Below are 144,179 nucleotides of genomic sequence, written 5' to 3'. Positions count from 1 at the left end.
GGTATGCAACCCTAAATGGCTCCCTATCATGCTTCCTTTTATTTATAGGCTATGAAAATACCCCCTTATTTGTTTGAATAACCATGGTCTCTTCTCAACACAGTTATGTGGATTGGGACGTGTTTTGGATCTCAGAAAGAAGCTCATATGACTTTCATTGCCCTCTGGGCTCATTCACCAACAACTGCTTCTTTATCCAAACTGTCTCCAAGAAACTCAAAAAAGGCACGCTCGTAAATTGAGGGGATTGCATGCCTCACCATAAAAACACTCAGTTTAGAGCCTCATCTCAGCTTGGTGTAACATCAGAAGGAGAATCATATAGCGTGACTTTTTCACACATGCTCCAGCTCCCAAGCAAATTTGCCTTTAAGCAATGCAGTTTAGTCAGATATGAACAATGACTAAAAGGTGAGTGATACCCTCCAGGGAAAAGTTAGAGTTATAAATGAATCTCAAAGTCTACGGAGATTCTCAATCATCCAGGTCATGGTTTGTCCCAAATATACTTTTTCCAAAAGGCAGCTTTGCCTTTAAGCAATGTAGTTTAGTCAGATATGAACAATGACTAAAAGGTGAGTGATACCCTCCAGGGAAAAGTTAGAGTTATAAATGAATCTCAAAGTCTACGGAGATTCTCAATCATCCAGGTCATGGTTTGTCCCAAATATACTTTTTCCAAAAGGCAGCTGGACTTTCTTGGGTTTTTTTCCCCTTTGAAAATGTTTATTTTATTTTATTTTATTTTATTTTATTTTATTTTATTTTATTTTATTTTATTTTATTTTATTTTATTTTATTTTATTTTATTTTATTTTATTTTATTTTATTTTATTTTATTTTATTTTATTTTATTTTATTTTATTTTATTTTATTTTATTTTATTTTATTTTATTTTATTTTATTTTATTTTATTTTATTTTATTTTATTTTATTTTATTTTATTTTATTTTATTTTATTTTATTTTATTTTATTTTATTTTATTTTATTTTATTTTATTTTATTTTATTTTATTTTATTTTATTTTATTTTATTTTATTTTATTTTATTTTATTTTATTTTATTTTATTTTATTTTATTTTATTTTATTTTATTTTATTTTATTTTATTTTATTTTATTTTATTTTATTTTATTTTATTTTATTTATTTTATTTTATTTTATTTTATTTTATTTTATTTTATTTTATTTTATTTCATTTCATTTCATTTCATTTCATTTCATTTTATTTTATTTTATTTTATTTTTTTATGTATGTATTTATTTATTTATTTATTTAGTTAGTTAGTTAGTCCAATACACAATGAGGGTTTTAGTGGGTATATATCTATATACACATAGTAACATACCTGATGAAGGTTATAGAGGAGATACTCATAGTAAAATATATCTAAGAAAGAATAGAAAAGAAGATATAGTAATAGGACATATCAATGAAAGAATAGAAGAAGAGATATAGGAATAGAAGAAAGGTATAGGAGATATAGGAGAGCAATAGGACAGGGGACGGAAGGCACTCTAGTGCACTTTTACTCGCCCCTTACTGACCTCTTAGGAATCTGGATAGGTCAACCGTAGATAATCTAAGGGTAAAGTGTTGGGGGTTTGGGGATGACACTATGGAGTCTGGTAATGAGTTCCACGCTTCAACAACTTGGTTACTGAAGTCATATTTTTAACACTCAAGTTTGGAGCAGTTAATATTAAGTTTAAATCTGTTGTGTGCTCATGTGTTGTTGTGGTTGAAGCTAAAGTAGTCGCCGACAGGCAGGACGTTGCAGCATATGATCTTGTGGGCAATACAGTGTTCCCTCGATTTTCGCGGGTTCGAACTTCGTGAATAGCCTATACCTCGATTTTTCAAAAAATATTAATTAAAAAATACTTTGCGGTTTTTTCTCTATACCATGGTTTTTCCCACCCAATGACATCATATGTCATTGCCAAACTAATAATTTTTGCAAATAAATAACAAAAAAATTAATTATTGTTAATAAATAATTATGTTTATAAATATCAGGATCACTAAGTGTCTTATTCAATGGTGAGTACCAGTAATAATGGTGAGTAAATGGTTGTTAAGGGAATGGGAAATGGTAATTTAGGGGTTTAAAGTGTTAAGGGATGGCTTGTGATACTGTTCATAGCCAAAAATGGTGTATTTACTTCCGCATCTCTACTTCGCGGAAATTCGACTTTCGCGGGTGGTCTCCGAATGCATCCCGCACAGAAATCGAGGGAACACTGTACTTAGATCTTGTTTAAGATCTTAGATCTTAATACTTAGATCTTGTTTATTGGATAAAAAGTGAAACCTTTTCAAAGGGGAAAGAAATGAGAAAGTTGAGTTGTCTTTTGGAAAAAGCACTGCAATGCATGAGATTCAGCTTTTGGGGGTAGTTCTTGGCTTGATTAATTGTGTAATTATTTATACAATATTAAATACTTTTATGTTTTTTGCATTGTTTAGCATATTCTCCAGTGAAAGGCTGCAAATTGTTTTACTACTACACTGTGGGCATGGCTTATTTTGTGGGTGTGGGTTGCCAGCCATTTGATCAGGTGGGAGTGGCTTGATGATCATGTGACTGGGGGTGGCTTAAAGGTCATGTGACTGCCTTAAAGGTGGCCAACTTGACGTCCCTCATGTCAAGGGTTTGGGTTAGGGTGCCTGGCCTCTCTTGGCCTCAAAGAGATACAATTTCCCTAACTATTTACTATTACTGAACATCTAAACCAGTGGTCCCCAAACTACGGCCCGGGGGCCGGATGCAGGGTTTATGATATGTACTGTATGATTTTATGAGTTTGCATTATGCATTTAAAATATACTTGGAAATGTAGAAGATTGATGAAAGTTAATAATAGTAAATGCTAAGTGCCTGAAAATTAATTGAGCTTGGAAATATTGAATGAAATTATAGAAAAGTATAATTTATGGAAATATATTAATTGATGCATTATTTTTCTATTGGTATTTTACTTTTTCATAGGTTTTTTTTATAGTCTGGCCCTCCAACAGTCTGACGGACAGTGAACTGGCCCCCTGTGTAAAAAGTTTGGGGACCCCTGATCTAAACTATACTATTTAATTCTATGTATATATGCCATATGTGTACATAAATATTACACACAAGCACACAAAAATATACATTGTCTATATATAAACTGTATGTGTATGTACACACACGCACACAGAGCTCTTCTACAATTATACACATTCAACCTCATTTACTATGTCATAACATCACATGTGTATTCCATAAGGACACAGCTTGCAATGGAATATTGCAACATTCATCACTTTGATTAAATCAGTAAAATACCGTGGTAGGAAAAGCTTCCAAATTACACCTAATTTTCTATTGAAGGGATTACGGGATGGATCTATTGGCATTGGTTGTATTCCTTAATGTTGGAGCAACTGTACAATAAATAGGTTATGACTCATCTAAATTTCACTTCGCTTAGCTAAGGAAATTTTGGTCCCAATTGTCAAAGGAGAAGAACTCCATGTAAAGAAAAAAAAAGTGACTTTTTAAACTATTAAGCCCTAGCTGTATGTGTACAGCATTGTATATATACTTTATCTATCAAAGCAAAAAAAAATCCCCTCTTTTCTGCTGCATCTGTTTGCTTTCAGCAGGGAATTACCTTGTTAATACCACTGTAATCTGTTGACAGTCCTAAGCTATCAGGAGATACCAGAAAGTGTTTTCTTATTTAAAGAGGGGCATAGCAATGGTGATGACATACCATATTTTTCAGAATGCATCCTAAGACGCACCTGCAATAACAACAGTGTAACAAATCCAATATATTTAAAAGACATCTAAAAACCCATTATTAAAACCATGCAACACAATCATACCATACATAAAGAATATAAACCCAGGGGTATCTCAATTTCCCTATGCCTGGCAACATAGTGGGTCTTCAATAGCTTACGAAAGGCAAGGAGGGTGGGGGCAGTTTTGATCTCCAGGGGGAGTTGATTCCAGAGGGCCGGGGCTGCCACAGAGAAGGCTCTTCCCCTGTGTCCTGCCAGATGGCATTGCTTAGTTGACAGGACCAGGAGAAAGCAAACTCTGTGGGACCTGATCAGCCGCTGGGATTCGTGCGGCAGAAGACGGTTCTGAAGGTATTCTGGTCTGATTCACTTCAAACTTGACAGCTTTAAGATTTGTGGACTTTAACTCCCAGAATTCCCCCTCCTTATCCTTGATGGGTTATTTAGAAGTCAAAAACAGATGTTTTTGCCCTCCATCAGCATCCAGCATTTCTCTGCAGGCTTTCCAGACCCTCTGTCCAAAAATGGGATGCGGGGTTTGGGGACACCAAAAATGGCTGCACTCGGTGTATAAGATGCACCAACATTTCCACCCTCTTTTGGAGGGGGGGGGGATGTGTCTTATACTCCGAAAAATACGGTACATAGGTCTAAATTCTACCTAGAATCCAGGTAAGCTAGGAAAACATCCTTAACTGTCTGTTAGAAAGATTGCAATGCCTATAGACTGTAAAGGAACAGAAATATAAAATCACATTTTTCTTTACAGTTCAATGTAACGAAAAACCATTACTTCTCAATGTAAACCACTGTGGTGTTTCAACACATTTTTCATTGGTTTAATTAAACCCCATCCTATAGATTGTTAATGCCATGCAATCCGAGACTGCGGAGAGGGACAGCATACAAATCTAATTATTATTATTATTAATAATAATAATAATAATAATAATAATAATAATAAAAGAGAGAAGGGGTTTTTAGAGTGAATCTCTCTAATCCTGTTGTGATATTATATGACTTTGTGAGACAGTGGTGGGTTATTTTAAATTTTAAAAAAGAAACGTGACAGGACAATAATTAAGTTTAATTGTGTTTTGTTATAATTCCTATAGTAAATTGCTGTCTCTTGTCATGCGTTAGTCCGTATGAATATGTAAGAAGATATTTGGATATTTCCCAAATAAACAGAAATGTATCATAAAAAAAGAAAGAAAAAGAATTATATAAAATACAAATATAAAGAACCATTTAAAAAACAAAAACAAAACTTCTACTTTTGATTAATAGTTGGAATGACTAATCCTTTTGAAAAATGATGTTCACATACTATGTTGAATGTCTAGTGCGTTTTTTGTTTGTATTACTTTTCTGTAATAGTTTCTTGAAAAATAGTCTGAAATTAACATGATGTTTCTTTCCTAGGGTGAGACAAAGAATAAAATGTGTGGTTTCTTTGTAATGCAACTTTAAACATAGGATGAGACTTAATTAAAGCCTTGGCAATCTAATCAAATAGAGATAGTCCTCAACTTACAGCCACAACTTTCTGCTGTTAGCCGAGATATTTGCTGAGTTTTGCCCAATTATACAACTTTTCTTGGCCCATTACAAATTTATGAGCTGAATCATTGCAGCTCATAAATTTGTAACTTGATTGTTAAGTTTGTATAGCTTCCCCATTGACTTTGCTTGCCAGATCACAAAAGGGGATCCCATGATCCTGGAATCATGTGCTGGTCATACATTTGAAACAGTTGCTAAGCATCTGAATTTTGATCACATGGTTCCAGGGATGCTACAAAGGTAGCATCTGAAAAATAGTCATAAGTCACGTTTTTCAGTGCCAGCCTAACTTTGAATGGTCACTGAATAAACTACTGTAAGGTAGATAATTACGTGCACAGCTTCTGCTGAGGTGGCAAATCACTTCTTAGATTAATTCCAAATTGTGGAATATTCATAATTATTATTTTTCTTGACGTAGAAAGCAGGGGCTGATCCCCCCTATTGCTGCTTCTGGTGTGCAGTGTGCTGCATGCCTGTGCACATGTCTCAGCAAGATTTTGCCTCTGTGCATGTGCAGAAAGCAAAATTTTGTGAGGCAACGTGCACATGTGCGAGATTTCGGTGATTTTTTTTGCTTCTGCGGATGAGCAGAAGCAAAAAACAGCTGAAATCTCACACATGTGCATGCCCTCATAAGATTTTTTTTCTTCCTGCACATGTGCAGAAGCAAAATCTCACTGGGACACATGGTTGTGAATGCAACACACCCAAAGCTGTGCGTGTAGCTCAATTTTTACTACCGGCATGGCATCATTTACTGCTCCAGTAGCAACCCACTACCGGTAGAAGGTATTGATTTATTGATTGATTTTGTCCATTGCACAATGAAAATTATATTTGGTATATATATATAGTAAATATATAATGAAAGTTATAGAGGATATACTCATAGTAAAGTATATCTAAGAAAGAAAAGAAGAGAAGAAATAGGAATAAAATATATCAGTGAAAGAATAGAATAAATATAGGAAAGAAGAATGGTATAGGAGATACAGGAGAGAAATAGGACAGGGGACTTATGCACACCTCTTACTGACCTCTTAGGAATCTGGATAGGTCAACCATGGATAATCTAAGGGTAAAGTGTTGGGGGTTTGGGATGACACTACAGAGTCCAGCAATGAGTTCCACGCTTCAACAACTCGGTTACTGAAATCATATTTTTTACAGTCAAGTTTGGAGCGGTTAATATTAAGTTTAAATCTGTTGTGAGCTCTTGTGTTGTTGTGGCTGAAGCTGAAGTAGTCGCCGACAGGCAGGACGTTGCAGAATATAATTTTGTGGGCAATACTTAGATCATGTTTAAGGCGTCTTAGTTCTAAGCTTTCTAGACCCAGGGTTGACAGTCTAGTCTTGTAGGGTATTCTGTTTCGAGTGGAGGAGTGAAGGTCTCTTCTTGTGAAGTATCTTTGAACATTTTCAAGGGTGTTAATGTCTGAGATGTGATATGGGTTCCAAACAGATGAGCTGTATTCGAGGATGGGTCTGGCGAAAGTTTTGTAAGCTCTGGTGAGTAATGAGAGATTGCCAGAGCGGAAGCTATGTAGGATTAGGTTTACATATCATTTATTTATTTTATTTTATTTTATTCATTTGTCCAATACACAAATACATAGGAAGAAAAATAGACATGTGATAATATAAATGAGGGTGAAAGTGAACTTAGAGGAAAGGATATAAGAAAGGAAGAGAATATATGAGATAGGAGAACGAAAGGAAAGACAATTGGACAGGGGACGAAAGGCACACCAGTGCACTTATGTATGCCCCTTACTGGCCTCTTAGGAACCTGGTCAATCGTGGAGAGTCTAAGGGAGAAGTGTTGGGGGTTAGGGGTTGACACAATTGAGTCCGGTAATGAGTTCCACGCTTCGATAACTCGATTGTTGAAATCATATTTTTTACAGTCAAGTTTGGAGCGGTTCATATTAAGTTTGAATCTGTTGCGTGCTCTTGTGTTGTTGCGGTTGAAGCTGAAGTAGTCATTGACCGGTAGGACATTGTAGAACATGCCCTGGTTTTTTTCATCAGTTTGTTTCCAGCAAATTCAGTGAAGGATATTGAGTGAATTGAAAGGACTTCTTTGTTCAAATCAAAGAGAAGGGAAAATAATAGAGGATCAGAATGAAAAGAGGCAGAAGACCTCAGTTCTTAATATAGTTCCCGCCTTCCTCAAGGACAGGATGTTTGTTCCATCAAGTGATTCCTAAGAGGAAATGGAAAGGGTCAAGTTGCAATCTGAGCCCAATAAAGACCTAGGATCTTGTGATGTGAGCAGTAAGAAATGCTAAGCCAATTGCCTAGTATTTTCTTTTGCTAAGCTTTGGATCATGGAGCTGTAGGAATCCTATTTCCCCATTGAAGGGAATGCTGGCTCTCCTTTGCCTCTCAAACTCAAGAGAGACCTTGTCCTTTACCGTCTTACGTTCAGGAGGTGGGGTGTTGTATCTCAGTCGGCTTCCATTTCAAGCCAGTCCATTTGGAGCGGGGGGGGGAAATATTGGCGACTGGTGGTTTGCAGCCATTGGTCTTTTGCCAAGGAGAAAGTGAAAAGAGAGAAGGGTGTTAGTTTCATGCCTACCTTGGCCTGGGCTACTGTGTGTCTGCGTAAGTTTACAAGAATCTCCAGTTCAAAGAGCCAATGTCATTCTCAGCTGCCTGTCCCCACTGCCTGTCCCCACTCCTGATACTACAGCAATAAACAGCCCTGGAGAAAATGCCACTCGTTGCAAAAAGTATTAACCTTCTTTGTCCTTTTTGGGGCTGTATCATTCAAGGACTTCTAAAAAGAAACAGAATAAGGCAATAAACACTGTGATGCTAGAGAGGTTCAGGCAAATGCATACAGAATACAATGGTGCCTCTACTTACGAATTCATTACGTGACAAGGTTCTTAGGTAGAAAGGTTTGTAAGAAGAAGCAATTTTTCCCATAGGAATCAATGTAAAAGCAAATAATGCATGTGGTTGGGGAAATCACAGGGAGGGTGGAGGCTCTGTTTCCTCCCAGGAGATTCCTAGAGAGGCCCCACGGAGGCTTCTCCACACTTTTTCCAGCCCTGTTTCCCCCCTGGAGATTCCTAGAGAGGCCCCACAGAGGCTTCTCCCCACATTTTCCAGTCCTGTTTCCTCCCAGGAGATTCCTAGAGAGGCCCCACGGAGGCTTCTCCCCACTTTTTCCAGCCCTGTTTCCCCCCAGGAGATTCCTAGAGAGGCCCCACGGAGGCTTCTCCCCACTTTTTCCAGCCCTGTTTCCCCGCTGGAGATTCCTAGAGAGGCCCCACAGAGGCTTCTCCCCACATTTTCCAGTCCTGTTTCCCCCCAGGAGATTCCTAGAGAGGCCCCACGGAGGCTTCTCCCCACTTTTTCCAGCCCTGTTTCCTCCCAGGAGATTCCTAGAGAGGCCCCATCCAGGCAGCAACCACCTCTACTGCAGTTGATAAGTTAGCAACCCAGTTGTTAAAGGAATCTGACTTCCCCTTGATATTGCTTGTCAGTAGGTCACAAAAGGCGAATCCCATGACCCCAGGATGCTGCAACGGTCATAGGTATGAACCAGTTGCCAAGCATCTGAATGCTGCTCATGTGATCATAGAGATACTGCAGAGCTTGTAACTAGGAAAAATTGTCATGTCATATTTTTTCAGTGCCTTTGAACAGTTAGAAATGAACTGTTGTAAGTCAAGAACTCCCTGTATTAGTTGCCTCACATTCTTAGATCCATCATTTTGAGACATATCTATCTATCTATCTATCTGTCTGTCTGTCTGTCTGTCTGTCTGTCTGTCTGTCTGTCTGTCTGTCTGTCTGTCTATCTATCTATCTATCTATCATCTATCTATCTCTGTCTATTATCTATCTATTTATCTATCTGTCTGTCTATCTGTCTGTCTGTCTGTCTGTCTGTCTATTATCTATCTATCTATCTATCTATCTATCTATCTATCTTTCTTTCTTTCTTTCTTTCTTTCTATCTATCTATCTATCTTTCTATCTTTCTATCTATCTTTCTATCTATCTATCTATCTATCTATCTATCTATCTATCTATCTATCTATCTATCTAATTGTATTTATATGCCACTCACTCCAAAAGGACTCTGAGAGGCTAACAATCAGAATAAATACAACAACAATAAAAACAGTTAAAATCTAATAATAAAAATCAATAACAATTATTAAAAACATACATGCTTACAATTAGCCTGATTCCAGGCCTGCCGGAAAAGCCAGGTCTTAACGGCTTTCTGGAAGACTAGTAGGGTGAAGATAATGCGGATCTCTGCAGGCAGTTGGTTCCAAAGGGTCGGAGCCACCACAGAGAAGGCTCTTCCTTGAGGTCCTGCCAGTCAACATTGTTTGGCGGACGGGACCTGGAGAAGGCCAACTTTGTGGGCCTTTACTGGCTGCAGCGAGGTATGTGGGAGGACACGGTCCCATAAATAGTCTGGCCCTGAGACATTTAGGACTTTAAAGGTGATAATCAAGACCTTGAATTGCGTTCGGAGACCGATTGGCAACCAATACAGCGTGTGTAAAGTTGACATACTGTACAGACCCCACATAGCCTTCCATGATCATTTTGTCAAGCCAGTGCAAAGCCTGAGGTGGCTTACAAACAATGAAAACCGTATGAAATATTGCTTTAGTACAATGTTTCCCAACCTTGGCCACTTGAAGATATCTGGACTTCAACTCCCAGAATTCCCCAGCCAGCGTTTGCTGGCTGGGGAATTCTGGGAGTTGAAGTCCAAATATCTTCAAGTGGCCAAGGTTGGGAAACACTGCTTTAGTAGGTGAGAGGTGGCGTTTTTTTGCAAGTGGCCACGGCAGACATATGAATGTCTTCATCTTTCTGGAAATGTGAATCCTAAAGAGACAGACTCTCCCGGAGAGATCTTTACGGCTGCTGTGAGAAGGCTTTGCACTGGCTTTACAGAATTTTGATGGCTATGTAATCTGACAGATACATACGCTAGTATCTTAAGTTTAAATGGAATTACTTGGCAAAACACGGCAGAGGGGTGTGCCCACATGCATATGTCCATAACATGTCAAAATGATAGGTGCCTTCAAGTGGAGTTGGGAGGCTGACATCTAAGAAAGCAAAGCAACCTTATTAGCATGATGAATTTGATACTGCATTCCAAGGCTGTGATGTCTCATATTCCGTACTCAAACTTGGCAAATAAGTTTCTCAGCCTTGGGAAACGGGACTGGAGATGGCTCGGTTATATTTCATGTCCCATTGCCAAGAATCAGGAGGAATAGCTGTTCTCCTCTGGTCTTTATTAAAGATTTCTGTGCAAGATATGTGGACATTTCTAAAATCGGATTTTCTTTACAGTAGATACAACATGATGGGGCGTGATAGGATACAATACATCTCCATTTACAAGTTTAGAAATCGATTGTGTGTTGAAATCCAGACTGAATGAAAAAGAGAAAAGGTTCTGCTTTGATCCATAGAATCTAGAGTTGTTAACCTGATCCTACGTAGCTTCTGCTCCGGCAATCCCACACTACTCACAAGAGCCTACAAAGCTTTTGCCAGACCCATCCTTGAATACAGCTCATCTGTCTGGAACCCATACCACATCTCGGACATCAACACCCTTGAAAACGTCCAAAGATATTTCACCAGAAGAGTCCTTCACTCCTCCACTCGAAACAGAATACCCTACGGAAATAGACTAACAATCCTGGGTCTAGAAATCTTAGAACTACGGCGCCTAAAACACGATTTAAGTATTGCCCACAAGATCATATGCTGCAATGTCCTACCAATCAATGACTGCTTCAGCTTCAACCGCAACAACACAAGAGCACGCAACAGATTCAAACTTAATATTAACCGCTCCAAACTTGACTGTAAAAAATATGACTTTAACAATCGAGTTGTCGAAGCATGGAACTCATTACCGGACTCAATAGTGTCAACCCCTAACCCCCAACATTTCTCCCTTAGACTATCCACGATTGACCTCTCCAGGTTCCTAAGAGATTAGTAAGGGGCGTACATAAGTGCACTGGTGTGCCTTTCGTCCCCTGTCCAATTGTCTTTCCTTTATCTCATATATCATATATATTTTCTTCCTTTCATATATCTTCTCCTCTATTTTTACATATTATCTTTATATATATATATTACTTCATGTCTATTCTCTTCCATATGTATTGTGTATTGGACAAATGAATGAATGAATAAATAAATAAATAAATATAATAATTATTATAAAAAGTTACATTACATCAATGCAAACACTAATAAAATATCTTTTATCTAAATTTTAATATAGTATCATATAGCTAATAAAAATTTCTCTCTCTATTAATTCATATCTTTAATAAAAGAAGCTATTCATAATATATCACCTACTTCATAAAATAAAGTTCTATATGTTTAAAGTCTAAACAATGAGTAAATTTTGTGTTATATCATCATATAATGCTACCAACATTTCTCATCTTCACCATCTGGCTTCCAAAATGTAAATCAAATTCTCATATTTCAATTTTTCCCAAAATTAGCCAATTACTAGTACATACGTATCTCTTAGTTTTCTACCCAATCATAAAACTTTCCCCAATTTTATAATAATACAAGTCTTGTTTATCTTTAAGTTTCAAAGTCAATTTACTCATTTCTGCACATAAAAATTATTCTCCATCTTATTATAAAAAGTTACATTACATCAATGCAAACATTAATAAGATATCTTTTATCTAAATTTTAATATAGTATCATATAGCTGATAAAATTTTTCTCTCTATATATATCTTTAATAAAAGAAAGATATGCACAATCCATAATTTTCCTCAAAACTTCCCTTTCCGTTGGCATCCTATTCCGATATTTATGCTTTCGAGATTCAGTTTTTGTCTTAACGGCTTTAAAAAAATTTGGGGGGAGATTGGTGCAAAGCAGAATTGATTAGCAACCATGCATATGGATTACTCTTGAAGGAAAAGTGTTTTTTTAAAAAAATAAATCAAATATTGAGTTTTTACATATTTCCAATGCAAAGAAAAGAAATACTTCATGTTTTCAAGCCACTGTTCATTGATGTAGCTTTAGGCTTCCTCATCTTCATCCTTAGAGAACTACAATTATAATCATGTAATTTTTTTCCTACCACAGTGAGTTTCTTGCATCAGGCACAAACTAGAAACTTCTATTAACTCCGGAACATTTTCACATGTCCAGATTGACTCATTCTCACAATGTCTACAGGCCAAACAACTGAGTTCCTTTCTTACCAGCTCCAGTATACTATATATAAACTGCAGAAAATATCATTTAGATTTCTGCAGTGTTCCCTCTAATTTTTTTGGCAGGTGGGCGGAAAAGTATAGTGTCTGAGCGGCAGTCCCTTCGGGACTGGGCGGCAGAGAAATAATAAATAAATAAATGAATGAATGAATGAATGAATGAATAAATAAATAAATAAATAAATAAATAACCCACCCTGTTTTGCCTCAGAGAATTTCAAAATAAAATACTGTACTGTGTGTCTATAACAGTGAGCTCATAATAGGGCAACTCTATCAATATCAAAATGCCACTTAAATAGTTGAGCTAGTTTCAAACTAGATTTTGATTTTCTTTCTCTCTTCCTTACTCCCATTCTTTTTCTTTCTCTTTTCCTTCCTCTCTTTTTTCTATCTGTTTCTCTCTCTTCCTCTCTCTCTCCTTCCCTCTCACTCTTTCCCTCTCGGCTTCTGGGCAGGTTTGGAAAACTCTGAGTTGATGATGATTTTTAAGTGAGCGATTGCTCACTGCTCAGCTTAGAGGGAACTATGGATTTCTGTCCCCATTGTGCTGGAAGTGTAAAAAAGAAATAGGTTCATATTATCATCAATGGTGGAGCTGTAGCAAAGTAAAGACATATTGGAAAATGATAGAAAGAATAATAAAAGAAATAAGAAATAAGATAGAAAAAACTCCAGAATTTTACTTACTAGGTATAAACAAACAGAAATATAAGAAAGATATTTTACATTTAGTTATTCATATAATATCGCCGGCTCGACTTACCGGCCACGGCGCTTTTGCGGAAGGGCCGGGCAGACACTGGACTCTTCCATGGCGGCCGCCATCTTTGTTTTCGGCCGAAATCTCGCGAGACGAGATTTCGGCCGGGAAAGCCAGGCCCACGTGGCCTGGAATGACGTGGGGACCGGGCGGGGCTTGCTGGCCCTATTTAAGGGCTGCAGGCCCTGGGCCAAGCCTGTTCGCCCGGACCCAGTCATAGGAGCAGACACTTGGCTGTCTGCTCCTGGAGCCTTTCGGCGGCCGCGTGGAGGCGGCCGTCGCTTTGGAGGCCTCGTTGGAGGCTGGAGGTGGCCTGCTCGTCACGGGCAGCAGGCTCGGCCCATCCGAGGCTGGCGGTCTGCCCGTCTGCCGAAGGAGTTCAGCAACGGGCTTGCGGACGTGTGAGGCCTCCCACCCCCACCCAGCGGAAAGGCGGCCGCGTGTTGCGGTCGCCATTTTGAGAGCCTCATCGGAGGCTCGGGGGAATGGTTTGGGGGGCTTCGGGTCTGGCGGGAAGGCCAGGCCTGGTGCCGTTTGGCTGTTGCCCCCCCCCTTTCTGGGGGGGATCTTTCTGGCAGCCCCCTTGGGGATGTGGGGGGCTCGGGCGGAGGGCTCGCGTGTGCGGCCCCTCCCGTCTCGCGGCCCCCCCCCCCCAAAAAAAAAACAAGACATAAAGGAAATAAAAATAAATAAACATCAATGAATAAAAATAAAAATAAAAAAGGCCCTTTGGGGACGTGGGGGGCTCGGGCGGAGGGCTCGCGTGTGCGGCCCCTCCCGTCTCGCGGCCCCCAAAAAACAAGACATAAAGGAAATAAAAATAAATAAACATCAATGAATAAAAAATAAAAAAGGCCCCTTGGGGACGTGGGGGGCTCGGGCGGAGGGCTCGCGTGTGCGGCCCCTCCCGTTGCGTGGCCCCCGAAAAACAAGAAAAATAAATAAACATAAAATAAATAAAAGTAAATAAAAATGGAGGACAGTTGGGCCCGTGGCAGCTTCCTGCTGCTGCGCTGCCTGTTTGGGCAGGGGCCTTTTGCTGCCCTCTTGGGGGCCCTGGTGGCCCCGGTTCCTTCATGTGTAAAACAAGAATCACGGGTACACAAAATTATATTAATAATAAGGGGACTGATGATGGTTCTATTATTTCACATATTTATATGGAACCATGGACATAATGGCAAGAGAGACCCATTGGTCCCTCTGGTCTGCCCTTGTTCTGTTCTGTATTTTATCTTGGGATGGATATATGTTTATCCCAGGCATGTTTGAATTCGGTTGCGGTGGATTCATCTACCGGGCCTGCTGGAAGTTTGTTCCAAGCCTTGGCATTTCAGTGAAATCATGGACAAACTTCAGTGCAGTTATGGTCCAACTTAATTATTTAAATATGGTTGCCACTCGGTCCCAGTTTCTTGGGGTTTTTGTTTCGGGGGGGGGGGACACCTGTACCCAGGTTTGCCCCCCCCCGGCTCCTAGTGCAGGAACACAGGCCCCTGGGGCTGCTTTTGCCAGGGCCTGGTGTGTCGGGGGCGGGGGGGTTTGACCCCGCCAACCCAGGCTGTAGGGCCTTCGCCTCTTTTGACGGCTTACCCGTCGGGGCCAGGGAGATTGGACATGGGGGCCACCACAGTGTGGGACCCGTTCTTTGCATGTCATGGGTTTACTGCAGAGGGGCTTGTTTCCCCCCTTTTGTATGTGCAGCCATGCGTGTGGGACGGCGGGGCTCCCATGCCGCTTCAATGTGCCCCTGCCCCTAAAAGGGGACGGTTAGGAGGGGAGGGGGTCCAGGGTACAAACCCCACCTACTGGGGGGAAAGCTGGGCCCTGCCCAATTAATTTACAAAACAACAACAACAACAACATTGGGGTTGGTTGAGGGATGACCACCCTCGCTCGAGAGCGGCCGCTCTCTTGCTAGGTTTCTCCAAGGGATTCAGGATCCCTTACATGGGTTCGAGCAAGCCTTTGGGTTCAACAACCACAGGTTGGTTGTGGGGCATGACGGCATTGTTCGGTCCGGAATAGCATAAGAGGTGGACATGGGGAGGGGCCTTGGGCCCTTCCCGGAGCCGCCCTTCCCGAATCTTGGGGTCTCCCCATTAGGGGGGTCCCCTGCAAGGTGGGTGATGAATTTAGGTTGATTCACCACTTGTCTTTTCTTAAAAGGGAGTCAGTGAAGGATTTCGCTCCTGACGAACTTTATTTAGTCCGGCTCGCATCCTTTGATGCGGTCGTGGCCATGGTAAGGCAGTGTGGGGATGGAGCCCTTATGGATAAATGCGACATTAAGTCAGCATCCCGGCTCTTCCCCATGCACCCGGTCGGCTTCGGGCTTTTGGGCTTCCATTTCATGGGTGTTTTTATGTGGTCGGGGTTTTACCCACGGGTGGCTCCGTCTCATGCTCTCTTTTGGGCGAGCTCGAGCACCTTATTGGAGTGGGCGCTCAGGAGGCGCAGCGGTCTGGGCTCGGCGTTCACTACCTCGAGGGTTTCTTGGTGGCGGGGACTACGCGGGCGGAGCACTGCTTTGCTCTGCTGCGGGTCTTCAAAGCCCTTCGGCTCTGTTGGGGGTGCCTTAGCCCCTGCGGGGACCGAGGGCCCCGCCACCGGGATTACCTTCCTCGGTATTGAATTGGACTCAGAGGTGCAATCTTCTAGATTGCCCCTGGACAAGTTGACTATAATTAGGGATAACCCGGGTACGGTTCTGGGCTGCAGGAAGGTCACCCTTTGGCAGCTCCAGAAACTAGTTGGGATACTTAATTTTGCCCGCCGGGTCGTGGTGCCGGGCAGGGTTTTTTCTAGGTGGTTATATGCTGCGATGAGGGGGCTCCGTTTGCCCCATCATCGTACCCGCTTATGTGCAGGGGTCAGGGCTGACCTCTGCGTGTGGCGGGAGTTCTTAGAAAGTTTTAAGGGGTTGTCTTTTTGGAGGCAAGAGCTTCTTTGGAAGCTGAATTGCAGTTGTGTTCTGATGCTGCGGGGACCTGTGTTAGGTGCAGGGTGTTAGGTGACCAGCGGTGCTGGTCTGCGTGGCCTCCAGAATGGAGGGCCTCTGCAGTGGTTAAGGATTTGACCTTTTTTGGGAGCTCTTCCCCTTGATAGTGGCCCTAGAGCTTTGGGGTGAGCAGTCTAGGGCAAGACTGTGCATTTTGGTGCGACAGCCTTGTGGTTGTCCACGTTGTGAACGCCCTGTCCTCAAGAATGACAGGGTCATGCGGCTTTTCCGCCATTTGGTGCACAGGTCCTTGTCCCTGAACACATTGTTTGTGTCTTGGCATGTCCCCGGGTTGAATAACGGGGTTGCTGACGCCTTGTCCCGGGGTCAGTTGTCCCGGTTTCGGACCCTGGCCCCGTGGGCACGTGTGTCGCCAGAGGTTTTTTCCTGTCCTTCGGAGCCTGGGTGGGCTCCTGGGCAGTGGAGAGTAGGGGCTTGCTGGGCTACGGCACTCTCGGGAGTGTCTGGCACTCTGGGGGGCTTAGCAGCAGGCAGGTGAAGAGTTTGGGGATTGCAGGCAGTATACGGGTTACCCCTATAGCTGGCCTGCCCCAGTTGTGTACCCGGCCATATTTGTGTCCAGCTTAGGCAGCGTGGCCTTTCAGTTAGGACTATTATGGTCCAGGTTGGCCGGCTTCGCCTTTTGTCTAAGGCGGGGGCGGGGTTATTGATTTACGGTGACTTCCGCATCGTGACGGTGCCGGAAGGTTGGGCCAGGGCCTTATCGCAGGCCGTCAGGTGATTTTGTACCTTCCACCTCATTACCTCAGTTAGGTGGGTGCTAGTATGTAGGGTTTGGCCAGGCCAAGTATGGATCCCGCCATTCGGGAACGCCCGTTCTCGAGAGGCGCTGCCACTAGTGCGGTAACGGCCTCTCGATACGGAGGATTCGGGAAGTCGCTCGCCGGCGGTCAACGGCCTGTTTTAGTGTACGAACGGCCTGTTGAGGGTCCGGGTAAGATCTTAGGCCAGGTGCCTCCTTTGGTCCCCTTCTATTTAACCCCGCCAGGACGCGACCGATGGTGTTGCTTGGGGTCATGAGCGCTCCGAGACCACTCAGCAACATGTTGCCATCGGGGGTGGGGACCCTGCCGTCGTGGCGGCTGGGTCCTGGTTGTCTGGCTGGGGAGATGGGGTGTGCGGTGGGACGGGCGTTTCTACCGCTTGCTGGGAGGGCGGCATCCCATTGCTGCGCCCAGGTGGTCCTGGGAGGGCGGCATCCCATTGCTGCGCCCAGGAGGTGCTGGGAGGGTGACATCACGTTGCTGCGCCCAGTTGGTCCTGGGAGGGCGGCATCCCATTGCTGCGCCCAGGTGGTGTCGGGGGGGCGGCATCCCATTGCTGCCCCCAGTGGGGCTGGGAGGGCGGCATCCCATTGCTGCGCCCAGTCGGTGGCCAGGGGCGGCATCCCATCGTTGCGCTCAGAGGTGTGCTGGGAGGGCGGCATCCCATTGCTGCGCCCAGTTGGTGCTGGGAGGGCGGCATCCCATTGCTGCGCCCAGTTGGGACTGGGAGGGCGGCATCCCATTGCTGCGCCCAGTCGGTGCCGGGGGTCGGCATCCGTTGCTGCGCCTGGAGGTGTGCTGGGAGGGCGGCATCCCATTGCTGCGCCCAGTTTGTGCCGGGGGCGGCATCCCATTGCTGCGCCTGGATGTGTGCTGGGAGGGCGGCATCCTATTGCTGCGCCCAGTTGGTGCTGGGAGGGCGGCATCCCATTGCTGCGCCCAGTTTGTGCCGGGCGCGGCATCCCATTGCTGCGCCTGGATGTGTGCTGGGAGGGCGGCATCCCATTGCTGCGCCCAGTTGGTGCTGGGAGGGCGGCATCCCATTGCTGCGCCCAGATGGTACTGGGAGGGCTGCATCCCATTGCGGCGCCCAGGTGATGGGTCTTGCACTGTGGTGGCAAGGACCTGTGTGGGCCTGGGGGTCGTTTCGATCTGCCAGGTTCGCGAAGCCTGCGGTGGCTTCGCACTGTGCGGCCCTCCGCGCAAGTGGTGTGGTCGAGATCCTCTTGGGGATCGCTTGGTGGGACGCCATTTCCCTTAGGGCCCTTCACCGGGTTAGAAGGGGAGTTAAGGCCTGGGGGACGGTAGTCAGAAAGTTAGGCGGGGTGGTTGTGGCCCATCCCCGCATCACCATAGATCAGCTGTGGCTTTACCTGGCTGCTGGTCTTCCTCTGTCAGAACTGAGGAACACCACTTTCTTACAGGACCTGCAGTGTCTCTGCGTGAGCTGGCGCAGTTAGAGGGGGGAGTCGGGGGGCCAAGATAGAGATCTGACCCCCGCTCCGTGGCAGGTTAGGGGCGGAAATCTGGGTGGTGGTTCAGCAACTGCGCGTTCTCCCTTGGGCATCTTTGGGGATGATTGACAGGTTCTCTCCAAGCTCATGGTGGGTGCTACCTGCGCACTTGGGGGGAACCTGTCTTTGGGTCCCGCTATTGAAGTCCCAGGGTAGGGGTGAGCCGGCGGGACCCCCCTCATGCGAGTGCATGGCAGGGTCTCAGGTGAGGGAGAGGTCCCTCACCTGGACCAGCATCGAGCTACGCCCTTAGTTGCCCAGGAATGTTGACCTTTTACGTCATTTCCGCCCCGGAAGTGTTTGTTTGACCCTGCAGGTCCACTGTTTCCGGGTCATAGTTGAATATATTGATTTATGCAAATTTATGCTAATTTATGCTAATTTAATTAATAAATTATGCAAATTTATTTTAATAAAAATGACCCAAGTTTAAATCCAGCTCTGGTGTCCGTGTCGTTACTCCGTCTCTTCTGCAATGACAACGGCCAGGATAGTATATGCGCAAAATTGGAAGGGGGAAGATATTCCCATAGAGGAGGAGGTTATTAAGAAAATATTAGACTGCGCTGAAATGGATATGATGACAAGATGGTTAAATAACCAAGAAAAATATGAATTTTATGTGATTTGGAATAAAGTGTATACATGGATAGACAAAAAAAAGGATTAAAATGCATATTAGTAGTATGGTTAGGATTTAATTTTTGTGTCTGTACTTTGCTTAAATATGAAGTTTATGTTTTGTTTTGTTTTTCATAATAAGGTAATATAAAATTTCTTCTTTTCACTTAAAGTAATAGGTTGATTTAACATATTAATAATGTATTCTTTTTTCTGTAATGCAATTTGACTTCTTGAACAAGTGGGGTATCTGCAACCCCAATTTTATGTTAAATGTGTGTTTGTATGTTTGTCAATTTTAAGAAAATCAATAAAGTTTATTTAAAAAAAAAGAAAAAGAAAATATCATTTAGATTTCAAGGCAGAATGTCTGTTTCCCTTTCTCCAAACCCACAATTGACCAACAATTCTCTCATCACCTCAGGTGAAACTCAAAACATTAGAATATCGTGCAAAAGTTCATTTATTTCAGTAATGCAACTTAAAAGGTGAAACTTAATATATGAGAGCGATTCATTACAGGCAAGGCAAGATAGTTCAAGCTGTGATTTGTCATGATTGTGATGATTGTGGCTTTCAATTCATGAAGACCCCAAATCCACCATCTCAGAAAATTAGAATATTACATGCAAATGATAAAACAATATTACATGCAAACGATTGTATATAGAACAAAAGCTTTAGGCAATTCGGTGCCGTTTCATTGTCTTGATCCAGCATGAATACATTGAAGAGGTACTTAGTTGGAGAATCTTTACATAAGAAGGTTGAATATACATTTGGAAAATTGCAGCACATACCCCTGCTAAATCCTTAAACTTTAAAATCAATTGGTGGCACCTTTGCTACTGTCTCTAAATTTCCATGTCAGGATTGTTAATTTAATTACATTTACTTTCCCCTTTCATCTACTTAAACAGCTGTTGGGATGACAGACTCCCTTTCCACAGGCTTTAAATACCCTATTGCTGTGCCAGATTAGTAACAATGGGATCAAAGGAGCAGCATAAGTGACATAAATATTGGTTTCCATTGTTAGTTCCATGTTGCGTAAAAGAGTGAACTGTCATTTCCAGTCCAAAGGGTCAAAGAGTTAGAGGAAAACATATCACACAAGTTGTTCTTTTTATTCATCTGTTTACAGCTTCTTGTTTTTTTGGCAAAAATTAAAGCAATACATGTCATGTTCTGGCAGAGAGAAAGAAAGCTTTTTGTGTTGATTCTATAAGGAACCTCAATAGCAGACCTGGGCAAAGGGCGGCCCCTGGCACTGTCTGTGACCGGCCCGCGGAAGTTGGAAGGAAGGGAGGGAGGGAGGGAGGGAGGGAGGAAAAATGGAGGGAGGGAGGGAGGAAGGAAGGAAGGGAGGAGAAATGGAGGGAGGGAGGAAGGAAGGAAGCGAGGGAGGGAGGAGAAATGGAGGGAGGGAGGAAGGAAGGGAGGGAGGGAGGGAGGAGAAATGGAGGGAGGGAGGGAGGAAGGAAGGGAGGGAGGAGAAATGGAGGGAGGGAGGGAGGGAGGGAGGAGAAATGGAGGGAGGGAGGAAGGAAGGAAGGGAGGGAGGAGAAATGGAGGGAGGGAGGAAGGAAGGAAGGGAGGGAGGAGAAATGGAGGGAGGAAGGAAGGAAGGAAGGGAGGAGAAATGGAGGAAGGAAGGAAGGGAGGGAGGGAGGGAGGGAGGAGAAATGGAGGGAGGGAGGGAGGAAGGAAGGGAGGGAGGAGAAATGGACGGAGGGAGGAAGGAAGGGAGGGAGGAGAAATGGAGGGAGGGAGGAAGAGAGGGAGGAGAAATGGAGGGAGGGAGGAAGGAAGGAAGGGAGGGGGATGGGAGGGAGGGGAGGAGAAATGGAGGGAGGGAGGGAGGAAGGGAGGGAGGGAGGGAGGAAGGAAGGAGAAATGGAGGGAGGAAGGAAGGAAGGAGAAATGGAGGGAACAGGGAAGGAAGAGAGGGAGGAAGGAAGGGGTGGGCAATTAATTTGTAATTATACTATAATATATAATAAATATAATATAATAAATGTAATATAACATCACATCACATCATGTATAATTTATAATTTATAATTATAATATAATTAACTCAGTTTTACCCAATAATATACAGTATTGGCTAGAACTGAGTTAATAACACAGGCCTGTGACATGTTGAATTTTCCCCTTCATCCACCTCCCCATTCCCTGGGGCAGGCGCTGGGCCAGAGCCAACCACAACAAAAAGAAAAAAAGAAATCCTAGAAGAAACTAGCATGGTTGCATAAAGAACTGCCTGATAAACTGAAAGACAAAAAGAACACACATATATATATAAAATGGTAAGGCTAAGGCAGAATGCCAGCATATACCCCGAATCTGCAAAAGATGAAATCAGGAAAGGCTTGGAATGAAGCAGGACTTACAACAAATGTCAAATATAATAATAAAAAAAATTCTTTAAAATGTAAAAAAAAAAAAAAAAGATAAAAATTCAATTGGTCCACTAATGGGACCACTAGTGGCTTCTGGAACCTCCTAAGCCACTCGTTTTGCATTTGCAGTCTGTTTTGGCAAGCAAGCGGCTACTAATTAATGTTCACTAATAGCTGATATCAGTTCAAAGAGTTTTAAAGCAAAGAAGAGAAATGAGATCTTGATGTCTTAAGTAGCTTCAGAGAGCTGGAAAATTGCCTAGAGGTGGTTCTGGATAACCGAAACTGCAGCAGAGAAAACAAAGCAGAAGTTTTTCAGAGACAGAGCACCCTATGACCAGATTTGTCTTTTCCCATGGTCTTAGGCACTGATGGGCTCCAAGGGTACAGTCAGGAATGCAGTACTGATAGCAACATTTGGAGCTCCACCCCAGAGCACCCAATTTGCACTGAAAGATATTGAAACAAAATGCATAAGCCACACCCACAGTGTGGTAGTAAAAATTTTGGTGGTCCATCACTGGGCTTAGGCAGCCCCTGTGAAACGGTTGTTCGACCCCCCAAAAGATTGAGAACCACTGCACTATAGGATTGATTTATTTATTTATTTATTCATTCATTCATTCATTCATTCATTCATTCATTCATTCATTCATTTATTCATTCATTTATTTATTGGATTTGTATGCCACCCCTCTCCCTAGACTCGGGGCGGCTAACAACAGCAATAAAAACAGCATATAACAATCCAATATTAAAACAGTTAAAAAAAACCCTTATTATAAAACCAAACATACATACAGACAGACATACCATGCATAAAATTGTAGAGGCCTAGGGGGAAAGAGTATCTCAGTTCCCCCATGCCTGGTGGCAGAGGTGGGTTTTAAGAAGCTTGCGAAAGGCAAGGAGGGTGGGGGCAATTCTAATCTCTGGGGGGAGTTGGTTCCAGAGGCCGGGGCCACCACAAAGAAGGCTCTTCCCCTGGCTCTTGCCAAGCGACATTGTTTAGTTGACGGGATCCGGAGAAGACCCACTCTGTGGGACCTAACTGGTCGCTGGGATTCGTGCGGCAGAAAGCAGTCCCTGAGATAATCTGGTCCAGTGCCATGAAGGGCTTTATAGGTCATAATCAACACTTTGAATTTTGACCGGAAACTGATCGGCAACCAATGCAGACTGCGGAGTGTTGGTGTAACATTGGCATATTTGGGAAAGCCTATGATTGCTCTCGCAGCTGCATTCTGCACGACCTGAAGTTTCCGAACACTTTTCAAAGGTAGCCCCATGTAGAGAGCATTACAGTAGTCGAGCCTCGAGGTGATGAGGGCATGAGTGACTGTGAGCAGTGACTCCCGGTCCAAATAGGGCCATAACTGGTGCACAAGGCGAACCTGGACAAACGCCCCCCTCGCCACAGCCGAAAGATGTTTCTCTAATGTGAGCTGTGGATCGAGGAGGACGCCCAAGTTGTGGACCCACTCTGAGGGAGGTCAATAAATCCCCCCCAGGGTGATGGACGGATGGATGAAATTGTCCTAGGGAGGCAAAACCCACAGCCACTCCGTCTTATCAGGGTTGAATTTGAGTCTGTTGACACCCATCCAGGCCCCAACAGCCTCCAGTCACCGGCTTTCCCTTCAGATGAGCATTATTTGGTTGTACATTACAGTACTGAAATGAAATGCTATCGGCCTTTATAAATATTAATTGTACAGGCTTACTATAATGAGCAGCCAGTTGACTGTGTGATAACATTGGTCTACAAGGGGCATTACAGTATTTGATTATATTGTCACGCTGAATATTGACAGCCCCAGAGACATTCAGTAATTAAATAGTAAACTGTGTGTGTTTTACTAAGTTCCTCCTATTATGATGTAATTACCTGCCACATCTAACATCACATCCTTCTTCTTCACTCTAAGATTCATTCTCCATTCTATCTCTATCATGTGAAGACATGTTTTATTATGTCTTCGAGACATGTTTATTTTCTACTTTAATAATAAAAGAAATCTTGTTTTGAACAAATGACTGGGCTTACATCTATCGCCTCCGTGGTGGTTAAAGTTCTAACGGACTTTAATTATTTACAAACCGTGACAGATATGGCATAATATGGCCAGGTCATTCCATAGATAAGCATCTACTCAAAAGTTTATTCTGGGCTTTATATTTATCAATAAGAGAGAATGTATGGAGTCATGCAGACTCAATAGTCTAGATTCCTAATCCACAGGCCTAAATAAGGAATTGCATTTGATGGGCAGCAGACTTCAATCCACAACACTGGCAATATTTCAGGAAACTTTAATGCTTTAATACTTAAGCTTTGGCAATATGACTTCTTTATTGATTTATCTCCATGTCACAGCATTGACATTGTACTATCCAGCTGACTGATGATCTAAAATCTAGCACATGCAACATTATAAGCATAAATTAAAAAATCCTGTATATTGGCATGCCAACATGTCAGTCTTTCAAGATAGACCAGGTCAAGAGATGGACATTGCAGAGATTCCAAAATGGTACTTTATTATAATAGAATATAATAACTGAATCTTGAAAGCGCTTGAGTTTCTCTCTCTCTCCTATTACACTAACAAAGGAAAGTTATTTTTAATTTATTTTAATTTATTCTTCCTGTCACCTTCTCGACTGCGTACTCTGCAATGATTCTTTCATTCCAAGGTCATCTCTAAATATCTTTACACAGCTAGAATATGCAGAGTAAAGAATGGCATTTAAATCAATAGTTAATAACCAACATTTCAAATTAGTCATAGTCACCCATAATCCCTATTCAGATATAAATAACACACCTTATTATGTTCTAAGTGGATTTGACTACCTTTGTAATCCACAACATCCTAATTTAGAGAATGTTAAATTTAATCTAGAGGCTACTGTATCTTCTTACAATAGTGCTTACTTATCACCTTGTAGAACAATCAGTTTGGTGTTCCAGTCTCAAAATCAGGAGATGGAGTTCTAGTCTCATTTTATGCATAAAGCCAGCTGAATGACCTTGACCAGTCATTCTCTCTTAGCCACAGAAAGGTGGACATGATGAACCACTTCCCAAAAGTTTGCCAAGAAAACTTGAAGTCACAGAAGTCAACACTGTCTTAAAGGCACCCATAATGTCATAGAGGCATTAGGGAGAAAAACTGTATCAAGTGGGAGATCAAATAGATTCCTGAAGAGCCTAGCTGACAATATTACCATTCCAAAAGACAGAGAAGGGATCTAAAGGGTCAGCTATACTGGACTTAATTCTTACTAACAGAGAAAAAAGTGATAGAGGGGTTTGCAGTTGTAGGAGCTTTGGGGGAGATTGACCGTGTCATGTTGGAATTCAATATAACACAGATACAAGAAAATTCAAACTAGTGTCTTTGACTAAGAGCCAATTGCAACAAACTTTCCAATGGAGAACTTGGGAAGGATTCCGTGGATGAAAATCTTCAAGAAATCTACAAGAAACTTGGGAAACTCTGAAAAATATGATTATAAAAGCCTGTCCAGCTTTTACAACTGAAAAAATGAAAAATAAGAAACCCTGGAAGAAACTAGCATGATTGCATAAAGAACTGTCTGATAAACTGAAAGGCAAAAAGAACAAATATATATATATAAAATGGTAAGACTAAGGCAGAACACCAGCATATACTCCGAATCTGCAAAGATGAAGTCAGGAAAGGCTCAGAACGAAGCAAGACTTACAACAAATGTCAATAATAATAATAAGAGTCACAAACTTAATTCTATGTAGCTTCTTCTCTAGAAACACCGATCTACTAAGCAGAGCATACAAAACATTTGTCAGACCAATTCTTGAATACAGCTCACCTGTATGGAATCTTCACTGCGTAACAGACATTAATACAATTGAAGGAGTCCAGAAATACTTCACAAGAAGAGTCCTCCACGCTTCCTCGTGCAACAAATTACCTTACTCCTCCAGACTTCAATTACTATGTTTAGAAAATTTACAGTTACGCCGCCTCCGAACTGATTTAACTGTTGTTCATAAAATCATACATCACAATGTACTCCCTGTTAGTGACTACTTCACCTTTAACAACAACAACACAAGAGCACGCAATAGGTACAAACTAAATGTAAATCGCTCCAAACTAGACTGCAGAAAATACGATTTCAGCAATAGAGTGGTCAACGCCTGGAATTCACTACCGGACTCTGTTGTTTCTTTCCCCAACCCCAAAATCTTCAACCTTACATTATCTACAATAGACCTCTCCCCTTTTCTAAGAGGTCTGTACGGGGCGTGCATAAGTGCAACTTCGTGCCTACCGTTCCTGTCCTAATGGTCTTTTTATCTTTTCTATCTCTACTTTATACTTATATTATGTTAAACATACTACAATACAATACTATATTTGTATGACAAAATGAATGAATGAATGAATGAATGAATAAAATTGTCCAAAGTTGACCTCTCCCCTTTTCTAAGAGGTCTGTAAGGGGAATGCATAAGTGTACCATTGTGCCTATCATCCCTGTCCTATTGTCCTCTTTTATCATTATTTACTTCTTATGTTATGCTTATGCAAACTACAATGCTATACTTGTTCGAATAAATAAAATAATAAAATAAATAATGGGAGAAGACGGCAAGGAAGTGATGGGAGCAGGGAGAAAGCGGAACTGCTTCATTCACTCTTTACATCTGTTTCCATCCAAAATGAAATCCAGTGGTGAGAAGGTGACATGATGATGCAGTGGCTTAATGATTCTGGAACTGCCAACTAGGAATGATCTGCACTCCAGAGGTTCAATCCTGGCTCCATGAGATGGAGTGAGCTCAAAAACTACCTGTATGTAAAATTGTATTTTCTTAATTTCTTACATTCATTTCTGGATACCATGTGTCTATGATTTTGATTCATAATACCCTGTTTCCCTGAAAATAAGTCACCCCTGAAAGTAAGACATAGGAGAGGTTTCGTAGAATTGCCTAATATAAGGCATCCCCCAAAAGTAAGACATAGGAGACGTTTCATTTCGCAGCATTCCCGAACAGAACATATATAACATATATTTGAAGAAAGTATAATTGTTGTACATGGAAATAATGGTACAGTAGTACAGTGAACCCTCGAGTTTCGCGTCCTCAAGGATCGCGAAAGGGCTATTTCGCTAGTTTTCAACCCGGAAGTAAACTCCACCATCTGCGCATGCGTGCCCTTCCACGCATGCGTAGATGGTGGAGTTTCCCCGCCGGGCAGAGGCTTCCCTGGGTCTTCCCCCTCTTGCCCCGGTAAGACCCCAGCGGCGGTGGGCTGGAGCGCGAGCTTGGGGCAGCCTAGCTCCGCTTCCCAGCTGGGAAGCGGAGCCGGCAACAGCGTGGGCGGGGCGGGCGGCGCGCGCGAGCTTGGGGCAGCCTAGCTCCGCTTCCCAGCTGGGAAGCGGAGCCGGCAACAGCGTGGGCGGGCGGGCGGCGCGCGCGAGCTTGGGGCAGCCTAGCTCCGCTTAGCTGGGAAGCGGAGCTAGGCTGCCCCAAGCTCGCGCGCGCCGCCCGGCCCGCCCACGCTGTTGCCGGCTCCGCTTCCCAGCTGGGAAGCGGAGCTAGGCTGCCCCAAGCTCGCGTGCGCCGCCCGCACCGCCCACGCTGTTGCCGGCTCTGCTTCCCAGCTGGGAAGCGGAGCTAGGCTGCCCCAGCTGGGCTGCCCCCAGCTGGGAAGCGGAGCTAGGGTTTCCCCAAGCGCGCGCGCACCCCAGGCACGAGCAACGGGGTGGGCGGGCGAAGGGCGGGCGGCAGTGGAAGTAAAAACACCATCTGCGCACGCGCAGATGGTGTTTTTACTTCCGCACCGCTACTTCGCGAAAAATCGATCATCGCTTGGGGTCCTGGAACGGAACCCTCGCGATGATCGAGGGTTCACTGTAGTAAGAAATTCTTGATAGGATTCACAGTTTCTCTGGTTATGCTGGTTTGTGATGACAACTACTGTACAGTATATAATTAATGTTCTTTTTTTGTTGTTCAGCAATTGAAAAAAAAATAAGACATCCCCTGAAAATAAGACGTAGCACATCTTTGGGAGCAAAAATTAATATAAGACACTGTCTTATTTTAGGGGAAACAGGGTACCATTTCATCACTTTTTGATCTCTTTTGAATGTCATGGGGGGATTTTCTTTAATAACTTTGCAGTTCCCTGCTCTAGCTGCCTAGCAATTCTTAAAATCATTATTATCATCATCATTGTTGCTATTCACAGGATGCATAATATATCTAGAAGAAAAAGGTGACTTCCCAGTTCTAATATACGGCTTTGAGATTTCAATGACCTCCAATCCAAGTACTATTCAGATAGGAATAGCTTTTTTGAGATTGCTCAAATTCTTTTAGGCGTTGCCAGCCGTTATGATATTCTGGAATACAAAAGGATATAATTCAGAGTCCAAGACATTAATGCCAAAAATTTGACCTTGGGGACACAATACATAAATGGAAATAATCTATATAAGGAGATAGTGCGCATACATTAAATTTACGTCATTCAAACAAGTCATATTTTAGTGTAACATGAGTCTTAATGGTCTCGAATATGTAATTTTCTTAGCAACAGAACAGAAATGTTTTGCCATAGACATCTTCAGCACGGAATGGGACAACTTGCTTTGGCCAACTTACAATGGCCAACTCTCCACAGGATAACTTGCTGTGAGACCATCTAACAATTCTATTTAATTATTTAAAATAAATTTAAAACTATTTAAGTTTTTGCCATTCACATTTCATTTTCTCTTTCCTTTGCACCCTTTCTTTAATGATTCTATTCCTTTGATACCATCCCTTTGATATTAGTGTATCTCTGATGTTGTGGTTAGCTCTGGCCCAGCTCCTGCCCCAAGGACTGTGGATGTGGGGGAGACATCCACATGCTGCAGGCCTGTTTTGCCCCCCCCCCCCGGTGGAATCTGCTGATGAAGGCTCCTCTGACCCAGAAGACATGAGTGACAGGGAGGAGGAGAGTGTGGCAGACAGCTCAGAAGGAGATCAATTTTCTAGCTCCTCCTTGGATTCAGAACAAGAGTTAATGATACAGCCACGCATGCGGAGAGCGATGCATAGGCAACAACAACTGAGAGATTATTATCAAAGAAAATGAGGCCACCTGTGGTTGGGTGGGGCTGTTGTGATTAGTGAGGCTGCTATAAATAGCAGCCTGTGGGTTTGGCCATTGTGGAGGATTATCTGATTGTTGTGTTTTGTGACTGCTTTACTGACTTTGACCTTTTGTGTGCTGATTTTTCCCCGCTTTGAAACTAAAGCAGAGCAAAGTGTGTTTCACTTTGTGAAAGAAGAAGGACTGTGAATTGCCTCACAGCTGCAAGCTAAGTATCACAGAACTGATAAGGGACTTGTACAAATTACCACTTTGTTTGGAGACGAGTGCTCTTTGCTATACCAAAAGAGGGCTTAGGTTAAGGGAATTTTCCTTATAAAGAACATTGTTTTGAATTTTCAAACGTGTGTGTGTCTGAAATTTGTACCTGTGAATTTTTGGGAGGAGTCTACCAGAGAGCCTGACAGAACACTCTGGTCGCGCAACTAGTTGTCCTTTGGAGAGCTGGTCATGCCGAATTGGCTGTGGTGAGTTTTCTATGGTCGAATTGGCCGCAGCAAATTGCCATAGACTCTCTTCAGCCATGTGATTTTCAATGGCAAATTTTTAATTGAAGTAGATTTAGGATGTAATTCTATATCCCTTAGTGGGGAACAAGGCCAATTTAACATAAGGCATTTTATTTTGGATCTTCAAAGGGATGTATTGTAAAACATGGTATGATAATACTCAAACAATTCCTCTGATCATCCTTAGGAGAGCTCTAAAGCTCCATGAGGATTGCTATTATTTTCCAGACCACATAACTGTTGCCTGCTTCATTCCTAGCATATTATGCTCATGCTGCATTACTTACTTCATGTACTAATAACTTGACAATGTAAGGTTTGCCAAGATCTGAGTTAATCCCCTTAGGCATTTTCCCCTCAGATTCTTCTATCATTACCTCTGATAAAATGCACTTCACAAAACCCAAATCTTTTTCTAAACAGTAATGCAAGACTTGGCTTAGTTTAATATTATTATTTTAAAATCTTAGCAGTAGAATAGAATAGAATAGAATAGAATAGAATAGAATAGAATTTTATTGGCCAAGTATGATTAGACACACAAGGAATTTGTCTTTGGTGCATATGCTCTCAGCGTACATAAAATAAAATATACATTTGTCAAGAATCATGTGGTACGACACTTCAGTTCTGGAGACCTCATTCAGTTCTGGAGACCTCACCTACAAAAAGATATTGACAAAATTGAACGGGTCCAAAGACGGGCTACAAGAATGGTGGAAGGTCTTAAGTATAAAACGTATCAGGAAAGACTTAATGAACTCAATCTGTATAGTCTGGAAGACAGAAGGAAAAGGGGGGACATGATCGAAACATTTAAATATGTCAAAGGGTTAAATAGGGTTTAGGAGGGAAGTGTTTTTAATAGGAAAGTGAACACAAGAACAAGGGGACACAATCTGAGGTTAGTTGGGGGAAAGATCAAGGGCAACATGAGAAAATATTATTTTACTGAAAGAGTAGTAGATCCTTGGAACAAACTTCCAGCAGACGTGGTCGGTAAATCCACAGTAACCGAATTTAAACATGCCTGGGATAAACATATATCCATTGTAAGATAAAATACAGGAAATAGTATAAGGGCAGACTAGATGGACCATGAGGTCTTTTTCTGACGTCAGTCTTCTATGTTTCTATGTTTCTAATGATTGACATAGGGGTCAAATAAGCAATGAAGAAGCAATATTAATAAAAATCTTAGGATATAAGCAACAAGTTACAGTCATACAGTCAACATGGGAGGAAATGGGTGATAGGAATGATGAGAAAAACTAGTTGAATAGAAGTGCAGATTTAGTAGACAATCTGACAGTGTTGAGGGAATTATTTGTTTAGTAGAGTGATGGCGTTCGGAAAAAACCTGTTCTTTTGTCGAATTGTCTTGGTGTGCAGTGCTCTGTAGTGACGTTTTGAGGGTAGGAGTTGAAACAATTTGTGTCCAGGATGTGAGGGGTCAGTAAATATTTTCCCCGCCCCTTTTTGACTCGTGCAGTATACAGGTCCTCAATGGAAGGCAGGTTGGCAGCAATTGTTTTTTTTCCCTGCAGTTCTGATTGTCGGTCCTGTTGGGTTGCAGCACCAAACCAGACAGTTATAGAGGTGCAGATGACAGACTCAGTGATTCCTCTGTAGAACTGTAGAACTGTATCAGCAGCTCCTCAATCATCAATTATCAGTACACCCACATATTATCACACTATTTCTTATTTGTCTTTCAATAAACCTTTCCCCACATTTGTGGCATACTGGCTTAAAGATCTTAGCGAAGAGGAACAAATGAAACCTGTCTGACATATGACTGTACCAGCTTTTATTTAAAGTACCAAATTAGTCATCTGTGAAACTTCATAGCAGCAGTCATGGGTTTGTTGATGTTCCCTCAAACACAGCTTTGACTGTGTGCAGAAGCAGCTATGAGATTTGAAAATTTGGTTAGAACGATGCAAAATGCAAACTCTTTCTTTACCTTTATTTTACCTGCTATGGGGCATTGCATGCCAAAACAACCACACACAAAGACAGTTTTCCCTTCCATGCTATCACTCTGCTGAACAACTAATTCCCACCACTGTCTTATGTCCTCGGATGTCAAACCACCTAGTACGACTATATTAATATTACTGTTGTCCTTCTCATCTTTCCTATTATGCATTTCCTTAGCTTCTTATGATTACCATATAACTTTATTGTTTGTATCTCATGATTTATATCAACTACTTTTATTTAGTATCCTGTTATGATTTATGTTGATTGCTTATTTAATATCCTATGACAGCCACTGAGTGTTGTATCTTATGATTTATGATTATTGTATTTCATTATGATGATCGTGATTTATCATTTGTCGCTTGCCTGTGCACTGAGAGTTCAAATTCCTTGTGTATTCAATCACACTTGGCCAATAAAGAATTCTATTTTATTGCTTTGTTGGTATGCAATATTTATATTTATTTATTTATTTATTTATTTTGTCCAATACACAATACATATTGAAGAGGATAGACACGAAGTATTATATATAAAGAAAAGATTTAAAAGTAGAGGAGAAGATATATGAAAGGAAGAAAAGATGGATGATATATGAGATAAGGAGAGACAATTGGACAGGGGACGAAAGGCAGGCTAGTGCACTTATGTATGCCCCTTACTGACCTCTTAGGAACCTGGAGAGGTCAATTGTGGATAGTCTAAGGGAGAAATGTTGGGGGTTAGGGGTTGACACTACTGAGTCAGGTAATGAGTTCCACGCTTCGACAACTCGATTGCTAAAGTCATATTTTTTACAGTCAAGCTTGGAGCGATTAATATTAAGTTTGAATCTGTTGAGTGCTCTTGTGTTGTTGCGGTTGAAGCTGTAGTAGTCATTGACAGGCAGGACGTTGCAGCATATGATTTTGTGGACAATACATATTGCATTCATTTTGCATTCAAAAACAGCAGTTTTTTGCCTTCCATTCACAGATGCCCAAGGCAGCAATGCTTACAGCGGTGCGCAGGTGTGGGTGTGGGTGCATCAAATGAACAAGCTTAACAAAAGCTGACATTCTTCCTTATGATGCAACCATTATATATTGCATGCATTATATATTGCATGCAACGGGCAAGAAACACATTGTGATGTTTCATGTATTGTCCAAAAGGGCAAAGTTGCAGAGAAATGATATACAGTGATCCCTCTACTATCGCGAGGGTTCCGTTCCAAGACCCCTCGCGATAATCGATTTTTCGCGATGTAGGGTTGCGGAAGTAAAAACACCATCTGCGCATGCGCGCCCTTTTTTCTATGGCCGCGCATGCGTAGATGGTAGAGTTTGCGTTCCCCGCCGCCCACGCAAAGGGGAAACCCCGATTCGGCTCCTCGCTGCTGCTGCGCTACCGAGCAGATCAGCTGCTGGGCGGCCGAAGGAACCTTCCCTGGGTCTTCCCCCTCTTGCTGGCGGGCGGGGTGAGCGGCAGGCATCAGCGAGGAGCCGGGTTTCCCCTTTGCGTGGGCGGCTGGGAAGACCCAGGTTGGGGGTTCGGGGGGGTGCTGGGAAGCCCCCCAGGCCGGCTGCGACCTTTTAAAACAGCCGCGCCGCTTCCCAGCTGACTCCCGAAGCCAAACCCGGAAGTGGTTTTTTTTAAAATTAATATTTTTTTAAAAATCGCGATATAGCGTTTCGCAAAGATCGAGATCGCGAAACTCGAGGGATCACTGTATTGCTTTGTTTGTATAAGCAGCTGGAGCCGTCTGTTTGTGGAACTTGGAGTTCTTCGTACCCTCAAACAAGTCTTGCCTAAAAGAGCAAAGATGTTGACCAATGTGTCTTTAGATGCTTCATTGAAACACAGTGGGAGAAATATTTACTAGAAGACTTTTGGATGGAGGTTTTAGGAGAACATGTGCTTTTAAATGAAAAGGCATTGGAATAGAAAAAGGAATGGAACGGAACAGAACAAACCGAACAGAACAGAATATTTATTTATTTATTTATTTATTTATTTATTTATTTATTTATTTATTTATTTATTTATTTATTTATTTATTTATTTATTTATTTATTTATTTATTTATTTATTTATTTATTTATTTATTTATTTATTTATTTATTTATTTATTTATTTATTTATTTATTTATTTATTTATTTATTTATTTATTAATTAGTTGGACTTGTATGCCGCCCCTCTCCGAAGACTCGGGGCGGCTCACAACAAGTAAAACAGTCACAACAATCCAATTAATTAAAATATTTAATGATTTAAGACAACCCCATGTAATAGCAAACACACACACAAACATACCATATATAAATTTAACGTGCCCAGGGGAGATGTTTAGTTTCCCCATGCCTGACGGCAAAGGTGGGTCTTAAGGAGTTTTCGGAAGGCAGGAAGAGTAGGGGCAGTTCTAATCTCTGGGGGGAGTTGGTTCCAGAGAGCCGGTGCCGCCACAGAGAAGGCTCTTCCCCTGGGACCCGCCAACCGACATTGTTTAGTTGACGGGACCTGGAGAAGGCCCACTCTGTGGGACCTAATCGGTCGCTGGGATTCGTGCGGCAGGAGGCGGTCTCGGAGATATTCTGGTCCGATGCCATGAAGGGCTTTAAAGGTCATAACCAACACTTTGAATTGTGACCGGAAATTGATCGTCAGCCAATGCAGACTGCGGAGTGATGGTGAAACATGGGCATACCTAGGTAAGCCCATGACTGCTCTCGCAGCCGCATTCTGCACGATCTGAAGTTTCCGAACACTTTTCAAAGGTAGCCCCATGTAGAGAGCATTACAGTAGTCGAACCTCGAGGTGATGAGGGCATGAGTGACTGTGAGCAATGAGTCCCGGTCCAGATAGGGCCGCAACTGGTGCACCAGGCGAACCTGGGCAAACGCCCCCCTCGCCACAGCTGAGAGATGGTTTTCTAATTATTGGCCAAGTGTGACTGAACACACAAAGATTTGTCTTCAGTGCATAAGTTTTCAGACTACATACAGAGGTATGTATGACAAGGTAACTCATTATTATTATTATTCGTAAAAATAATAAAAGTGGACTATAAATAAAGGCAAGGCAGTCATAGAATGGATACCAATTGATAAAAAGTGGCCATGGAAGACACATAAAATAAGATGGATCAATGACATCAGCAAGTATCGCGGGCGCAATTGGTAAAAGAAAGCTCAGGACCATATTTGTTGGAAACATGTGGAAGAAGCCTTCATCCTGCAGAAGATAGACAATGACTAAAATGATGGTGATAAATAAATATAAATGAATAAATAACCATTGACATTCCTCAATATCGTCTTTAAAAAAAACTCCTGAAAAAAGAAAAATCACCCAATTTTGGGGGGTGAGGGATTAGCAGTATACTGTCTACATTAAACCTCTCTAAAATAGAAAACACATTTTAAGTCCCTTTCTCCATCTCCTAAATATTTGATCATAGATCAAAAACTTTGGCCCTGCTTGTTTGGGAATTCTGTGTGACCTCTGCATGGCATGGTAATGGTGTTATGTAACAGCACCAAACATAAAAATAAACAAAATAATTAGTGAATGCTCAGAAACTGATGGATTTGTAATGGAAAAGTGTTAGTAGATATCATGTACTTACTGTTCTGTTGAGCTCTCTGGTAGAATCCTCCTGAAAATTCACAGATACAAATTTCAGACACACACACGTTTGAAAATTCAAAACAATGTTCTTTATACCAAAAATTCAAATAAACTAAGCACTCTTTTTGTATAGCAAAGAGCACTTGTCTCCAAACAAACTGGTAATTTGTACAAGTCCCTTATCAGTTCTGAGATACTTAGCTTGCAGCTGTGAGGCAATTCACAGTCCTTCTTCTTTCACAAAGTGAAACACACTTTGCTCTGGTTTAGTTTCAAAGTGGGGAAAAATCAGCACACAAAGGTTGAAGTCAGCAAGGCAGGCACCAAACACAACGATCAGATAATCCTCCACAATGGCCAAACCCACAGGCTGCTATTTATAGCAGCCTCACTAATTACCACAGCCCCACCCAACCACAGGTGGCCTCATTTTCTTTGATAATAATCTCTCCGTTGTTGCTGCCTATGCATCGCTCTCCGCATGCGTGGCTGTATCATTAACTCTTGTTCCGAATCCAAGGAGGAGTTAGATAATTGATCTCCTTCTGAGCTGTCTGCCACACTCTCCTCCTCCCTGTCACTCCTGTCTTCTTGGTCAGAGGAGCCTTCATCATCAGATTCCACCGGGAGCAAAACAGGCCTGCGGCATGTGGATTTCCCCCCCACATGCACAGTCCTTGGGGCAGGAGCTGGGCCAGAGCTAACCACAACACTTTACCTACATTCAAATTAATGATTTTGAGCCCCTTGACAGAAGATAGAATTATGAGCTAGCTTATGACTTAATTTCAGGCTATTTCCTAAAAGATTTATGCTGCTGGTTTCATTTTATGCTCCTCGGGTGATGTCTGCAACTTGTTTCAATTATTTTCATCATACCAATTTCTAATTACAATAATAGGTTTATTCTCTTTTGTTTTTGCATACAGGATGGTAATCAAAACTACGATTGTCTGTGGTTTTTTTTTAAAATCCCTAAATGGACTGTAGAATGGCCCCACCTCCTTTGCCTCAATGAAGATCTTACAACACACCTTTACTATAAAAAGACACTGTGCTGCTCGAAATCTCTCAGCTAAGAATTCGGATCTTTGACATCTGGATTAATTCGCTTTCCAGGTAAATTTTAATGCTTGATTGATTTATTTTTTTCTGCAAGTAAAATGAGAAATGAATGTGCTGAGATACACATGGGCATTTTAAACTTCAGGTTTATTTTTAATACATATCTTGGATACACGGCACAACAGGTGGTTGTTAGGTCAGTCAAGATGTATAACCAGCTGGTAGTATATTAGTCACAGTTAGAAGCGTAACTTTTAAGGGAGACTTCAGAATCTGGAAAGAAAAGAAAACCCCCTAACTTTGAAAAGTTGTATGGGGGATGAATTTTTCTTGAGCCAAGCTCTGGGAGTGGGGTGGGGAACTTTTAAAAGGAAGAACGAGAAAAACTTTTTGTTTTATTTTAAGGAAATATATTATGAATGACACAAGCTTATGCAATAATAAATGTGTGAGACAGAGCTGTTATTGGACTTTATTATGTACGAATGCCCGGCAATTGTAAAGGGTAATCAAAGTAAATGAAATAACTATGCAGTCAGAGCTGATGATTGGAGTTGTGGGCACAATCTTTGGACAATTTCCCTTGTGAAATTCCTTCCTCCCAGGTTCTCGTAAACAGTTCCCATTCATTTTATGGGAGGCTCGCTCAAACGTCCCAATGTGTAAATTCCATGTGTAGACTTTTGTTTTAGTATCCATGCCACTAATACAACAAATGTTGAAAAGTGAGAGCTTGTTCAACTGGCTTGCTATATTTTCATACCAATTTTAAGCTCCCCTCCCTCCCCCTCCCAGGAAGTTTTATACAACATTTGTGACTTCTTTACTTACCTTCACGTTCTCTAGTATGCCTCTATTAAAAAACCCACTAATATCAATCAGATATTAAAACTGCATTTGGCAACTTCCGTATGGAAATAAAATCAAAACCTCTACTTTTCATTTGAATAATGATTTGTGCCTTATTTAAGGCAGCATGTTATTTGTGCCTTATATAAGGCAGCATGTGAACAGTTATGAATGATAATCAGGAGAGAGTCTCCCTATTACGCTTGTAATGTATCCATGTTTTAAATATGACCGATTTTTCCGTGGTGTAAGCTTTTGAGGACATCTAGTGGGTATTATATTTTAATTATTCTTTACACCTTAGGATTTAAAATTAAGAATGAAACGGAAAGCCGGACAGTGGAAAATGGAAAAAGCTTGCTTTTCGCTAAATAACAATTACCGTATTAATTTGAATTAGTAACACAAATGTTTTATAAGACGTTTAAGAGTACTTGGATATGATTAATTATTAGCTTCGCCAAACATAAAGATCAGCCATTCACACATATACTGGTAGTCCTTGACTTATGGCCAGAATTGAGCCCAAAGTTTCTGTTGTTAAGTGAGTCATTTGTTATTATTATTACTTTTATTTTAAAAAAAGTATTATTATTATTATTATTTTTATTATTTTTATTATTATTATTATTATTATTATTAATTAGATTTGTATGCCGCGGCTCACAGCAATAATAAAAACAATGTACAGTAACAAATCTTATATTTAAAAATATCTTAAAAACCCCTTATTTAAAAGCAAAACATACACACAAAACACACACACAATGCTTACTTGTTAAGTAAGCATTGCCCCATTTTATGACTTGCCGCAACTGTTAAGCGAATCACTGCAGATGATAAGTTTGTACGCTAGTTGTTCAGTCAATCTGCCGCATAGTTCCCAGTGAACACAAAGTTGGTCTCCTCAGGGTCCCGTCAGCTAAACATTTTATTTATTTATTTATTCATTCATTCATTCATTCATTCATTCATTCATTCATTCATTCATTCATTCATTTATTTATTTATTTATTTATTTATTTATTCTTTGTCCAATATACAATACATATGAAAGAGAATAGACATTAAGTAATATATATAAAAATAGGAAGTAAAAAAGAAGAGAAGTAGATGGGAAGGAGAGAATATATATGATATATGGAATAAGGAAAGACAATTGGACAGGGGATGATAGGCACATCACTGCACTTATGTACGCCCCTTACTGGCCTCTTAGGAACCTGGAGAGGTCAATCGTGGAGAGTCTAAGGGAGAAATGTTGGGGGTTGACACTATTGAGTCCAGTAATGAGTTCCATGCTTTGACAACTCGATTGTTAAAGTCATATTTTTTACAGTCAAGTTTGGAGTGATTAATATTAAGTTTGAATCTGTTGCGTGCTCTTGTGTTGTTGTGGTTGAAGCTGAAGTAGTCGTTGACCGGAAGGACGTTGCAGCGTATGATCTTGTGGGCAATACTTAAATCGTGTTTTAGGCGAAGCAGTTCTAAGCTTTCAAGACCCAGGATAGTTAGTCTATTTTCGTAGGGTATTCTGTTTCGAGTGGAGGAGTGAAGGGCTCTTCTGGTGAAATATCTTTGGATGTTTTCGAGAGTGTTGATGTCTGAGATGTGGTGTGGGTTCCAGACAGATGAGCTGTATTCGAGAATGGGTCTGGCATAGGTTTTGTAGGCTCTAGTCAGTAGTGTGAGATTGCCAGAGCAAAAGCTACGTAGGTTGAGGTTAACAACTCTGGAAGCCTTTTTGGCGATATTGTTGCAGTGGGCTTTAGCACTTAGGTCATTTGATATTAGTATTCCAAGGTCTTTTACTGAGTGTGGGTTGGCTGCGAGAATTTGTTTATTCAGTTCATATATGAGGTTTGGATTCTTTTTGCCGATGTGGAGGGTAGAGCATTTGTTGGTTGATATTTGAAGTTGTCAGGTGTTAGACCAATCTGAAACAAAGTCAAGGTCTTTTTGGAGAGTGAGTGTGTTGTCAGTGGTGTTGAAAAGTTTCATATCATCGGCAAAAAGCACACAGTTGCTTGCGATATTATCACAGAGGTCATTGATGTATAGGATGAAAAGAGTAGGACCTAGTACGCTGCCTTGGGGAACACCGCTTTTGACAGGGACAGGGGAGGAAATGGCGCTTCCGATTTTGTCAGCTGGTGGGGCCAGGGTGGTGGCTCCGGCTCTCTAGAATCAGCTCTCCCTGAGCCTGCCACCCAACAACATGGCGCCAGTGCAGACGACAGATCTGCCCCTTCAGTGCCTGTTCTCCGACCTCCTCAGCCTCACGATTCAGTGGAGGCAATGGCGGCAGGGGCCTGGGGTGTGGACATGACATTCCCAGTGCTGCTGCTCCACGAAGGGAAGCCGCCAGAGTTGCCTAAGCAATTGCTGCCACTGCCCCCGCCGCTGCCTACCTGGGACCGGCTAACTTAGGCGGTGCTCCCACCTTGTCCCTACTAGCCGGAGGCCCATGGGGAGGGAAGCTCAGGAATTCTGCAGCTGGTGCCCTCTGCCCCGAATGCCCGGCACCTTGCCTATACCTGGGGTTGAGTCACCAGCCTCCCGCCAAGGGCTGCCGAGTGGCCTCGGTAACATTCGGTGTATAAGACTCACCCAGTTTTTGACGCACATTTTTTAGGTAAAAAGGTGCGTCTTATACACCGAAAAATACAGTAAGTCTAATCTAAAATAGCTTTCTGTAATTACAAGACATCTTCTCTAATCTTGATACGAATTTATACAAATTGAGAAAATCAAATGTGCTGAATTTAAAAAGCAACTTGATGGAAAAAACAAAACCTATTTATGCGGCAACAATAGGATTAACAAATAACTGGTAGCTCATTTAGCATTTAGACTTATATACTGCTTCAGAGTGCTTTTTACAGCCCTCTCTAAGCAGTTTACAGAATCAGGATATTGCCCCCAACAATCTAGGTCCGCACCTCGGAAGGATGGAACCTTGAGCCGGTGGTGAGATTTGAACTGCTGGACTGCAGCTAGTAGTTAGCTGAGGTAGTCTGCAGGGCTGCACTCTAACCACTGCGCCACCTTGGCAGTATGCGTCCCATGCAGGCCATGGCCAGCCAAGCTCCGCAAATGGGGAAAAGATCATGAAATGTCATGTGACAGCAACATGATGCCATGAGTTTGATACCCGTGCAATGCAATAGAGAATATTTGTAGCTCAGGGTTGAACTGTGAGGTCCTTTCTGTTTATTTTCTTGCAGAATTTCATGACTAAATTAGGTAACATCATCAGCGCTGGTAGGCAGTGGGCTCGCTTCTCTTTTTATATACTACAGGATTTATCGAAGGAAGCTTTATGGGAAAGCGTTAGCCTGTTTAAACCCTGAGTCATCACAATGTATGGTTTCTGTTAATATAATTCCTTAGGGAGTTCACTATACAAAAAATGTGTTTTTCTAGGGATTTGTTTTTATTAGCTTTCCCATTCTTCTTTCCCACTCATGCCCTCATCACCGCGAGGTTCGACTACTGTAATGCTCTCCACATGGGGCTACCTTTGAAAAGTGGTCGGAAACTTCAGATTGTGCAGAATGCAGTTGAGAGAGCAATCATGGGCTTTCCTAGGTATGCCCGTGTTACACCAACACTCCGCAGTCTGCATTGGTTGCCAATCAGTTTCCAGTCACAATTCAAGGTGTTGGTTATGACCTATAAAGCCCTTCATGGCATTGGACCAGAATATCTCCGGGACCACCTTCTGCCACATGAATCCCAATGACCAATTAGGTCCCACAGAGTTGGCCTTCTCTGGGTCCTGTCGACTAAACAATGTTGTTTATTTATTATTATTTATTTTATTATTTAGATTTGTATGCCGCCCCTCTCCGCAGACTCGGGACCCAGGGGAAGAGCCTTCTCTGTGGCGGCCCCGACCCTCTGGAACCAGCTCCCCCCAGAGATTAGAACTGCCCCCACCCTCCTTGCCTTTCATAAACTCCTTAAAACCCACCTCTGCAGTCAGGCATGGGGGAACTGAGACATCTCCCCCAGGCCTATACAGTTTATGCATGGTGTGTTTGTGTGTATGTTTGTTTTTAATAATGGGGTTTTTAGTGTTTTTTAAATTATTAGATTTGTTGTACATTGTTTTATTGTTGCTGTGAGCCACCCCAAGTCTACGGAGAGGGGCGGCCTACAAATCTAATAAATAATAATAATAATAATAATAATAATAATAATAATAATTCTGCAATTCAGCTGAAAAGGCTCCCCATGAATCTCAGGTAGCAATTTAAGAAAAGAAGAAGCCCCAGAGTGCAAAAAATAGCACAATGGGCAAACTGGAAGTTTGGAAAATGCACTTCCGGTTTGGCCATTGTGCTGTTTATTGCACTTTGGAGGGTTCAGGGAAGCTTCCCTGAACCCTCCAAAGTGCAATAAACAGCACAATGGCAAACAGAAGTGTTTTTTTTCCCTGTACTTCCGGTTTGTCTGTTGGGCAGGTTTTTTGCCTCCGGGCTTCAGGGAAGCTTCCCTGAAGCATCCGGAGGGCAAAACGGTCTTTCCCAAGGCCAAAAATCAGCTGGCCAGTGTGCGCATGCCACTGGAGCTGACATAGGGCAAAGTCTCACGTGCCCTCTGATATGGCTCCGTGTGCTTCCTATGGTGCTGTGTTGTGGTTGGCTCTGGCCCAGCTCCTGCCCCAGGGAATGGGGAGGTGGATGCAGGGGAAAATTCAACATGTCCCAGGCCTGTGTTATTGCCGACAGAGTCAGTTCAGAGTTTAGTTTCCTTGGACGAAGAAGAAGGTGGGAGTGACTCGGCAGAGGGGGGCTTGGCACACAGCCCAGGCAGTCAATCTCCCTTATCTTCCATTGATTCAGATGAAGACGTTTTGGACCCACGCAAGTGCAGAATTATGCGTAGAAGAAACCAAGTAAGAACATATTATAGGAAATAAGGGAGGCCCACCTGTGTTTGGGTGGGGCTCCAGTAATTAGGGCTGCTGCTGTAAATAGCAGCATGTGGGTTTGGCCGTTGAGGAAGAGTATCTGATCGCAGTTCATCAGGAATCCTGTGTTTTCTGTACTTTGTTGATTTTTCACACCTTTGAAAACAAAGCGGAGCAACGTGTGTGTGTGTGTGTGTGTGTGTGTCTCACTTTGTTGGAAGAAGAAGGGGTGTGAAGTTTCTTCACAGCTGCTAGCTAAGTACTTAATGACTGCTTAAGGGAAATTGTACAGACTACCCGGTTGTTTTGGGACGAGTGCTCTTTGCAATACAAAAAGAGTGCTTAGTTTATTTTGACTTTTGTGATAAAGAACATTGTTTTGAATTTTCCAACGTGTGTGTGTCTGCAATTTGTACCCTTGAATTTTTGGGAGGCTCCTATCAGAGAGCCCGGCAGAACAGTGCTATAGGTTCACCATGGTGGTGCTAGGTAGATGAATTAGAAATTTGGTGATTTATACTTAAAGTCCATGGTTTGATTGTTTCTTTAACAGGATTCCTGCTATGATCTCTACAAACCACCCGGTATTCCCAGAAATGGCTCAAAAATTAACAGAAGAGGAAGAGGACTACGATAACAATTCTTCTCTATTACCTGACTCAAATGGTATTTTAAAACATGCACTTATGCACGAACACGTTGTTTCCTTCTTATCTATGTAATAGGTTGACCACATTCAGTAATACAGTAATTTAAAAAGCTGTTTTAGCATTGCTCACCAGATAAAACATGAGTATTATACATTTTGAGAATTGTATTCATCCTCAGCTTTTATAGCAATGATTTGCAAAGGCAATACAGCTCGTCCTCAACTTACGACCTCAATCGAGTTCCAAAATTGATGTTGCTAAGTGAGACACTTGTTAAGTGAGTTCGGCTTTATTTGATGACTTTTCTCAACACATTTGTTAAGTGAATCACTGGAGTTCTTAAATTATTAACCTGGTTGTTAAGTGAATCTGGTTTCCTGATTGCGTATCAGGTCGCTAAAAGGGGAAACCATGACTCCAGGCCACAGCAACCATCATAAATGTGAGTTGGTTGTTAAGCATCTAAATATAAACCACGCAATCATACAGATTTGTTTGTTTCTTTGTTTGTTTGTTTGTTTATTTATTTGATTTGATTTGATTTGATTTGTATGCCACCCCTCTCCGTAGACTCGGGGCAGCTAACAACAATAATAAAACAGCATATGACAAATCTAATATTTAAAATAACTAAAAACCCTTATTAAAAATCAAACAAACACACAAACATACCATGCATAAATTGTATAGGCCGGGGGGGGGGGGGGAAAGAAATATCTCAATTCCTCCATGCCTGATGACAGAGGTGGGTTTTAAGGAGCTTACGAAAGGCGAGGAGGGTGGGGGCAATTCTGATCTCTGGGGGAGCTCGTTCCAGAGGGTTGGGGCCACCACAGAGAAGGCTCTTCCCCTGGGTCCCACCAGACGACATTGTTTAGTCAATGGTACCTGTAGAAGGCCAACTCTGTGGGACCTAACTGGTCGCTGGGATTCGTGCGGCAGAAGGCGGTCACGGAGATATTCTGGTCCGATGCCATGAAGATGCTGCAACGGTCAAAAGTGTGAACAATGGTCCTAAGTCAATTTTTCAGTGCCATTGTAACTTTAAATGGTCACTAAATGAACTGTTGTAATTGAAGACCATCTGTATTCATAGTCTCAGCTATTCAGAGATGCTCATGTCAGTAGTGATTTGCTGCCGGTATGGTAAAGGACAGCGCACCGATACTGATCTCTTTAGGTCTCTTGTATGCATCCTGGCACTGTTTTGCTTCTGTGCAGGCACAGGAAGCAAAAGTTTGTGAAGGTATGCGCATGCGAGAAAGATTTAGCCATTTCTTTTGCTTCTGCACATGCACAGGAGCAAAAACACATTGGCGCGCACACGCAAGAGATCCGAAGCTGTGGGTGCAGCTCAGCTTTTACTACCACTGCAGTGTCCTTTACCGTTCCGGTAGCAACCAACTACTGGACTGTAGGGATGCTGCAACAGTTGTTTATAAGTGTGGAAATTTGTTGTACGTCACTTTTGTCAATGTTGTAATGTTGAACGTTCGCTAAATGAACTGTTGTATGTCAAGGACTACCTGTATTGCGAGGATTTTAGAGCAAACTTTCTGAAGGAACAGTTTTGCTTAATTGTATATCATTTTCCCTTCACAGGTCCACCTGTATTTAAAATATTGCCCAAATGGGTTTCAAAGGCCTCCTACTATTTTGACAAAGAACATTACTGTTACGCTGGCCATAATATCATCATTCAAGAATCCATTGAATGCTTCGGCGCTGTAGTATGGCCTGCTGTAAGTTTGGCACAGAAAAACAAACAAACCTACCATCCCTTTGACTAATAAACAACTTAAGGCACCTCTTAAGTTTGAAAATATTCACTATTGCTTATGCCTTTTATTTTGGTCAGTATTGCCTTCTCGAACAATATTCAAGGTGGGGGCAGCAGTGGCAATATTCATAATGAAATCACCTAAGACTGTTATGATAACTAGACTGACTAACGTAGATTACACGTCCTCTTCTCCCCTGTTGATGAGGCACAGACAAGTACAGTGGTACCGCTACCTACAAACGCCTCTATTTATGAACTTTTCTAGATAAGAACCGGGTGTTCAATATTTTTTTGCCTCTTCTCAAGAACCATTTTCCACTTACAAACCCGAGCCTCTGAAACTGTAACCGGAAAAGGCAGGGAAAAGCCTCTGTGGGGCCTCTCTAGGAATCTCCTGGGAGGAAACAGGATGAGAAAAGGCGGGGAGAAGCCTCCGTGGGGCCTCTCTAGGAATCTCCTGGGAGGAAACAGGACCAGAAAAGGTAGGGAGAAGCCTCCGTGGGGCCTCTCTAGGAATCTCCTGGGAGGAAACAGGATGAGAAAAGGCGGGGAGAAGCCTCCATGGGGCCTCTCTAGGAATCTCCTGGGAGGAAACAGGATTATTGTGGCTTGTGGTGGCTGAAGACTTGTAGCTGAGTATTGTAACTGAGAATAGTAGATAGAGAATTGTATAGCAGGGTATTATATTGTATTGTATGAGTCGGGGTGGCGCAGCAGGTAGAGTGCTGTACTGCAGGCCACTGAAGCTGACTTGTAGGTCTGAAGGTCTGTGGTTCAAATCTCATCACCGGCTCAAGGTTGACTCAGCCTTCCATCCTTCCGAGGTGGGTAAAATGAGGATTCGGATTGTGGGGGCAATAGCCTAGCTCTGTTTAAAAAGTGCTACTGCTAACATGTTGTAAGCCGCCCCGAGTCTAAGGAGAAGGCGGCATAAAAATCGAATAAATAAATAAATAGATAGATAGATAGATAGATAAATAAATAAATAAATAAATTTTGTATAGCAGAGTATCCAGGGGGGAAGCATTTTGAAATTCCCTGATGTTTCCTGGATATTTCCCTGTAACTTGCAATCTAGTTAAGGCGTGGTCACAGATGACATCATACCAAACGGCTAAGCCGTGGAGAAATATCGGTAGCTGGGGAAGCAAATTGTTGCCAGTTATGCTCATTTTTGCTTGACTCTGCCAGGCAACGCGATCCGTTTTTTTAAAACATGATTTCCCCCTGACTTTTAAACATTTTAATACAGTGATCCCTCGATTTTCGCGGTCTCGATTATCGCGAAACGCTATACCACGGTTTTTCAAAAAATATTAATTAAAAAATACTCCACGGGTTTTTTTGCTATACCACGGTTTTTCCCACGTCATACGTCATCACCAAGAGTCACTTCTCTGTCTCTTTCTCTTTCTTTCCTGTCATTCTCTGCTTCAATCATTTTCTCATTTCTCTTTTTTTCTCCCCTTTTTTCTATCATTTCTCTCTCTCTTCCTTCCACTCTTCTCTCTCTCTTCTTCCTCTCTCTCACTGTCTTCCTTCCTTTCCTTCCTTTCTCATCTTTCTTTCTCTCTCTCTTTCTCTCTCTTGCTTCTTCCTCTCTCACACTCTCTTCCTCGCTCTCTCATCTCTTTCTTTCCTTCTCTCTCTTTCTCTATCTCTCCCCCTCTTGCTCTCGAGCGGCAAACGGCGCCCAGGCAGGCGGGTGAACAGGCGAGCGGCAAACGGTGGCCAGGCGGCCGGGTGAACAGGCGAGCGAGCGGCCGGGCGGGCAGGTGAACGGGTGAGCGGCGAGCGAGTGGCCAGGCGGGTGGGCGAGCGGCGAGCGGCGGGCGGGCGGGTGCTGGGGGGGGCGGGGGCAGCCGGCATTCAAAGCAATCTGTCGGCTTCCGCACTCTCGTCCACCATCTGCGCATGCGCGGCCATGGAAAAAAGGCGCGCGTGCGCAGATGGTGTTTTTACTTCCGCACCACTATACCACGGATAATCGATTTTCGCGGGAGGTCTTGGAACGTAACCCCCGCGAAAATCGAGGGATCACTGTAGTTTGTTTCCCCCCACTGATTTAGGTTTTTTTCACGAATTCCCTGATATTTCCCGAACGGACAATTTTCCTGTTTTCCAGGTTTGCTGGACACCTTGGTATATTAACTGCTAGAGAGAGAGATAGCTACAGTGTAAATAGTTAGTATAGGTTTGCTACAAAAGAAGCAAATATTTTCTCAAGAAACTCTGCAGTACTTGTCTTTGATTACCTTCAAGACTAAAGTTCCTGATATCTTGGTCTGAGGCAGACTGGCTATCTGCTTTGGCTATCTGGATGGGCTAGCTTCTGCAACATGCTACCCCAAAATCCTTTTCTTCCTATTCCAGTTGAAAAAGCTTCTATAAAGTGTAATAAACGTCTGGCTTTGCTTCTGTCTCAGGAGGATGCCACCGTATGGCATCTTAAGGCTCTTAATGGCTGCATAGCTAGAGGTATAACAAGCAGGAAGAGGGAGATTGTGATCCCTCTAAGCGCTGGTGAGACCGCACTTGAAAGACTGTGTTCAGTTCCGGAGACCTCACCTACAAAAAGATATTGACAAAATTGAACGGGTCCAAAGACGGGCTACAAGAATGGTGGAAGGTCTTAAGCACAAAACGTATCAGGAAAGACTTAATGAACTCAATCTGTATAGTCTGGAGGACAGAAGGGAAAGTGGGGGGGGGGACATGATTGAAACATTTAAATATGTTTAAAGGTTAAATAAGGTTCAGGAAGGAAGTGTTTTTAATAGGAAAGTGAACACAAGAACAAGGGGACATAATCTGAGGTTAGTTGGGGGGAAAGATCAAGCAATGTGAGAAAATATTATTTTACTGAAAGAGTAGTAATTGTTTGGAACAAACTTCCAACAGACATGGTTGGTAAATCCACAGTAACTGAATTTAAACATGCCTGGGATAAACATAGTGTTCCCTCTATTTCCACGGGGGATGCGTTCCAAGGCCGTCCACGAAAGTCGAATTTCCGCAAAGTAGAGATGCGGAAGTAAATACACCATTTTTGGCTATGGACAGTATCACAAGCCTTCCCTTAACACTTTAAACCCCTAAATTACCCTTTCCCATTCCCTTAACAACCATTTACTCACCATTATTACTGGTACTCACCATTGAATAAGACACTTAGTGATCCTGATATTTATAAACATAATTATTTATTAACAATAATTATTTTTTTTGTTATTTATTTGCAAAAATTATTAGTTTGGCGATGAGATATGACGTCATTGGGTGGGAAAAACCGTGGTACAGTGTTCCCTCGATTTTCGCGGGGGATGCGTTCCGAGACCGCCCGCGAAAATCGAATTTCCACGAAGTAGAGATGCGGAAGTAAATACACTATTTTTGGCTATGAACAGTGTTACGAGACTTCCCTTAACACTTTAAACCCCTAAATTACAATTTCCCATTCCCTTAGCAACCATCTAGATTATTACTCACCATGTTTATTTATTAAAGTTTATTTAAAAATATATTTATTAAAGGCGGATGAAAGTTTGGTGATGACATATGACGTCATCGGGCAGGAAAAACCGTGGTATAGGGGGGAAAAACTATTTTTAATTAATATTTTTGAAAAACCGTGGTATAGCTGTTTTGCGAAGTTCGAACCCGTGAAAATCAAGGGAACACTGTATATCCATCTTAAGATAAAATACAGGAAATAGTATAAGGGCAGACTAGATAGACCATGAGGTCTTTTTCTGCCATCAACATGTTTCCATGTTCCAAAGTGAGCATGATTACGAAGCATAGCAACTATGAGTTAACAATTTGCCTTGCTCCTTCATTTGTATTCTGACCCACTTCTGAACACAAAAGGAAAAAAAATATGTACTTATATATACACAAATAACTTAGAAATGGTCAAAAGTGATTTTTCTTCTTCTTTTAGGCCCTTGCTTTATGTCAGTACCTGGAATCAAACCAAGAGGAAATTGACTTGAAAGGAAAAAAAGTCCTCGAAATTGGAGCTGGGACTGGTCTAGTGTCTATTGTGGCAAGTATATTAGGTAACTTGTACACTGATTTTTCAGACTGTTAATATACCATAGGGCAGTGATTTTCAACCTTTCTTGAGCCGCGGCACATTTTTTACATTTACGAAACCCTGGGGCACATTGAGCTGAGGGGGGGGGGGGACTAAAAAAAGTTTGGACAAAAAAATTCTCTCTCTCTCCCTTTCGCTCTATTTCTCTCTCCCTCCCTTTCTCTCCCTTCATCTTTCTTTCTCTCTCTCTCTCCATTCCTTTCTTTCTCTTCCTTCCTTCCTCTTTTTTGCTTTCTCCCTCCCTCCCTCCCCGTCTTTCTCTCTCTCTCCTTCCCTCCCTTTCTCTCTCTTGCTTTCTCTCTCTCTCTTGCTCTATATCTTTCTTTCTCTCTTGCTTTCTTTTTCTTGTTTTTTCTCTCTCCTTTTTCTCTCTTGCTCGCTCGCTCTTTCTCTCTCTTGCTTTCTTTCTCTTTCTTTCTCTCTTCCTTTCTTTCTCTGTCTGAACTTCGCGGCACACCTGACCATGTCTCGCGGCACACTAGTGTGCCACGGCACACTGGTTGAAAAACACTGCCATAGGGATACCAGTTTCTTTTTCAGTCATGTACTTCAAACATGGATAGACTTTCACCACCCTGTCTCTCCTAAATGTTCAAACATCTGATCAGTTTCTGACACCAGTCCAATTTTCAGATATTGTTTCTCCTTCTCCAATGATTTTTCATCATTCTGTGTACACGTATTCTGCATGGTATTGTTATCAACTATGCACATTATGCTCAGCAAAACTGTAATAGCTAGGAATGGCTCACTTAAAATGAAGTTTGCAGTATTTTACTCATAAAACTAGTGTCTAAAAGAATAACTGTAAATAGATTCACATCTTTTAAATTAGGGGTCTCCAATCTTAGCAACTTTAAGACTTGTGGACTTCAACTCCCAGAATTCCTCAGCAAAGCAAAGCATTCTGGGAGATGAAGTCCACAAGTCTTAAGAGTTGCCAAGGTTGGAGACCCCTGTTCTAAACCATACACAATTTGCTTGGTTTTTTTTGCTCAATATGGTGTGCAAATGGAGCAACTCTAGCTTATTTAATATATAGTCCTCAACGCACAATTGAACCCCAAATTACTGTTAAGTGAGACATTGGTTAAGTGAATTTTGCTCCACTTTACAATCTTTCTTGCCATAGTTGGTAATTGAATTGCTGTAGCTGATAAGTTAGTAACTTGGTTCGTTAAGTGAATCTGGTTTCCCCCATTGATTTTTCTTGTCAAAAGTTTAGAGGTTGATAACATGATTTGGGGACACAGCAAGTCATAAGTATGAACCACTTGTCAGTCATCTGAATTTTGATCATAGGAATGCTGGAAAGGTCGTAACTGTGTGTGTGTGAAAAGTCCTAAGTCACTTTTTTCAATGTCATTGTAACTTGGAACGGTCAATGAACTGTTGCAAGATGAGAACTAGTTATATTACAGTGATGTAAACCATGGTTTAGCACGATGCAATTCCAGTCCATTTCATGATTTGCTGGTCCATTTTATGATTTGCTGCTTAAGTACTTTGATGACTGAATTAATATTTGGACCTACCTTCCTTTGCCCAACTGACATTTTATCAAGGCAAGTTACGGACTGAACAATGTTATTTTTCTTTTAATCTTTCAGGAGCTTTTGTCACAGCTACTGACTTGCCGGAGGTACTTGTAAACTTGGAGTTCAATATTACTAGGAATATACAGAATCTAGACGTTCACAAGCCTGAAGTGAGGAAGCTCATTTGGGGAACAAATCTCCCTGAAGACTTTCCCAAGGAAACTCACCATTATGATTTCATTGTGGCTACTGATGTTGTCTATCATCACACAGCCCTAGATTCTCTGCTGGATACACTTCGCTACTTATGCCAGCCTGGGACAACGTTGGTTTGGGCAAATAAATTTAGATTCAGCACAGATTACGAATTTTTGGACTCAATGAGCAACCTATTCAATATAACCCAGCTAGCGGAATTTCCCGAGTCAAGTATCAAGTTGTTCAAAGGCATCATCAAAGAGAATTGAAATGAGGAAGTAGAATCACGATTGAAGTGCGAAAGCCAAGATCTTATCGGAAGAGTCAAGATTCTTAAACTTTCAAGACTTAACCCTTTCAATTAGGTACTTATTTGGAGCTGTCCTCAAAGGCAAGTTGTTTCAGCAAAAGAATTGCTAATAGGAAGCCCAGAGCAGTGTTTCCCAACCTTGGCAACTTGAAGATACAGTGGTACCTCATCATACGAACTTAATTGGTTCCAGGAGGAGGTTCGTAAGGTGAAAAGTTCGTAAGATGAAACAATGTTTCCCATAGGAATCAATGTAAAAGCAAATAATGGGTGCAAATCCTTCAGGAAAATCCCAAACTTTAGAAGGGAGGCAAACAGAGGGCAGGGAGGAGCAGCTAAAGGGGGCGGGTGGAAGAAGCAAGGCTAGGCTAAAGGGTGAGTGGGAAGGAAGGAAGGCAAGGGGGGCGCCCCTCCCTTTTCTTTCTTCAAAAGACACCGTTTCAGTTCCTTTGCAAGCACGTTGTTCTCTGCAAAAATTTTCCTCCCCCAAGCTGCCCCTCCCTCCTCCCTTTTCTTTCTTAAAAAGACACCCTTTCAGTTCCTTTGCAAGCACCTTGTTCTCTGCAAAATGTTTCCTACTCCAAGCAGCCCCTCCCTTTTCTTTCTTCAAAAAAGGGGAAAAAAAGAAACCCCTTCATCCTAGCAGCAGCTGCTTGGGTTTGTAAGGTGAAAATAGTTCGGAAGAAGAGGCAAAAAAATCTTAAACACTGGGTTCGTATCTTGAAAAGTTCGTTAGAAGAGGCGTTTGTAAGATGAGGTACCACTGTATTTGGACTTCAACTCCCAGAATTCCTGGCTGGGGAATTCTGGGAATTGAAGTCCAGATATCTTTAAGTTGCCAAGGTTGGGAAACACTGGCCTAGAGCAATTGCTTGTGCTTTTGTCCCTTAGCTCTGCCCATGTCCATCATCTGAAACACTCTGGCATTCCTTCATTGGCGTTTAATTCAGCAGTCCCAACCTTTTTGGTTTCATGGAAGCCGACTTTTCCACGGACTGTGTGTGTGTGCGTGTGTGTTTAGCGGTGGGGGTTTCGGTTTTGCTTGCTCACTCCCCGCTCACCTTCAGATGTGCGGCCTGGTTCCTAACAGAGCCCAGACCGGTATGGGTCCATGGTCCAGAAGTTGGAGGCCTCCGGTTTAATAAATATTTATAAATGAAAGCCTGAAACTCTATGTATCTAAACATATTGTTGGACTAGAAACAGAAAAGCGATCCACTTTTATCCTTCAATATGGCCTCGCAAACCAAGATTCCCAAGATAATTTGTCATTAGTGCACCATGAAAGATAGGAGTTGACACTTTTTCTGATTAGAATACAGTAGTACCTCTAGATACGAGCTGCTCCACATGCGAGTATTCCAAGTTACGAGCCAAGACGCGAGCAAAATTTCTGTTCGACACCCGAGCTCAAATTCGGGATACGAGCCGAGCTTCCACTAGGTGGTGCAAGAATCCCTTGCTTCCAGTTATCTCGGCACGAAAAACAAAGTCTAAAGGCATTCGTTCGAGATGCGAGTTGATTGACATACGAACTCGTGTTTGGAACGAATTAGACTCGTATGTCGAGGTACCACTGTACAAGAAAATGTGAGTGCATGGTTCTTGGAAAGAGCCCCATTGCTGAAAAATTAAGACAGGTTTCAAATGTATTCGATATTTTATTTTTAAAATAATTAAACCATGAATACTCAAACCTTTGATATTTAAATTCTGCAGTTTTATGTTTTTCAAACATTATTAACATGTATGTATAAGTTTTACAATACCTGATTGACTGACACTTTTATACATGTATCGGGTTTTTGCCGATACTCTGCATCGTGTGGATATTTGTGAGTATCTCCAAATTGAAGATATCCAAGAGCACCTTTGCACCAGTAATTCAGAATACATCGTTAATAAGTGTGGAAGTTATTCTTTTAAAAAATAAAATAAAATGTAAACTCTTGCAAATGAGACTGGTAATTAAGTTCTGTTATTATTAAATCTAATAAATAAGTTTTTAGCTACTTTTGTTGTAGCTTCATTTAAGGCCTTCATACAATTGAAAGTTTATGTTTAAACATGTTAAAATCCTGTCCATTGTAAAAATAACAGCTTGTATAGCCTTATGATTAAAGTTACAAACAGTTAAGGTCCACATACACATGCAAGAAGCTATTTTAGTTTCATTTTCTAAACTTTGGTGCTGGCTCTTCTCAAACATCCATTGCCAGCAATGCGATGTATGCAGTAGGTTTTGTGTTTAAATTTTCACTTCCGAAGCAAAAGAACTAATCAAGGAACTAAGAATTTAGTTTAAATAGACTTCTTCATGTCTGGAACCAAACAACACAAATATACTGCAGCCCCTTATCCTCTGATTAATACATACAAGTGAAGCATTCAGTAATAGATGAAAACATGCAATCCAGTAAGTTCACAGATTTTATATTTAGTCAATATAAAGAACATCTTGAATTCACAACTGCAGTACTTTAAAACACACAATAATCAGGTGGAAACATCACAGGAAGCCAGTTTTCACTAAAAGACGCACAGTGAGTCCATCCAAGTAGCCTCATTAGCTAAAAGGTTAAGAACAAAAAAACCCCTTTTTAGATACAAGTACATTTTGTATTAAGCCAAAGTGTATTTAGCCACTAAAATTAAAATACAGTTTATAAATAAATAAATTAGACTTTCACTTAGTCAATGATATTTAGAGAAAATGTGTTCTTGTGTTTACAAATTTTATTAGTTTATCAAAATTAAAGTACAAAGGAAAATTAAAAAATAATAGGAAACTAGGGAAACAGGAAGAGTAAAAAGTGTATGGTAAAAGGAGAAAGAAAAAGAAAGCACTGACTTTCGACAGGTTTTAATGTAGAAAAAGATAAGCTCAACTTTTAACTTTTACATAATACAGTGGTACCTCATGATACGAACTTAATTGGTTCCAGGAGGAGGTTCGTAAGGTGAAAAGTTCATAAGACGAAACAATGTTTCCCATAGGAATCAATGTAAAAGCAAATAATGCGTGCAAATCCTTCAGGAAAATCCCAAACTTTAGAAGGGAGGCGAGCAGAGGGCAGGGAGGAGCAGCTAAAGGGGGCGGGTGGAAGAAGCAAGGCTAGGCTAAAGGGTGAGTGGGAAGGAAGAAAGGCAAGGGGGGCGCCCTCCCTTTTCTTTCTTCAAAAGACACCCTTTCAGTGCCTCTGCAAGCACGCTGTTCTCTGCAAAGTCTTTCCCCCTCCAAGCCGCCCCTCCCTTTTCTTTCTTCAAAAAAGGGGAAAAAAAGAAACCCCTTCATCCCAGCAGCAGCGGCTTGGGTTCCTAAGGTGAAAATAGTTAGGAAGAAGGGGCAAAAAAATCTTAAACACCGGGTTCGTATCTTGAAAAGTTCGTTAGAAGAGGCGTTCATAAGATGAGGTACCACTGTATAGCCATTTCTATCACAACAAACTAATTATCAAAATCCTAAATCCCTGTTTCATTTCCCCCCACTTCAAGCACAAAGTCCAGAAGCAGTTTCCAATTAAAAAAAAAATCTGTATTCTTTTATTTAATTAAGGTGGTCAATTTAGCCATCTCTGATAACTTCATTAGCTTTTGTAGCCAGCCATCCCTTGTGGGAATTAAAGTCCCATTTTGTGCATAGATAGAGCATTCTTGCTGATGTCAGTACTGTATATATAACATCAAAATTCCATTTTTTTTCATGTTTTTAATCCTTTAGGCCTAGAAAGTTTGTCCTAATTTGATTTTAGAATTCTTGAACATTACTGAAACTTGTATACAGATTGAACTGAACATGCAATAACAATGTACCTGTATACAGTTCTTCAAGTTTTCTTTGGTGGATTTCTCCTCTGCTAGTTTATTTGCAAATCTGAGACTTCTGCCGTACATTTTGTTTACCAGTGCATGCTTATAAGCAAAGAGCAAAACCTATAGAAGAGAATTAAAAAACATGGAGGCAGAGATTTGTAAGCAGAATATTTATTTACTTATTTACTTATTTATTTGCTTATTTATTGGATTTGTATGCCGCCCCTCTCCGGAGACTCGGGGCAGCTAACAGCAATAATAAAACAGTGTGCAATAATAATCCAATACTAAAAACAATTAAAAACCCATTAATATGAAAACCAAACATACATACATACATACATACATACATACATACATACATACATACATACATACATACATACCATGCATAAAATTGTAAAGGCCTAGGGGGAAAGAATATCTCAATTCCCGCATGCCTGACGGCAGAGGTGGGTTTTAAGTAGCTTACGAAAGGCAAGGAGGGTGGGGGCAACTCTAATTTCTGGGGGGAGTTGGTTCCAGAGGGCTGGGGCCGCCACAGAGAAGGCTCTTCCCTTGTGACCCGCCAAGCGGCATTGTTTAGTTGACGGGACCCGGAGAAGACCCACTCTGTGGGACCTAACTGGTCGCTGAGATTCATGCAGCAGAAGGCGGTCCCTGAGATAATCTGGTCCGGTGCCATGAAGGGCTTTATAGGTCATAACCAACACTTTGAATTGTGACCGGAAACTGATCGGCAACCAATGCAGACTACGGAGTGTTGGTGTAACATGGGCATATTTGGGGAAGCCCATGATTGCTCTTGCAGCTGCATTCTGCACGATCTGAAGTTTCCGAACACTTTTCAAAGGTAGCCCCATGTAGAGAGCGTTACAATATAAGTTCTGAAAACATTAATCATCCGCATTCACTTTTGGACTGGACAGTAAACAAGTTGGAACTAGAATAAAAATCACCTTCAGGTTACAGGCAGTCCTCAACTTACAAACTCACTGAGCCCAAAATTTCTGTGGCTAAATGAGACATTTGTGAAATGTGTTTTATCCTGCTGCCACAGTTGTTAAAGTGAATTACTGCAGTTGTTAAGTTAAGTAGGATTAGGATGAATCTGGCTTTTCAGAAGGTCGCAAAAGAGGATCGCAAGAAGCTGGGACACTGCAACCATCATTAATTATTGTTGTGAGCCGCCCGAGTCTTCGGAGAGGGGCTGCATACAAATCTAATAAATTATTATTATTTATTATTATCATTAATATGGGTTGGTTGCCAAGCATCTGAATTTTGATGTGACCGAGGGGATGCTGCAATGGTTATAAGTATGTAAAACAGTAATAAGTCACTTTTTTCAGTACCATTGTAACTTTGAACTGACACCAAATGAAATGTTATAAATCGAGGACTACCTGTATTTGATGAATACAGGGGAACCTCTCAAGTCCAGTTGACTACAATGAAATGTCGTTTGAGTTATTCCCAGCCGTATAATTTAATTCTAAACAGTTTAGATTAAGGTTATTTTAGGACTTATTTAAATATATTTTAAAGAATTGAGGCATTCATTTACAATGGGGTTCTCAACCTGGGGGCGGGGTGTCGAACGACCGTTTCAGAGGGTTTGCTTAAGATCACGGAAAAAGAAATTTCCCATGGTGTTAGGAACTAAAGCTTCTATTCTGGCACCTTGGAACATATTTTTACCATCCAACCAATCAGGCATTTACAGTGGGGGTGTCCCTCTGATCAGCTTAAAGCTCTGTTGGGAGAATTGGCGCTAGACTTATGGTTGGGAGTCACCACAACATGAGGAACTGTATTAAGGGGCCACAGCATTAGAAAGGTTGAGAACCACTGACTGATGCTATTAATGTTCAGAGCACCATATAAAGCAGACGCAGTGATAGCTTTCCAGTTAAATGCTTAGATTTATCTTCAGCAGAATTAGATTAAGATAGACTGCAGCCAGAGGTTAATTTATTTATTAATCAAATATATATAATTATCCATCTCATGAGAATGTGTAAGATGCACAGGGGCAGTATGCCAAAGAAAAGTGGTAGAAAGCCATTGCCATTATGTCTTTATAAGAATTCTGTGCTACTGAATGCATTATGCAAGAAAGGGCATTTGAATTACTATTTTGACAGCAGTACTTGTGGGCAAGTATTTTTATACGATTTAAATATAAAACACTGGTTTCCACTTAAATCAGTGGTTCTCAACCTTTCTAATGCTGTGATCCCTTAATACAGTTCCTCATGTTGTGGAGATACTCAACCATAAGTCTAGTGCCAGTTCTCCCAACAGAGCTTTAAGCTGATTGGCAGGAAGGTCAGAGGGACACCCTCACAGTCAACGCTTGATTGGTCGGATTGTAAAAATATGTTCCAAAGCGCCAGAGTAGAAGCTTTAGTTCCTAACGCCATGGTCTAAGGCAGTGTTTTTCAACCAGTGTGCCGCGAGACATGGTCAGGTGTGCTGCGAAGCTCAGCAAGAGAGAGAAAGATAGAGAGAGAGAAAGCAAGAGAGAGAGAGAGAAAGCAAGAGAGAAAGAGAGAGAAAGAAAGAAAGAAAGAGAGAGAGAGAAAGATAGGCAGGGAAGGAGGGAGAGATAGAAAGAGCAAAAAAGAGAGGAAGGAAGGAAGAGAGAAAGGAAGAGGGATGGAGAGAGAGAGGAAGGAAGAGAGAGAAAGAGGGATAGAAATAGAGTGAAAGGGAGGAAGAGAGAGAGAGAGAGAAAAAAAAATTGTCCAAACTTTTTTAAGCCCCCCCACTCCACCCCGCTCAATGTGCCCCATGAATTTGTATATGTAAAAAATGTGCCGCAACTCAAAAAAGGTTGAAAATCACTGGTCTAAGGTGACCCCTGTGAAACGGTCATTCGACCCCTAGGTTGAAAACCACTGACTTAAATTGATAATTCAACTGTATGAACAAATAGTTCTATTCCTCCCAACATTTGTATGCCACCCCAAGTCTTTGGAGAAGGGCGGCATACAATTCTAATAAATAATAATAATAATAATAATAATAATAATAATAATAATAAAACAATCGATCACATACTGACTACAAGCATAGACATGATGCTGTGGCACAGATGATCCACTGGAACTTGTGCCGGAACTACCATTTACCAGTGGCAAAGACCTGGTGGGACCATAAGCCCGAAAAAGTGGTCGAAAATGAGCAAGCAAAACTACTGTGGGACTTCCGACTTCCGGAATTCTGAAGCATAACACACCAGACATTGTGATCGTGGAGAAAAAGAAAGTATGGACCATCGACATCGCAATCCCAGGAGACAGCAGAATTGAGGAGAAGCAGCTAGAGAAATTAGTGAAATACGAAGATCTAAAAATCGAGCTGCAATGACTCTGGCATAAGCCCGTGAAAGTGGTCCCAGTGGTACTTGGCACGCTGGGCGCAGTACCAAAGGATCTCAGCGGACATTTGAAAACCATCGGAATTGACAAAATCTCCATCTGTCAATTGCAAAAGGCCGCTTTACTGGGATCGGCAAACATAATTCGCCGCTACATCACGCAGTCCTAGGTGCTTGGGAAGCGCCCGACTGGTGATGAAATATGAAATCCAGCATAGTGATCTCGTTTGCTGTGTTGTACTGACATAATAATAATAATAATAATAATAATAATAATAATAATAATAATAATGATAATACCTTGCTGTCAAATAGATCAGTCCATTTTATTGTTTCCCAGAAAGTCTCTGTCAGAGCATTCAAGACGGCTGTTTGGTTTTCATCTTTACTTTCAGTTTCACTTGATGCAGCCCCTTCCTGGGCCTGTAACTGCAGGAGTTGATCTGATAATGCACATCCTTTCCGACATAGAGCATCTACTAAGGTAGATTTCTGCTTTTCCATCTCACTGTGTGAGAACAATATACATATTTCATTTACATGAACAGGTCTTTTTTCATCACACCTACCTATGCATTTTCATAAAACCCTCTAATACCACCACCTCATAAAATATACCTGCATCCCTTCTAAGTATATAATATTTAAGACAAGGTAACATTTCTAAACTGGAATAAAAAGACTACAGTGGTGCCTCGACATACAAGTCTAATTCGTTCCAGACCCGAGCTCGTATGTCGATCAACTCGCATCTCGAACGAATGCCTTTAGACTTTGTTTTTCGCACCGAGATAACTGGAAGCAAGAATTCTTGCGCCACCTAGTGGAAGCTCGGCTCGTATCCCGAATTTGAGCTGGGGTGTCGAACAGAAATTTTGCTCGCGTCTCGGCTCGTAACTTGGAATACTCGCATGTGGAGCAGCTCGTATCTAGAGGTACCACTGTAGTTCCAAAATACATATTTTTAACTAGGGATCTTCATCAAACAAACAGCAGTGCTATCATATTCAAAGGAAGAACACTACCATTTATCCATTCATTTACTTATTTGATTTACATGGCCACTCATATCACAAATTCAGTTTTGGGTAGCTAGAAACAAGAAATAATATTGACAAAGAGTAAAAGTCTACCGTCATGGCCAAGGGTAAAACCAGATAAAACAATTAAGAAAAAGCTCTCAATCTTATTTTCAAACTTCTGAAGGAAGGGTTTTCCAATTCGCTTTTAAAAATATCTGCTTTATGGTTTTAGAATTTACCATTTGTCTTCCCTTTTAAAGTAATTAAAATACTTTTTTTTAACTTGCCATAAAATAATGCAAATGTGAAATCACATACAAAGATTGGGGCAGAATTGTTCACTGGCTGATGATCTTTGAATATCTATTGCTGAGATATTCTAGTCTTCAATCTTTCCACCTTGGTGATATCATACCAACAGTAAAACAGTGTTTTAAAGCATCAAATGCAATTAAGTGTGCTCAGTTTATGACTGTTTTCTTTTCTAATGAACATGAAAACATTTTAATCTTTAATCTTAGAAGAGCAAATAACTGCTGAAATAAGATGCAAGGAAAAAAAGTATTTACTGGCTAGGTACTTTTTTATAGTAGCAGCATCGGGCCTGGGATCAGTCTTCATAGCAAGATAAATAGCAAGGGCTGTTTGATCGATATGAGATATCACTGTATTAGAAGCTTCAATTATTTCATTTAAACATTTCATTCGCTCCTGGAAGAAAGTAAATGACATTCTCTTATTCCTCTTTTTTATTGTTTCATGTCCCCTAGAATAGCCCCATGGTAAGATAGGCAGCAAATACATTTAACAAATAAATACAGTATATATGAATTTATACAATACTATGAATATTCAGTTGATAGGGGAAGTTATTTTGATCCAAAACAGAAAACATACTTTGAAAATAAACTGGTGCATTTACTATAATTGTCAGTTCATCATATAGCTTTATATCTATGAAGAACGATAGGCATAAAGACAAGAACTTTGAATGGTGCTCTGTAACTCACTAGAATTAATGTTTTGATAATAATTATTATAGTTTCAGCATAAGGAAAGAATTCTATATGAATCAGAATTCTATTAGAGAAACATGTTTCCAGATAGTAGATTGCTTGCTTAAGATATTAGTCAAATGACATTGAATATGATGGTTTTCAAATCTGCATTTTACCTTTTTTTTATGCATGGAATGAAGTTATAGGTTGAATTTATAAAAGAAATAATGAAATTGGGGTTTTTTGGTGTTATGAAATGATATTGGAAAATGATATTATGAAAAGATATTGGAAAATAACATCACATGTCTAATTCATTTATTCACTATCATATCAAGCCAATACTGTTTTTCTAGTTATGATTATGTGTTTTGTAGATTTAATAAATAGGTTTGTGGCTGCTATTGTTTTTAAGCTTGAGATCCAGCTCAAAATTAAATCAAATGTGTTCTGCTGAAATGATTCTAAGAGAAGAGAAACTATCAGTAATCTCCACAAAATACTTTATTTATTTATTATTTATTTTATTTTATTTATTTATTGGATTTGTATGCCGCCCCTCTCTGTAAACTCGGGGCGGCTAACAACAGTGGTAAAAACAACATGCGACAATCCAATAATAAAACAGCTAAAAACCCTTATTTTAAAAACCAATCATACATACAAAAGTACCATACATAAATTGTAAAAGCCTAGGGGGAAAGAATATCTCAGTTCCCCCATGCCTGACGGCAGAGGTGGGTTTTAAGGAGCTTACGAAAGGCAAGAAGGGTGGGGGCTAGTCTAATCTCTGGGGGGAGTTGGTTCCAGAGGGCCGGGGCCACCACAGAGAAGGCTCTTCCCCTGGGTCACGCCAAAAGACATTGTTTAGTTGACGGGACCCGGAGAAGGCCCACTCTGTGGGACCTAACTGGTCGCTAAGATTCGTGCGGCAGAAGGCGGTCCCGGAGATAATCTGGTCCGGTGCCATCAAGGGCTTTATAGGTCATAACCAACACTTTGAATTGTAACCGGAAACTGATCGGCAACCAATGCAAATAAAAAATACTTACCGGTATAATAAATGGAATAAATTCTGGAACAATTTAAAGGTGTTCAATTAATAATTTCGGTTGATTTAGAGCACTGAATTAGTCACTCATGCCCTCATCACCTCGAGGTTCGATTACTGCAACGCTCTCTACATGGGGCTACCTTTGAAAAATGTTTGGAAACTTCAGATCGTGCAGAATGCGGCTGTGAGAGCCATCGTGGGGCTTCCTAGATTCGCCCACGTTTCTGCAACACTCCGTGGCCTGCACTGGCTGCCGATCGGTTTCCGGTCACAATTCAAAGTGTTGGTAATGACCTTTAAAGCCCCACATGGCATTGGGGCATTATGATTTGTTTTTACATGTTGTGAGCCGCCCCGAGTCTTCGGAGAGGGGCGGCATACAAATCTAAGTAATAAATAAATAATAAATAAATTGGGCCAGAATACATCCGGAACCGCCTTCTACCGCACGAACCCCAGCGGTCGATAAGGTCCCACAGAGTTGGCCTTCTCCGGGTCCCGTCGACCAAACAATGTCGTTTGGCGGGCCCCAGGAGAAGAGCCTTATCTGTGGCAGCCCCGGCCCTCTGGAAACAACTCCCCCCAGAGATTAGAACGGCCCCCACCCTCCTTGTCTTTTGCAAATTACTTAAGACCCACCTTTGTCGCCAGGCATGGGGGAGTTAAGTTATCCTTTCCCCCTAGGCTACTACAAGTTATGCATAGTATGTTTGTGTGTATGTTTGGTTTTTTTTATAATAAGGGTTGTTTAGTTGTTTTTATTAATTGGATTGTTCATGTTGTTTTACCACTGTTGTTAGCCGCCCCGAGTCTGCGGAGAGGGGCGGCATACAAATCCAATAAGTAATAATAAATAATAATAACCATTTGTCTATTCAGGGCTTAGAGATGGCTCAGTGGATTTAAAATGAAAGATCTTTTAAAAAACAGAACAAAACACAAGTCACACCTTTTCAGAATCCAGTTGATGAAGTCTTGCAACATATAAGGGAAGATGGTTAGGGAAGGTCTCTTTCAGTTCATTGTATATATCACTGGTATCAAACCTACAAATAAATATATTAATGAAAATGCTAACTTTAGTGGTCTATAATGAAGTCACGGTGGAAAAGAAACACAATTTGCATCAATGCATCAGTTCTGCAAGGGTATGATATGGCAACAGAAATGTTAAACATACTTTGCCATCCACTGTATCTTTAAATCTCTTAAGGCTTCTGCAAATTCATTGTTTAGATCTTTTTCTGAATCCTTCTCTTTATCCTTGCTTCCATTCTTGCTTTTTATCGGAGATGGGATCAAATGATAATGGACTGAAATTATATCCTAGAGTAAAACAACATAGCAATTTGGTCAAAATAAGTATTAATATTTTCTTTCTCACAAAATATACGTTATATAAAAACTAAGAAGAACGTATACAATCATCCAGAACCTTTTGAAGCATCAGAGGACTACAACAGATTTAAGTCCAAAGAATAGTTCAAATGATCTCCCACAAATTTTGATTAATAATCATTCCAGAAATATTTCACATGAGTTGCACCTCGGCAAACAGTTTATTGTCACATAACCTACATCTTCGTTTGTGGAAAAATGAAGCAGACGATGGGGGGCAAAATTAAACAAATTAGTAAAATGAACCATGAGACTTTTTCCTCCGATGATAAGAGTACATGTTGTAAAGCCGAAAACAGTGGTTCCCAATCTTTTTTTGGTCATGCCCCACCTAACATTTCTAAAATCCTGATGCTCCCTCCCCCTGTGACATATTCAAAAAGTGCCTTCCTACTCAAGGGGAGGGAGGCTAAAAGGCCATTAATGTGGTCTAAATAAGGTTCCAATTGCCCCTATTAAAAATCAAATTGTCCCCCTTGGGAACCACTGGTCTAAGCAACCTAAAGTATATTGCTAGTATTCTAATAAGGCATGTAGTCTTATCATTGTTTTGTATTTTATAGAAACATAGAAGACTGACGGCAGAAAAAGACCTCATGGTCCATCTAGTCTGCCCTTATACTATTTCCTGTATTTTATCTTACAATGGATATATGTTTATCCCAGGCATGTTTAAATTCAGTTACTGTGGATTTACCAACCACGTCTGCTGGAAGTTTGTTCCAAGGATCTACTACTCTTTCAGTGAAATAATATTTTCTCACGTTGCTTTTGATCTTTCCCCCAACTAACTTCAGATTGTGTCCCCTTGTTCTTGTATTAGGATGTGGCCTCATGGTGAATAATATATTACTGTGGTTTCTGAGGAAATTATGCATTCTTGTTCAATGTTTAATGCAGAATTTCAATCAGGTATTTCATTAATCGAAGTGGAATAGGATGAAATCACAATATGGTAAAAAACATACTTAAGTAGTTCTAACCTATTCTTTTATTTTTCAAACAAAGATCAGTATAAAAAACATTGTATTTATTTTTTTAGAAGTTAAATTAGAATAACCGTGAAGTACATCCCATTTAAAATCAACCAACGAACCAACAAATACTTATGGAAATTTTTGTCCAGTATCTGGTTTGGGGAAGCATGGAATCACATCTTTTAATATCGTAGAAATCTGAATGTTTGACAACAACTTTAAACAATTCTGCAAATATTTCTGTTGCCCTATGTACTACTTTATATTACACATTACAATTTACACATGTCTCAGTAAATCTGTGGACATTATGATGGCATATGAAATGAGAATGTACAAAGTCTATAAAAACAGACTGAGATAATATTAATTTGCAAGGTTATGGCTAAAACACAAGAACTGAAAGTTTTTCCCAGAGGAAATTTCTTGTGATTAAATATTTTGGGACAAAGTGGGACAACTCGTTGCAGCCAATTCACTACAGCCAATTGTTGCAGCCAATTTGCCATGGCCAAATTGCTACAGGACAACTTGCCAGGCCCAACGGGACAATTTAATTATTTAAAATAATATATACATATTTTAATTTTTGTCATTCACATTTCATTTTGTCCCTACTTTGGCAACAAAAGGTACTTGCTGCCTATTGTCCTACAAATTTGAATTTCTGTGTCTCTTTCTTGGAAGATATTTTTCAAAATGATGTTGATATTAAAAAGAGAAAACAGAAAAGGAGAGAGAGAAAAAGAGAGAGGGAGGGAGAGAAGAAAAAAAGAGCAATTTCTTAAAGAGTTTTTGAAATAAAAGTAAAATTAGTTAAGGAAGAATTGAAAGACCTAAAAAAAGAAATCCAGGAGAAGAGGAATATCCTTGAATCTTGAAAAATTATGTCATGCAGTCAATGGTATCTAACACAAGAGGTGATTCACCTTAAATAGCACCCACACAAAATAAAAAGCTAACAATGTTATGAAAGAGTCAGTGGCAGCTATTGGCCAGTATCTTCACTTAATAAGTCAAAATATAATTAAGACATCGGCCTGTTTATCTAATTTGTTAGCCTCCTCCAATCTCATTTTGCTCAAGAAAATATAGCTACTGTCTTCAGAAAAAGCCAGGATAGTGTATTATAGTTTCAATTGTTTGAATCCTGATTTGTCCCAGAGTTGGTCATTGAATTTAATGCGTTTTACAATAACAAAAAACGTATAATACACAAACATATATTGTGTAATATATAAAAATACTCTTATTTATAAGGTTGTATACAAATTATTTTATAAACTCAACTGTGGAAGAAAATCAAAATGCACACCAGTTGTTCCCATGAGGCCAATTTCTTATATATCTATATCAATTTTCTCCAAAGTGTTCAATAATAATAACAACAACAATAGTTGAAAGGGAGGTTTTTCCTGTCCAATCCTGTTTAGCTAGGAAACCCTACACTACTTCAGACAAATCGTTATCCAACATCTTCTTAAAAACGTCTAGTGTTGGAGCATTCACAACTTCTGGAGGCAAGCTGTTCCACTGATTAATTGTTCTAAGTTACTTCTCTCCTTGTTTAATTTCCACCCACTGCTTCTAGTTCTACCTGCAGGTGCTTTGGAGAATAGATTGATTCCCTCTTCTTTGTGTAATCCCTGAGATATTGCAACACTGCTACCTGGTCCTTCTTTTCATTAAACTAGACATACCCAGTTCCTGTGACCGTTCTTCATCTGTTTTAGCCTCCAGTCCCCTAATCATCTTTGTTGCTCTTCTCTGTACTGTTTCTAGAGTCTCAACATCCTTTTTTGCACCATGGCGACCAAAACTGAAGCAGCATTCCAAGTGTGGCCTTGCCAAGGCATTATAAAATGCTATTAACACTTCATATGATCTTGATTCTATCCCTTCTTGGAGCTGTCTCAACCAAGTAAAACATGTAAAAAAAGTATTGCTTTTCTACTGGAATCCTTCAATCTCCATAATTCCACCCATAAAACATGCAGATAAACTAAGTAAGCTACATAAATATAAGAACACATATTATGGCAGTAATATTCACAAATCGATATCATTAATACTCTAGATTCTTCATTCACAAGCCTACACTGCATCTGGCTTAGACCAGCAATTTTAATTTGACTTAGCAGGTGATTGTCAGTTATTATAGGAAAGAAATACTTATAATTGTATGTCAAAGAATGGCACAACATTCTGCCTAGATATTGCCTGAATCCTGTTGATTATACATCCTACTCCATTCCTAAGTTAAAGAGGGTGGGTATGTGAAGGGAAAATGCAGATGGTATCATTTCTCAGATACTATCCAGCAGACATCACTTATAGATTTCAAAAATGTATGCGGTAAGGTTATACAGTGTTCCCTCGATTTTCGCGGGTTCGAACTTCGCTGAAAGTCTATACCACGGTTTTTCAAAAATATTAATAAAAAAATATTTTGCAGGTTTTTTCCCTATACCATGGTTTTTCCCACCTGATGACGTCATATGTCATCGCCAAACTTCCATCTGCCTTTAATAAATATATTTTTTAATAAACTTTAATAAATATACACGGTGAGTAATAATCTGAATGGTTGCTAAGGGAATGGAAAATTGCACTTTAGGGGTTTAAAGTGTTAAGGGAAGGCTTGTGATACTGTTCATAGCCAAAAATAGTGTATTTACTTCCGCATCTCTACTTCGCGGAAATTCAACTTGGAACGCATCCCCCGCGAAAAGCAAGGGAACACTGTATTTCTATTATTTGAGATAGTGACTAATTCTAAAGGTTTTTAAATCATTCTCCAATAAATTCTGTCCTTAAACCACGTACAACTTTATTGGTTAGATCAGCCCCATTTGGCATAATATTGATTTTTTTAACCTTTTGATCACCTCAACCTTTAACACCACACTATTAAAAATCGCAAAATAAACAAAACTTCCCTCTTTGCTACAAGGGCGCCCAATACAAATACAGTTTGATTGGCCCTCATTGTTTCTAAAAAAGGTTGTACAGTGGTACCTCATCTTACGAACGCCTCTTCTAACGAACTTTTCGAGATACGAACCCGGTGTTTAAGATTTTTTTGCCTCTTCTTCCGAACTATTTTCACCTTACGAACCCAAGCCGCTGCTGCTGGGATGAAGGGGTTTCTTTTTTCTCCTTTTTTGAAGAAAGAAAAGGGAGGGGCGGCTTGGAGGGGGAAAGACTTTGCATTGACAAAAGTAGGAGAACAGCGTGCTTGGAGAGGCACTGAAAGGGAGTCTTTTGAAGAAAGAAAAGGGAGGGGCGGCTTGGAGGGGGAAAGACTTTGCATTAACAAAAGTAGGAGAACAGCGTGCTTGCAGAGGCACTGAAAGGGAGTCTTTTGAAGAAAGAAAAGGGAGGGGCGGCTTGGAGGGGGAAAGACTTTGCATTAACAAAAGTAGGAGAACAGTGTGCTTGCAGAGGCACTGAAAGGGAGTCTTTTTAAGAAAGAAAAGGGAGGGGCGCCCCCCTTGCCTTTCTTCCTTCCCACTCACCCTTTAGCCTAGCCTTGCTTCTTCCACCCGCCCCCTTTAGCTGCTCCTCCCTGCCCTCTGTTCGCCTCCCTTCTAAAGTTTGGGATTTTCCTGAACACACATTATTTGCTTTTACATTGATTCCTATGGGAAACATTGTTTCGTCTTACAAACTTTTCACCTTACGAACCTCCTCCTGGAACCAATTAAGTTCGTATCATGAGGTACCACTGTACTAGTTGGTAAAGGAAGCAAAGAGAATTTGCTTACCATGGTATTATTCCTTATCCAATCTGTGGTTTTCATAAAGCAATAGTATGTAAGAGCTGTGCATAATTTTTTTAAAAACAAAAATCATTTTGTAGGATAAGATACTGGTGTGTTAATATTAAATGCTACCATCACAGAATGTCATAACTATCATGCTAAACTGATAATCTGCTATTCTGATGCAATTTTACTGTTCAAAGATATGAATAATTAAGCTGCATAAAAGGTAACCAAAGAGAGAAATAACTAAGTATATTTAAAGGATTTGCAAAAATACTTAAATACATCTTTCAAAAACTGGCATTCAGTACCTTTTTAACCTTTCCTTGCCGCTTTGCTGAAGACTGCCCCTGGGAGTTAGAACAACATACTGTAAGAAAATATCCACAAAACTCTATAGAATGGAGACTCTAACTATTAAGTTTTTATTCACTACTGAATAAGAACACTAAATGTCTTGTTCACTTTAAAACGTAACTTCCAAAGCCCAACATTTCAGCTTTAAAAAATATAAAGCACAAATGTTATGATATCTAAGGATTTGATTTAAATCTTGATTTAAATAAATCCCAATATTTTGAAACCCAACAATAGAGCATGTAACTAACTTTTTGCTGCTTGCACACATTCCCATTTAAAATTCTTTCTTAAACTTTTTACTGAATTTAGAGATAATACAACACTCAATTAAGTCTCATGGAAAGAGAAGCACTAACAACTCTACCATAGGACTTTGAAGAACTATCAATCATTCAAGCCAATTTTACGTCCCCCCCCCTATATATATACCCTGATTTGTTTACATTATTATTATTATTTATTATATTTGTATGCCGCCCCTCTCCGCAGACTCGGGGCAGCTCACAACAACAATAAAACAGTGTACAATGAACAAATCTAATATTTAAAAAATATCTAAAAACCCATTATTTTAAAAAACATACAACACAAGCATACCACACATAAAACTATATAAGCCTGGGGGAAATGTCTCAATTCCCCCATGCCTGACGGCAGAGGTGGGTTTTAAGGAGTTTGCGAAAGGCAAGGAGGGTAGGGGCAATCCTAATCTCTGGGGGGAGCTGGTTCCAGAGGTGTGGGGACGCCACAGAGAAGGCTCTTCCCCTGGGTCCCGCCAGACGACATTGTTTAGTCAACGGGACCCGGAAAAGGACAACTCTGTGGGACCTAACCTGTCGCTGGGATTCATGCGGCAGAAGGCGGTCCCGGAGATATTCTGGTCCGATGCCATGAAGGGCTTTATAAGTCATAACCAACACTTTGAATTTATGATTGAATTATAGTACAATACCATAATTAATTTTCCAGGGTCCTCAACCTGCTGCCTGTGGACTAGGGCTAGGCTCTGGCATGGCAAAAACTGAGCTGTGGAAACAAGCGAAGCCCCACCCATAGGGTGCAGGTAGCATGAAAAACTGCACCCCTCTCCGGTCCACGGAAAAACCTCCTTCAGGGAATGGGTCCCTAGTACTAAAAAGGTTGAGGGCCATTGTTCTAGATCACAGCTTCACTATATACAATACTGTTATTATATTAGTGAAATTACCCTTTTTTTTTCAAAGCAAAAAGTGTATGGAAATATCACTTGGTTTTAACAAATAATGTTAAATCATATATAAATATATTGGGCAACATAATTTGAAAACTAGGTTTTAAATGGTCAGTGATTAGGTTTTTGAACAGAAGCATGCTACCGACAGCCTCCTATATTCAAAAAATATGCTAGACTCTGACATGTTTTCTTCTTAGCTGCACTGCACCAAAATGGTCTATGGTTTGTGAAATATTTAAAGCAAGACGAAACTAAGAGGCATGGAAAAATTCTCTAACTAAATTAATAATACTAATCTCTTCTAAAATAAGCATGCAGAAGAAACATCAGGAATACAGTATACTAAGAATAACATTACCACCCTCCAAAGGACAGAGCAGGGGAAAAACCATAATTATTTTAATCACTTTAAAAATCTTTCTTCAGTATCTATACTTACCACTTATTTTGCCAAATGGAATGGGCTCAGTGGTCTAATTGACCAATGGTCTAATTGACAAGAGTTACAATTTCAAATACAATTATTACCTTCCGAGGTGGGTAAAACCTCGGACATCTTTGTGACGTCAGAGCTCCGCTCATGGAATTCCCTATTGGGATTCCCCACCTCCTTTCCAGCCTCCAGATCGGCCGAAAACGACGCCGCCGATCGCAAAAACGGCGCTCCACCGAGCGCCGCCGCCCGGATGTCACCTTCTGAAACAGCCGGGCGCTTCTCGGTGGCCTCCGGAATCCGAACCCGAACTTCCGGGTTCGCCGAGAAGCCCCCTGACTGTTTCAGAAGGTGACAGCCGGGCGGCAGCGCTTCTTGGCGGCCTCCCAAACCCGAAAAGTTCGGGTTTGGGTTTGGGGGAACGCCGAGAAGCCCCCCGGCTGTTTTAAAAGGTGACAGCCGGGCAGCGGCGCTCAGCGGAGCGCCATTTTGCGATTTCCCCCCGCTTTTATGCATTAATCGCTTTTACATTGTTTCCTATGGGAAACAATGTTTCGTCTTACGAACTTTTCACCTTACGAACGAACCTACTTCCGGAACCAATTAAGTTCGTAAGACGAGGTATTACTGTACTGTATTGGTAACAAATGTTTACTCGGGTAACAAATACTTCCATCTTTTATTTAGTACAACAGGACTATAGCTTTATAGAGCCGTGGTGGTGCAGTGCTTGGAATGCAGTGCTTGAGGCTACATCTGCTGATAGCAAAATGAAACCTTACACAGTGCATCATCAATAAAAGCTTGACCTAAAACAAGGAAGTACTTCTTAGTCAGCAAATGGATGCTAGACAGCAACTATTTTAACAGAACACGACCTAACACTATAATTTTTAGATTGAAATGAAACCCCAAGGAATGCAGCTGGATAAAATAACATTACAGAAATTATTAAAGGCAATGTAGCATGTTAACATACAATCTGTAACAAGGTACTGGTTGTTACCATAAAATAGCAAAAATTCAAATCCGGAATGAACCTGAAAGACATGTGTATTTAAACAATGAAGAAAACTGACATTTAGCGTATTTGAATCTTTTTTAAAGAGACTTGAAGGGGAAAAAAAATCTGGATTACTCTGTTCAAAATCATTTTCATACAGGTTTTTCATTTCAATTACCTTTAAAAAAAACAACAAAACAATTTTGAGTTCAGGTTTTTGTTTTACTTACCACTTTCTTTGCAAGTTCTGACTTGGAAAGCGTCAATGCTCCTGTAAGATAGCATCCAGGACCTGCTCCTTTAGGTACTCTAACAAACGAACAAGCAAAATGCTTCAAAATTCATGCTTGCATTCTAATTTTTGTACCTTCCCATTGAAAAAAATGTGCTTAATTCAACTGCCAATTGGACTTAGAAACATAGAGGATTGATGGCAGAAAAAGGTAATCCATATAGCCTGCCCTTATACTATTTCCTGTATTTTATCTTAAGATGGATATATGTTTATCCCAGACATGTTTAAATTCAGTTACTGTGGATTTACCAACCACGTCTGCTGGAAGTTTGTTCCAAGCATCTACTACTCTTTCGGTAAAATAATATTTTCTCATGTTACTTCTAATCTTTCCTTAATTTCTTTATTTCAGCAATACAATGTCAAGCCCAATACACAGGGGTGAGGGGGGGTTAAGGTTGAGGATGGGAATAGGACGACTCTGGAAGCTACCTATTTGTATCCTTATTTTATTTATTTATTTATTTATTTATTTATTTATTTGATTTATATGCCACCCCTCGCCGAAGACTCGGGGCGGCTAACAGCAATCATAAAACAGTGTACAATAATAATCCAATACTAAAAACAATTAAAAACCCATTAATATAAAAAACCAAACATACATACAGACATACCATGCATAAAATTGTAAAGGCCTAGGGGGAAAAGGAATCTCAATTCCCCCATGCCTGGCGGCAGAGGTGGGTTTTAAGTAGCTTAATGAAAGGTAAGGAGGGTGGGGGCAATTCTAATCTCTGGGGGGAGTTGGTTCCAGAGAGTCGGAGCCGCCACAGAGAAGGCTCTTCCCCTGGGTCCCGTCAAGGGGCATTGTTTAGATGACGGGACCCGGAGAAGACCCACTCTGTGGGACCTAAGTGGTCGCTGGGATTCGTGCAGCAGAAGGCGGTCCCTGAGATCCTTGAGCCCACCTAAGAGATTTAAAAATATCCCCAGCTCTGTTCATTACAGTAACCTCAGTGGAACAAAATGGGATAACTTCTGGGGCTAATTCTCTATGGCCAACTTGCTGCGGGATAGCTTATCATAGCCAACTTGCTATGGAACAATCCACCGTGGGGCAATTCCATTTAATTATTTAAAATAAATAAAAATGATTTCTATCCCTCCTTTTGCATCCTTTCTTTAACGGTTCTATTCCACCGTTTATTTGATATTAGTGTAACACTCGTCCCGCAGCGAGTTGGCTGCAGCAAGCTGGCCATGGTGGGTTGTGCAGGATGAGTCGGTTGCAGCGAATTGTCATAGGCTGCGTGTCAAACTCGATTGCATCACATGACGTAGTTTGCCTTTGCAGAGCTGGGGTATGCATGGCCTACGTGCGACTCATCCTGCCGGTGGGCTGCCAGTTTGACAGGCCTGTCATAGACCCTCAGTGGAAAGCCTCCCTTAGCAGGTATTCCGTAAGGCAGTGATGGCGAACCTTTTTTCCCTCGGGTGCTGAAAGCGCGCGTGCATGTGCTATCGCGCATGGACCAATGCCCACACCCATAATTCAATGCCTGGGAGGGCGAAAATAGCCTCCCCCGCCCACCCGGAGGTCCTCTGGAGGCCTGAAATAGCCCATTTCCCAAACGCTGGTGGGCCTTGTAGACCCATTTTTCACCCTCTCCAGGCTCCAGAGACAAAATTGCCCTCCCCCATCCCCCCGGAGACTCTCCGGAAACCAAAAATGCCCTCCCAGAGCCTCCGGGTGAGCCGAACATCAGCTGGTCGGCACGCCCATGTACACTGGAGCTGAGCTAGGGTAGCGGCTCGTGTGCCAGCATATATGGCTCCGTGTGCCAGCAGTGCCATAAGTTCGCCATCACTGTCCTAAAGCCTAGGTCACCAACCTGTGGTCCGTAGACCACCAGTGATCCGCGAGACCATTTTGGTGGTTCCCAGAGAAATCTTTGTATTTTTCCATGTTTTATATTGCACTTGTCTTCAAGCTATGGCCCCTGAGAGCAATTAATATGTTGTGCACAGGAACACAAGGCGGCACCGTCCAAATCACCCCGCCCCACATCCCAGCCCCCACTCTTAAGGGTGTTAGAGTTATTCATGCCTTTCTTAACCGAGCCAGCCTCACTTTCTTCGCTGGGCCGGCCTCGCATGGAGACGCAGGGTTGCCCAGCTCAGAGCCTGAGAGGTGGATGAGCCGTTCCAGCTCTGGGGGAAAAAGTGGTGGTTGCGGAACCGTTCTGGTCAGGAAGGTGAGCGTGCCAGCCAACCAATTCATATTAGTGACTCAAAATTATGAATTATGTGGTCCCTAGGATTTAAAATTATGACCTTGGTGGGCCCTGATGTTCAAATGTTTGGGGACCCCTGTTCTAAGGCAACAAATTCTAACTATTAGCAAAAATTGTCAGCTCCAGATTTAATACTCCGGGACCGCCTTCTGCCACACGAATCCCAGCAAGCAGTTAGGTCCCACAGGGTGGGCCTTCTCCGGGTCCCGTCAACTAAACAATGTCGTTTGGCGGGGCCCAGGGGAAGAGCCTTCTCTGTGGCGGCCCCGGCCCTCTGGAACCAGCTCCCTCCAGAGATCAGAATTGCCACCACCCTCCTTGCCTTTCGTAAGCTCCTTAAAACCCACCTCTGCTGTCAGGGCATGGGGGAATTGAGATATTCCTTCCCCCTAGGCCTATACAATTTATGCATGGTATGTTTGCGTGTATGTTTGGTTTTTAATAAGGGTTTTTAGAAATTTTAAATATTAGATTTGTTATATGCTGTTTTTTATTATTGTTGTTAGCCGCCCCGAGTCTACGGAGAGGGGCGGCATACAAATCTAATAAATAAATGAATGAATAAATAAATAAATAAATAAATACACTAAGGAAATACAGATGAAGAAAATATATGGAAACATGGGCACTGAAGAGGAAAGGTAGCCAGATTTCAGTAGATGCTAGTGACTGCAGGTGCAGGATAGAAATAAATAGGCAGAATTATTATTTTTTTATTACCCAAGTTTGAAAGTTCAGAAGAGTTACTAATCAAAGTGTTGCATGCTGTGTGCCACAAAAGGGACATAACTTACTTGTCATCTGGCAAAGAAGTAACAAAGTATGGCAGCGTGCGTTTTGGTGGCAGAGAGATAGTATTCGCTCTCTTCTTCCCCAAGAGAGCCTGACTGTGGGTATCATATATATCTAAACCCAGTGCATTAGACAGTCTGTGGGAGACAATAAATGGAAGGTCTTTGATGCGATCCAGCTCACTGCTGTGCTCATGACGGATCTGTAGCCGCACGGTGTAATCTCCTTTGTCCAGTTTCAGGGAATACTAGGGAAAGGAGCAATTCGTTAGTACCCAGACTCATACATATTTGACGAAGAAGAGCAACACACAATGAAAACTCCTTCAGTTCAGTTTACAATATTCCTTTCTAATTGAAGTAGAATATTTTCACAAATTCAATTCAATTCAATTTATTAGATTTGCATGCCGCCCCTTTCCAAAGACTCGGGGCGGCTCACAACAACGATAAAAACAATATTATAATGGCACAAATCTAATATTAAAAATAACTAAAACCCCCATCATAATTAAAAACCAAACAGCACATACATACCAAACATAAATTATAATGAGCCTGGGGGAAAGATGTCTCAAATCCCCCATGCTTGGCGGTATAGGTGGGTCTTAAGTAGTTTACGGAAGACAAGGAGGGTGGGAGCAGTTCTAATCTCTGGGGGGAGTTGATTCCAGAGGGCCGGGGCCGCCACAGAGAAGGCTCTTCCCCTGGGACCCGCCAGATGACATTGTTTAGTCGACGGGACCTGGAGAAGGCCAACTCTGTGGGACCTAACCTGTTGCTGGGATTCGTGCGGTAGCAGGCGGTTCTGGAGGTACTCTGGTCCAATGCCATGTAGGGCTTTAAAGGTCATAACCAACACTTTGAATTGTGACCGGAAATTGATCGGCAGCCAATGCAGGCCACGGAGTGTTGTAGATACGTGGGCGAATCTGGGAAGCCCCATGATGGCTCTCGCGGCCGTGTTCTGCACGATCCGGAGTTTCCGAACACTTTTCAAAGGTAGCCCCATGTAGAGAGCGTTGCAGTAATCGAACCTCGAGGTGATGAGGGCATGAGTGACTGTGAGCAATGACTCCCTGTCCAAATAGGGCCACAACATGTCACTTCTAAGTATGCAAAACTTAAACCTAGACATTTGTTATAAGCTTGAGGGATCTGTTACTCAATTCTTTGGGGGGGGGGGGTTTGAAATCTAATGAGAAAAGTTACTCAAATCCCTTCCAATCACAAGGTGAATGAATGGAAATTCAACTTGAGAATGAAAAAAAATGCCTGATTTTTAATATTTATTTGCATAAACATGGTGAGCATTACACCCTAAACATAAAAAAGACTATGGAATCATATAAAACAATGACTTCAAACATATCGGCATACCTGGTTAGGATAAGCATCACCTGATCCCATTAGTTTTTTATTGTGGTCAAAGACAATCCACAATTGACTGTCAAATTCTGATTCATATAAAAGTTCACAGAGCAAGGGACAACTTGGAGTTACTTCTCCAGTTTTGGGCTGAAGAAAAATCAAACGATAAAGGCATTTAAAAACAAAATTAAATGATGACGATATTGTTGATACTGATTATGGTAATTTATTACACTTTGCCATCTCTAAATAACCCTAGATGACGTATAATTTATTATTAAATGCTTTTTATTAAACAAATTTATATAGCCGCCAAGTGACTCTGAGTGGATTACAACACTCCATAAAGAAATCATTTTATTGAATTAGATCCAGGTAAATAACTTAGACTTACTTGATGAAAATTGTATGTCAAAATCATCTCATACAATTGTCGATTATTTGGCAATATGTCTCGGGATCCTAAAGGCTTTATTTTAGCACTCACTGGTCTGCAATTCAGTAGATTAGATTAGATTAGATTTATTGGATTTATATGCCGCCCCTCTCCGCAAACTCGGGGCGGCTCACAACAATAATAAAAAACAGTACATAATAACAAATCCAATGCCCACCAATCTAATACAATTTATAATTAGTAATTTCATAAAACAATCCCAATATATATAAAAAACAGGCACACAGTCAATCAATCAACAAAATAACATGGGCAAGGGGGGGGTGTTTTAGTTCCCCCATGCCTGACGGCAGAGGTGGGTCTTAAGGAGTTTACAAAAGGCAGGGAGGGTGGGGGCAATCCTAATCTCAGGGGGGAGCTGGTTCCAGAGGGTTGGGGCCCCCACAGAGAAGGCTCATTAGGAGAAAAATGAGAATAAGATTTTATAGAATAACAGAATAACACAGTTGGGACCAAGGAGCTTTTATAGTCCCAGACTTTGCTCAAACAGGACATCCTGTACCAGTAATGGCGAACTTATTTTGGCTCAGGTGCCAAAAGGGTGCATGCACCCACACCCGTAAAGCAATGCCCTGCCACTCCCGTGCATGCACACAATCCCACTGAGGCTTTTCTGAAGCCTGGGGAGAGTGAAAATGACCAAAATGAAGGCTGAAAATCAGCTGACCAACACACAAATGTGCATTAGAGCTCACACAAGGCAACACCTCGCATGTCCTCAGATATGGCTACATGTGCTACCTGTGGCACATGCAATAGATTCACCATCACTCTCCTATATACAGTAGAACCCCGACTTACGAGACTAATTGGTTCCGGAAGGAGGCTCGTAAGTCGGAACGCTCGTATGACGAAACATTGTTTCCCATAGGAAACAATGTAAAGTCAATTAATCTGTGCAACAACAAAAAAACCCGCTGCCGCCGAACGCGGAAGTTAGCGTTCGGCTTCAGGAGACAGCTGCGAAGCGGCGCGCGTGTTTTAAAACGTGGCAGCCGGCCTGGGGGGAAGCCCCTGAGCCCCCCAGGCCGGCTGCCACGTTTTAAAACACCCGCGCCGCTTTGCAGCTGTCTCCTGAAGCCGAACGCGGAAGTTAGCGTTCGGCTTCAGGAGACAGCTCCTTGGCGCTCGTATCCCGAATGTGAGCTCGGGAGGCGAACAAAAATGTCGCTCCCCTCCCAGCTCTTATCTCGAGTAGCTCGTAAGTAGAGCTGCTCGTATGTCGAGGTTCCACTGTAGTTTCAAATGGTTGTCCAATCTCTTCTAAAAAATCTCCAGCGTTGAAGCACCTACAACTTCTTGAGTCAAGTCATTCCCCTGATTAATTGTTCTGCCAGGAAATGTCTCCTTAGTTCTAGATTACTTCTCCTTTTGATTAGTTTCCATCCATTGCTTCTTGTACAATTCAGTTTAAAAATTTGTACAAATACACAGATACTAATTTAATTTATGCACATGTTTATTACAATTTAACAATCTAACTTTTTAATTTTTAGAAAATTAAATTTATGTCACCCATCTTATAGTTTTAAGCAACTCTGGGAATTTCAGATAATAACACAAACCCCAGATCCACAGGGAAAAATATTTCAAATTCAAACTGTCTCAGGGACATAAGTTCTCATCTTAAAACATGAACTAGATTCTCTTAATTATTTCAAAATTGTTAAGACCAAACCAATTTCCCTCAGATATAAATTAACTGTCTTGAAAGCAAGCTGTAATTTCATTTTTAGTTTTTTAATTAAACAATTAAACATTATTAAATCATTAATTAAATATTTATTTAAACATTCAACAGACTTCCAATGATTGCATACTTAAATAGGGAATATCTTTATCAAATATTAAATTTACTTTATTGCATTTATAATCACTGTGACAGAAAGTTGTTTAATCTTACTAACTGCAGTAAAAATTATTAATTTCATTATGAATTACAATGATCACTTATTTGAATCTAAACTTCTTATAGTACCTTAGTGTTTGAACCCAGCATTTTAGATTTATGCAAGGCACAATATCTTCGTATTTCAGTGTTGCCCGAACATCAAAACGCACTATGCCTTCTGAAGCATGCTATAATCAAAGAGTGAAAAGTGAAAAGAATTTCAGATTAGTGTTAAGCCAACGATATATGATCTATATGTGATATATGATCTATATCAGTGATTTTCAACCTTTTTTGAGCCGCGGCACATTTTTTACATTTACGAAACCCTGGGGCACATTGAGCGGGGCGGGAGGGGGGGGGGGCTAAAAAAAGTTTGGACAAAAAAATTCTCTTTCTCTTCCTTCCTTCCTCTTTCTTTCTCTCTCTCCGTCCCTCTTTCTTTCTCTTCCTTCCTTCCTGTCTTTTTTGCTCTCTTTCTCTCCCTCCTTACCTCCCTCTATGTCTTTCTCTCTCTCTCCTTCCCTCCCCTCTCTTTCTCTCTCTCTCTTGCTTTCTTTCTCTCTCTTGCTCTCTTGCTTGCTTTCTCTTGTTCTCTTTCTCTCTCTCTTGCTTTCTTTCTCTTGTTCTCTTTCTCTCTCTCTTGCTTTCTTTCTCTCTCTTTCTTTCTCTCTCTCTTTCTTTCTCTCTCTGTTTCTTTTTCTTTCTTTCTCTCTCTCTTTCTTTCTCTCTTTCTTTCTTTCTCTCTCTTTCTCTCTCTCTTGCTTTCTTTCTCTCTCTGAGCTTCGCGGCACACCTGACTATGTCTCGCGGCACACTAGTGTGCCACGGCACACTGGTTGAAAAACACTGATCTATATGATATATACATATATATACATGTAGATTGTTCTGAGTTCGGGTTTTGCCCCGTGTAATATTTTGAGTGTCTATGCGACGTTTTGGTCACATTCGGTCAAATCACATTCACCATCATCAGGCTGAAGTTATATATATATATGTCGTGCTTTTCCAAGGTACTTCCCATTAAGAGCTGGCAAAACACCATATATCAGCTCTGCCATCTTCAGTATGCGTTCAGTATGCGTTAAATCTTGAGGGAGGGGGACAGAGGAAGCCAGGGAGAATATGCAGGTGGTGTGAACAGGGGTGTAAGGGAGGAGGGAGGACATCCACAACCTCAAGGATGCCAACCTTGGGAAAGAATGTGAAGTTTCTCTGAGACGTGCCTACAATCAAAGTGGTTCCCAAAATATCAAGTTTGGGTTGCCACTGGAGTGCAGTGAATGGACATTGATGGTCTGGTCATGGGGAGAGCCACAAACAAGGAGGATCTTTGTACATTTGTGCAGGAATATTCAGATCTAGCCTTGCTTTTGCTGCAATCACTAATCCTTAATAAAAGAACCCATCACTTCAACCAAATTGAGTCAAGAGGCTTTCTTTTCTAAGGATATAACCGGGGCAGGTTTGACACCATAAATAAATGCCAAAATACTTCAAGGACCCCTTAACTCATTTACAAATACAAAACTAAAATGATTAATCTAACAAAACTGGTCAATGCTATGCAATATTATTTTAACTCTAATCATCTCACTGGGGTAAGATTGCTGAATTTGAGATTACAGTCATTTTTAATGAAATAAAAATTCACCTATAATTTGGCTGGGCATTTACTAATACTACTAACGTATGATTTTAACAATTCTACATTTTAAAAGCAAACAGAATTTCCAAAAAGAAAGGCAGACTGTGATACTTACAAAGTCCAATTGAGATGTAGTGCAAACTATGCCATGGAAAGAAATGGAATAATCAATACTGACATCGCTGAGGCTTGACCACCACCGGGCAATACAAATTTCTATTGTTCTTCCCTCCTGTTGGTGAGAAAGGAAAAAGAAACGTACAGTGTTCCCTCGATTTTCGTGGGGGATGCGTTCCGAGACCACCCGCGAAAGTCGAATTTCCGTGAAGTAGAGATGCGGAAGTAAATACACTATTTTTGGCTATGAACAGTATCCCAAGCCTTCCCTTAACACTTTAAACCCCTAAATTACAATTTCCCATTCCCTTAGCAACCATTTAGATTATTACTCACCATGTTTATTTATTAAAGTTTATTAAAAAAAAATGTTTTTTAAAGGCAGACGAAAGTTTGGCAATGACATATGATGTCATCGGGCGGTGGTAGAGGGGAAAAAACCGCAAAGTATTTTTTAATTAATATTTTTGAAAAACCGCGGTATAGACGTTTCGCGAAGTTCGAACCCGCGAAAATCGAGGGAAGACTGTATTTCAAGTCTTCTTCCCCTCTAAGCCTCATCTTCTTATCCCAGGTATGAACATTTTGCATCCCAGCTCTTAACTAAAATAGTCATAAACCCTGCAATGCACTCTTTCAAAGTTAGTATTGCCTTATATTCTGCAGTTGACATGTAGGATTTTCACAATAAAAGTGTAGCAGCCGACCAGTATTTTCAATATTCAAATAAGAAACAAAGTTAAAAGACTATTCTACCCAACTCAGATAAGTCACTCTCAAGCTGAGCACATTATAATTGACATTTATCGCATCTCAATGTAGCATATAAATGACAGGTACTAACTCAATTCTTAATTCAAGGAACTTACTAATACTGAAAATGCTTCGGTGACTGATCCTTTTTCTGGTATTGAACAGTTCTTGTAGAATTCATGGCTTCGGTATGCCTTTTGTTTTACTAACTGAATTGCATGGAGAATAAACTTGGCAGTTACATCAGATGATGATGAAGAGACTGACATTTCTAAATAAGAAAAGGCATGACTTTAATATTAGTATTATAGGCTCCTTTCCATGAGGAAAATATGTATCCAAAAAAACCTAATAAATGTTGTTTCACAGCAACTCTTTTAGCAATGAATTTAAATTCCTCAGCAATAAATATGTCCATTATTATTAAACAATATAAACAATAAAAACACTTTTAATCTATAATGCTACATATAGATTTGAGACATTTAATAAAATATTCTCCAATACCTATACTAAAATCTTCATGGAGTTCAAGAGGAATCAAATAGATTCACCTTACCAGCCCAGGTTGCTCCAGCTGGAACTTCAATAAAGTGTCTTTGAATTTGTCCAGGTTTAAAATGAACATTATTAAATTTGAGATCATAGTTTGTGGCTTCATTTACCCTGTGGTTAAAAATATAATAAAAGTATAATGTAATGTAATATAATACAATACAATACAATATAAATAAGTAATATATAAAAGGTAAAGAACTCCCTGCAAATTTTTACTCCACTTGTCATTGCCGACTATAGAGGGCAGTGCTTATCTCCATTTCAAGGCCATTGAACCAGCGCTGTCTGAAGACATTTCCGTGGTCATGTGGCCAGAATGACATCAAGTAGCACTATTACCTTCACACTGAAGTGGTACTTATTTACTTGCCATTAGCATGATTTTGAACCGCTAGATTAGAAGGGTCTGGGGCAAAGAGGGGAGCTCAACCCATTGCGTGGAACTCGGGTCTTGAACCTGAGTTGTCAGCTTTCTAGTCCAGGAGTCTCCAGTCTGGTCAACTTTAAGCTTGGTGGACTTCAAGTCAACAAGCCTAGCATCTTAACCATGGATGCATCCATATAATGAATTATTTCTATTTACTATTGATTGATTGACTGATTGATTGGACTTATATGCCGCCCTTCTCCAAAGACTCAGAGAAGACTATTATTGTTTGGAATGTATATAGAACGACAGAAATAGGAAACAAACCTCCCCCATAAACATTGACACAAATTTTATGACAAAAGTAAAAATCCATGTACCTTGTTGGTATAATAACAGTTACAGGAATTCGGAACAAAGGTCCTGCGTTGGGCATTGATATTTCATAACCACACACCTAAAGCAGGGAAATGAACAGAAATTGTCATATTTTTAATCTTTAAATCTTTAAAAGGCAATTACCGAAATTTCTTTAAATTCTAACCTGTACATTAAGCATTATAATTCAATTGAAATATTTTGAGAAATATATTTGTTTCCAATTTATTTTCACAGTAAATTAGTATCTTTACTTGGTACACTGTCCTTGGACTTATTAGTTCAATTTAATCAGAATGTTTTTTTTAATGCAGGATACAATCTGGATCGGTTACTGGGACCAGAAACTTAATCTTCCAAATTTTCTGACTTGTGCTGGAGCCCAACCTGATGGAACTTCTCTATATCAGAATGTGTACTTTTGGGCTATTCTATGTATAGTATTTGTATAGTGCCTAGTTATGTGTGACTTTTTATTTGCTGAGTGAGGTGTTGGTGGCCAGCTATTAAGTTATAGGCACTTGTTTTCCTGCGCTGCCAACTCCTTGGCTCCTAAGTACATGATAAGCTGGTGGTAAATTAGCACTCTTGTTGACTGACAAGGTGTTCTAAGTTTGCGTCTCCTCGTCTGACCACTTGCTTGTGTTCTTGCAATCAGGTAGTTATTTTATTTATTTATTGGATTTGTATGCCGCCCCTCTCCGTAGACTCGGGGCGGCTAACAACAGTAATAAAAAACATAATATAAATCCAATACTAAAACAACTAAAAAACCCTTACTGTAAACCAAACATCCCTACAAACAAACGTAACATGTATAAATTGTAAAGGCCTAGGGGGAAAGAATATCTCAGTTCCCCCAAGCCTGACGGCAGAGGTGGGTTTTAAGGAGCTTACGAAAGGCAAGGGGGGTGGGGGCAATTCTAATCTCCGGGGAGAGTTGGTTCCAGAGGGCCGGGGCCGCCACAGAGAAAGCTTTTCCCCTGGGCCCCGCCAAACGACATTGTTTTGTTGACGGGACCCGGAGAAGGCCCACTCTGTGGGACCTAACTGGTCGCTGGGATTCATGCGGCGGAAGGCGGTCTCGTAGATCTTTCCTCCTTGTCTGTCCTACATAGTCATAGGGGCAATCCATGCAGGATATCTGGTAGATTACATCGGAAGTACCTCCCACTTCTGCAATGCATGATTTGTCCTCGTACTGTAGCCCCTTGGCGGTGCGCCATGCTCTCTTGCAGATCTAAGAAATTGTGTTCTACTGCTTCTGTATTCCATATGCCATATAGCTGATCTCGAACTTTCTTCCTTTCTCTCACTTCTGTGTTGAACAGGCATCTTATGTTTGTACCCATTCTGTCTGAATTGTTCATGTAGATGTCTGCTTTCCAGTTGTTTAGTTTGCTGGTTGCTACAGTGGGTTCTCACCCTGCCATACAGTGTTCTGACACAATGGGCCACAATGGATGGTTACTGTTGAAACTAAGAATGTGTGGAGTGTTTTTGGTCTTGCGACAAACCGTGGTTTCCAAGCTTCCATCTTCTTGCCTATTGACAAAACACATCTAAAAATGATCATTGTCTAGCCATTTCTTCCTCCATTGTGAATTATATGTCTGGGAAGATGGAGTTCAGTAAGTTATGAAAGTCTTTCAGTGCAGGATTTCTTTTGATGATGTCATGTCATCCATATGGTAGCGCCAGGATTTAGATGTGTAGTTTTGAAATGCATGGTGTTCTTAGTCCAAGACAGTTTCTGCAATGATTCCTGATACTGGGGGTCCCATGGACGTCCTTCATACATTTTCCATTCAAACACGAAGAAGGTATATTGTCAGTACGGAAGCAACTTCATAATTTGTGTCTGGATTAGGTTGGTCTGATCTGCGTTGTACTCTTCTTCTAGTTTTTATCTATTACAGTGATACCTTGTCTTACAAACTTAATTGGTTCCGGGACGAGGTTCTTAAGGTGAAAAGTTTGTAAGACGAAACAATGTTTCCCATAGGAATCAATGGAAAAGCGATTAATGCGTGCAAGCCCAAAATTCACCCCTTTTGCCAGCTGAAGCGCCCGTGCTGCGATTCCCCTGAGGCTCCCCTCCATGGGAAACCCCACCTCCGGACTTCCACTGCCAGCGAAGCCCCCATTTTTGCGCTGCTGGGATTCCCCTGCTGGGATTCCCCTGCAGCATCACAAAAACACGGAAGTCCGGAGGTGGGGTTTCCCATGGAGGGGAGCCTCAAGGGAATCCTAACAGCACAAAAACGGGTGCTTCGCTGGCAATGGAAGTCCGGAGGCGGGGCATCCCAGCGGTGGCGGTGGGTATGTAAGGTGAAAATAGTTTGTAAGAAGAGGCAAAAAAATCTTAAATCCCGGGTTTGTATCTCAAAAAGTTTGTATGGCGAGGCGTTTGTAAGACGAGGCATCACTGTACTTTGTACGCAAATAGGGAGGGAGGGAGGGATGTAAATAAGGACATTTCACCAAAATAGACCATAATCTTGTCAGGAGCCACATGTAAGCCTTAATAGTTTTGCCAAAAATTGTATGGAGTGATGTGATTGTGATGTTCAGGAAGAGGTCAGGAAACTTGTGCAGTATGTCAGCCGTTTCATCAGGTTGTAGGTAGGGGGTATCTCGTAGTATTACAGTAAGTCTGAGGGAAGACTTCTATTTTGTGTATCTTGGGGAATTCCCTAAAATCTTGCTAGGATGTCTGTTCCTCTCATTTTCCAGTATCTTCTCCTCTATTATATAGTTGTTTTGTTTAGAATTGGCTAGGATAAGCATTAAATTGTGTGACCATTGTTCTCATTGCTCAGGACACGATCAGGACATTATTATTTTACCGGCAGGTAAAGGTCATGCAATAGTGCTGATGAACCATACAGATTATGAAATGGAAGCATTCGTCCTGCTCAATGATATCTCAGCATATAGATCAACAACGGCTGAGGAAATGGCTGCGTCTTTTTAGTGGAATTGTCAAAGATAAGATGTAAGAGAACCAAAAGCAATACCTCTGTATAATGAACTCCTTCTCGCAGGCCACGTGGATCAACACGAATGGTAATATGCCTATACTGATTCATGAGCTCCAAGTGAGTAGGACACTGAACCCAGGAAGCATTTGATGTCAGAGCTAAATGAAGCTGCAGCGATATCCTCTCATTATTTTCTGGAATAAGAACATGCAATTTAAATTTTAATCGCTTTAGAATTTTAATTCATCAGTTTAAACTATCATTGCACAAGTCACTGGAAAGAAAGGGCCATAGCGCTAAGCAAAAAAAAATCTTCATGGGATATGAAAGTAGCATTGGAAATGCAAATTAGCAATGCCACAACTAGTGACAGTGGTTCTAAATTTACTACTTTTTTAAAAAAATGGCTGTTGTGGTTAGCTCTGGCCCAGCTCCTGCCCCAAGGACTGTGGATGTGGGGGAGACATCCACATGCTGCAGGCCTGTTTTGCCCCCGGTGGAATCTGCTGATGAAGGCTCCTCTGACCAAGAAGATATGAGTGACAGGGAGGAGGAGAGTGGCAGACAGCTCAGAAGGAGATCAATTATCTAGCTCCTCCTTGGATTCAGAACAAGAGTTAATGATACAGCCACGCATGCGGAGAGCGATGCATAGGCAACAACAACTGAGAGATTATTATCACAGAAAATGAGGCCACCTGTGGTTGGGTGGGGCTGTGGTAATTAGTGAGGCTACTATAAATATCAGCCTGTGGGTTTGGCCATTGTGGAGGATTATCTGATCGTTTGTTGTGTTTCATGACTGCTTTACTGACTTTGACTTTTTGTGTGCTGATTTTTCCCTGCTTTGAAACTAAACCAGAGCAAAGTGTCTTTCACTTTGTGAAAGAAGGACTTTGAATTGCCTCACAGCTGCAAGCTAAGTATCACAGGACTGATAAGGGACTTGTATAAATTACCAGTTTGTTTGGAGACAAAGTGCTCTTTGCTATACCAAAAGAGGGCTTAGTTTAAGTGAATTTTCATTATAAAGAACATTGTTTTGAATTTTCAACTGTGTGTGTGTCTGAAATTTGTACCTGTGAATTTTTGGGAGGATTCTACCAGAGAGCCCGACAGAACAATGGCAGACTACACTAATCTGCCTGGTGGGCTGGAGGCCTGGTTTGAATCACAAATTCTGAACATAAGAAACTAATAGTGATAAAACTCTTTTCCTATAGCATCAATATCTATATATCAATAGATTGCGATGACGCTAGTTTGACTCCTTGTGCTGCACCGTGGATAGCACAATAGTGTGAACTAAACCGACTAACAACTACTACCGTGTTTCCCCGATAGTAAGGCCATGTCTTACTTTCTTTTTACCCCCAAAAGCCCCACTATGTGTTACTTTCGGGGTATGTCTTACATTACCATCCCCGGAAGCGAGCCAGTTTATGCCCTGGAAACCAGCTACTCTTCCAGCCAAGGCACCTTTTGAGCGGCGTTGCAAAAAAAAAAACACACATCTTACGTCTCCCCTTCCCCCAACCCCGGCCTCTTTCACACAACCCGACCTCTTTCTTTCTCCTTCTCCGGCAGATCGAGCGCGCGAAGAGGCACCTCTCACCTTCCGCCGCTGCTGGCCGGCCGCCCTCTTTCGCCCAGCGCCGCTTGAAAGGACACCCCCCCCCTTGGCTTCTGCGATATGCCGGAGAGCCAGAGAAGGGGGCGTCCGGACCCCCCCACCCCCAGCAGAAGCCAAGGGAGGGGGGTCCTTTCAAGCGTCGCTGGGCGAAAGAGGGCGGGCGGCCAGCAGCAGAAGGCGAGAGGTGCCCCCTTCTCCGGCTCTCTGGCATATCGAAGAGTCACCTCTCACCTTCCGCCGCTGCTGGCCGCCCTCTTTCGCCCAGCGTCGCTTCGGAAGCCGCCGAACGCCGTCAGGGAGGTGCTTGGCGAGCGGAGAGGCGGTCACCAAGTGCCCCCCTGATGGCATTCGGCGGCTTCCGAAGCGACGCTGGGCGAAAGAGGGCGGCCAGCAGCGGCGGAAGGTGAGAGGTGCCTCTTCGCGCGCTCGATCTGCCGGAGAGCCGGAGAAGGAGGCACCTCTCGCCTTCTGCTGCTGGCCGCCCGCCCTTTCGCCCAACGCCGCTTGAAAGGACCCCCCCCCTTGGCTTCTGAGATATGCAGGAGAGCCGGAGAAGGGGGCGTCCGGACCTCCCCACCCTCAGCAGAAGCCAAGGGGGGGGGGGGGGGTCCTTTCAAGCGGCGCTGGGCGAAAGAGGGTGGGCGGCCAGCAGCAGAAGGCGAGAGGTGCCCCCTTCTCCGGCTCTCCGGCATATCGAAGAGGCACCTCTCACCTTCCGCCGCTGCTGGCCGCCCTCTTTCGCCCAGCGTCGCTTCGGAAGCCGCCGAACGCCGTCAGGGGGGTGCTTGGCGAGCGGCACTTGGCGAACGGAGAGGCGGTCGCCAAGCGCCCCCCTGACGGCGTTTGGTGGCTTCCGAAGCGACGCTAGGCGAAAGAGGGCGGCCAGCAGCGGCGGAAGGTGAGAGGTGCCTCTTTGCGCGCTCGATCTGCCGGAGAGCCGGAGAAGGAGGCACCTCTCGCCTTCTGCTGCTGGCTGCCCGCCCTCTTTCGCCCAACGCCGCTTGAAAGGAACCCCCCCTTGGCTTCTGCTGGGGGTGGGGGGGTCCGGACGCCCCCTTCTCCGGCTCTCCGGCATATCGTACCGTGTTTCCCCGAAAGTAAGACATATGTCTTACTTTCGGGGTATGGCTTATTTTAGCCGACCCCCCTGAAACCCCCCATATGTCTTACAATCGGGGGGGTCTTACTATCGGGGAAACACGGTAGCAGAAAGACTATTCTGCAGATTTTCCCGACTCTCAAAATACAGGGTCACGAAAATGAAAACAAAAAAGGATCTTTTCAGGCTCAAATGATAAGAGAGATCAAGAATATTATTTGAATCTGCCAAATTAATCATAAGGGGCTCCGTAGATCCAAGAGCCAAAATGCTCCCAAACATTTATTAGACAGCAACACTGAGATGGCTGTCCTTTAAGAAACGCATATAGCAAACGAAGAACAGCATCCCAGAAGAAGCAAGATTCATGGCTACAACCTGTTGGAGCCACCTACCATTGTAGCTACAGAGTTGCTACATATGTTAGAGAGAATATAGAAAACGCCTCCTTACTGTCAGCCTCTACAAACAACAATAGACACAAAGTAATTCCCGAACGAGGCTATCTAACATCTATAAACCATCTTCCACAGTATGTCCTGAACATCAAGCCACATCCAGCAATCTACATGGGAAAATTCAATAGCCATCAGGTTAATTGGAAATACCATTCTACTGATGACAACAATTGTCCAACTAGGCCATAGCAAACAAAGTCCAGATGATTTTCCATGCTAAAGACAAGGGCATGTTTGAATCAATGACACAGAATTGCAAAACTAATCCAGGCTTGTGAATCATCTCAGAAGGCCCAAACTCGCAGCCAGTCTTCATAAACAGGAAAGTAATGGATATATTTCCACATAGCCAAACACTGTCCTATCTTAATAGAAGTTGGAATCCAATTTCCCCTTATTTGCTCTACCCTTAGACCCAGATGGAACTGGTAACCCAACCAACAGGCTGCTACAATAACCTAAGCTTGTTCTTATTTAATGAAACTGAATTGGGACAACTGATGGGATGGTGTCTGGGAGGTGGGCACATTTCACTATGCATTGTTTTATGTTGTGTGTACATTAAACTTGTTAAAAATTAATAAAAATAATTTTTAAAAAAGCTTGTTCTTATTTAATAGTATCATTTATCTCGATGTATTTTTATCTTATTTATTAAACAATTTACAGAGTGGCCCATCTCACAGGAGTAACTCCCAAATCTTCCCAATATCTACCTTTGAAAATAAGTAGTACAAATAGCTCATTTCTACCTGTATTCTCAGGAAATAAAGGCTCTATTCCGACACCATGGTCAAAAGGTGCAGCAACTTGACAAGGCTCTCTGAGGTAGATCCCACGGTGGCAACCCACAGTAATAGTAAAGCCTATGTTGTTAACAAATGATCGATTCTGAATGAGGTAGTCATAGGCTTTATCAACCTAGAGAAAAATGAATTAAAAAATAAAAACAAAATTAACCATGATTTTCTTCAGTATGAAATTCATGTTTAAATGAATAATACGGTTTGACAGCAGTTTCATGGAGTAAAGGTTCCCCCAGCTTGGGCAAATGGTCCAAATAAATTCTTAAATATCTCAAAATCTCCCATTTCAACTGGGAGATTTGCTGCTGAAAAACAGATTATTCAGTTTAGGACTAAAAAGTTAAAGTAAATTTGTCTTTTAACTGTTACTTTTGGAAGTGATTTTCAAATGCTATTGCTTGCTCTGAAGAAAGAAATTTTTCCTATTATTATTATTATTATTATTATTATTATTATTATTATTATTACTACTACTATTACTATTATTACTATTACTATTATTATTATTATTATTTAGACTTGTATGCCGCCCTACTCCAAGGACTCTGGGAGGCATACATTATAAATGTTTATATTTCTTAAATTAAAAATAATGACAGGCTACCATTTTCATAAGGGATTTAACCAGCAGAGACAAAATCTTCACCACAGTAACTTTTGTTGAAAATTTTCATTTAACCCTTTTAAATCTTTTTCATTATTTGTATCGATCATTTTCAGAAATTAAAATCTAAATTTCTATTATGTTCTCTGTGTAGTCAAGGTAGCAGGGTAACTGAAGTATTTATTCATCTATCTATTTTCCAGTTTTTGTGTGCTACCCACATAAAGCATGCCCATTATAGCAAAGCACGATTGATACAATATTGTTAGATACTGAAATAATAAAAACAAGATCCTCAACTCTAAACATAAACTGTAACCATCAAGACAATACAGTAACATTTCTGTCCATCTATCCTCCAACACCACCTGTTTCTGGAATGCCAAGTTAAAAAAGGAGGGTTTAAAAAAAAAAAAAAAAAACTTTAGGGAAAAGAGAATTGGGAAGAAAACAGTGCCGCCATGAAAAAACAAAATATGATTACATTACATAATTGTGTTAAACAGAAATAGGTCCCATTGAGTTAATGGCCATTTAATGGCCATCAAAGTGTTCACAATTCATTTCTTAAACAGAATAACATCACATGAAAAAATGGGACAAAGATTATACGGAATCATCTATTCCAATAATACACAAAAACACATCTCTTAATACTTTCAGTGCTAATAAGCTAGCTATTAGAGAATCATTACAACTATGTGAAAACAAAGAAGGAAATATCCCCCCCAAAATTAATTATTATACATGGGGGAGGGGAAGCAAGGTGAGGAGAGGTAGAGAACAATAAATCCCTGAATGCAACATTAGGAATAGTCATTAATTTTTTTCATCAATGCCTTGCATATATGGGATTTTGTTCTTTCAAGTCCAAAGTAATTACCTGAATAATACCATGTCCTTGGGCAAACATATGTGTATTTTCAACCTTCATTGCTGTGTTTTCTAATGCTCTTTTGACTGAGTGAACTGTATAATCTACTTCATTGGCTTTGAGTCCTGTAATCAAAGGAAGAGTAATCAAATAAAACTGTGTGCCATCAATATACAGTGATCCCTCGATTATCGCGAGGGTTCTGTTCCAAGACCCCTCGCGATAATCGATTTTTCGCGATGTAGGGTTGCGGAAGTAAAAACACCATCTGCGCATGCGCGCCCTTTTTCCATGGCCGCGCATGTGCAGATGGTGGAGTTTGTGTGGGCGGCGGGGAAACCCGGATCTTCGTCTGCTCGCTGCTGCCGCAGCTGCCCAGCAGCTGATCTGCTCGGCGGCAGCAGCGAGGAGCCGAATCGGGCTTTCCCCTTTGCGTGGGCGGTGGGGAAACCCCGGCTCCTCGCTGATACCCCCGCCCGCCCGCCGCCCGCCAGCAAGAGGGGGAGAGATAGAGAAAGAGAGAGAAGGAAAGAAAGAGATGAGAGAGGGAGGAAGAGAGTGTGAGAGAGGAAGAAGCAAGATAGAGAAAGAGAGAGAGAAAGAAAGATGAGAAAGGAAGAGAGTGACGTCATCGGGTGGGAAAAATCGCGATATAGCGTTTCGCAAAGATCGAGATCGCGAAACTCGAGGGATCACTGTACTGTCAACAAAATTTGTTTTAGAAGGAGAGCAGCATTCCGTTTTACCTGAGAGTATTAAAGCAATGCCACCACAAGCGTTGGGTGAAGACATTGAGGTGCCATTCATGAGTTGTGTACCACGTAATGTCCAGTTAGGGACAGAGGCAATAGCAGCACCAGGTGCGCTGATACTCACTCCCAGGGCTCCATCAATACTGAAATTAATATAGGAAGGTCAGAATAGCAAAAGCCCCATTTTTTCCCCAGGCTATCAAATAATCCTCCTTTAGAACCTTGGCAACTTTAAGACTTGTGGACTTCAACTTGTGGACTTCAATGATAAGGTCCCACAGAGTTGGCCTTCTCCGGGTCCCGTCGACTAAACAATGTTGTTTGGCGGGCCCCAGGGGAAGAGCCTTCTCTGTGGCGGCCCCGGCCCTCTGGAACCAACTCCCCCCGGAGATTAGAACTGCCCCTACCCTCCCTGTCTTTCGTAAACTACTCAAGACTCATTTATGCCGCCAGGCATGGGGGAGTTAAGATATTCCTTCCTCCTAGGCCATTACAAGTTATGCATGGTCTGTTTGTGTGTATGTTTGGTTTTATTATAAGGGTTTTTAGTTGTTTTATTAATTGGATTTCTACATGCTGTTTTTATCATTGTTGTTAGCCGCCCCGAGTCTGCGGAAAGGGGGCGGCATACAAATCCAATAAATAAATAAATAAATAAATAAATAAACAAACAAACAAACAAACTCCCAGAATTCCTCAGCCGGCAAAATTGGCTGAGGAATTCTGGGAGTTGAAGTCCACAAGTCTTAAAGTTGCCAACCTAGGAAACACCTGCTTTAGACACCATCACAAAATATTCCTTTTTGTCTGTACCAATACATTCTTTTTAATGGACGGGTGAGTCTTAAGTGCATTACATTTAATTTGTTCCTTAGTTCAGAATGTCTAACAAATTCGTTTATAATTTATATCTACCAATTAGGAACCAATTCATATGGGCATATAATAACTTCAGGAGTTAGTCCTCTATAAATATCCTATAAAATTATATGAACAATTGTCATGCGTTTCTTCAATCGGTCTTGCCAGGGCTCATTCGAAGCCTGTTGTCCCTTATGCAGGTTTTGACAGCCTACAGGCCCCGGAAGAGGGGAATGAGACAACTTGGCCATGGCCAAACCTGCTGTGGCCAACTCACCATGGCCAACAAACCATAGGGTAACTCACTGTGGGACAATTTAACAATTCTATTTAATTATTAAAATAAATTAAAATTATTTAATGCTTTCTCATTCACATTTCATTTGGTCCCTTCTTTTGCATCCTTTCTATATTGATTCTATCAGAATAGAATAGGAACGGAACACAATAGAATTCTTTATTGGCCAAGTATAATTGGACACAGAAGGAATTTGTCTTTGGTGCATATGATCTTAATGTACATAAAAGAAAATATACTCTTAAAATATAAAATATACTTTTATGTTCATAAAATATACTTTTATGCGCATAAAAGAAAACATATTCTGCCACTTCTTTGATATTAGTGTAAATTTTCTCCTAAAAATCATTCCTAATTTAGTGTGCATGCACGCTCCATGTTAAATGTTTTTGCAACCTTTTTCTGCAACTAGGATTGTTTTTTTACAATTTCCAATAACATACATTTATACCCACTTCTTTTTAATATATGTATTTTAATATATACAGCTGTTATATTACAGAATGTAAGTATCCTACTTGCAAGGTTAGGGATCAGTTAAGAAAACAGAAATTAAGGCATTGTTTTTAAAGAAACAAAACTTAGAAGTTTTCTCTTCCTACTCATAGACACCTTGAAATGATTATATTTATGTCAAATTGAAAATCCATTTTTCAGAAGTTAGTCTTTCATTGTGTTGGAAACCTAAGTTGCACTTTCAAGTTATTTTCTGTTATATTAAAATGTAATTTTTAAATGGATTATAGAAACACCAGGATTTAACTCATGAATTAATTTATCACTTACCTTGGTCCTCGAGAAGACCATGTGTACTGATTTGCAGGTAATTTCTCTCGTAATGAGTACTCAGCAACCATCATATCAGGTGATACATATGCACCAACACCTTTAGGATGAGTTGACATAAGTTCAAGTCTACTATTAATTATCTTTACTAATTGTTAAGTTGGTAAGTTGGCAGCATATTTATACTAGAAGCTAGACAGTTTTTGTTTCTGTTTGATATCATTACTTCAATCTCCACTCAAATGAACCATTCACCATGTCAAAATGCAATATTTACTTTACAAATTATTCAGAACCTGAGCACGTACATAATAGTTGGATAGGATGCATAAACATAATACAGCCATTTCTGTATAAGTAGATACTATTGATTTATTAAGATTTATATCTCATTTTTCCTCCAGGATGTAAAAGAGGCTGGCACACATATTACTCCTATTCCAGTTGCTCTCAACAAATAACCCCATAAAATTGCATGGGATGAAAAATAGTGACATTTTTGAAAAACAGCTCAAGATGGAGTTAACCACTACGTGAACTAATGCTTTAAATACAACCCTGCTCATTTAATAATGTCCAATAAAGCTAAATGATTAAATTCATGCAAATTAAAAACACTTCATCAATGTGTAGTTATAGACTTAGGGAACTTTTAAAAAATGGATTAATTAAAATCATGAAGGATAAGGCTATGATTAGACATTAGTCAACATCTATGTATTAACTTCCAGTCAGAATGAATACACTCCAAAATTCAAATACTGGAGAACAGAAGGCAAAAGCTGCTATTGCATTTTAAGCTACTTTTTGTTCCCTATCTCATTTAACTTTGGCATTTATTATGTATGGAATTCTAATTAGGAAATGCTCTCTCCGAGCTTTTTCACAAATCAGATTTAGACCGGTTTCAAGAAAAATCTGACAAGGCAGAGCTTCATATGTAGAGACTAAAGAAACAATCTATACGATTCTGTTATATAGAATGCTACTCAGTTCCAACTAGCTTTAAAATTAAAGAATGTCTCCAGTAGATGGGTAATTAAACAGTCTGTCTTTGTGTATGTTCTGTGTATCCATGTTCTGCCCTGCAGAAGCACTAATTCTTAAAAGATTAGATCAGAAAATAGACATGGAATATCTACACAGTGGTCCCTTGACTTTCGCGGGTCCGACTGTCGCGGAAAGGCTACACCATGGGTTTTCAAAAAGTATTAATAAAAAAAGACTCCGCTTTTTTTGAACATTTGAGTGTTTTCCCGCGGCCGCCCGATGTACAATACTGTGTGTTTTAACTCTCATCCTCCCCCCCCAGCTGTCCTGCTTTTTAAAATAAAAGCTCCACTTCTGCCCCAGCCTCCCGATCCCTCCCCTTTAATTCTTGGAGGGTTGGTACGCTCCACTTGAAGCAGAGTCTTACTGCTGCCCGTTGCCGCACAGCAAAGCCCCTAGCTTGCTGCCCCATTGTCCCTGCGGGTTCTGGGGGTAAGTAAAACCAGGAATGGAGCAGGGAGGGGGAAGAAGGAAGGAAGGAAGGGAGCGTCTTTACTTCGCGGAAATTTGACTTTCACAGGCGGTCTTGGAACGTATCCCCCACGAAAGTCAAAGGACCACTGTATTATATTTCTGAGATTAAAAAGCTCAGCTAAACGAAGAGGAACTGATGTTAATGAAAAACTGTAAAATATTACCAATCATTTGGAGACAAAGAATAATATAAATTCACATTTATCATTTTAGCCTTACTTTCAGCCTTAATAAACATTTCAAAACTCTTTTCAAGTCTTATTCATAATTATATTCCGTAATTAGTGTAATGGTGGCACAGCGGTTAAAATGCAGTATTGCAGGTATTCTAAATCTGCTCAGTTTGGAGTTTGGTTCTCATAGGCTTATCTTTCCAAGGTCAGTAAAACGAAGACCCAGATTGTTGGAGGCAATATATGCTGACATTGCAAACTGCTCAGAGAGGGCTGTAAATGTAGCAGTCTATAAGTTGAAGCGGTATAGCTATTGCTCTAATTGCGAATACTTGCCGATCACACTAGATATTGTTCCCCCTGGGCATCCAACAGTAGACAAACAGGGACCACTGTTCCCAGCACTTGAAACATAAATTATATTGTGTTTCCATACTGCTTCATTGATAACTTCACACATTCTCCTAGAAGAGACACAAAACATCACAAACTGAGAAAAGGTCTTTTTTCACGTACTTTTATTCTTTCTTCATTTATGACAGCGATAACCTTTACTGTATAGATTCCTACAAGCTGCATCTACTCATGCTTATCACCACCTTTCTGGATTGCAATTTTACCTTCCTCTTGGCACACAAAGAATCATAACCAGCAGTGCAACATCAGCGCATTGTGCAAAATGAATAAATCTTTTCCCATGAAAAAGTGGAGAGGGGGATGGAATTTGCTCATTTGGTCTCCGCAACCACACTCTCCTGTTATTCCCTGCCAGGAATTTGTTCTGTTAAAATTCCCTACTCTGATGTTGGCTCTCTACAGTCACTCCAACTGTACAGTGATACCTTGTCTTACAAACTTAATTGGTTCCGGGATGAGGTTCTCAAGGTGAAAAGTTTGTAAGATGAAACAATGTCTCCCATAGGAATCAATGGAAAAGCGATTAATGTGTGCAAGCCCAAAATTCACCCCTTTTGCCAGCCGAAGTGCCTGTTTTTGCGCTGCTGGGATTTCCCTGAGGCTCCCCTCCATGGGAAACCCCACCTCTGGACTTCTGTGTTTTTGCGATGCTACAGGGGAATCCCAGCATCGCAAAAACAAGCGCTCCACTGGCAACGGAAGTCCGGAGGTGGGGTTTCCAGCGAAGGGAGCCTCAGTGAAATTGCAGCATTGCAAAACCACTGAAGTCCTCGAAACCCCACCTCCGGACCTCTGTGTTTTTGCGATGCTGCGATTTCACTGAGGCTCCCCTCGCTGGGAAACCCCACCTCCAGACTTCCGTAGCCAGCGAAGCACCCATTTTTGCGCTGCTGGGATTCCCTTGCAGCATCACAAAAACACGGAAGTCTGGAGGTGGGGTTTCCCATGGAGGGGAGCCTTGGGGGAATCCCAGCAGCGCAAAAACGGGTGCTTCGCTGGCAACGAAGTCTGGAGGCGGGGCATCCCAACGGCGACGGTGGGTTTGTAAGGGGAAAATAGTTTGTAAGAAGAGGCAAAAAAATCTTAAACCCTGGGTTTGTATCTCGAAAAGTTTGTATGATGAGGCGTTTGTAAGATGAGGTATCACTGTATATGATTTCTAGGATATGAACACAGAATGCTTCGGTAGTTCATGACACAACAGTTCTATTCTTGGTTAATTCATTATTTTAAATTAAATGAGTTTTCTACTGCTGGCACAGAGCAAAGTAATACTCATAAATATATAATCTCCTTACCCAGCATTTGGCCAGTGAGTTGCCTCCCCATAACTGTAGTTGACAAGGTCACATTTATATTTTATTGTTTCTATCATCTGTCAAAGTAAAAAAAAAAGTTTAAGGCTCAGAGCATTGAATAAACGTAATTTATTTGTAGCTAGTTGTTAATTTAATCAGAAGAATACAATTTTAGAAAGTAATAAACCTCTTGCATTTCCTATTGTATGCATAAAAGCACAATTTAAAGCTCTGCCCATTATAAAAGCAAACTGATATTAAACAAAGTGGATTTGAAAAAAAGAAAACTCAGCTCCTTCAAAATTCACTTATAAAATATTTAACCTCACAGATTGATGGTCATTCCTTAGTGTAGTTCAGGGATGTCAAACTCAATTTCATTCAGGACCACAGCAGTTTTGCATCTGATCTCGGGTGACCAGGGTGGGTGTGACCAGCTCAATGTTACTTGTGGCAGCGCTCCTATGGTGGTTCAAGTGCTCTGCCAGCAAAAATGGGTTCCCAGGCTCTGTTTTCGCTGGCAGAGGCACTGTGAGCTGGTCCTTTGCTGTTTCCAGGGCAGCCCTGCATGCCAGATCTAAGCACCCTGCAGACCTGATCTGGCAGCTGGGCTTTGAGTTTGACACCCCTTGTCTAGTTTTTATAAATTTCATTCCAATAGTTTCAAGTTAGGTTTTCCATATTATCTTTTTAAAAAATTGTGTTATTGCAGCTGCACTAATGACATTTCAATTCTAACATTAGGAAAATATACCACGGGAGCTTTGAAAATACAGTGGTACTTCTACTTACAAACTTAATTTGTTCCGTGACCAAGTTCTTAAGTAGAAAAGTTTGTAAGAAGAAGCAATTTTTCCCATAGGAATCAATGTAAAAGGAAATAATGCGTGCGATTGGGGAAACCACAGGGAGGGTGGAGGCCCTGTCTCCTCCCAGAAGATTCCTAGAGATGCCCCACGGAGGCTTCTCTCTGCCTTTTCTGACCCTGTTTCCTCCCAGGAGATTCCTAGAGAGACCCCACAGAGGCTTCTCCCCCCTTTTCTGGCCCTGTTTCCTCCCAGGAGATTCCTAGAGAGACCCCCATGGAGGCTTCTCCCTGCTTTTCTGGTTACAGTTTTTGAGGCTTGGGTTTGTAAGTGAAAAATGGTTCTTGAGAAGAGGCAAAAAAATCTTGAATACCCGGTTCTTATCTAGAAAAGTTTGTAAGTAGAGGTACCACTGTAATTGGCAACTCTCAAGAAGCACTGCTCTACACAACACTGCAATTTCAGACTAAACTTAAATTGTGAGACTAGACTTTTCTATGAAATTCTTTTTTAAATTAAAATTATTAAAATATTGGTTTATTTTGATTTCACCTTATCTTATTCCATAGTGAAAAAAGGTAAGGTTCTACATTCAGGCAAGAAAAACTGAATGCACAATAAGTAGTACTTGGCTCAATAGTGGTGAGATAGATTTTACAGTCCTAGTGAACGATCACTTAAATATGAGCCAGCAGTGTACTGCAGTTGCCAAAAAAACACAATGCAGTCCTAGGCTGCATTAACAAAGGAATAGAATCAAGATTATCTGGAGTGCTACCACCACTTTATAATGCCTTGGTAAGACCACAATTGGAATATTGCATCCAGTTTTGGTTGTCACGATATAAAAAAAGAAATTGAGACTCTAGAAAGAGTGCAGAGAAGAACAACAAAGCTGATTAGGGGACTGGAGGCTAAAACATAAGAATAAAGGTTACAGGAAGAGGTAGATCTAGTTTAATGAAAAGAAGGACTAGGAGTGAGATGATAGCAGTGTTCCAATATCTCAAGGGCTGCCACAAAGAAGAGGGGTCAACCTATTCTCCAAAGCACCTGAAGGCAGAACAAGAAGCAATGGATGGAAACTAATCAAGGAAATAAGCAACCTAAAACTAAGGAGAAATTTCCTGATGGTTAAAACAATTAATCAGTAGAATGACTTGCCTCCAGAAGCTATAGGCGCTCCAACACTGGAGGTTTTAAAGAAGAGATTGGACAATCATTTGTCTGAAATATTATAAGGTTTCCTGCTTGAGCAAGAGGTTGCACTAGAAGACCTCCAAACTCCCTTCCAACTTTGTTATTGTATTCTGTTATTCTTCATTTTTATTAAATAAAAATAATATAATTGCATGATTGCAGCCTAACTAGAAAAAGGAAGACAAAAGATAGTTACACCCACAGAATTTTGAACCAAATACGTATTCAATTCTCTTATCTCAGGCAAAATACTGGAAGCTTCAGCCAGCAGGCCAAATCCTTCCTATCAAAATACTATTGGTTATGGCCTTGTCTTTAGATGAATATGCAGAGGTTTCATAGGAGATTAGACTGAGCATGTTTAAATAACAAATTTACCCTGATCATATTGACTTGAGAAAGTTTGGCATGCCAGGATGAACTACTGTAGTTTTCTGAGTATAAGACACCTTTCCCCCCTAAAGCAGGGTGGAAATCAGTGATGGGCTGCTACCGGAATGGTCAGGTGCTATGCCCCGGTAGCGATTTTTGGGATGTGTATGCAGCTATGCGTCCCCGACGCGCTCCCATGGGAATTTTGGCTTCTGTGCATGTGCGGCAAGTGAAATCTTGTGTGAAGACGCTCGCACAAGCGAAATTTTGGCAATTATTGTCAATTTTTTTTGCTTCTGCGCATGTGCATAAGCAAAAATATTGGCAAAAATTGCAGAAATCCTGCTCCCATTTTTTGTGAGCCATGGCCACAGAACTGGTAGGGGAAAAAAATTCACATTTCACCCGTGCACCAAAGAGAGCCATTTTTTGGCCTCCAAAAATCTTTCCCCGCTATCTCATTTTTACCAAAAACAAGTCCGTTGTTTGCAAATACGGCACAGAGGTTTGGGAGGCCTGCAAAGTGCTCCTGGGGTCTAGGGAAGGAAAAAAATATGGGAAGTTTGGGAGATGAAAAATGTGGTGCACAGAGGCTTTAGGAGGCCTGCACAGTGCCCCTAGGGGCTGGGAGGGTAAATACACCCCCATTTCCCCCCTCCCAAAGCCCGAGTCACATTTTTGCCCTCCCCAGCCCCCCGGGCACTCTGCAGGCCTCCCAAAGCCTCAGCATGACCCATTTTGCAAAAAAAAAGAGGGTGGGCAGTTTTAGAGGCCTGCAGAGTGCTCTCAGGGACTGGGAGGGCAAGAACCTTTTTTCCTTTTTTACTTCTTTAAAATCTTGGTGCGTCTGATAATTCGGTGTGTCTTATAGTCCGAAAAATACGATACTTGGTCCTCCTATGCTTCATAACAATTCATTCTTTGCTAATATAGCCACTAGAGAAAAACTTGTTTTAGTTCTCTGCTGTGTACATTTAGTGCCAACTCTGAAAGCATTCTAAGAAAGGCATTTATTCTCCTCTCAAAAGAGACATCAAGAACATTTTATTCAGGAAATACAGATAAAAGCACACTTTATGATTAGTTTTTATGTGCAATGATTTTTACCAATACTTACTGCTCTTATAAGACCAGTCCCGGTTTCCATAGTGCTTAATCTTGCATCACCAACCTTAATAGCAAGTATTTGTGCACCAGGGGCTACGCCATTTCTATCTGGCTCTTCAGGAAAATACCCAGCAGCTATACTAGCAACATGTGTTCCATGTGCACCTGGAAAAAAAGTTGAATTCACTTAAAAAACAAGTGCATTGTTGTGAAAAGTGGTTATTCAATCTGACCCATGAGATCCATAACTTGTCACATTTCATACCTATCTGCACAGTTTGCACCAACCGTGACTGATAGTTCTGTTGTTCAATGCATTTTAATATGACTTTGTAAATAGGTTACACTAAAATGAATATTATATCATCTGCCACTTTATATTCAAGATCACTGATCTTTTTTGTTGATGGGAGGTCTCCAGGATGTTAGTAAGTGCACCATATTCAAAAAGTAGAGGAGGGAATTAGAACAGCTATACTGAACCCAATTTTTTTACTTTCTACTCTTTTTTTTGGGTTTGTATTTCTGTTTTATAATGACTGTTCTTTTAAAACAGCTTAATTTTCTTTATAAATACATAATGCTCATAATTATGTAATATATAGTGCAACATATAGTACATTATATATTATATATATATATATATATATATATATTACCATATGCAAGATTTTATGCAACCTAAGCCATTTGTCATTAAACTAATGTTTTCACTCTTCCTAGATATCGATACTTATCCTATGATTAAAACATTGCTGTACTGTAAGTTACTAACTGTGTTTTGCTATTATCAAACATGCATTTGCTGTTAAAAGTTAAGACAACAGAGTTTTCTTTCGGATTAAGACAAACTATGTATTTACCGGTACCAGTGCATAAATTTTCAAATTTGGTAAAGTCTTACCTCCACTTGTCACAATCGAAAGCAAATTGCCTTCTTCATAAATATTGACAGAGTAATTTAACATTTCTGATGTTCCAAAAGATCCATATTCTTGACCTTCTTTGTAGCTCCGCAGAACGGTACAATTAGAAAGGTCGCCGGTTTCATTGGAATTTAAGCAAGCTCTGTAGAGAAGGTGCATAAGGACAGATTGATTCTCAGTTCTTCTTTCTTATGAATTTGTATTGCTGTTTGCCATTCAGCCACAATAGCAATTTCCTGCTCACAATTTTAAGGCTTGTGATCAAACTGCACATACTAAATTCAAACCTGACTTTAGCAATGCAAATAAAAACTGCTATTTTAAAACATGAGTATATTCACAAAAAAAGGTTTGCATCACTGGTGTAGACCAAGATATAATTTATTGATAACCCACAGCAGTAAAAGAATATACTAATTATAAGGAGAATATTATTATTATTATTATTATTATTATTATTATTATTATTATTATTATTATTATTATTATTACTATTATTTAGACTTGTATGCCGCCCCTCTCCCCTCTGTAGTTTCAGTGAGATCCTCAAAGTAAACAAAATCTATAAAATGTCTTTATTATCAGGTCATGACACCTACTGCATATGACATACCTAATCCAATTCCAAAGAAAAGAAAAAAGCAACAACAACCAATAGCCAATTCTTTATTTTGCAATTGGCATTCTGGTTCCCAGCAAAATATCCGTATCTGGCTGTATCTTCTTGTGCACCTTTTTTTCTATCTGGCTTAGAATAATATTTATTTAGTTTCCAATTTAATTTATACGTCCACTTCCTCAATCTCAAATACAGGAAGTTGGGCAACAAATGGTTTTGGATAACCATGCTTTCGGCTCTGCTGCAAGGGTGTGCAGTAACAGTAGCCTACTGTCACTTTACTTAAGTCCTACATAAGAAAAAAAGAACTTCATTTGATTCCCCCCACACCACCAAATCTTGCTAAGATCTAAAGCACAGAAAGCACCCAGACACAAATGACAACATCACCCTTCTGAAAGACATTTTCTGGCATATTCTGAATATCTCCGGGACCGCCTTCTGCCACACGAATCCCAGCGACCGGCTAGGTCCCACAGAGTGGGCCTTCTCCGGGTCCCGTCGACGAAACAATGTCGTCTGGCGGGACCCAGGGGAAGAGCCTTCTCTGTGGCGGCCCCGACCCTCTGGAATCAACTCCCCCCGGAGACTAGGACTGCCCCCACCCTCCTTGCCTTTCGCAAACTCCTTAAAACCCACCTCTGCCATCAGGCATGGGGAAATTGATTCCCCCGGGCCGTTCCCGTTTCATGTATGGTTTTTGTCTGGGATGTATGATTGCTTTTATATTAAGGGTTTTAAATTGCTTTTTTAACTATTGGATTTGTACTGTGTTTTTTGTTGTGAGACGCTCCGAGTCTCCGGAGAGAGGCGGCATACCAATCTAATAAATAAATAAAATAAATAAATAAATTTTCTTAGTTCTGTTTCATTCACCGAAGGAATCTATGGATTAGAATGCCATCTGGCACTTAGTTGCCAGACACTGGATACACAAATCTATTACGGTAAAGGTGAAAGTTACATCACCCTTATTTTTCCTTTAGCCCTTTCCCCTGCCTCACCGCTTAAAAGTCTAATTAAAAAACAAATTGGTATTTTAACATAACGAAAAAAATTTACCTCCAAGTTTCACCATCGTGCCACACTAAGCAGTCATACACAGGGCCGGGATCATTATATTTTTTCTCAAAGGAGTTTAGCAGTTCCACTCGACTCTGAAGCTCTTCCTTCATTAATTTGCTTTCCTGGAAAATAAAGTGTCTCGTGAAAAAGTATGCTAAAATCGACACACACCCTCTACAGAGGAAAAAAAAATGATATGCTCCTCTCATTACAATAAAAATTATAGTGTAGCGTTATACTGCACCCAGTAGCAGTTCATCTATTACTTATTTGCATCAACTGGAATGTTGACTCTCCATCCCTCCTGCTTGAAACCATCCACTCTTTTTTTATTAAAAAAAAATACTTTATTAATTATATACATTAAAAAAACATAGAAAGACAAAACAACAATACAACATTTACAGAATGTATATACATATAAATCTATTAGTCAGGAAAAAAATAGTAAGAAAGACAATGATAACATATATACACTCATAACAAAAATAAAGCATTATGCTTTATACATGGGTTATTTTGGTATCAGAGCTTGATATTTACACCTGCTAAATAGCAGTATACTTGATTTGCAGCTCATTCATTTATAACAGTATTTTCCCTTTGTTGATTGTTACACATACATCTTGTTGATTTTTCCGTTTAACATATCGGTTATTGTGAGGTTATTTTCATTTTCTCTATTTTCTGTATGGTATAATAGTGCCTTATAATAACAATAACCATCCACTCATTAACAGCAAGTTTACATACAGTTAGAAGTCCATAACAGTCAAGAAAATATATACTGTTTTATAGCTACTGGGCCAATTAAGATATACAGTAATCCCTCGCTACTTTGCGGTTCATCTTTTGCGGATGCGCTACTTCATGGGTTTTTTCAAAGGGAAAGGAACGCTGGGTCAGGGACAGTTTGTGTGTGTGTGTGTGGGGGGGGGGGAACTGCAGCGGCGGCTTCCTTCAGCCTGCGCGGTAGCTGAGAGAAGCCGGTCTCTCTCCACGCTCAGCAGCGGTGGGTTGTTAATAATATAGGGAGGGTTTTAAAAGTCCAAATACTCATTAAATACATACAAAAATAGCATTCCTCTACTTTGCGGAAATTTGTTTTTCGCGGGTGGTCTTGGAACACAACCCCCGCAAAAAAACAAGGGATCACTGTATATGGTATTTATTGCTATGCCACATGCATTATATACCTCATGCCTTTGCCTAAACTTGTCTTTTTTATGGTTAATAAACCATAGGGTTATTAAACTCCGTGGTCACGTGACCAAAATTCAGAGACTTGACAACCGATACATATTTATGACAGTTGCAGAGTCCCAGGGTCACGTGATCCCCTTTTGCGACCTTCTGACAAGAAAAGTCGATGGGAAAACCGGATTTACTTAACAATCGTGCTACCAATTTAACAACTGCAGTGATTCACTTCTTAATAACATAGAAACATAGAAGTCTGACGGCAGAAAAAGACCTCATGGTCCATCTAGTCTGCCCTTATACTATTTCCTGTATTTTATCTTAGGATGGATATATGTTTATCCCAGGCATGTTTAAAGTCAGTTACTGTGGATTTATCTTCCATGTCTGCTGGAAGTTTGTTCCAAGGATTTACTACTCTTTCAGTAAAATAATATTTTCTCATGTTGCTTTTGATCTTTCCCCCAACTAACTTCAGATTGTGTCCCCTTGTTCTTGTGTTCACTTTCCTATTAAAAACACTTCCCTCCTGGACCTTATTTAACCCTTTAACATATTTAAATGTTTCAATCATGTCCCCCCTTTTCCTTCTGTCCTCCAGACTATACAGATTGAGTTCATTAAGTCTTTCCTGATACGCTTTATGCTTAAGACCTTCCACCATTCTTGTAGCCCGTCTTTGGACCCGTTCAATTTTGTCAATATCTTTTTATAGGTGAGGTCTCCAGAACTGAACACAGTATTCCAAATGTGGTCTCACCAGCACTCTATATAGCGGGATCAAAATCTCCCTCTTCCTGCTTGTTATACCTCTAGCTATGCAGCCAAGCATCCTACTTACTTTCCCTACCGCCTGACTGCACTGTTCACCCATTTTGAGACTGTCTGAAATAACTGTGTCAAGAAAGATAATAAAATGCTGCAATAAAATCATTTAAATATTTCACTTGACAACAGAAATTTTGGGGTCAATTGTAGTTGTATATTGAGGACTACTGTTCTTTCAGCTGCATTACAATAGTTACATTCCTATTTTTTCTTTCTTTCTTCATTACAGGGCTTATGGGCTGCTCTAATCAATCAAATCTGAGTGGTACTGTATAAAAGTTCCTAAATCCATTGCTTGGATTAAAAACACATAATGAAGATTAAATTTAAATGCTACTTGTCAAACAATAATATAAAAATGGGTATTAATTTTACAGACTAAAACAAAACTGATTTGTCACTCAAAAAATAATCTTAATAATCCTAGTCATCTAGAAAAATAATCTCCCAAGGCTTGGTGAAACTAATTTTTCATAGACTTTCTAAAGAACAGAGGGAAGGAGACCAATTAAGCAGTGATATATAATTTTGTCCCTTCTTCTCACCTATATAGTTTATTTTGGGTGATATCACTATAAATTACAACCCTGGGGGGAGGGACTGTCTTTTTTAAAAAATATTATTAATCTGTAAATAATCCTGAAAGCTTTTTTCAATTGTAGGAATAGATATACAATTTGAATAACTTTTAAAAAAGTATTATCCTACAGGTATTGAAAGCACTTTGAATTAGAGCCTAATTACAGACTGGGCTTTTACAGAATAAGTTCTTTAATTATAATGGCTCGAGAGAAAACCAATTAAACTTAAATATTTTATGTGCCTACAATCTGAGGCAATTAAAACTGAAACACAAAGTCATCTGGGTACTCAATTTGCTCATAATGCAAGGCAATTCCAAGTATTGAATGGTATGAGAAAGACCGTCCTCTGGCTCACAAATCCCAGCGGCTGGTCAGGTCCCACAGAGTTGGCCTTCTCCAGGTCCCATCAACCAGGCAATGCCGCCTGGCAGGGCCTAGAGGAAGAGCCTACTCTGTGGCAGCCCCGGCCCTCTGGAAACAACTCCTACTGCCCTCACCCTCCCAGCCTTTCGTAAAGCCTTAAAATGCACCTCTGTTGACAGGCCTGGGGTCATTGAATTTTAACATCTAACCTGGCCTATGATTGAATTGATAATATATGCTAGTATGAAATGTGAATGATTGCTTTTTAAATGAATTGGGGTTTTAGAATACGACACTTGTTAGTTTTTTACATACTTTTAGATTTAATGTTTTTTTGAGTACAGTAATGCCTCATCTTACGAACTTAATTGGTTCCAGGACGAGGTTCGTAAGGTGAAAAGTTCGTAAGATGAAACAATGTTTCCCATAGGAATCAATGGAAAAGCCAATAATGCGTGCAAGCCGATTAGGAAAATCCAAAACATTAAGGCTTTAAAAAAAAAAGCTGCCGGCAGACGAAGCTGAGGCGAACGGAGTGGGGGGAGGGAAACCCATGGAGATCCAGAGGGGAGAATGGTGCAAGACACGGTGGGGAAAAAGGGGAGGAACCCATGGAGATCCAGAGGGGAGAATGGTGCAAGACACGGTGGGGAAAAAGGGGAGGAACCCATGGAGATCCAGAGGGGAGAATGGGGCAGGAAAGAGTGGAGAAAAACGGAGGAAACCCATGGAGATCCAGAGGGGAGAATGGGGCAGGAAAGAGTGGAGAAAAACGGAGGAAACCCATGGAGATCCAGAGGGGAGAATGGGGCAGGAAAGAGTGGAGAAAAACGGAGGAAACCCATGGAGATCCAGAGGGGAGAATGGGGCAGGAAAGAGTGGAGAAAAACGGAGGAAACCCATGGAGATCCAGAGGGGAGAATGGGGCAGGACAGACTGGAGAAAAACGGAGGAAACCCATGTAGATCCAGAGGGGAGAATGGGGCAGGAAAGAGTGGAGAAAAACAGAGGAAACCCATGGAGATCCAGAGGGGAGAATGGGGCAGGAAAGAGTGGAGAAAAACGGAGGAAACCCATGGAGATCCAGAGGGGAGAATGGGGCAGGACAGACTGGAGAAAAACGGAGGAAACCCATGGAGATCCAGAGGGGAGAATGGGGCAGGAAAGAGTGGAGAAAAATGGAGGAAACCCATGGAGATCCAGAGTGGAGAATGGGGCAGGACAGACTGGAGAAAAACGGAGGGAACCCATGGAGATCCAGAGGGGAGAAGGGGGAGGAAAGAGTGTAGAAAAACGGAGGAAACCCATGGAGATCCAGAGGGGAGAATGGGGCAGGAAAGAGTGGAGAAAAACGGAGGAAACCCATGGAGATCCAGAGGGGAGAATGGGGCAGGACAGACTGGAGAAAAACAGAGGAAACCCATGGAGATCCAGAGGGGAGAATGGGGCAGGACAGAGTGGAGAAAAACGGAGGAAACCCATGGAGATCCAGAAGGGAGAATGGGGCAGGACAGAGTGGAGAAAAACGGAGGAAACCCATGGAGATCCAGAGGGGAGAATGGGGCAGGACAGGGTGGGAAAAAACGGGAGGAACTCAAGTCTGGAGGTGGGGCATCCCAGCGGCCAGTGGCAGGTTCGTAAGGTGAAAAAAGTTCGTAAGAAGAGGCAAAAAAATTCCGAACCCTGGGTTCGTATCTTGAAAAGTTCGTATGACGAGGGGTTCGTATCATGAGGTACCACTGTAGTTTAAATGTTAGATTTCTCACATATTGTACTTGTATTGTTGTAAACCGCCCTGAGTCTCAGAAGGGCGGCATAGAAATCTAACATACATACATACAAACAAACAGAATATATCTTCAAACTTAAATGTTATCAGATCATTTTAATAAATAATTTTAAACTGTTTATTTATTTATTAAACATATTTATATGCCATCCAACTCCCGAAGGACTCTGGCCGGCTTTCAACAGATAAAAACAGTTTCTATAACAATAAAAATATTGTTAGTAATTTAAAGGAAACAATAAAAACATGTTAGTAATTTAGTAAACTAAAACAATAAAAACATGTTAGTAAAAACATGAGTTAGCACTCATAACATGAACCCGGTCTTCAGATTTGTTTTTAGACAAATTGCCATTTGTAATTATGTAACGCAAAAGTAATCTTCCATAGGTGTGTCTTAGTAGTACTTTATTGACTATTACAACCATTTAAACAGCTTCAAGCTTTTTCTTCTAAAATAGATACTAATATACAAACCTGTGATGAAGGGTGTTGAGCAGCTTCAAATTCTTCTTGTTTCCTACAAGCTTCAGCTAGTGCTAATCTATGGACAGGATCCCAAAGTTTTTCCTTGCGTTCTTTCTGAAATAAATAAATAGTAATATATATATATATATATATTAAAATATCAAAACTTTGTACTGTTTCTTACTACAATAAATTCAATATCCTATCTCAGATGTAAACTTTGAAATGAACCAATTGTCTCAATCTTGCTTTTTACATGCAATATTTTCAATATTATAACACTATCAATACAGACAGGTAGAAATAAACTCAATACAGACAGGTAGAAATAAATCAATACAGACAGGTTAAAATAAACTATTTTAAACAGGAATGTTTAAAATACTGCTGAATGTGTGGTACTAAAAAAAGAAGTGTCAGTGTTTTCTCTTAATTCAAAGGGAACAAAAGTAAACTCAAACACATCAAGCAACATATATTAGTATAAGCACTCCTTGCTTAAGGAATGTTCTATATGATACTATAGAGCAGTGTTTCCTAACCTTGGCCACTTGAGGATATCTGGACTTCAATTCCCAGAATTCCCCAGCCAGCATTTGCTGGCTGGGGAATTCTGGGAGTTGAAGTCCAAATATCTTCAAGTGGCCACGGTAGGGAAACACTGCTATAGAGCACACTGCATATCAGAACAACTAGACCACAAGGCGGTTTTCCCCCTATGCCATCACTCTGCTGAACAATTAATTCCCACAATTTTGTCAAACTATCTAGAAAGGCAGTAGTACCATCATTATTCTCATCTTCCTTATTCCCTATCACCTTATCTTATTATGACTGTAACTTTGTTTGTACCTTACAATTTAAATTGTTAAATAGTATCCTAGTATGATTTATGTTGATTGCTTATTTAGTATCACTTACTATCAGTAAGTGTTGTATCTAATGTTTTATGTGAATGTATTTTTACAAAGATCACGATAATGATTTATTGTTGTATGCATACTGAGAGCTTATGCACTGGAGACACATTCCTTGTGTGCCTAATCACACTTGGCCAATAAAGAATCCTAATGCATTCAGAAACCATTCGAAATTCTGAACATCTGTGCCCAAAGTTATGGCTGTTGCAGTGCCCTCATGGTCGTGACTGCGATCTGAGCACTTGAAGCGCTTACAACTGGTTGCCAAGTGTCCCATGATCACGTGATTATCATTTGCCATTTTCCTTGGTATCTTCCCCAGAAAGGGAAGATAGCAACAATTTCTGCCCACCAAGAGGTCTCCTTGTTGACTCTGGGATTTTGCTGAAAAAGGTCTGTTCTGAAATGCAAGCAGAATTTTGGCATGGAATGTTTGCAGAAATTCCCACACTACCTAAATGTATTTTATTTATTTATTTCTTGTGGTTCAAAATTATTTCAAATGTAATCAAAGTTAGGATAGACAGTACAAAATAATACCTGTATTCTCTCTTTAAGAATTTTAGGATATAATTCATAACCATTTTTTAAGCCAACGTGATATTTTCCTGAAGGATTTATCCAGTTATCTGGAATCTAAAAAAAGTAAAGAGAAACATAAATTACATTTGGTTCGTACACTTCAGGCAATCATTGAATAATTTATAATAGAAATATTAACTTCGGATACAATTGATTTCAGTGCGTATATACTCACAAGTTCAACATTTGTTTGTTCACCCTTAGAAGGCATGCATAAATTGCAGAAATACATGGCACTAAGTTTTCAGTTTGTACATAAAGAAATATTTGAGTTTTTTCCCTCTTTTGGTATGTTCTGTTTGTAAACAACTGCACCATTATGTAAAAGCTCTACAATATCAAATCTATGGTCGAATGGGGTGGAAAAGGAAAAAAAAGTAACTGCATTTTTGGAGAGGGTTATTTTTTGGTACTTGTTCTGCCGGGCTCTCTGGTAGGAGCCTCCCGAAAATTCAAGGGTACAAATTGCAGACACACACACGTTTGAAAATTCAAAACAATGTTCTTTATCACAAAATTCAAAATAAACTAAGCACTCTTTTTGTATTGCAAAGAGCACTCGTCCCAAAACCGGGTAATCTGTACAATTTCCCTTAAACAGTCATTAAGTATTTAGCTAGCAGCTGTGAAGAAACTTCACACCCCTTCTTCTTCCAATGGAGACACACACAAACACACAAGTTGCTCTGCTTTGGTTTCAAAGGCGTGAAAAATCAACAAAGTCCAGAAAACAGCAACACACGATTCCTGAAGAACTGCGTTCAGATACTCTTTAACAACGGCCAAACCCACACGCTGCTATTTATAGCAGCAGCCCTAATTACTGGAGCCCCACCCAACCACAGGTGGCCCCATTTTCTCTTGTAATATTCCCTCAGTTGTTGTCTCCTATGCATCACTCTGCGCATGCGTGGATGTGTCATTAATTCTTGTTCAGAATCCAAGGATGATACAGATGATTGATCTCTTCCTGGGCTGTCTGCCAAACTTCCCTCTTCCCTGTCACTCATGCTTCCTTGGTCAGGAGGCTTCGTTGGCAGATTCCATTGGGAGCAAAACAGGCCTGCAGCATGTAGATGTTTCCCCTACATCCACCTGCACATTCCTTGGGGCAGGAGCTGGGCCAGAGCTAACCACAACAGTACTTGGTTGGACTTAAGTAACAAAATGTTTCTCTTGGAATGTAGCCTGTTTACAAACACTGCTCCTCACCTTGATTTTCTCCCCATTTGGGGTGCTTGGACCCTCTTTGATTGAGGCCTCACCTGCCTCCACCCAGCCAGGTGTTCTATCTACCCCACATAACTATTGTTCTTGATGGGAGGCACTATAAAAAAATCCTTTCCCATTTTTAGGGAATCCTTTAGGTTGGGAGTTGGAGACAGGTTGGCGACTATTGGCTAAAGTTTGTAACCACAAAGTATGTAAATAGAGCACTGTCTTTATTCACCATATATGACTAAGGCTGCAGATAACAGCCTTCGTTGAGAAAAACTTTCAATCAAACTGCAAATAAGTACTGTGAAATGCTTTTCTTTGAAAAGTAAATAGGCCCTTTGAAAAGCTGGGGGGTACAACTTTCTGCAGTTCTTTAAACTAAATTTTGTGAATTTTCAATAAAAGATGTATATTTTCTTTAAGGTCTTGCAGAGAGGTGCTATGAGTGCACCTATGTAGGTTCCAAAACATTTTTTTTTGTCACCGGATCCAGCCTATTTCAAATAAACATTAAGGCTATAAAACATCAGATGATTGTAAATATGTTATCATTAAAAATATATTTAAAAGATACATATTTATTTATTTTTATACATGACTTAAGTTGAGATAAATATGAATGCAACTATGTTTTTAAATCGGCTCAAGATAATTTCTCATAACTAGTCATCTTAATAAATATATGCAGTTGGACAATATCTTAAGTTTTGTTTCAAAAGAGGACGTCACAATTTAATGCCAAATATTGTTACCTTTAAAATTCGTCCTGAAAGACCAGTAATTTCTCCATTTTTTGCTTCTGTAATAGTTGAAGTATTTATATCCCCACTGCCAGTTGTATCAATTATGTCAACTATCTTGGGTTTTCCGTCAGTTGTGATCTAAAGACAATAAATAAAAGCACATATGATACCATGAATATCCTATTTTATAACATAAATAAAACTGCTACATGGATTGGAATCTGTTACAGCAGACAACACCTAAATTGATTTGAATAAATGTAATTCAGCCTTTTCTAAAGCCAAGTTAATTCAAAACACAAACATAATCCATAAAGTTCAAATTAACAGCATATGTTAAAACAGCAAGATAAGCATATATTCAACAGAAGTGAGAATTATATTTAATTGGCCCATGCCAATTCATCAGGGTATGAGGAATTAAAAAAAGAGGCTTAGGACAAACAGGGACATTCAGATCATACTATCTGCAGCCACAAGAGGTTCTTGCTTAATGAACCACATAGTCCTTGTTTAATGACGGCAATCAGGATGGTCTGAATTACTGTTGCTAAGTAATTCTGTCGTGCAACATTGCATTTTACAATAATGCCACTTAGCAATTTTAGCCTCAATGGCCATTATAATCTTAGGACGGCCTGCATTTAATTTATTCCTTTCTGAAAAAGGCCTTTTTAATTCACAAACTATTGTGGATTATGAGTATCTCACAACAGAGAATCCCAAAATTTTGGTACAACTATTAAGACAACTCTCTCCAGTCATGGCAATGTTAGCCATTTAAAACAAATTGTTCTTGGAACAGCCATAACACATGTATTTTAGAGAGTTTGAAACATAAACGTAATAATCAAAGATAACAGTTGGTACAGTAGAGCTTTAGGCATCCTATAAAGAATGGGAGGAATAGAAATTCAAATTAAGTAAGAGGAAGCAGATAATTTGGATACTGTCATAAAGAAGCCAATATGGAAAATTAACTAGAAGGATAGGACAAAATAGAGACAGATCTTTATTGGCCAGGATAAAATAATAATGCAAAATTCATTTGAAAAGCAGGTTTTAACATCAAAGCAAAATACCGTAGCAGCTGTCTTAAATTCAAAAGTAAATACAGTGAACCCTCGAGTTTTGCGATCTCGATGTTCGCTAAACGCTATATCGCGAGTTTTCAACCCGGAAGTAAACTCCACCATCTACGCATGCGTGCCCTATGCGTAGATGGTGGAGTTTCGCCGGGCAGAGGCTTCCCTGGGTCTTCCCCCTCTTTCTCTATGTTGCTTCTTCCTCTCTCACACTCTCTTCCTCCCTCTCTCATCTTTCTTTCCTTCTCTCTCTTTCTCTATCTCTCCCCCTCTTGCTCTCGAGCGGGCGCCTAGCAGCTGATCTGCTCGGCAGCGCAGCAGCAGCGAGGAGCCGAAGATCTTCGGCTCCTCGCTGGTGCTGCGCTGCCGAGCAGATCAGCTGCTAGGCGGACGAAGGAACCTTTCCTGGGTCTTCCCCGCGGCCTCGGATCCTCGCTGATGCCCGCCCGCCGTTTGCCGCTCGCCCCGTTCGGCGGCCGCACGTCCCGTTCGCCCGCCGCTCGCCTCATTCGCCCGCCGCTCCCCTCGTTCGCCCCCCCACTCCCCTCGTTCGCCCGCCGCTCCCCTCGTTCGCCCCCCACTCCCCTCGTTCGCCCCGCCGCTCCCCTCGTTCGCCCCCCCACTCCCCTCGTTCGCCCGCCGCTCGCCTCGTTCGCCCCCCACTCCCCTCGTTCGCCCGCCGCTCCCCTCGTTCGCCCCCCACTCCCCTCGTTCGCCCGCCGCTCGCCTCGTTCGCCCCCCACTCCCCTCGTTCGCCCGCCGCTCCCCTCGTTCGCCCCCCACTCCCCTCGTTCGCCCGCCGCTCGCCTCGTTCGCCCCCCACTCCCCTCGTTCGCCCCGCCGCTCGCCTCGTTCGCCCCCCCACTCCCCTCGTTCGCCCGCCGCTCGCCTCGTTCGCCCCCCACTCCCCTCGTTCGCCCGCCGCTCCCCTCGTTCGCCCCCCACTCCCCTCGTTCGCCCGCCGCTCGCCTCGTTCGCCCCCCATTCCCCTCGTTCGCCCGCCGCTCCCCTCGTTCGCCCCCCACTCCCCTCGTTCGCCCGCCGCTCGCCTCGTTCGCCCCCCACTCCCCTCGTTCGCCCGCCGCTCCCCTCGTTCGCCCCCCGCTCCCCTCGTTCGCCCGCCGCTCGCCTCGTTCGCCCCCCACTCCCCTCGTTCGCCCGCCGCTCCCCTCGTTCGCCCCCCACTCCCCTCGTTCGCCCGCCGCTCCCCTCGTTCGCCCCCCATTCCCCTCGTTCGCCCGCCGCTCCCCTCGTTCGCCCCCCACTCCCCTCGTTCGCCCACCGCTCGCCCCGTTCGCCCGCCGCTATCGAACTTGCTATCGAGCCTGCTAATGAAATCCAACCCGCAGCGGCCCTTTCCCTCTCCAGGCTGCGGGAGGGGTCCGGAGAACAATGCCTGGCGCCGCGCTCCCGGCTGGGCTTTTTTCCCCCATTTCCCCTCGGGTGGAATTTCAGACCCTCCGCCGGTTGGATTTCATTAGCAGGCTCGATAGCAAGTTCTTCCTCCCTTTAGAAAGCCCCGCAGCCTCCTCCGACCGGCGAGGCCGCCAGCGAGGACCCGCAAAGCCGCCGCCGCCGCAGCGAGGCCAAGCCGCCCGCTCCCACGGCAGGTTTACAAAGGCAGCGCGGCAACTTGGAGCACGGCACGCCCCGCAGCCCTCGCCTGGCCCGCCCCCGCCTGGCCGGCGCTCCGGCTACCCTCCCCCCGGTCGCCGTTTGCTGCTCGCCCGTTCACCTGCCCGCCATCAGGACCGCCGCGCACTAACTTGATGACGGCCAAGCCGTCCCAGATCGTGGGGAGAGGAGCTCTTCTCCAGCCAGGGGACGGCGAGGCCCTCCCAATGCCCCACGCTTGGAGCCGGAGTGAGGCCACTTCCGCCTCCGGATGAAGGCATCTCCTCAAACTCAAAGCCTGTATCCTGCCGCCCGGTTTACCCAGGACACGAGCGGCGAAGTGACTTGGAGGAATGGAAAGTCCAAATCGCCCGGTTTCAGTGGGGTTTCCCCGTTGCCCAGGGATTCCTTCGCCCGAACGGAGGTGGCTGTGGCTCACTTCGCCGCTCGTGTCCTGGGTAAACCGGGCGGCAGGATACAGGCTTTGAGTTTGAGGAGATGCCTTCATCCGGAGGCGGAAGTGGCCTCACTCCGGCTCCAAGCGTGGGGCATTGGGAGGGCCTCGCCGTCCCCTGGCTGGAGAAGAGCTCCTCTCCCCACGATCTGGGACGGCTTGGCCGTCATCAAGTTAGTGCGCGGCGGGTCCTGATGGCGGGCAGGTGAACGGGCGAGCAGCAAACGGCGACCGGGGGGAGGGTAGCCGGAGCGCCGGCCAGGCGGGGGGCGGGCCAGGCGAGGGCTGCGGGGCGTGCCGTGCTCCAAGTTGCCGCGCTGCCTTTGTAAACCTGCCGTGGGAGCGGGCGGCTTGGCCTCGCTGCGGCGGCGGCGGCTTTGCGGGTCCTCGCTGGCGGCCTCGCCGGTCGGAGGAGGCTGCGGGGCTTTCTAAAGGGAGGAAGAACTTGCTATCGAGCCTGCTAATGAAATCCAACCGGCGGAGGGTCTGAAATTCCACCCGAGGGGAAATGGGGGGAAAAAGCCCAGCCGGGAGCGCGGCGCCAGGCATTGTTCTCCGGACCCCTCCCGCAGCCTGGAGAGGGAAAGGGCCGCTGCGGGTTGGATTTCATTAGCAGGCTCGATAGCAAGTTCGATAGCGGCGGGCGAACGGGGCGAGCGGTGGGCGAACGGGACGAGCGGCAAACGGCGGGCGGGCATCAGCGAGGATCCGAGGCGGCGGGGAAGACCCAGGGAACGTTCCTTCAGCCGCCCAACTCGCTGCTGCCGCGCTACCGAGCAGATCAGCTGTTGGGCGGCTGAAGGAACTTTCCCTTGGTCTTCCCCACCGCCCACACGCAAACTTCACCATCTGCGCATGTGCGGCCATGAAAAAATGGCCGCACATGCGCAGATGGTGTTTTTACTTCCGCACCGCTATATCGCGACAAATCGAGTTTCGCGAGGGGTCTTGGAACGGAACCCTCGCGAAACTCGAGGGTTCACTGTAATATAATTGCTTTCATGTCAAGCTTAAGACAATCAATTATTTATTTACTTTTTATTACAGTAATTTGCATGCTCATTACTATTGGACTCTAATGTAACAAGAGCAGTGAAGGGCTACAAAATTTTTTACTACGACACTGTGGGTATGGCTTATTTTGTAGGTGTGGCTTGCAGGCCATGTGACCAGGTGGAGTGTCTTGATTATGTGACCTGGGGGGGTGGCTTAAAGGTCATGTGACTGGCTTAAAGGTGGCCAATTTGATATTACTCATGGCAAGGCCTTGGGTTAGGGTTCTCCTCACTTCAAAGAGATAGTTTCCCTATTTACTATTACTGCACCAAAGACAAATTCCTTGTGTGTCCAATCACACTTGGTCTATTCTGTTCTATTCTATTCCATTCCATTCCAACCAAACCCAGCCTTAAGTAATGGATTATATTTAAGGTTTTAATTTTTAGGACGGCAACACTGAGGGTGGTAGGTTTTTTTTTGTCTGCCTTCAAGTTTGATACATGGACAACCTCATTTAGTTTTCTTGGTAATATTTTTAAGTGATGTGCCACTCACTGTCTTCTTCCTAGAGGAGAGAGAGAGTGACCTACACAAAGTCTGTAGTCATTCAACTACAGGTAACTAAGGTGTGCCCAGATTTTGTAATTGCCCTAACTTGTTCTCCAAGAACGTTTACTTGATGGTTTTTTCAACAAGATTTACATTGTGAATTCATTTGCATAACAATTGTACTTTTCAAAAGCATCACAAGTACATTATATTTGAAAACATTTCATTTTGGGTTTTATTTGTAAAACAGAAATTTAGGGCCCATATTCAGAATTATTAAATGTTACAAAATGTATATAACAAAACAGTTACACTAAGTTTAATTATATCTTTATATTCAATGTTTCTTAAATTATATTCTAGGATACACGTGACAAGAAGTTAGAGATTTCACAAGGTTTTCCAAAGAACCAAGAAAATTGGGGTTTTTTGTGCCATTTGGATTCATACATAACTAAATATTGGATCAAATATCAAAACTTCATCTTTAACAAACTTTCTAAATAATTAAGGTAAAATATAAATGCACATATTCCATTATTGAATATATGAATTGTAAAATATTATGAACACATGAAGATGAGATATTCACCTCTCTCAAACATCTCATTAAACAATAAAAAAATAAATGGAAGAGAATATGATTTTTTAAATGGAAAGGCTTTTAACCTCAATCAACTGGCTTACTGTACTTAACAGGGAAACAGGTTACAGCCTGACAACACAAAAATTTTAACTATATTAAAATTTCATTAATATTTAATTATAATTATAGCTGTTAGGGAACTATGTAGATTAATGGGGAGGATTCAGCATATATTACCAGATACATTTCATGTAATCCATGAAACATGCTGCATTCGTTAATTAAACATCTTTCGTCTCATCTGTTTCTTCATTAATTTTATTTTGAATTATATGATGTACCTGAATTTGGACATAAGCAACTAAAGGGCAATTTAAAGAGTCTATAGTCATAACTTTTTTAACCTGTTAACCACATCTAGGCCTTTCATAAATCTCAGTTTAAAACTCTACTGCTACCTGTCTTATTTTTAATTTGCGTTGACAAGAGCAAGGTAATATGCTCATAGACAACCTTTAACTTTCTGCTAATTATGAACTGAAGCATTCCCATACAATTAAATTTCAATTAATCAGTTAAATGTGAAAAGCACAGTAAACACAATTATAGTTACAGAATATTGCACAATCATTGGCATGGCAGAACTAGTTTGGCCTTTTTCTTCCTCCCACCTATGAAGAATTAATTACATCAAGTACATAAAACATTTAATAATTGCCCAGGTTTGCCTGGTGCACCAGTTGCGGCCCTATTTGGACCGGGACTCACTGCTCACATTCACTCATGCCCTCATCACCTCGAGGCTCGACTTATGTAACGCTCTCTACATGGGGCTACCTTTGAAAAGTGTTCGGAAACTTCAGATCATGCAGAATGCAGCTGCAAGAGCAATCATGGACTTCCCTAGGTATGCCCATGTTACACCAACACTCTGCAGTCTGCATTGGTTGCCGATCAGTTTCCGGTCACAATTCAAAGTGTTGCTTATGACCTATAAAGCCCTTCATGACATCGGACCAGAATATCTCCGGGACCGCCTTCTGCTGCATGAATCCCAGCGACCAGTTAGATCCCACAGAGTTCGCCTTCTCCGGGTCCCGTCGACTAAACAATGTCGTCTGGCGGGACCCAGGGGAAGAGCCTTCTCTGTGGTGGCCCCAATCCTCTGGAACCAGCTCCCCCCAGAGATCAGAAGATCTCCAAAAGATGGCGGTGCTCACGGGCCTGCACCGACTGAACCACATTTGTGATGCGAGTAAATGCTTCCATTCCCCTATCATTCAGTTAGAACCTAAGCTTCTTGGATGAGAAGAGAAAGAGTTTCAAGGGGAAAAAAAAAACCCCAACCCCAAGAAAATCCAGTTGCCTTTTGAAAAAGCATCTTTGGGAATACAGGTAGTCCTCAATATACAACCACAGGGGAGCACAAAGTTTTATGTTGCTAAGTGAGACATTCATTAAGTTTTGCCACATTTTATAACTTTTCTTACCACAATGGTTAAGTGAATCAGTGCAGTGGTTGAGTTAGTAACATGGTTGTTGAGTGAATCTGCTTTTCCCACTGACTTTGCTTGTCGGAAGGTTTGCAAAAGGGGACCACGTGATCCTGGAACACTGCAACCATCATAAATATGAACCACTTGTCAAGCCTCTGAATATAAATCAAGTGACCATGGGGATGCTGCAACGGTCCTGTGAAAAATGTTTATAAGTCCCTTTTTTCAGTGCCACTAGTGTAGGGTTTCCTGCCTAAGCAGGGGAGTGGACTAGAAGACCTCCAAGGTCCCTTCCAACTCTGTTGTTGTTATTACTGTTGTAAGTCAAGGACTACCTATATATGGATATACAGTAAATCATCCGACTTTAAGCTATTTTGAGATTATTTTTACTGTACCTGCTTCAAAGCTACCACAGAGAGAATATACTGTACATTTATTTATTTGCCATCTTGCCTTCTATTACTTTAATTTCTGATGGGGAAATTTTAAAGAACCTTTTAGAGGCCATAAATAACAACAACAACAATCCCACCATTCTAAAGTTGCCTCATCCAAAATCTGTGGAAAAAGATATGAATTAGGTTGTGTTTTTCCTATCTCAATAAACTATTTTACTTATTTATTTAGTTACTTACTTATTGCATTTATATGTTGCCCCTCTCCGAGGATTCAGTTCCCTTTTGAATTAAAACTTTCTCCTTGAGCTGCTCCAAAGAAAGTAGGGCCTTACCCTCTTTCCCCAGGGACGACTGAGACATTTTATGCCAAGAAGGCCATTCAACTTTCCTTGTATCTTCTCCATGCCTATTATCTAGCTTTTTTTCCATGCACTGAACCTCCGTGTACTGAACTACAAAGCCTGGCGCCTGGTGGTTTGATAGCGGAATGGCAATAGCGGGAGGAAATGCAGTGAACAACAAATCTCTCCTACACTGTTATTCAACCCAAAGCACAAAGTACAGGAATTCCTTGACTTGCAACAGTTCACTTAGCGACCATTTGAAGTTGGTCACTAAGAGCCAGGTCAAGACCTGGCTCTTCCAGAAGGCCTGGAACCACTGAAAGAATGGAATTCTAGATTTGACTTGGAATGTGAGTGAGAGCATGTATGTTTGGCTGGGTTTTTATCTGTTACACTATTTTTATGTATTGTTCTTATTCATTGGAAGCTATCCAGAGTCCTTCAGGAATTGGGCAGCGGAAGGAAGGAAGGAAGGAAGGAAGGAAGGAAGGAAGGAAGGAAGGAAGGAAGGAATAGAATTCTTCATTGGCCAAGTGTGATTGGACACACAAGGAATTTGTCTTTGGTGCATAGGCTCTCAGTGTGCATAAAAGAAAAGATACTTGTCAAGAATCATGACAGAATATCAGAATATTAAAGAATATCAGAAAAGATATTTGTCAAGAATCATGAGGTACAACACTTAATGATTGTCATAGGGGTCAAATAAGCAATGAGGAAACAATCAATATTAATAAAAATCTTAAGGATACAAGCAAAAACTTACAGTCATACAGTCAGAAGTGGGAGGAAAAGGGTGATAGAAATGATGGGAAATAACTAGTAATAGTAGTGCAGACAGGAAGGAAGGAAGAGAGGGAGGGAGGGAGGGAGGGAGGAAGATAAAATAAAATAAATACAGTTACAGCAGCACTGGGGGAAAAAGACGACCATTGTTCACACTTAACAACCGCTGCAGCATCCATGGGGATACATGACTTGCATTAGGATGCTTAACAACCAGCTCAACTTTTATGAGAGTTGCAACATCCTGTGTGTGTCACGCGATCCCATTTTACGACCTTCTTCAAAGCAACGTTCACAGGAAAAACCGGATTCACTTAACAACCGCATCGCTGATTTAACTTCTGCAAATGATTCGCTTAACGAAAGGGGCAAAACTCACCGAACCAATGCCTCGCTTAGCGACAGAAAATTGTGATCGTAAGTTGAGGACTACCTGTAGCGGGAGGTAGAGAGACAAAGGGGGGGGGGTTAATAATACAATTTAAGGCTAGGGAGACCTCCGTTGGCATCTCACCTGCATTCCCGGAGCGCCGGGATCCACACCCGTGTCTAAAACAGCTATGAGAACACCCCGTCCATCATATTCCGGGTACCGGGAAAGGAAGGCGGTAGCTCCGGTTTCCTTCTTGGGCAGAAGCCCTTGAAACGGGAACTGCTCGTCTCCGGACGACGACGCCATGTTGAAAACAAGAAGGAGGGAAAGGAAAGGTTGAAGGAGGCACGCGACACGGAACGACAAAAAGGTGCCGCGCGGCCTGAAGTGACGCAACGACTCTCTTAGAAAGAAACGCACCAGAAAGGAAGCAAGGAAGGAAGGAAGGAAGGGGGAGAGAAAAACCCAGAACGCAGGCTTCTTTTCCCTCCGGACGCATGCGCCGCCCTTCCAGCCAATAGAAACAATAAGCACAGCCCGGCGGGTGTGCTACGTCACGAGCGCGCTCAGCCTGCGAGGGAGATTTGATCGTGCCTGGCTTTGCTTTAGCGAGACTTTAGAAACAGCCTCTCAAATTACAGCGCGGTAGGAGAACGTAGACCAATGAGAAAAGGGAAAGGCTTTCTTAAAGGGGTAGCAGGTTAATTAATCCTTTGGGATTCTCTTCCGCCTTTCCTTCCCTCGCCTCGTCTACTTTCGTGTCTACTAGCCGCGCTCGGCTTCGCCTTATTTCAAACAACGCGAGATCTTAAATGCTGTTTGTTCACTAGTGCAGGGTGGCGACTTTTAAGACTTGTGGACTTCAACTCCCAGAATTCCTGAGCTAGCATGATGGGCTCAGGAATTCTGGGAGTTGAAGTCCACAACTCATAGAAGAGCCAACTTTGCCTACCCTTGTGCTGTTTATTTATTTATTCATTCATTCAAGTACGTGTTGGTAGCATACAAAGATGTAACACTGTTTATATACATGATTGGTACTAATAAGAGGGAAACATTAAGACAGGGACGGTAGGCACACTGGTGCGCTTATGCACGCCCCTTAGTGGTCGCTCCGATACAGTGGAATGCAATAGCAATAATAAGAATAGGAATAGAGCTGGAAGGGACCTTTGAGGTCTTCAAGTCCAGCCCGCTACTCAAGCAGGAGAACCTATACTATTTCAGATAAGTCCAGTGATGGAGCGCCCATGATTTCTGGAAGCAAACTATTCCACTGGTTCAGAGATAGGCAAAGTTGGCTCTTCTATCACTTGTGGACTTCAACTCCCAGAATTCCTGAGCCAATCATGCTAAGCTCAGGAATTCTGGGAGTTGAAGTCCACATGTCACAGAAGAGCCAACTTTGCCTACCCCTGCGACTGGTTCATTGTCTTCTCTGTTACGAAGTTTCTCCTTAATTCCAGGTTGTTTCTCTAAAAGGCAGAAAGACTGAAGAAAATAAAACAGAGGAAGCAACATTTGGATAAACAGGAAGGTATCTTTGATAAGGAGATTGAGACATGGGCAGACATTTGGGAGAATTGCCAGCATAAGTTGTAATGGGAGGGATGCTTATACAGAACAAGAAAGATAGAGATAAAGATAGAGATAAATTTGAGTGTGGGAGGCAAGTAAAAAAAAGGACAAAAATTGAAACACTAAAGAGAAGAGATGATGAAGAGAAAGAATTGCCTTTTAAACATTAAGGGAGCTTGTAAGCTGATAGAGACAGGGATAAAATTAGATAGGGGAAATATTACAATGCATATTTTAATAAAATAAACAAAAATAATAGAAAGTTTAGAGGTTTATAAATGTTAGGCATTTTAAAAATATTATTTTAAATAATAGGATCACCTAAGTTTGATAAATGTGTTAAAATTACTAATATTAGTATTGTAATTTGGATTAATATGAATGATACCCAGAATCAACATTGTCCACATACAATATCGATGTATATTTAAAATAAATAATAAATAAAATAAAATAAAACTTCCAAATTTTGATCATGTGACAATGGAGATGCTACAATGGTTATAAGTGTGAAAAATGGTCATGAGTCACTTTTTTCAGTGCTGTTGTAACTTTGAACCATCACTAAACAAATGATTGGACTGCCTTAGGCTTTGGAGGCTTTGGAGAGGGGCGGCATACAAATCTAATAAATTATTATTATTATTATTATTATTATTATTATCTAAACATTACTGGTAACATTGCAAGCAAGCATGCAGAGTAACTTTATTTAATCCAACCTGAGAATGGAAAAGATACACCATGTAAGGTTTTATCACATGCTGGCTTGATTAATATAATTTATTCACATAAGGTAGGTAAAATTGGAACTCATAAACGTTTAGATGATATAGACAAGTCAGAGAGTAAGAGGTCTTTTAGTCAAACATTTGGAAAATGTTAGTTTTCTGAACTACAATTTGGGCTACAAAACAAAGTGCAAATACTGTACTTTTATTAAGCAAAGAAATAAAATATGTCATTCAATGATTACAGTCTCCGATAGGACTAAAAGTAATCTCTACCATCAATCTGATTCCTAATGTAACTTTCTTAACCTGCATCTCCCTTCCCTCTTCCCTCCATAGTATTTACTGTAATTATCTTTTCACCACTGTATAATTTTGTTCATCCAATTGTTTTTTTCCATTTAAAAATAGAACATCATTTCTGAGTGATAACCCTTTTCTCTTGTACAGTAAGAAATGTAACGTAATTTAATTCTAATTTAATAGAACATATAGCATAATGAATGGTAAATTTGAAATGCAAAAGACACAGATTATGATCTGTAAAAAAAGAGAAATATTTTTGTTTATTTTCTGAAAATCAATAAATAAACTTTTTAAAAAAAGAAATGTGAATCATTTGAAGTCACTTTTTAAAATATTTTTGTCTTGGTAACTTTAAGAAAAAGCAAGAAGTGCAAACATAATAAAAAAAAAACCTTTTCAGAAAAGTGAGAATGTAAACAATCATTTCCGATTTTACCTCCAAGTAAAATACAATCACATTTTTAAAAAGCTGTTTCTCAGCTACTTCAGAGCACTTCAAATGCCATCATATACAGTACTGTAATTGGATTGGGTAGTGAGAGATAAGAAGACTTTCAGATTAGTCCTCTGGTCATTTAATAGTTCTGGACAATGGCAATTATATTGTGGTGTGGTGACCAAAGATGAGTCAATCAAATGTTTGTTCAAAACATTGGCTTTGTCATTTGAATTTGTCCCTTCCTTCCTGTCTCCAGAAGTTATGAATGCTCCAACACTGGAAGTTTTTAAGAAGAGATTGGACAACCACTTGTCTGAAATGATATAAGATTTCCTGTCTGAATAGGGGGTTGGACTAGAAGACCTCCAAAGTCCCTTCCAACTCTGATATTCTATTCTAAAGGAATAAATATTTCATTTCTTATTGGAGAGGCCTGTAAATTCCAGATAGTGTTGACAAAATAAGCATTGTAATGCTTATATATTTTATTTATCTATCTATCCATCTATTAATTAATTAATTAATTAATTAATTAATTAATTAATTAATTAGATTTGTATGCCGCCCCTCTCTGTAGACTCGGGGCAGCTCACAGCAACAATAAAACAATGTACAACAAATCTAATAATTTAAAAAACACTAAAAACCCCATTATTAAAAGCAAACATACAACACAACCATACCATGCATAAACTGTATAGGCCCGGGGGAGATGTTTCAATTCCCCCATACCTGACGGCAGAGATGGGTTTTAAGGAGTTTGCAAAAGGCAAGGAGGGTGGGGGCAGTTCTAATCTCCGGGGGGAGCTGGTTCCAGAGGGTCAGGGCCGCCACAGAGAAGACTCTTCCCCTGGGTCCCGCCGAACGACATTGTTTAGTCGACGGGACCCGGAGAAGGCCAACTCTGTGGGACTTAACCGGTTGCTGGGATTCGTGCGGCAGAATGCGGTCCCGGAGATATTCTGGTCCCATGCAATGAAGGGCTTTATAGGTCATAACCAATACTTTGAATTGTGACCGGAAAATGATCGGCAACCAATGCAGACTGCGGAATGTTGGTGTAACATGGGCATGCCTAGGGAAGCCCATGATTGCTCTCGCAGCTGCATTCTGCATGATCTGAAGTTTCCGAACACTTTTCAAAGGTAGCCCCATGTAGAAAGCATTACAGTAGTCAAATCTCGAGGTGATGAGGGCATGACTGTGAGCAGTGAGTCCCGGTCCAGACAGGGCCGCAGCTGGTGCACCAGGCGAACCTGGGCAAGCGTCCCCCTCGCCACAGCTGAAAGACGTTTCTCTAATGTGAACTGTGGATCGAGGAGGACACCCAAGTTGTGGACTCTCTCTGAAGTGGTCAATAATTCCCCCCCCCAGGATTATGGACGGACAGATGGAATTGTCCCTGGGAGGCAGAACCCACAGCCACTCCGTCTTATCAGGGTTGACACCCATCCGGACCCCAACAGCCTCCAGACACCGGCACATCACTTCCACTGCTTCGTTGACTGGTGCAAAACATGCTTCTTATATGCTGTGTAAGACAACACAAGTCATCAGATTTTCCTTTTTTCTAATCATTTTAAATGAATATACTGTAATTGAAGAGATTATATGATTGTTTATATGGATTGTGATAGGTGTTTTTAAATTAAATCTGTTTGCCGCTCTTCTTGATGCAAGTATCTTGTCTAAAAGTTAAATGTACTTTTATGCTGTTTTAAATGTAATTCCAGTGCTTTTGGTGCAGCATCCAATGTTCCAATCGCCACTGGAATTACCACTGCTAGTGTGTTCCATAATCGTTGAATTTTGATATTTAAGTCCTAGTATTTTACGGTTTTTTCATGTTCCTTTGCATCTAGCTTGCTATCAACTGGTATTGCAATGTCAATGTCTTGTTTTTCTCAACCAGCATGATGTCTAGTGTATTATGAGCCAGAATCGTGTCTGTTTGTTGTTAATAATAATAATAATTATAATAATAATAACAACAATGACAATAACAACAATTATTATTATTACCATTATTATTATTATTATTATTATTATTATTATTATTATTATTATTATTATAATTATTATAATACCATGTTCTTTTCAACCACAAATGTAGGTATAACATTCATTCATTCATTCATTCATTCATTCATTCATTCATTTATTATATTTGTATGCCGCCCTTCTCCGAAGACTCGGGGCGGCTAACAACAATAAAAAGACAATGTAAACAAATCTAATATTAAAAATAATCTAAAAAACCCCAATTTAGAGAACCAATCATACATACAAGCATACCATGTATAAATTCTATAAGCCTAGGGGGGAAGGGAAAATTTCAATTCCCCCATGCCTGGCGACAGAGGTGGGTTTTAAGGAGCTTGCGAAAGGCAACTCTGATATCTGGGGGGAGTTGGTTCCAGAGGGTCGGGGCCGCCACAGACAAGGCTCTTCCCCTGGGTTCCGCCAAACAACATTGTTTAGTTGACAGGACCCGGAGAAGGCCAACTCTGTCCTAAGGACCTAACTGGTCGCTGGGATTCGTGCGGCAGAAGGCGGTCCCGGAGATATTCTGGTCCGATGCCATGAAGGACTTTATAGGTCATAACCAACACTTTGAATTGTGACCGGAAACCGATCGGCAACCAATGCAGACTGCGGAGTGTTGGAGTAACATGGGTATGTTTAGGAAAGTCCATGATAGCTCTCGCATGTCTTCTAGAGGGAGATTTTATCCCCTTCCTTCCTATGACCATTAAATTGGGAATTTTAAATTTTAAATTCACTAACTTTGCCACATAATTATCTCTCAGCCATATCCTCTTAAATTTAAATAGCAATCTATTTTATTATGCTTTGTTGTACAGTCAACTAGATATTCAGACAGGATTTGGCATTTTTGTCTACCTGTTGAGTCCTTCCCAAGGACCTGGCATAAGCAGATGTGGATGTTTGATGGTGTTATGGATATGATCGCAGGACATAAGCTGTTCTGAATAAAGCTGCCTTTTGCAATTGACTTATGAATTTGTCAATGACAATGGTGTTTAAGTGGTGCTCCAGGGTTTTTTTGAGATTGTACCCAATATGCCTATTACTGTCTTTTCTTTTGCCATACCACTTTTGCTTTCTTTTTTTAATTACATCTATTTTATTATTATTATTTTAACCACACTGTTTTCTGTAACAATCTTACGTCTATTTCTATGTAACACATATGTTTTTCCATAGGGAGATTTTACATCCTTCCTTTGTAAGACTATTCATTTTGGAATCTAAAATTCACTATCTAGCTTTGCCACATCATTATCTCTCTGTCCTATATGCTTAAATTTAAATAGCAATCTCTGCAATTCTAAATTTGGCCTCTGATGCCTGTCAACATTTAATTAATAATTTTTAAATGATTGCTTCTTCTAACTTTCTCCCGGGAGAAGTTCTTTCCTGTTGTGAGTGGTCAAAGCAATAAATTCCTGATTAATTATTTATGTGGGATTTTGGAAGCCTATTAAACATCTCAGATTGCAGTGGTTTATTACAAACAAGAGTTACAACAAGAGTTCAGACTCCTCCATTCAATACTTCAAGATGTTTCACCTCCGCAGCACTGTGGATTCACCGTGGCTATTTCTGCCACAAGCAGTTCAAGAGAGCTGGGCTCCTATAACTTTAATAATTATTTTGCCTAACGGATACCTGCAGATTTAGTTTCCATAAACAGGTCAAATCTTTGGTTTCAATTCTGTGCAACTGGTAAATGCAATACCATTCATTCTTGTTTCTCTCTTAAGCAGTTAGGCAGATTATCTCAGTAGTAACTTCAAAACATTCCACAAGTCATTCTAAAATTTATGGGCTAATGTAGAATAATGAAAATACTGGCAGATGCTGACTTTGGTGTAGAAAACTACACAGTTTTCTACACTGACACCAACTACTGGGTTCCTCCCAATTCGGACCAGTTTACCCAAATCAGTAACGGACCGCTGGTAATGTGATGATGATGTCACCGAACTGGATCGATTGGTGCTGGACCCTGGGTTCTGCCATCTTTTAATATATAGCTGAGGTATGCTGATTAGTTAATGGTTGTAGATTAGGCGTGATATCCTGAGTAAGTTGGAACTTGATATCCTGCAAGTTCCAACTACTCAGGATATCACGCCTAATCTACAACCATTAACTAATCAGCATACCTCAGCTACATCAACGACCCCAATTGTTACCCCACTGACTCACCAGGAATGTGCATGCAGTCACTTAATAGGAAAGTGAACAGAAGAACAAGGGGGCACAATCCGAGGTTAATTGGGGGAAGGATCAGAAGCAACGTGAGAAAATATTATTTTACCGAAAGAGTAGTAGAGGCTTGGAACAAAGTTCCAGCAGATGTGGTTGGTAAATCCACAATAACTGCATTTAAACATGCCTGGGATAAACACATATCTATCCTAAGATAAAGTACAGGAAATAGTATAAAGGCAGACTAGATGGACCATGAGGTCCTTTTCTGCCGTCAGTTTTCTATGTTTCTATGCTAAGTCCAATTTGCACAACCATTTTTAAGTTCTGTGTGCAAGCTATTCACTGAAATGTAGTTGCAGCTATTATCCATTTTGCAGATTTGTTATGAAGATACTGGGTTTTTATAACCTTGTAGTCTATAATATCAAGTTGTGACCTTTCTGTCTGACAAGGAAACATCCTGTTTGAGCAGAAAAGTGCCATCTTGTGGTCTTGCTAGCATGCTATATTTCCCTTTTGAATTTTCTTTTAAGTTTGCAGGTATATCATTGTCAGCTAAGCACTTCAACATTTATTTCTGTTGGTATGTCTCAGTGATCTAGGCTACAAAACCTTTGTCATATGCTGAGCAGAGATCCGGAACCGCCTGCTACCGCACGAATCCCAGCGGCCGATAAGGTCCCACAGAGTTGGCCTTCTCCGGGTCCCGTCGACTAAACAATGTCGTCTGGCGGGCCCCAGGGGAAGAGCCTTCTCTGTGGCGGCCCCGGCCCTCTGGAATCAACTCCCCCCGGAGATTAGAACTGCTCCCACCCTCCTTGTCTTCCGTAAACTACTTAAGACCCACCTATACCGCCAGGCATGGGGGATTTGAGACACTTTCCCCCCAGGCTTATTATAATTTATGTTTGGTATGTATGTGCTGTTTGGTTTTTAATTATGATAGGGTTTTTAGTTTTTTTTAATATTAGACTTGTGCCAGTATAATATTGTTTTTATCGTTGTTGTGAGCCGCCCCGAGTCTTCGGAGAGGGGCGGCATACAAATCTAATAAATTATTATTATTAATTAAGAGTGTGGATGTGTGATACAGCCAATAATGACACAGACTTAGTATGCTGAATAAGTATTATTTACATATATACATAAAGCAGAAATAATCTACAAACCGCACATAGCAAGCACTAAGCAAAATACACTCCCTCCTCAAGGTAAAGGCAAAAGGTGAATAAGCAATCTAGCGTCATCAGCAGGAGAGAGTACTAGCGCCCTCTTATGGCTAGCCAGTCAAAGTCCTTAAAGTGATATTACAACTGTAAATGTATTAACTACAATAGACAGTTTAACAGACATGGCAATCTCAAATAACAGTATGTACCATGTAATGTACTAACAATTTCCACCAACATTAACTAGTTGGTATTTCAGTATTTAAAGCTGAAAAAGGCTTTACGTTTTGTATTTTCTTATTTTTTTAAGTTTAATTTTATATCTGGCAAGGGCAAGATGGTCTAAATAATCTGCTCACTCCTATCTATGCTTCATGGCTAGGAGATTGCACTACTAACGTTATTTCGGTTCCTTGCATTTTTTACCATTTAACCACTAGATATACAGTGCAAAGCCCTAACCTCCGTTACATAATTTATCCCAGGAAGGATACCCAAATGACGTACTGGCTGAAAAATAGGTGATGGCAATGGGAACCTCTAAGCTAGTTTTCCAGACCAGGACATGGGGGGCAAGGTTTAAATGGCTTCTGGGAGTGATCTGAAGACCCCAGCCTTCTATCAAGCTGGCGGGGATAGCCAACACCCTAGAGGACAGGCTCAATATACAGAAAGACCTTGACAGACTAACGCTGTGGGCCCAGAACGTTCTCAACGTTGAGAAGAGCAAGGTCCTACACATAGGTAAAAAATACCTTAGACACGCATACAGTCTGGGAGAAACCCCACTTAGCAGTAGCAACTGTGAAAGAGATCTCGGAGTCTTGGTGGATAATCAACTAAACATAAGCCAGCAATGTGCAGCAGCGGCTAAAAAGGCCAACACAATTTTAAGCTGCATCAACAGGGGGATGCACTCCAAGACCAGGGAGGTATTAATACCACTCTATTATGCCCTGGTTAGACCTCCCCTGGAGTACTGCATTCAGTTCTGGTCACCACACTTCAAAAGGGACATTGAAACTCTGGAGAAGGTGCAAAAAAGAGCAACTAAAATGATTAGGAGACTAGAAACCAAGACTTATGAAGAGAGATTGCTCAAACTGGGTATGGATAGCCTTGAGAAAAGGAGGGCCAGGGGGGACATGATAACAGTGTACAGGTACTTGAGAGGTTGCCCCAGAGAGGAGGGGGGCACACTATTCTCCAGGGCACCAGTGGGCCAGACGAGGAACAACGGATGGAAGCTGACCAAGGAGAGATTCAATCTGGAAATAAGGAAGAACTTCCTGACAGAGCGATCAACCAGTGGAACGGCCTGCCAGCGGAGGTTGTGAACGCCCCATCCCTGGACACTTTCAAGAGGAGATTGGGCTGTTATTTGGCTGGAGTGCTGTAGGATTTCCTGCCTAGGCAGAGGGTTGGACTTGATGACCTGCAAGGTCCCTTTCAACTCTAATTAATAAATAAATAAATAAATAAATAAATAAATAAATAAATAAATAAATAAATAAATAAATAAATAAATAAATAAATAAATAAATAAATAAATAAATAAATAAATAAATAAATAAATAAATAAATAAATAAATAAATAAATAAATAAATAAATAAATAAATAAATAAATAAATAAATAAATAAATAAATAAATAAATAAATAAACAAACAAACAAACAAACAAACAAACAAACAAACAAATAAATAAAATCATATGAACTTGGCCATTTCAGAGCATTATACTAAATAATGGCATCAAGTGGAAACTGTCCATGAGGATCAAGGACCCATAAAAATCCCAGGGAAAACTGGTCCAAGCCAGCATGTCCTCCCCGGTAAGTTTCATAAGCACAAGCTTGACAATGACTCGCCCAAATGGATACATTGGGTTAGCTATAGCCAGGCACAATATTAACTGGACTGAATGGCAAGGATGTAGTACTGGTTAACCATGCATGAGGCAAACTGGTAGCGGTGGTGGGAGGCTCCGTCCACCCACCCAGACGTCATGAAAAATGCTCTGCACAAATACAGAAGGATCTGTGCATGCGCAGAATTGTTGTGTGTGTATGGAGGGTGCACGCCCACACGCACGCTCCTGTTCCTAAACTGGTAGCAAAGGTAAGTGAAACCCACCACTGCATGAGGTAGACTAATTGCAGGTCTAGCTTGTGTTTGGTTATAGTACTTAGACATATATACCATTTCCAGGGGTGGGCAGCAGGCACGACGGTGTGGAATGCAGTTCCACCAGTGGAAATGAAGATGTGTGCACAGCTCCAGCTGATCGGCAGCTGTCACTTCCTAGATTCTTTGCAGTCTTCGGAGAGGGGCGGCATACAAGTCTATTATTATTATTATTATTATTATTATTATTATTATTATTACGTTATGTCAATACAACACAGCAAACAAGGTCACTATTCTGGATTTCGTATTTCATCACCAGTCGGGCGCTTCCCAAGCACCTAGGACTGCGTGATGTAGCGGCGAATTATGTTTGCCCATCCCAGTAAAGTGGCCTTTTGCAATTGACAGATGGAGATTTTGTCAGTTCCGATGGTTTTCAAATGTCCACTGAGATCCTTTGGCACTGCGCCCAGCGTGCCAAGTACCACTGGGACCACTTTCACGGGCTTATGCCAGAGTCGTTGCAGCTCTATTTTTAGATCTTCGTATTTCACTAATTTCTCTAGCTGCTTCTCCTCAATTCTGCTGTCTCCTGGGATTGCGATGTCGATGATCCATACTTTCTTTTTCTCAACGATCATGATGTCTGGTGTGTTATGCTTCAGAATTCAGTCAGTCTGAAATCGGAAGTCCCACAGTAGTTTTGCTTGCTCATTTTCGACCACTTTTTCAGGCTTATGATCCCACCAGTTCTTTGCCACTGGTAAATGGTAGTTCCGGCACAAGTTCCAGTGGATCATCTGTGCCACAGCATCATGTCTATTTTTTAATTATTTTTTTATTTTATTATATTATTGTTGTTGTTATTATTATTATTATTATTATTATTATTATTATTATTATATATTACTGGTCTAAGCTTGGCTCTCCTTTCCCCCCCTGCCGCTGCGTCTGCGCCCCTTGCTTTTTTCCTCTTTTCTCCTTCCTGTCCTCAGACGAGCTTCCCTCTCTCTTGCCCGGCTCCCCTCCGGCCTCACATGGCCACCTCCCGCCTGAGATGCAAGCAGAAGGAGTGGGTGGAAGCGGCGCTGGCAGCATTTATGCTTCTGGCAGCACTTGTTCGCCTGGCTACCCAGCCTGAGGCAGGGGGGCGACAGAAGGAGAGTGCGGGAAACGCAAAGCAAATTGTCACCCCAGCGAGCGACACTGGTAAGGTTGTAAGTCGAGGACTTAACAGTTCACTTGAACGATGATGATTGTTCAAGCCACTCCCAACTGGTCACATGCCCGGCAAGCCACTCCTACCCAGTCACATGACCATTAAGCCACACCCACAAAATAAGTCACACCCACAGTGTGGCAGTAAAAATTTTGGCTGCCCATTACTGACCATTTCACAGTGTTTTACAACCCTCTCTAATTGGTTTAATGTCCTCAACAATCTGGGTCCACATTTTACCTATCTCGGAAGGATTGAAGGCTGAGTTAACCTTGAGCTAGAAATTGTTAACTTGTAACTCTCCTTGATGATGCTTATTCTATCTTTGTTCTTAAAACAAAATCCAGAGAGAAAAATGATGGAATAACTGCATAATGCTTGTTGATTAATGGCACTGAGAATACCATTTGTTTGAAATGTCCACATTCCATTTTAACTCCAAATTGCTGAAGGCACTTAACAAATTCCATTCAATTAGCAATTTGGACATCCCATGCAACAAAATGCTAAATATTGGAACTGGCAAAAAAACCCCATTTAAATGATTTACAAGAATTCAACCGCAAACCTCAGAGTCCATTAAAACAGTTTAGTAAAGCATTTATTTACAAGCCATTAAAGAAAAAGGTCATTATTATCTGGTGATACATACTATAGACACAAGCTGAGTGCCAACATTTAAACACAATTGTAAAAGGTATCTTCCTATTCCCTTCAAAGGGCAGGGAGTTTTCCAGAACACTAACTAGAATTAACAATATCAGAGTTGGAAGGGACTTTGGAGGTCTTCTAATCCAACCCCCTGCTCAGGCAAGAAACCCTATACCAGTGATGGCGAACTTTAGATCTGGCCTCCAGGACGGTCTGGAAATAGCAAAGGAATGGCCCACGGTGCCTCTGATAGCAAAAATGGGGGGCGGGTGGGGACCATGTCCCCTGCAACCATTTTTGGCTTCCGGAGTGCTCCAGAAGGCCTTCCAGGCCCAAATAGGGTCTCTGGAGTCCTCCGGGAGGCTGTTCTTAACTTGGAAAGTGATAAAAGGGATGAAAAGTAAAATATTTTACCTTTCAGGATTCACGGGATTCTGCTACTATAGCCTATATCAATAAAGTTCTCATCTTTCTATGGAGTCAGGTTCTTGATCTGACCTCTCTCTCATAAAGTAGATCAAGTAAATATTAAAAAAATAAAATCACAGAAATGTATGCCTCCCTATTTTTATAAGTGTATAAAACCATATCTGCAAAGAAACGTATCAGGAAAGACTTAATGAACTCAATCTGTATAGTCTGGAAGACAGAAGGAAAAGGGGGGACATGATCAAAACATTTAAATATGTTAAAGGGTTAAATAAGGTTCAGGAGGGAAGTGTTTTCAATAGGAAAGTGAACACAAGAACAAGGGGACACAATCTGAAGTTAGTTGGGGGAAAGATCAAAAGCAACATGAGAAAATATTATTTTACTGAAAGAGTAGTAGATCTTTGGAACAAACTTCCAGCAGACGTGGTTGGTAAATCCACAGTAACTGAATTTAAACATGCCTGGGATAAACATATATCCATCCTAAGATAAAATACAGAAAATAGTATAAGGGCAGATGAGATGGACCATGAGATCTTTTTCTGCCGTCAGTCTTCTATGTTTCTATGTTTCTATATTTCTAAGATGCGGTTCTGGGTCAGGCCCACCCTGGCCATGCTTACCCCACCCCCAACCTGGGCCTCCAAGGTCAAACCCAATCCTGACGTGGCCCTCAATGAAATTGAGTTTGACACCCCTGGACTAGGGTAGCACAAGTGGCATGCGGAGCTATATCAGCTGGCACACAAGCCTTTGCCCTAGCTCAGCTCCAACATGCATGTGTGTGCCGGCCAGCTGATTTTTGACTCACACAGAGGTTCTGGGAGGGTGTTTTTGGCTTCCAGAGAGCCTCCAGGAGGATGGGGAGAGCATTTTTACTCTCCCCCAGCTACAGGGAAGCCTTTGAAGCCTGGGGAGGGCAAAACACGAGCCTACTGGTCCCACTGGAAGTTGGGAAACAGGATGTTTCTGGCCTCCAGAGGGCCTCCGGTGGTTAGGGGAAGCTGTTTTCGCCCTCCCCAGGCACTGAATTATGGGTGTGGGCACTCAAATATGTGTGATAACGCATGCACACACTCTTTCAGCACCCAAGGAAAAAAGATTAACCATCATTGACCTATGTCAGTGATGGCAAAGTTATGGCACAAATGCCACAAATGCCATAATTTGCTGGTACGCGAGCTATTGCCCTACCTCATCTCCAACGTGCATGTATGTGCTAGCCGGATGATTCTTGGCTTGCCCAGAGGCTCTGGGAGAGAGTGTTTTTGGCTTCCAGAGAGTCTCCGGAGGGCTGGGGGAGGGTGTTTTTACCCTACCCTGGCTCTAGGGAAGCCTTTGCAGCCTGGGGAGGGCAAAGCACAAGCCTACTGGGCCCACCAGAAGTTGGCAAACGGGCCGTTTTCAGCTTCCAGAGGGTGGAGGAAGCTGTTGTCGCCCTTCCCAGGCATTGAACTATGGGTGTGGGCACTTGCACATTTGCAATAGGGGGCACACACGCTCTTTTGGCACCTAAAGAAAAAAAGGTTCTCCATCACTGACCTAGGTTAATGCAAAAAATACAGCCAGTGTATTTTGGGGCATGTTGACTGCAAAGATGTTATCCATTAATAGGCAGGCTCCTTTGGGAACAAGTCATCCTTCTGCTACCCAGAGATGGTTCAAAAATAGACTTGTCCATCTTTTTCATGCTGCCAAAGTAGATAGTTCCTGCTGCATCTTTTTTATTTTTACAAATTTTCTTTTACTTCCAAAAAATTTAATTTTTTTATATTAAATTCAAAACAGAACTAGACAAAAGATTTAAAAATGCTTATGAGAAAAATAAAATATATATTATCCCCCTCCCCCCGAACTGACATATTACAATAAAAATAGTCCCCTCCCAGGCAAAGCAGGGTCAACATTTATAAGCTTTTACCTCTAATTTGCAACTCAATCAACCTGTCATATATCAGTGGTTCTCAACCTGGGGATCAGGACCCCTTTGGAGGTCGAATGACCATTTCATAAGGGTCACCTAAGACCATGGGAAAAGACAAATTTCCCATGGTGTTAGGAACTAAAACTTCTATTCTGGCCCCTTGGAACATATTTTTACAAACCGACCAATCAGGAGTTTACAGTGGGGGTGTCCCTCTGACTTTCCTGCCAATCAGCTTAAAGCTCTGTTGGGAGGATTGGCACTAGACTTATGGTTAGGGGCCACCACAACATGAAAAAATGTATTAAGTGGTCGCGGCTTTTCTCTCTCTATCTCTTTTTTTCTCTTATTTTAGTTTAATTTAAGCTATAATTTTAAAATTTTTATATATGTTCTTAAATACTTTAGATGTGTTTTTATCTATTACCTTATAATTGACATTTTAAAGTATTTTATAGACGGTGTTAAACAAAGACAAGATCTTTTTTTTATACTTTTTCCCCCCAAATACAAAGATGACTTCTACTCTGAGTGGAGCGACTGTAGCTCCACTAAGTGTTGCATGTTATGTATGTCATGTCTGTCTATGCAATTTAATAAAAATATTTTTTTTAAAAGAAAGATTGAGAATCACTGAATATGAAAGAAAAAAAAATTAACAGGTAAAACAACAGCAAAGTTAAAGTTCAAGACACTCTGTTAATAGTCTATTATTGAAATTTAGTTATAGAAAATCTATAGTTGTGATGGTGAATCTATGGGACATGTACTGGAAGTGGCATTCAGAGCCATGTATCTAGGCATACGAACCATCACCCATTGCTCTTCCCGGTATTGGTGCGTTGGCCAGCTGGTCTTCACATGTGCAGAAGTGCTGGAAATTGGAAGAGTAGTTGCCGAGTGTGTATGCATCCCTCCTCCCCCGCCCGGGTGATCCTAGCTCTCCAGCCCACAGCACCGATGTATATCCATGGTCTAGAGCGCTTGGCCAAAGCTGGGCAGTGGGGCAGCCTTTGCTGGCTGGGTGGCTGCCCGCCCTGCCCACTGCTCCTGCCACCACCGGAAGGTGAGAGACGAGGGGTTGGTGGTGCTTTTTGTGCCGCCACTTCTGGCCAGGATGCTGGAGCAGCCCGGAGGAGGAGGAGCCGCTGTCCAGGAGGTGAGCTGCCCCAGGAGGGCCAGGGAAGAGTGCAGCTCCTCACCATCAAGACGTTATAGTTTCTTATTCACCAGAAATTACATCATTATCTTTGATCGGGCGGTAGGAAAAGCAAGTAGGATGCTTAGCTAGAGGTATAACAAGCAGGAAGAGGGAGATTGTGATCCCGCTATATAGAGTGCTGGTGAGACCACATTTGGAATACTGTGTTCAGTTCTGGAGACCTCACCTACAAAAAGATATTGACAAAATTGAAGGGGTCCAAAGACGGGTTGCAAGAATGGTGGAAGGTCTTAAGCATAAAACGTATCAGGAAAGACTTAATAAACTCAATCTGTATAGTCTGGAGGACAGAAGGAAAAGGGGGGACATGATCGAAGCATTTAAATATGTTAAAGAGTTAAATAAGGTCCAGGAGGGAAGTGTTTTTAATAGGAAAGTGAACAAAGAACAAGGGGACACAATCTGAGGTTAGTTGGGGGAAAGATCAAAAGCAACATGAGAAAATATTATTTTACTGAAAGAGTAGTAGATCCTTAGAACAAACTTCCAGCAGACGTGGTTGGTAAATCCACAGTAACTGAATTTAAACATGCCTGGGATAAACATATATCCATCCTAAGATAAAATACAGGAAATAGTATAAGGGCAGACTAGATGGATCATGAGGTCTTTTTCTGTCGTCAGTCTTCTATGTTTCTATGATCAGTCTATGATCAAATACCCTCATTTGTTTTTTTCAATAATGAAACCTTTGCTTAGTTTTTTAATTGGGAACTTTCCCCGCAAATTGCATATCATTTCCAAAGTAACTCTTGTAAATATCTCTGCACCATCTATTGTTGAATTATTCTCCTTGACAACATAATAAGTCAAGGATTACCTGTATTTAAACCATTGTGGAAGCTGTAATTTTTTAAATTGGAGGCATCTCAATTGGAAGAGTCAAATTAACAATGTAGAGAGCTCTTATGCAGGTCTGGTTTTTTTTTAAAGTGATCTAGATATATCTCAATATGTATGTCACAACCATGCTTAGACACTTTTCAAATATGTTCTCTTTTGTTTTGACCTAAGAGCAGTAATGGGAGGCAGATGGTAGGGTCAGGTACGCAATCCCAGTTGGAAAAATGCAGCTCCAGCTGACCGGTGGGCGGGCATGCGCAGGAAGCCAAATCATGCATGAGGACGTACACATGTGTGAGATTTTACCGATTTTCAGTGGGTTTTTTTTCCCTTCTGCGCATGTGTGGAAGCAAAGAAATTGCCAAAAATCAGTGAAATCTCATATGCACGAGCGTCCTCATGCAAGATTCAGCTTCTGTGCCTGCGCAGGAAGTTGAACCTTACATGGCTCGTGCGCATCCACCACCAGGAGCACACCGGTAGCGCCAGCAATGGGCAGCCCTTCCCTGCCTAAGAGGCTAAATACAAATACAGTGGTACCTCTACATATGAACTTAATTCGTTCCATGACCAGGTTCTTATGTAGAAAATTTTGTAAGAAGAAGCCATTTTCCCCATAGGAATCAATGTAAAAGCAAATAATGTGTGCAATTGGGGAAACCACAGGGAGGGTGGAGACCCTGTTTCCTCCCAGGAGATTCCTATAGAGGCCCCACGGAGGCTTCTCCACGCCTTTTTCGGCCTTGTTTCCTCCCAGGAGATTCCTAGAGAGGCCCCATGGAGGCTTCTCCGTGCCTTTTCCGTCTCTGGCAGAGTCAAGCAAAAATGAGCAACAACTTGCTTCCACAGCTACGGATATTTCTCCATGGCTTAGCCACTTGGGATGACATCATCTATTACCATGCCTTAAGTAGATTGCAATTTACAGAGAAATATCAGGGAAATATCAGCGAATTTAAAAATGCTTCCCCCCTGTAATTTTATATGGTTTTTTCCCTTTATATTTGTACACACTGCTATATATCTACAACACTCCGTGGTCTGCATTGGCTGCCGATCAGTTTCCCGTCACAATTCAAAGTGTTGGTCATGACCTTTAAAGCCCTACATGGCATTGGACCAGAGTACCTCCGGAACCGCCTGCTACCGCACGAATCCCAGCGGCCGATAAGGTCCCACAGGCCTTCTCCGGGTCCCGTCGACTAAACAATGTCGTCTGGCGGGCCCCAGGGGAAGAGCCTTCTCTGTGGCAGCCCCAGCCCTCTGGAATCAACTCCCCCCGGAGATTAGAACTGCTCCCACCCTCCTTGTCTTCCGTAAACTTCTTAAGACCCACCTATACCGCCAGGCATGGGGGATTTGAGACACCTTTCCCCCAGGCTTATTATAATTTATGTTTGGTATGTATGTGCTGTTTGGTTTTTAATTATGATAGGGTTTTTAGTTTTAGTTTTTGTTTTAATATTCCATTTGTGCCAGCATAATATTGTTTTTATCGTTGTTGTGAGCCGCCCCGAGTCTTCAGAGAGGGGCGGCATACAAATCTAATAAATTATTATTATTATTATTATTATTATTATTATTATTATTATTATTATTATATATGTATGTATTAAAGGTGAACGGTATTTTAATCTTTATGACTTGGTCTTAGACTATATGTAAATGAATACGACCAATTAACAGGCAATCTTCATGCAACTGCTACACACAGAACCTTTTTGTAGGAATACAAAGACAAAGCTTATATTATACCAGGCTCAAATTCTGAAATAAAACAAGGTTTAACATAAGAGAGCTGTTAATTAGTATTTGTTGCTAATAATACTGTCAACACATAGAATGTTAAAGTGAAGGGTGAATGGCTGATGACATATGCTCCTTGTCCTGAAAACAGTCTTGCTTTTATCAATCCGTCAAAATTCCAGAAATTCAAGCTGAGCAGTATTTTTTTCTTAATAAAATGACTTGTGCTGTCAAATCCTCATTGAAATTATCCCTTTAAAAAGCTGGTGGCATTGCTGCCATCTTGCCGACAGTGATTGATTGATTATATTTATATTTTACCTTTAGAATAATGTAGATAATACATGAGAGATGCCTGAAAGTAAGTATCAGCAAGCAAAAAATACTCGACCTGGTGCTGTTATTTGTGAACTCCAAATTTGGTCCACCAGGAATTCTTCGTAAAGCTTTCCTAAATCAGTGACAAGTAAAAGCTCTTTAGTCCTTTCTGAATTTGCAATGTATGTGTTATTAACAAGGAGCCGGAAAAATCTGAGTATTGTATTGGCAGTTCTGTGTTAGCAAAACCTTCAGAAAGGAAGGATTTAGGGGTAGTGATTTCTGACAGTCTCAAAATGGGTGAACAGTGCAGTCAGGTGGTAGGGAAAGCAAGTAGGATGCTTGGCTGCATAGCTAAAGGTATAACAAGCAGGAAGAAGGAGATTATGATCCTGCTATATAGAGTGCTGGTGAGACCACATTTGGAATACTGTGTTCAGTTCTGGAGACCTCACCTACAAAAAGATATTGACAAAATTGAACGGGTCCAAAGACGGGCTACAAGAATGGTGGAAGGTCTTAAGCATAAAACGTATCAGGAAAGACTTAATGAACTCAATCTGTATAGTCTGGAGGGCAGAAGGGAAAGGGGGGACATGATCGAAACATTTAAATATGTGAAAGGGTTGCATAAGGTTCAGGAGGGAAGTGTTTTTAATAGGAAAGTGAACACAAGAACAAGGGGACACAATCTGAAGTTAGTTGGGGGAAAGATCAAAAGCAACATGAGAACATATTATTTTACTGAAAGAGTAGTAGATCCTTGGAACAAACTTCCAGCAGACATGGTTGGTAAAGCCACAGTAACTGAATTTAAACATGCCTGGGACAAACATATATCCATCCTAAGATAAAAATACTGTACAGGAAATTGCATAAGGGCAGACTAGATGGACCATGAGGTCTTTTTCTTCCGCCAGTCTTCTATGTTTCTATATTTCTATGAATTGTCCAGTGAAACATTTTCTTCCTAATGTCTCATGATGGAGAGACAGAAGTTTATGAATATCTGTTTATTTATAATAAACATAATATACGTTTATGCTGTGCTATACCCTTTGCTACGTTTTCAACTGGTAGAATGATGTACTGGCTCTCGTTTGAGAAAGTTCCATTTCAGTACACAAATGATTGACTATCAAACCTGTACACATCAATATAAAACTAGCTAACCACATCAAGTCCTCAGACATAATTTACTGCACTGAGAGAGGAAAAGGAAGCAAAAATTGATTTAAATGAACAGCTCATGCAAAAGTGTAAATGGGGATGTGCACATGCATGGATGTGTATGTGAATGAATGAATGAATGAATGAATGAATGAATGAAGGAAGGAAGGAAGGAAGGAAGGAAGGAACCAATAAATGCTTTAGAGACAATTAATTAGAAATAATACTATGACTAAAAGTGAAGCAGCTATTCAGATAAGCAGCAAAACATTTCAGACCAAAAAAAATGCAGTTTCCTTGACTCAACTTCCAAATTTTGACTAAAAGAGACAGAAATGTGAACCATTAAATGTCCAAACGTTGACATTCACTCATGTCCAATTCTTAGCAACATTATAGGGAAGTGCTCTACATGTTATCCTGTGAAGTACAGCTTCTTTCCATTGTTGAATGTTCATCTTTGCACCAGTTTTTATATTATCAAGCCAGGGTGTTCTTTGTTTGCTCCTTCTTCTTATTTTTTATTTTTATTTATTTTATTTATTCATTTGTCCAATACATATGGAAGAGAATAGACATGAAGTAATATGTGTTGTGAGCCGCCCCGAGTCTTCGGAGAGGGGCGGCATACAAATCTAAGTAATAAATAAATAAATAAATAAATAAATAAATAAATAAATAAATAAATAAATAAATAAATAAATAAATAAATAAATAAATAAATAAATAAATATAAAGATAATATGTAAAAATAGAGGAGAAGATATATGAAAGGAAGAAAATATATATGATTTATGAGATAAAGGAAAGACAATTGGACAGGGGACGAAAGGCACACCAGTGCACTTATGCACGCCCCTTACTGGCCTTCTAGGAACCTGGAGAGGTCAATTGTGGAGAGTCTAAGGGAGAAATGTTGGGGGTTAGGGGTTGACACTATTGAGTCCGGTAATGAGTTCCACGCTTCGACAACTAGATTGTTAAAATCATATTTTTTACAGTCACGTTTGGAGCGGTTAATATTAAGTTTGAATCTGTTGCGTGCTCTTGTGTTGTTGCGGTTGAAGCTGAAGTAGTCGTTGACCGGAAGGATGTTGCAGCATATGATCTTGTGGGCAATACTCAAATCGTGTTTTAGGTGCCGTAGTTCTAAGCTTTCTAGACCCAGGATTGTTAGTCTATTTTCGTAGGGTATTCTGTTTCGAGTGGAGGAGTGGAGGGCCCTTCTGGTGAAATATCTTTGGACATTTTCAAGGGTGTTGATGTCCGAGATGTGGTATGGGTTCCAGACAGATGAGCTGTATTCAAGGATGGGTCTGGCAAAAGTTTTGTAGGCTCTTCTTCTGTTAATCATTCCTATCACTGACTTCTCCAATTAGTTTGCACACATGGCCAAAGTAAATCAGATGTAGTCTTGTGATTTCGGCTTCTAAATATCAAGGGTGGGCTGCTGGGGGTTCACAGGGTTTTGGGAGAACCTCTAACTAAGATTCTGTGCAATTTAGAGAATCACCATATTCCACTCCTGACTGTCCCACCATGCCCACCCCTCCCTTCCTAGGAATCTCCACACAACCTGTTTTGGATGCTGGTAAGTGCAGGGCATTCATGGAGGCTCGGAGAGGGCAAAAAACAGGCCTACCAGAAGTTCGGGAAGGCCGGAAATGGGCTTGTTTCCGGCCTCCACAGGGCCTCTGGAGGCTGCTTTTGCCCTCGTGGAGACTCGAGAAAAAACACCGCTTCCCTGCCGTGGTGCAGGAGGCTGACTAGGCCACACCCACCTTGGCCACACCCACACAGACAGAGAACCCCTTGCTAAAATTTTTGAAGCCCACCCCTGCTAATGATGTGCCTGCAACAGTGAAGGGCTGCAAAATGTTTTACTACCACACTGTGGGCGTGACTTATTTTGTGAGTGTGGCTTGCTGGCCAGGTGACCAGGTGGGAGTGGCTTGATGATCATGTGACTGGGGGGTGGCTTAAAGGTCATGTGACTGGCTTAAAGGTAGCCAACTTGACGTCACTCACATCGAGGGTTTGTGTTAGGGTTAGGGTGCCTGACCTTTCCTCGCCTCAAAGAGATACAATTTCCCTATCTATTTAGTACAGTGGTACCTCATGATATGAACTTAATTGGTTCCAGGAGGAGGTTCGTAAGGTGAAAAGTTCGTAAGATGAAACAATGTTTCCCATAGGAATCAATGTAAAAGCAAATAATGCATGCAAATCCTTCAGGAAAATCCCAAACTTTAGAAGGGAGGCGAACAGAGGGCAGGGAGGAGCAGCTAAAGGGGGCGGGTGGAAGAAGCAAGGCTAGGCTAAAGGGTGAGTGGGAAGGAAGAAAGGCAAGGGGGGCGCCCTCCCTTTTCTTTCTTCAAAAGACACCCTTTCAGTGCCTCTGCAAGCACGCTGTTCTCTGCAAACTCTTTCCCCCTCCAAGCCGCCCCTCCCTTTTCTTTCTTCAAAACAGGGGGAAAAAAGAAACCCCTTCATCCCAGCAGCAGTGGCTTGGGTTCGTAAGGTCAAAATAGTTCAGAAGAAGAGGCAAAAAAATCTTAAACACCGGGTTCGTATCTCGAAAAGTTCGTTAGAAGAGGTGTTTGTAAGATGAGGTACCACTGTATTACTGAACATTCAAAATATACTATTTAATTCTATGTATATAGGCCATATATGTACATACATATTACACATAGGCCCACAAAAATATACATTATCTACTATATACACTGTATGTGCATGTACACACACACATGCATGCACAGCTCTTCTAAAATTATACACATTCCTCATTTACTGCAATAGAAGAAAAATACCCAGAATCCAGAAGGAAAAAAAAAGAAAAAAATCAATTTTTTTCTACCATTCTGCATACCTGACTGTACCCATAGGAGCCCATCTATGGTCTGCAACTATCTTTAACAGTACAAACAAATCCAATTCTGATTTCTTTCCCACTAAGGGGTGTCAAACTCGCAACCTGCAGGCCACACCCACCTTCATTTTAGCGAAGGGGGAAAATGTTGCAATATGTCACGCGACAACAACGTGACGACGCAAGCTTGACACTTCTGCGCTAAGCTGTGGCCTTTCCAAAAGCAAGAGATCTCTTCCAGATCCAACAGAGCATGAATAATCATTTTAGACTTTGCCAAACTTCCTTGTTTGATAACAGATGGCTATAGATGGAGCAAAAACTGGCATGGTAACATTTCTTTCATTGCGCAACTGTCTGATTACCAGAGATAATTATGTCTGAACAACAGATCAGGAAGCCTACAGTGAGAACGGGTTAATCCAGACTGATGCTTGGAATTGTTTTTCTCACTCAAAAGCACTGCAGTGGGTTCCTTCCTCCCTTCCGAATTCTAAATTCTAAATACTGTAATGCTCTCTACATGGGGCTACCATTGAAAAGTGTTCGGAAACTCCGGATCGTGCAGAATGCAGCTGCTTACCTAGGTATGCCCATGTTTCACCAACACTCCGCAGTCTGCATTGGTTGCCGATCAATTTCCGGTCACAATTCAAAGTGTTGGTTATGACCTTTAAAGCCCTTCATGGCACTGGAACAGAATATCTCCGAGACTGTCTGCTGCCGCAGGAATCCCAGCGACAGATTAGGTCCCACAGAGTGGGCCTTCTCCGGGTCCCGTCAACTAAACAATGTCGGTTGGCGGGCCCCAGGGGAAGAGCCTTCTCTGTGGCGGCCCCGACCCTCTGGAACCAACTCTCCCTGGAGATTAGAACTGCCCCTACTCTCCTTAAGCTCCTTAAGACCCACCTTTGTCGTCAGGCATGGGGGAACTGAGACATCTCCCCCGGGCATATACAATTTATGAATGGTATGTCTGTATGTATGTTTGTTTAGAAAATGGGGTTTTAAAAATATTTTTAAACTGTAATTTGGATTTGTTGTAAATTGTTTCAGTTTGTTGTGAGCCACCCTGAGTCTGCAGAGAGGGGCGGCTTACAAATTTAAATAATAAATAAATAAATAAATTGTTTTATTTTGCAATACAGATTTCAATGTGGAGGATTCCCAATCCAGAAACGAATAAAGGATTGTATTTTATACTTCAAAATACAGTGATACCTCGTCTTACAAACGCCTCGTCATACAAACTTTTCGAGATACAAACCAGGGGTTTAAGATTTTTTTGCCTCTTCTTACAAACTATTTTCACCTTACAAATCCACTGCCGCTGCTGGGATGCCCCGCCTCCGGACTTCCGTTGCCAGCGAAGCACACGTTTTTGTGCTGCTGGGATTCCCCTGAGGCTCCCCTCCATGGGAAACCCCACTTCCGTGTTTTTGTGATGCTGCAGGAAAATCCCAGCAGGGGAATCCTAACATCGCAAAAACGAGCGCTTCGCTGGCAACGGAAGTCCGGAGGTGGGGTTTCCCATGGATGGGAGCCTCAGGGGAATCCCAGCAGTGCAAAAATGGGTGCTTCGGCTGGCAAAAGGGGTGAATTTTGGGCTTGCACACATTAATCACTTTTCCATTGATTCCTATGGGAAACATTGTTTCATCTTACAAACTTTTCACCTTAAGAACCTCGTCCCGGAACCAATTAAGTTTGTAAGACAAGGTATCACTGTACATGGATTAAAAAGCTTCCAAAATGAAAAAAAAAAAACAACCGTCAAATTCCTATATTTTGTGGGGAAAAATTAGTTATGAATGGGACCAGAAACACACCATTGCTAGGTTACAAAAAATGATTTGTATCACAATTATACATTTCAACCCTGTATCTATAATTGGCTTATTACAAATTTAGGCAAAACACAGGGTTTTCCCCACACTGTTTATTCCTTTCATACACAATATGATTTAATTTTGAGCATAATAATTGTTATCAACAATTGGCACGTTACATATACACCTTATATAGATGGGTTTTGGAGATAAAACTGATGCCAAATGCAAACGAAAAATATCATATGTCAAGTTAGGAAGAATGTTGTCACAATGCCATACGGTAATTTACACCTCATTGTCACATGAAACATGAAATGTTGGAAGATTGATGGTGATTTCTGACAGTCTCAAAATGGGTGAACAGTGCAGTCAGGTGGTAGGGAAAGCAAGTAGGATGCTTGGCTGCATAGCTAGAGGTATAACAAGCAGGAAGAGGGAGATTATGATCCCGCTATATAGAGTGCTGGTGAGACCACATTTGGAATACTGTGTTCAGTTCTGGAGACCTCACCTACAAAAAGATATTGACAAAATTGAACGGGCTACAAGAATGGTGGAAGGTCTTAAGCATAAAACGTATCAGGAAAGACTTAATGAACTCAATCTGTATAGTCTGG

General features: G+C 41.4%; 2 protein-coding genes across 5 annotated transcripts; one reads left to right on the top strand and one right to left on the bottom strand.

The window, feature by feature from the left end:
- The first annotated feature begins 42,386 nt into the window (after positions 1 to 42,386).
- On the top strand, positions 42,387 to 50,360 carry METTL21C (methyltransferase 21C, AARS1 lysine). The gene is made up of 4 exons (XM_070751861.1): positions 42,387 to 42,489; positions 44,076 to 44,215; positions 48,200 to 48,317; positions 49,966 to 50,360. The coding sequence occupies exons 1-4, from the start codon at positions 42,387 to 42,389 to the stop codon at positions 50,358 to 50,360; spliced, it is 756 nt and encodes a 251-aa protein (XP_070607962.1).
- Positions 50,361 to 52,042: 1,682 nt separating this feature from the next.
- Positions 52,043 to 119,249, bottom strand: TPP2 (tripeptidyl peptidase 2). 4 transcript variants are annotated; one of them, XR_011559061.1, is made up of 30 exons: positions 118,879 to 119,239; positions 110,060 to 110,188; positions 108,048 to 108,143; positions 106,597 to 106,701; positions 101,353 to 101,477; positions 99,650 to 99,813; positions 98,756 to 98,910; positions 95,261 to 95,337; positions 93,882 to 94,009; positions 91,849 to 91,948; positions 89,895 to 90,043; positions 89,158 to 89,273; positions 87,617 to 87,785; positions 83,711 to 83,868; positions 80,693 to 80,769; positions 79,947 to 80,053; positions 79,504 to 79,658; positions 78,633 to 78,749; positions 76,954 to 77,054; positions 74,913 to 75,009; positions 74,528 to 74,665; positions 73,151 to 73,395; positions 70,055 to 70,133; positions 67,127 to 67,165; positions 61,854 to 61,999; positions 61,623 to 61,719; positions 59,191 to 59,332; positions 57,900 to 58,107; positions 54,215 to 54,334; positions 52,043 to 52,971 (listed from the first exon to the last, which is right to left on the bottom strand). XR_011559061.1 is itself a non-coding variant. In XM_070751244.1 (30 exons), exons 1-30 carry the CDS (start codon positions 119,041 to 119,043, stop codon positions 52,882 to 52,884), a joined length of 3,783 nt encoding a protein of 1,260 aa, XP_070607345.1. In that variant the 5' UTR covers positions 119,044 to 119,249; the 3' UTR covers positions 52,043 to 52,881. The 4 variants fall into 4 exon arrangements, 2 of the variants coding, with proteins under 2 accessions (XP_070607345.1, XP_070607344.1); XM_070751244.1 differs by having other exon boundaries at positions 59,202 to 59,332; positions 118,879 to 119,249; XR_011559062.1 differs by lacking the exon at positions 67,127 to 67,165.
- Positions 119,250 to 144,179: the final 24,930 nt, after the last annotated feature.

This window comes from Erythrolamprus reginae, chromosome 4, assembly GCF_031021105.1.
Source record: "Erythrolamprus reginae isolate rEryReg1 chromosome 4, rEryReg1.hap1, whole genome shotgun sequence".
NCBI lineage: Eukaryota > Metazoa > Chordata > Lepidosauria > Squamata > Dipsadidae > Erythrolamprus > Erythrolamprus reginae.
Note: the sequence above shows the minus strand (reverse complement) of the source record. Positions and strands in the feature narration are given on the sequence as shown.

Coding starts and splice junctions, on each gene's coding strand:
- METTL21C (XM_070751861.1), top strand. CDS start 42,387: ATGATCTCTACAAACCACCCGGTATTCCCAGAAATGGCTCAAAAATTA. Junction 42,490..44,075: donor TCTATTACCTGACTCAAATG/GTATTTTAAAAC, acceptor TTCCCTTCACAG/GTCCACCTGTATTTAAAATA. Junction 44,216..48,199: donor GCGCTGTAGTATGGCCTGCT/GTAAGTTTGGCA, acceptor TTCTTCTTTTAG/GCCCTTGCTTTATGTCAGTA.
- TPP2 (XM_070751244.1), bottom strand. CDS start 119,043: ATGGCGTCGTCGTCCGGAGACGAGCAGTTCCCGTTTCAAGGGCTTCTG. Junction 70,134..73,150: donor ACTTCTTTGCCAGATGACAA/GTAAGTTATGTC, acceptor TTCGTTTGTTAG/AGTACCTAAAGGAGCAGGTC. Junction 52,972..54,214: donor ACTTGAAGAACTGTATACAG/GTACATTGTTAT, acceptor TTAACCTTTTAG/CTAATGAGGCTACTTGGATG.